Below are 144,179 nucleotides of genomic sequence, written 5' to 3'. Positions count from 1 at the left end.
GACACCCCCCGTACATCCAGTTTAGAGATGATAGAGTGATTCTAAAGCCTGATCCGCTTTACCTTCCAAAAGTAGCTTCAAAATCTCATTAAATCCCACTAATCAAATGGAACATAAACTCCATTCTTTAGATGTAAGAAGATGTCTTCTTAGGTATATTTCAACAACAGACTCTTGGAAAAAAGGTAATTCCTTATTTATATCCTTTCAAGAGGTTAGGAAAGGACTTGGAGTGTCCAAAAACACCTTATGCAGATGGATAAGGGAGGTGATTTCTTTAGTTTATACAACAGGTGGCGTGGAAATCCTGGAAGGTATAAAAGCTCACTCCACTCGAGCCATAGCAACATCCTGGGCAGAGAGGTCAGAGGTATCGATTGAGAACATATGTAAGGCGGCCACATGATCCTCTCACTCTACTTTCTTTAAAAACATTATAGACTGGATCTGGGTGGCTCCTCCACTCTCATGTTTTGAAAAAGGGTGCTTGATGCAGTGGTCCCTCCCTAGACTCTTTCGCTTCTCTGTAAATCTCTTGTGGTGCTGTCATGGCGACTGAATAAATATGAAAGTTACTTACCGGTAGCGGTGTTTTTCACGAGCCCATGACAGCACCCTTATATTCCCTCCCTTTTTCGTATGAATTAACACCTTTTTTCCCTTTGGATCTTTAAGTTTAGTCACATGGGTGAAATATACTGTGTTTAAAGTTAATAATGTGCTACTATCCAGGGAGGTCCTCTCATGCTCTGTAATCCAACTGATGAGGGAGAGAGGTGTCACCCTTTTTTGTCTGTAGGTTTCCTGTCCCCGAAGGGCGGATCCCCTCGTGGTGCTGTCATGGGCTCCTGAAAAACACCGCTACCGGTAAGTAGCTTTCGTATTTTTTGATTGTGGAATTGTGGGGGCTCCAGGTTATAGTTCTTTTTGCCAATGTCAACAACAAAAAGGTGGAAGTTTTTTGCTCTCTAGATCCCAGAGAGAACCCTCAGACATAAGATGCTTTCATGATCCCATGGACTCAGAGCCTGGCATATGCCTTTCCTCCTGTTGTCCTCATCCCAGCGGTTTTATGGAAAGTCAAGGAGGACAATTCGAGAATACTGATAGCCCCCTTTTGGCCAAAAAACTTGGTTGTCCTGGCTGAGGATGTTTTCAATCACCGATCCTTGGGTCCTACCGGAACTTCCAGACCTTCTTTCTCAGGGACCGGTTTTCCACCCTCAGGCAGCGAACCTTCATTTGACAGCATGGAATTTGAAGGGGCATTGTTGAGGGATAGAGGTTTTTTTTCCAAATTTGGTTTCCACCCTGTTGAAGAGTAGGAAAATTGTTACCACAAGGGCTTATGGTAAAACCCGGAGAAAGTTCCTATCCACCTCAGGGGTAAGAGTCCAGGATGGGGTTCCTATCACTGCAATCCAGGAATTTCTGCAGAAGGGGTTGGAACAAAAGTTTGGCAACCAGCACCTTAAAAGTACAGGTGGCAGCACTAGGGGCACTATATAATTAAAATATACCAGGCAATCCCTTCACTAAGATTGTAGATGATAGGGTTATTTTAAAACCTGACTCTGCCTACTTGCCTAAGGTAGCCTCTCATTTCCACAGATCCCAAGAGGTAGTCCTTCCTTCCTTTTGTTCTAACCCTAAGAATAGGGAACAGGAAAGATTCCACACCTTAGATGTTAGGAGTTGTCTGGTTTAGTCCACCCAGGGGTGTAGGAAAGGAGGACTCAAGGCCTCCAAGAGTACCTTGGCAAGATGGGTAAAAGACGCAATAGCCTTGGCCTACTCGTCTAGTGGGAGATGACAGGGAATTAACCCCATATATCAGGTCTATTAATAATTTGTTTTTATTTGTCTATGTCAACCAAAGGCAGGGTCCTTCAGGCACAATAAACAAAAAATAATATCTACTCTAGCATCAAATGTCAAAAAAGGGGGGAGAGAGAGAGAAGGCATGGGGAAAATCACTTTATAAATACAAAAACTTATTTATGCAAAAACTTTTTTATGTCGTGTAACAGTCATCTTATGAAGCTCATTCCCTATGTCCTCATTCCACTCCCCTCTGACATCAATGCCATCTACAAAAAAAACAAACAAAAAGAGCATGCCAATTATCACACACTAAAAAACACCATAACATATACATAAAAACATTAAATAACATTTCAGAAAATGCCGTCCAAGAGGATAAAAGGGGTTAGGATATACAAATTTGTAAATTATAATCCACATTAAGTCCCCTAGGTTGTAAAGTCCCCAGGGTTGAAATCCATTTCATTTCTGAGCATTTAGGTGAATGGTTGGACACTGTTTTACAACCTCTAGCGCAGAGGGTGCCGGGTTATTTAAAGGACTCTTGGGATGTTTTATACACGTTTGAAGGCGTGGTCTGGAACTCACATTGGTCATGGCTCACTTGTGACGTTGTCGCTTTGTATACTTCGATCCCTCACAAAATTGCTTTACATGCTATTCAATTTCATTTAACCAAATACAGTAATTTCTCCCTTGAATTGCAATCATTCATAATATCTGTCTTGGCATTTTTATTGTCACACAACTATTTTATGTTTGATAAAAAGTTTTTCATTCAGAGCAGGGGAGTGTCTATGGGGGCCAAATTTTCCCCTTCTGTAGCTAATTTGGTGATGGCATGGTGGGAAGACTGTTACATATATTCTAATAATAACCCTTTTTTTGAACATATAAAATATTATTCCAGATATATTGATGATTTACTCATTGTCTGGTCTGGTGATCACATTTCTTTATCACATTTCATTTTTTACATTAATAATAATCCATTTAATTTAAAATTTACTTATACTCATAATGATATATGTATAAATTGTTTGTATCTGACTCTTACAGGTACTCATGAGCAAATTATTCAAAGTCAAACTTATTGTAAAAAAAACGCAGGCAATACAATTTTACATGCTCAGTGTCAAGCTGCTGCAGTGCAGTACAGCACAACCTCCACCAGGGGGAACTTGATAGGGAAGCGAGACTGCACACACTGAGCAGCAGAACAGATGCCACCTAGTAGCAAGAGAGTAGTCAGAAAAGCCGAGTCAGAGCACAAGATAGCACGACAGTACAAAAAAGGATTTAGACAGAAAGGATAGTCAGGACGTAGCAACAGATCAGTAAACCAGGACGGGCAAAATACGGTACAATAGGGACAAATCGAAACAGAGTCAATAGCCAAGCCAGGAGGTCAGAATCAGAGAATCAAGCAGAACAGGCAAACGCTGGGAAAGGGCAGACAGAGGGAGATAACAGACACAGGACAAGTCAGGGTTCACAGCAGGACAAACCAAGGGCTTCCAGAGTCAGGTTCACAAGCTGAAGACAGAACTATAGCTGACACTGCCAGCAAGATTCATGGGAGCTAAATAGCAAACCTGAACCCAGAATGAGGCAGAACAAAGTTAACCCCTGACATGATCCGTCCAAAAAAGGGCAGACACTAATTAACCCTGGAACGGATCATGACAGTACCCTCCTCTCTAGGAGCCACCGGACCCCCAGGTTTTCCAGGATAATGTGCATGAAATGCCCGGATCAATCGATCAGCATGGACAGATAGCGCCGGGACCCAAGATCGATCCTCAGGACCATAACCCCTCCAATGGACCAAATACTGAAGTACAATCCGTTCAACTTCAAACTCGGTCTGACCATCCACAGAGACAGGAGGCGGAGGGGATGGAGGCCCAGCAGAAGATGGTACAAAGGACTTAAGAAGGGATTTATGGAACACATTGGGGATCCGAAGTGACCGAGGAAGGCATAAACGAAAGGCAACTGGATTGACCACCTCAATGATCTCGTAAGGACCAATAAACCTGGGACCAAGCTTAGCAGAAGGAATCTTTAGACGAATGTTCTTGGTAGACAACCACACTTTATCTCCTACCAGGAATATAGGTCCTACAGACCGTCGCTTGTCAGCAAAAAATTTATGTTTGCCCTGAGCCTTCCCAATGTTCTTCTGGACCTCCCTCCACACCTCCCCCAACCGTTGCATTGCCGTATCAGCCCCTGGACATCCTGAATCCAGCCTAGAAAATTCACCAAAATGGGGGTGAAAACCGTATTTACAGAAGAATGGAGAGGTGCCCGTGGACTGGTTAATCTGATTATTAAATGCAAATTCAGCCCCGGGCAACAAAGAACACCAATCATCCTGCTGAGACGTAGCAAGACACCTCAAAATCTGTTCAAGTGACTGATTGGTCCTCTTCGTCTGCCCATTGGTCTCAGGATGGTAAGCAGAGAAGGTCAAACAAATACCCAATCTTTTACAAAATGCCCTCCAAAATTTGGACACAAATTTTACCCCTCTATCAGAAACCACATTCAAAAGCACACCATGCAGCCATACAACGTGCTCAACAAACAATCTAGATAGTGTCTCAGCATTAGCAATCCTGCCAGAGGTACAAAATGCACTTGCTTACTGAATCTGTCAACTACTACCCAGATTACAGTTTTGCCATTGGAAGGAGGGAAATCAGTGATAAAATCCATGGACAAATGAGTCCAAGGTCTATCTGGAATTGGCAATGACACCAATTCCCCGGCCGGCCGGTTATGGGAGCTCTTAGCACGGGCACAGGTATCACAAGCAGTCACAAACAATAATATCAGAGTTCGTGGCGAGCCACCAAAACAGCCTAGCAATAGCTTTCCGGGTGGCAGAGATCCCCGGGTGACCACAGAGCAGAATCGTGGAACTCCCGGAGAATCCTCAATCTGTACTGAACTGGGACAAAAAGCTTATTGTCAGGCAAAGAGGGAGAAGCTAGAGACTGAGCCTTTCGAATCTCCAATTCAGAGGATACACCCAGCAACAACCACCCCGTGCTGAAGAATGGAGGAAGGAGGTTCGGGGGGGGGGGGGGTGATATCGGATCAAAACTGCGAGATAAGGCATCAGCCTTGACATTCTTGGAACCAGGCCAAAAAGTGATTGAAAAATGAAAACCAAAGAAAAAAAAGCGACCACCTAGCCTGACTAGGAGTTAACCGTTTGGCATTTTCAATATAAGACAAGTTCTTGGGGTCAGTAATTACCGTGATCCGATGAACCACCCCCTCCAAAAAATGCCTCCATTCTTCAAAAGCCAATTTTATAGCCAATAACTCCTGGTTCCCAACATCATAGTTCCTCTCAGCAGAGGAAAACTTCCGGGAGAAAAAGGCACATGGCCTTAAGTTGGTCAAAGTAACGGGTCCCTGAGAAAACACCGCCCCTACTCCCACCTCGGATGCGTCCACCTCTACAATGAATGGTTTAGATGGATCGGGCTGAACTAATACAGGAGCAGACATAAAACACTTTTTTAATGTAATAAATGCTTCAACTGCCAAGGATGACCAAACTTTGATATCAGCCCCCTTGCGAGTGAGATTGGTGAGTGGCTTGACGACCTGAGAAAACCCCTTGATGACTTTCCGGTAATAATTGGCAAAACCCAGAAAACGCTGCAGACCCTTGAGGTCTCTGGGTTGCACCCAATCAACAATGGCCTGTACCTTTCCAGGATCCATCCGAAACCCATTCGCAGAAAGGATGATCCCCAGAAAAGAAAGCTCCTGGAAACAAAACAAACATTTCTCTGGTTTAGCGAACAAAGAAATTCCCCGTAACCTGTGAAGAACAGCACGTAAATGACCAATGTGAGATTTCTTGTCAGGCGAGAAAACAAGGATCTAAACCAAAAATGCCCTCTCGGCCAGCAGAGGGCATACCTCTAAGCCAGTACATATAAACCTATAAAAGTGCACTGGAAAGTATAACTACATCCAAAAGTTCACAACCAAACAATAGAGGTATCAAAAACAATTTTTATTGAAGTATCAAATACACAATATTGTAATAACTACACTTGGACAAAAAAGGTGATTGGACAAGGAGCGGCAACAACACCAGCACAAAAGATGTAGACTAGATGCTGGGAAAAGACACAAAAAATCCAGGCATCCTAACTACACCATCATATGGGATATGCCCATGAATCAAAAAATAAATGAAAAAAGTTACACAGATGGACAACCCTCCAGGAGAACGTCACAACATATATAATAAATTATAAGCCTATGGAGGTTGTCCATCAAAATGAGGAGAAAGCTTATAAGAAAAGTATAACTGTGTTCAAGCGATACAGGGCATAAAGGTGTATATGTCACCGGCACACCCAAGTCCTAGGAAAAGTACATGCATGCTATTGATGGTATAAGAACATTACCTTGGGACATGGCAGTGACAGGACGCCGGCGTGGTGGGAGCAGGAGAGGGCCTCGACACGCGTTTCGCCGTCGTGGGCTTCGTCAGGAGGCGTGGCTTAATGGGGAGAGTACTGGGATATAAATGGGGGTCAAGGGGGGCTAACCGGCCAATCGGCGCACACCCATCATGATGCGGAAGTCTCCGGCCGGCGGGCGCAGCCGCGCACCACGGAGTATGGGCGGGAGGACAGCCGTCATCTCCGCCCATCTCCACGGCAACGCCGCAAGCACCCGATACGGCCGAGGACCCCACAGCGCATGCGTGGGGCGCACTCAGACCAGGATGGAAGACAGAAGAGGAACCGCACTGCAGATGAAATAGGTGAGGGACATACTATATAGAGAGAGTACTAAACATCTAATTGACTGGGGAAATGGCTCCCATGATGCAAAAGGGCCAATAATCACCTAGTCATGCCGCTAAAAAGGGGACAAGCTCTAGTGGAGAAAAAATTATAAACAGAATATAATATATGATGCCCCAAAAAGTAATAGTGGAACATAAGAATGTAAGATGGCTAGGCAAAGGGGCATATAATCATCACCCAAAATACTGGAATGAAATAAATTTCCTGGGGCTATCACACACAATGCAGTCCATCAGTAAAAGCCCAGAAACACCCCAAACCAATATACTGACATAAAAAAAAAGGTACAGCGCAAAAATAGAAAATGATACATAATTAATGTCATGCAAAACGGCCTGACAGTGTACAAGAAAAAACATGTTAGAGCGTTCTGTACAAAGGACAAAAAGCAAATTATTAGGTCATGCTGACCAACGGCCCTAAGTGTCCACATAGGCCTAGAAGAAGAACATTGTCCCCGGGCCAGAGATGATATAGATAGAACAACTCCGCAATAGATGAAATATTAATGTCCCAATGGATAAGGTGATCTTCTGATAAATGGGGTCCACCACAAATTCCCACCGAAGATGAAGCAGTCAAAGACGGGAATAGATGAACATCTAATCAAAAAACAAAATATAAAAACTAAGTAACACCATAAGAGAACACAGATATGGACCCAAACAAAGACAATGAACATAAATCATCATTTAAAAATAACCCCAACACACAAAATTAAAAACAGCCTAGATTCATAGAAAAGACTTGAAACTGATGGCCTCATTTAGGCCCATCGGTGAGAGTGTATCCAAATTGACCATCCAACGTGTCTTTTTGAAGGAGTTTTTGTTTGATGTTTCCGCCACGAATCCCCATATAAACATGGTCAATACCACGGAAACTCAGACCCTTGGGATTACTGTGGTGGATATCAAAGAAATGTCTCGGAATAGACTTCAATAAAAAAGGCTCGGAGCAGGTGGCTGAATTTTTGATGTCCCTGACAAGCTCCTGAACTCGAATTTTAAAGGCCCTAGTTGTCATGCCAATATATATGCGATTGCACGGACATTGGGCATAGTATACTATGGCTTCCGTGTTACATGTGATGTGATGCACGATCTTATAAGTTTTGTCCCCAGCGGAGTTGGTAAATTCCTTAGTTCTGGAGACATACTTGCAGGCGGAACAGTTGCCACACGGGAAACATCCCCAAGGGGGGCCTTTCAAATTAGCACCAAAGGGGTTATTTCTCGGGGGAACATAATAGCTGTTGCAGAGTGTATCGCCCAAAGTGCGGGATCTACGCCATGAAATAAGTGGGTACGGGGTTAGTTGTCCGGACAGGTCCTTGTCTGTCAGAAGAACCGGCCAGTGTCTTCTGAAAATTTCATTAATCTCAGACCAATTTGAATTAAATTGTGTGATAAATCGTGGTGCTGAGTCAATATTAGCCGTAGGCCTCCTGGTTGGCCCTGCTAAGAGAGAGGACCTGTCCGAATGTAATGCCCACGAGTAGCCTCTCTGGATATCAGCATGTTTATAGCCCCTATCTCTAAATCGGCGTGTCAACTCTCCCGCCTGCTTAAAGAAAGTGTCATCTTCAGAACAGATTCTGCGAGCAGAAACTGTCCTATCGGTATAGAGCTCTTAAGTTTGGGCGGATGAGATGAGGAGAAATGTAAAAGTGCGTTGGTGGCCGTGCTCTTGCGGAAGACATCCGTGGCTATGGTTACATCAGGTAACTTGGAGATAGCCAAATCCAGAAAGTCAATGGAAGTTTGGCTATACTTCCAAGTCAACCCGATATTGAGTGTGTTGACATTAAGACAATTCAAAAAGGTGTCCAATTGCGACGTGGAGCCCTGCCAGATGAAAAAAATGTCATCGATATAGCGTAGCCACAAGAGAACAAGGATATCATCCAGGTATACAACCATAAAGTGCCCGATAAAATCAGAAAAAACATCATTTATGAAGTTCTGAAACACCGCGGGCGCGTTCGTGAGACCAAAGGGCATGACCAAATTTTCAAACAGGCCCTCGGAGGTGAGAAATGCCGTTTTCCACTCATCCCCTTCCTGAATGCGGATAAGGTTATATGCTCCCCTAAGACTGGGTTTGGAAAACCACTTAGCCCCAGACAATTGGTTATAGAGATCAGGAATGAGTGGGAGAGGGTAGGTATTTCTCACCATAATTTTTTTTAGTTCGCGGAAATCGAGGCATGGACGTAAACCACCATCTTTTTTCTTGACAAAAAAAAATCCCGCGGCCACAGGTGAAACAGAGGGACGCATGTGACCTTTGCGTAGACTATCAGAGATATAGTTTTTCATAGCAGTACGTTCCAGAGGAAAAAAAAATGCAGAAATCCCTTTAAATGTAGTGGGTCAGCTATAATGTCAAGCTGCTGCAGTGCAGTACAGCACAACCTTCACCAGGGGGAGCTTGATAGGGAAGCGAGACTGCACACACTGAGCAGCAGAACAGATGCCACCTAGTAGCAAGAGAGTAGTCAGAAAAGCCGAGTCAGAGCACAAGATAGCACGACAGTACAAAAAGGATTTAGACAGAAAGGATAGTCAGGACGTAGCAAGAGATCAGTAAACTAGAACGGGCAAAATACGGTACAATAGGGACAAATCGAAACAGAGTCAATAGCCAAGCCAGGAGGTCAGAATCAGAGAATCAAGCAGAACAGGCAAACGCTGGGAAAGGGCAGACAGAGGGAGATAACAGACACAGGACAAGTTAGGGTTCACAGCAGGACAAACCAAGGGCTTCCAGAGTCAGGTTCACAAGCCGAAGATAGAACTATAGCTGACACTGCCAGCAAGATTCATGGGAGCTAAATAGCAAACCTGAACCCAGAATGAGGCAGAACAAAGTTAACCCCTGACATGATCCGTCCAAAAAAGGGCAGACTAATAAACCCTGGAACGAATCATGACACTCAGAGCTTCCACCCGCCTCATACTATACAATCTATTCCATTGGGTGAAGTACTCAGAGCCAAGAGAAACTGCAGTAATATCTTGGCTTTTAATCATGAAAAAACCATCTTTAAAAAATCTGACTACCAGACATTATCCCAATTGGAGCATTAGACGTGCTTTTGATATTGCTGACACCAAACATAGATCGGACCTTATTAATATTAATGCCATTTCTGAAAAACAAAATATCACTAATGAAAATTCCAGTGATCAACCAGTTTTGGTATTAACCTATAGTACTTTCTTTAAATCTGTTTGTAATATTGTTTATAAAAATCTTAATATATTAAGGGACGACCATATTATGGATACAATTCTCCAGGATGGTATAAAAATAGTATCAAGACGTGCTCCCACTTTGGGTAATGCTTTATCCCCTAGCTATTTAGAGTCTATGAATGCCAGGAATCCAACCGGATGGTTATCTACTAAAGGGTTTTTTAAATGCGGGTTACACCCTTGTAAAACCTGTCCCTATACTAAAAAAACCTCTAATTTTTCCTGTTCTGAAATCAGAAGAATTTTTCTATTAAGAGTTTTTTGAATTGCAATACAAATTACATAATTTATATCATCGAGTGCACAGATTGCAAACTTTTTTATGTCGGATCCACTATAAGAAAAAGATCGTTTTCGTGAACATCTTTATGACCTATTGCTACCATCAGTCAGACACGTTTCTAGTATTTCTAATCACTTTATCAGAATACATAATAGACAAACAACTTATTTAAGAGTCTTTGCAATTGAACAGATATACCGAGATATCAGGGGGGGAGATAGAGAGAAAAACTACGTGACAGAGAAGCATTCTGGATCTAGTTGCTAAATACTCGGGTTCCATCAGAGTTAAATCTCAGAAAAGAAGCCATGTTGCATTATTAATTCACACTTGTGTTTTTTGTGTTTATTCCACATTTTATGTTCAGTCATTTATTTATTTTATTTTTTTCCCATTCTGTTTGTTTTTTTCATGAACATTTTACATGCCTTGTTGTCATTGCAGCTTTGCTTTGGTTCTCTCCCTCCCGCAAAGTCGGCATGGTATTGACCCAAAGTAATTGGCTGAATTATTTTCACCTGTTTTTAGTAGTCTTATATTGCGTTTGTTTGTTTAGTCTCATGCTGAAGTCTAAGAGCACTGTTTGTGCTCGAAACGCGTCCAACGACTATATGGTAGCTTCCATCCAAATGATGTAATTTATCGCTTGCCAGCAGTTTTCCAAATTTTAATATGTTTAAATACATTTTTGATACTTTTTATTCCTGGAGCTGGATTTTTCTTTCCATGTGCACACTCTGTTCTCGACCTGTCACTATTCCTCCTATGCTTCCTGCCACCCCGGCGGCTCCTCCTTTTGATGATGGTATCCTGTTCGTGTTGTCCGTTCCTAAAAAATATGAAGTGGACACTATACTTGAATCATCCGTAGAATCAGATTCAGCTGTAGTAAAGCCAAATCGTTGTTGATTCCTCACTGAGGTTTCTTCCATTTTCTGGCTTGATTGGATTTATTCCTCCTGTTATTGGAGAAAGATTGGAAACCAGCATGCCAAGACAACACTCGTCCAGGTTTATAATCCTCCGCATCCCAAAACCATTTAGTCCGTTTCGTTGTTTCGATGTGAGCACTGTTCATTTCCAATTGGGTCGTTGGACTGGAGCGTGCATCCCATTATTGATATGCTGTCGGCTGCTTTTCTTAACATTAGTCCAAGACTGCTGTCAATCATTTACAACAGCACATTGATATTACACCAACAGCATCATGGTTGACATCCCAGTGTGCGCAGGGAGGAGACCACGGCACATACAGACAGAAAAGCTGGGGTGGCCCAACACATTGGATGATTGTGGATGATTTCACAAACTCTTACTGTCTCACTTATTCATTCTCGTCTGGACTATTGTAACTCTCTACTAATCGGCCTCCCTCTTACCAAACTCTCCCCGCTCCAATCTGTCCTGAATGCTGCTGCCAGGATCATACTCCTCACCAACTGTTACACCGATGCCTCTACCTTGTGCCAGTCATTACACTGGCTAACCATCCACTCCAGAATCCAGTACAAAACTACTACCCTCATCCACAAAGCACTCCATGGCTCAGCACCACCCTACATCTCCTCTCTGGTCTCAGTCTACCACCCTACCCGTGCCCTCCGCTCCGCTAATGACCTCAGGTTAGCATCCTCAATAATCAGAATAATCAGAACCTCCCATTCCCGTCTCCAAGACTTTAGACGTGCTGCGCCGATTCTTTGGAATGCACTACCTAGGTTAATACGATTAATCCCCAATCCCCACAGTTTTAAGCGTGCCCTAAAAACGCATTTGTTCAGACTGGCCTACCACCTCAAAGCATTAACCTAACTATCCCTGTGTGGCCTAATAAAATAAGTAAATAAAAAAAAAAACATAATCAGGTTCCTCGCATCATGTTCTCATACACTTTATGCAGTCAATAGCCTCTGTGTCTGTACTGCTACATACTTAGGCAGTTAACTGGTTCATGCAGCTTTACATGAACACCCGAGCCTTACACTATGGCTGGTCCAAATAACTAAAGCAATTGTTACCATCCACCTCTCGTGTCTCCCCTTTTCCTCATAGTTTGTAAGCTTGCGAGCAGGGCCCTCATTCCTCCTGGTATCTGTTTTGAACTGTGATTTCTGTTATGCTGTAATGTCTATTGTCTGTACAAGTCCCCTCTATAAGTTGTAAAGCGCTGCGGAATATGTTGGCGCTATATAAATAAAATTATTATAATTATTATTATTATATGCAGAGCTCTGTATTAATTTTTATGGGAGCTCTGGAAATTTCTCAGCATGCAGTGTTTTTAGTTTGAGCCCTTTATGAAGCAACTTTGCTCTTTTCTTTTCCAGGACCTGGTGTCTCGAATGCTGCATGTGGACCCCCATCGTCGGCTCACTGCACGTCAAGTTCTACAACATGAGTGGATCACAAAACGAGACCAGTTACCTCAGAGTCAGCTGAACAGACAGGATGCGCAGCTGGTGAAGGTGAAGCTTCCTTCTTTTGTTATCAAACGACAGCCATTGCAATAAGCATATCTTCATTACAAGTAATGTGGAATATGGAATTTAACCTGTTTATTAGAGACAACTTTACCCCTTCATGACCTTGGGACTTTCCATTTTTCCGTTTTTCACTCCCCTCCTTCCCAGAACCATAACTTTTTTTTTTTCTGTCAATATGGCCATGTGAGGGCTTATTTTTTGCCGGACAAGTTGTACTTTTGAACGACATCATTGGTTTTACCATGACGTGTACTAAAAAATGGGAAAAAAATTTCAAGTGCGGTGAAATTGCAAAAAAAAGTGCAATCCCATGCGTGTTTTTTGTTTGGCTTTTTTGCTAGGTTCACTAAATGCTAAAACTGACCTGCCATTATGATTCTCCAGGTTAGTACGAGTTCATAGATAAAAAAATAACCTAGACATGTTTGGTGTCTAAGTGGTGAAAAAAAATTCCAAACTTTGCTATAAAAAAAAAAAAAAATTGTGCCATTTTCCGATACCCGTAGCGTCTCCATTTTTCGTGATCTGGGGGTCGGTGGGTCGGTTGAGGGCTTATTTTTTGTGTGCCGAGCTGGCGTTTTTAGTGATACCATTTTGGTGCAGATATGTTCTTTTGATCGCCCGTTATTGCATTTTAATGCAATGTCGCAGAGACCAAAAAAACGTAATTTTGGCTTTTCTAATTTTTTTCTCGCTACACTGTTTAGCTATCAGTTTAATCCTTTTTTTTTTATTGATAGATCGGGCGATTCTGAACGTGGAGATACCAAATATGTGTATATTTGATTTTATTTTTGTTTTATTTTGAATGGGGCGAAAGGGGGGTGATTTAAACTTTTTTATTTTTTTATTTATTTATTTCATATTTTTTTTAAACATTTTTTTTTTACTTTTGCCATGCTGCAATAGCCTCTATGGGAGGCTAGAAGCTGGCACAACTGGATTGGCTCAGCTACATAGGAGCTTAATTACAGGCTTGCTATGAGCGCCGACCACAGGGTGGTTCTCACAGAAAAACTGGCATCAGTAACCATTGAGGTCTCAAGGACCTCTATGGTTACTATCCTGATGCATCGCTGACCCTCGATCATGTGACGGGGTCGGCAATGCGCGCATTTCCGGCCGCGCGGCCGGAAGCGGTAGTTAAATGCCGCTGTCAGCGTTTGACAGCGGCATTTAACTAGTTAATAGCGGCGGGTGGATCGCGATTCCACTCGCCGCTATTGCGGGCACATGTCAGCTGTTTTGATGTGGGCTCACCGCCGGAGCCAACATCAAAGCAGAGGATCTGACCTCGGACGTACTATCCCGTCCGAGGTCAGAAAGGGGTTAAAACAGAAATGAAAGTAATTTTTTTCAAAAAGATAGGCAAATAAAGATCTAAAAGGCCAATTAATAAGGCAACAACTTGTAGAAACCTAAATGCAAAAAAAAACCCTTGGAAAACTTTAACAGCTCCGTGCAATGGAGCTAGTGCTGTGTTAGTGCAGCACCAAGTCAAATACTGTTGGCTACTACATGGCAAGTTGACGTGACCACTGTACAAAGCTGTGCTCAATATAATGTACATGGAGGCTGAGCCATGGCTGCAATTTCTAGAATAATGTATTACACAAGTAGGTGTTCTGCAGAGAGATTCTCCTCTTCAGTATTCTAAGAACTGCCTGTACCATAGAAATATATACGCGCAATCTGTATATAAGAAAATTGAGGGCACTCACCGGTCTTCACTAGATTAAGTCCTTTATTGGCAACATCTACAACACAAATTCATGGCCGGAGTCGACGGAGCCGAAGCTCATGTGAGCAGGGGAGACTAAAGACGACGGCCGTTTCGCGCTGTGCTTGATCTCCCCACTGCATTCAGCTACATGCAGGCGCCGGACAGCATCATAACGCTGTTAATCTGCAGGTTATCAGCGTTATTACTGGTGACAGGTTCCCTTTAAAGATGCATTGATTAAGATCTGACACGATCAAAACGCGTCGTATATTTCTTGTACCTAAGCATTTGCATGCAAGGAGTTATGGAATTGGAGGAATTTTAAGGAACAAATAAAGAAACATTGTTTTATGGAGCCGGAACGCCCTTTTTTTTTTGCTGCTGTCCCTTTAAAGATGCCTGTAACTCTAAATATGAATTCTACATTTAAATGTTTAGAAACCGTTTAATTGTCTCTGTTCTCCTTGTCTGAAACTGCTGACATCCCAGTGTGTGCAGGGAGGAGTAGAAGACGTCACACTTCTCCTCCTCCCTGCACACCCCCGGAGGTCACCTATACTACTGTGGGCAAATGGGCAAGTATCACTGACTGACGGCAGTCCCGGACAAGGAGAACAGAGACAATTAAACTTTAGTGCTAATATGCGTCATTACAGAGAGTACTAGGAGGCTGATAATGTGTTCCTAATACATTCTAGGGGTAAATTCCTATGGCTTGCTCCCTTTAAAATGTTATAAGTAAACCCCATTGTAGTAATTTAATCTCTTTCTGCATTCTAGGGAGCAATGGCTGCAACATATTCTGCCTTAAACAGTGCTAAGCCGGTCCCTCAGCTGCAACCAATCAAATCCTCCATTCTCGCACAGCGACGTGTCAAGAAACTGCCCTCTACCACTTTGTAGCTGGGGATCTGATCTTCCAGAATGTGTTTTTTTTCTATAATGGTGATTTTTAACAGTTTAGATCATCTGTGCAACACCATATTTTGCCATGACCATATAAAGCTGTGCGCCTTCTGCAAATGTGGCATTGGGCTTGCTGTGCTCCTTTTCCTAGGTGATTGGCAGGAGGGTCCAAAGGTCATGACATATTGTCTAAATACAAACGGTACAGTTGTTCTGACGAGGCATACATGAATAAATTCCTCACTGGAGGGTGGCATTTGCCATTCTTTAAATCATTTTATGCCACCCTTATTCCTTTGCAGCATGATCTCAGGGATGTTTGTACTCTAGCTGTCTGCGACAGTAGAGTCACTGCTATTTTACTCAGAATTTCTCTGAGTTTCATGAGTTTTAGAAATCTGTTTTTGCTTCAGCATTGTGCTACAAAGACAATCCAAATACATGACATGTTCATAAAAACAGAGATTTTGGTGTGTCTGTACACCTAAGGGCTCACTGTGCTTAACTTATCCTCATGTTATCTTGGGGACCTACAACCTGTCCGGTATCTTCTCCAGCTGCAAAGGTGTAAAAAATTCTCCAGCTGTCAAAACCAATATCAAATATCAGAAGTTCTATATCAAAGCTTCTGGAATGTAATATTGATCTGTGGCATGTGTGACTGGATGTTTGGGTGCGTGAAATGAATTGCTGAGCCTCAAAAATCCACCAGAAGAGCAGGAAGTACTGCATCTGTAATCTGGTCTGAGTTTTACTAGGAAATTCATCACCGGAATCCTTTAGAAACTCAGTAGTATCACTTTCCTAGAACTGTAAAAAAGAAAAACAATTTTTTTTCACCGCCGTAACTCCAGAAGGCCTACCACTGATGACTGTCTATTACATATTATTGGACTTGCTTTTTTTTAATACATTGAAACCTATCTGATAAATACATGTAATGTTTTGGGGGTTTATTGCTTAATGTAGAAGTTGGCTAGTGATCTGGTGATTTGCAAAACTTTTAACCGACCACCCAAATGATGTATATTCACACTCTGGATGATGCCCGCCTACAGATACCAAACACACAGCTACTTCTTTATGTAACTGTTCTCAGGTTGTTACAGCATCTCTTCCAGACCATGAAATGTACCAGTGTGTTCCACTGTAACTTTAATTTTTGTACACGCTCAGCTGTTTCTCTGTCTTTCTTCACAAATAACTAGTACTTCATCAAGGACCAAAGACTCCTGACCTTGGCAAAAGTGGGATTCTAGGGGTCAGACACCTACCAATGTTTTACTTGCATTTCACCTTACAACAAGAAGAAAAACGCAGAGGGGGGAAAAAAAACAAAAAAAAAAACGTTAAAGCTGTTTTCCAGCAATGCACATTTTACAAGAATTCTGCAACATCTGGTAAAGAACAAAGAAGACCCTGTTACTTTTTGGGGGGTAGTTTCCTGCGCTGTTCGTCTTGTGTGTTCTTTTTGGTGTGTTGGTGTATATTTCTTTTTATTGATGTAGTTTATTTCGAATAGATCTCCAAATTGTTTCTGGTAAGTCACATTATCTAGTTTGTGAATACTGGAGCTACTGTAAATTTTGTGTTTTCGTCTGTGTTTTGCTATGCTCTGTAGTCATTTCACCATAATTAAAAAAGGGATATTCAGTTACATGGGCTACATTCCTGCATGGTCAGGCTTGCGGCAAAATGTGCTGCTATTGGGCACATTTAGTTTATATACCATTTTTAGTGACCATGATATTTTGAGGGAAAAGAAACTGCACTCCTGGCAATGTTTACAACGTTTGGCACAGTGATTAATATTACATATTTACAGGAGTGTTAATGTAATTGGTAAAGCATAGCCTTACAAATGAATGTGCCACAGAGTTCCCAAGGTTGGCTAACAAAAGCATCTTGTGTTTTAATGTCATTAAAAGCCAAAAACAGTTGTGTAATAATACAATATTTTTTAAGCCTGTCTATTAGTGGCATACTCCTTTTATTTCTTTATAGCACTTACAGTATATAAACTCAGCTAGGCTTTACACTCATATAGGCATTTTGTGACTTCTAGTTCATCTAGAGCACTCCAGCAGTCAAACATGCATAGCTAAAGGGGTTGTCTGGCATTTAAAAAAAAAAAAAAAAAATGTATAGAGCAAGAAATGTTTGTTTTTATTGCTCCCGTTCTTCCCAGAACCTTAAGGTTTTTTGTTTATTTTTTTCCGTCAATATGGCCATGTGACGGCTTGTTTTTGCTGGACAAGTTGTACTTTTGAATGACACCATTGGTTTTAACATATTGTTTACAGGAAAATGGTGAAAAAAAAAATCCAAATGCGGTGAAATTGCAAAAACGTGCAATTCCGCAGTTGCCTTTTTGGTGTTTTTTTTTTTTTTACAATGTTCACCAAATGCTAAAACTGGCCTGCTATTGTGATTCTCCAGGTCACTACTAGTTCATAGACAAACATGTCTAGGTTATTTTTTTTTTTTAAATTTAAGTGGTGGAAAAAAAATCCCAAATTTGTTTAAAAATAAAGAAGGCACCATTTTCCGAGACCTGTAGAATCTCCTGGGGCTGGGTGAGGGCTTATTTTTTGTGGGCCGAGCTGACATTTTTATTGATACCATTTTGGTGTAGTTGATCACCCATTATTATACTTTATTGCTTGTGTAGCGACAAAACAAAAAAAACGTAATTCTGACGTTAATATTTTTTTCTCGTTTAGCAAGCGGGTTAATTTTTTTTTTATATTGATAGATTGGGCCATTTTGAACACGGCGATACCAAATGTATATATTTAATTATTTTTGTTTTATTTTGAATGGGACAAAAGGATGGTGATTTGAACTTAATTTATTTTTATTTTTTAACTAGCTGTTTCCAGCCAGCTAACGCTCGGCACGCTCATTGCTATCTAATTAACGCTGCTGGTGATTAAACTAAAGTAAATAATGACAACATTCAATAAAGCTTACGCAGGTGGTAAATTAACTTAAAATGAAGTTAATAGCAATAATAATCATAAAAAAAATCTGAATACTACTAATACATTTTATTCACAGTGTAAAATCAAAAACAAACGGAGCCTCGTGTGTTAATGTGTGGGAACGGAGCCTCGTGTGGTAATGTGTGGGGACGGAGCCTCGTGTGGTAATGTGTGGGGACGCTGTTATGAACTGGTGGTTTAGGAGCAACATGGGACGTGCTCTGGAGGAGGTGGTACCTGTACTGACCGCAGTTCCTGAGCTTAACACAACACTAGAAGTAGCCGTGGGATGTTCCTGTCACTCCCTAGACACCTCGTCACAGCCGGAGGAATAACTACCCCTAAAGATAGAAACAGGAAAGCTATCTTGCCTCAGAGAAAATTCCCAAAGGACAGACAGCCCCCCACAAATATTGACTGTGACTGGAGAGGGAAATGACATACACAGAATGAAACTAGGATGTAGCAAAGGAGGCCAATCTAGCTAGATAGAAAGAACAGGACAGAATACTGTGCGGTCAGTATTAAAAACTAGAAAAATCCACCACAGAGTTTACAAAAATCTCCACACCTGACTAAAGGTGCGGAGGGTAAATCTGCTTCCCAGAGCTTCCAGCTAAACTGAATACATCCATACTGACAAGCTGGACTAGAAAAAACATAGAATGTGCTGAACGATTAAGTCCACAACAAGTGGAAAGCAAAAGAACAAAGCAAGGACTTATCTTTGCTGAACTGGTCAGAATATCAGGGAAATCCAAGAGAGATGTGAATCCAAGCAGGAACCATTGACAACTGGCACTGGCTGAAGGATAGAGCCAGGATAAATAGCCGAGCCAGAATAGACGATCAGTGGAAGCAGCTGCTGACTGCTAAATCCAAGGAGCAGCAGTACCACTTAAATCCACCGGAGGGAGCCCAAGAGCAGAACTCACAAAAGTGCCACTTACAACCACCGGAGGGAGCCCAAGAGCGGAATTCACAACAGGACGGTTGTGAATTTGCGTTTTGCTCCCTCTAGTGGTCATTAGTGATTTGACTCTGGAGCTTCTGTCTTCTCCTTTATGCTCACCTGGGCCGTTAGTTCAGGGGCGTTGCTATATAAGCTCTCTGGACCTTCAGTTCAATGCCTGGCATCGTTGAAATCAGAGCTAATCTGTTGTGCTCTTGTGTACTGATCCTGGTTCCTGCTTGTTAAAGCTAAGTCTCTTCCTTGCTTTTTGCTTTTGTTTTGTATTTTTGTCCAGCTTGTTCCAATCTGTATCCTGACCTTTGCTGGAAGCTCTAGGGGGCTGGTGTTCTCCCCCCGGACCGTTAGACGGTTCGGGGGTTCTTGAATCTCCAGCGTGGATTTTTATAGGGTTTTTGTTGACCAAATAAGTTATCTTGCTTTATTCTGCTATTAGTAAGCTGGTCTCTCTTTGCTGAACCTGGTTCATTTCTGTGTTTGTCATTTCCTCTTACCTCACCGTTATTATTTGTGGGGGGCTTGTATCTTGCTTTGGGGTCCCTTTCTCTGGAGGCAAGAGAGGTCTTTGTTTTCTTCTCCTAGGGGTAGTTAGATTCTCCGGCTGGCGCGAGTCATCTAGCGATCACCGTAGGCATGATCCCCGGCTACTTCTAGTGTTGGCGTTAGGAGTAGATATTTGGTCAACCCAGTTACCACTTCCCTATGAGCTGGATTTTTGTATCTCGCAGACTTACACGTACCTCTGAGACCCTGTCCACTGGGGTCATAACAGTATGCCAGGCCAGTATTGAATGTTTGATGCATTGCAGAAGTGGGATTATAAGAAAGAAAATTTTGAGTTTTTTTTTTTTCTCCCTCTCTCATTTTTTTTTTTTCTTTTCCCCTTTACCTCAGAGTGGCTTAAGCTTGCTGCAGACATGAATGTCCAGACCTTGATTACAAGTGTGGACCAGCTTGCTGCTCGTGTGCAGGGTATACAAGATAATGTTATCAGAAATCCTAGGTCTGAACCCAAGATACCGATTCCTGAACCGTTTTCAGGAGACCGATTTAAGTTTAGGAATTTCAGGAATAATTGTAAATTGTTTTTGTCCCTGAGACCCTGTTCGTCTGGAGACTCTGCTCAACAAGTAAAAATTGTTATTTCATTCTTACGGGGTGACCCTCAAGATTGGGCTTTTTCGTTGGCGCCAGGAGATCCGGCATTGGCTGATATTGATGCGTTTTTTCTGGCGCTCGGTTTACTTTATGAGGAACCCAATCTTGAGATTCAGGCAGAAAAAGCCTTGCTGGCTATGTCTCAGGGCCAGGACGAGGCTGAAGTGTATTGCCAAAAATTTCGGAAATGGTCCGTGCTGACACATTGGAACGAGTGTGCACTGGCTGCTAATTTTAGAAATGGCCTTTCTGAAGCCATTAAGAATGTTATGGTGGGTTTTCCTATTCCCACAGGTCTGAATGATACCATGGCCCTGGCTATTCTAATAGACCGGCGGTTGCGGGAGCGCAAAACCGCAAATTCCCTCATGGTGTTGTCTGAACGGACACCTGATTTGATGCAATGTGATAGAATCCTGACTAGAAATGAGAGGAAAATTCATAGACGCCGGAATGGCTTGTGCTACTACTGTGGTGATTCTACACATGTTATCTCAGCATGCTCTAAACGTATAACTAAGGTTGTTAGTCCTGTCACCGTTGGTAATTTGCATCCTAAGTTTATTCTGTCTGTAACTTTGATTTGCTCACTGTCATCTTATCCTGTCATGGCGTTTGTAGATTCAGGTGCTGCCCTGAGTCTTATGGATCTCTCATTTGCTAAGCGCTGTGGTTTTATTCTTGAACCATTAGAAAATCCTATACCTCTTAGGGGTATTGATGCTACGCCATTAGCAGAAAATAAACCGCAGTATTGGACACAGGTTACCATGTGCATGACTCCTGAACACCGCGAGGTGATACGTTTTCTTGTTTTGCATAAAATGCATGATGTGGTTGTTTTGGGGCTGCCATGGTTACAGACCCATAATCCAGTCCTGGACTGGAAGGCTATGTCAGTGTCAAGTTGGGGCTGTCGTGGTATTCATGAGGATTCCCTGCCTGTGTCTATTGCTTCTTCTACGCCTTCGGAAGTTCCGGAGTATTTGTCTGATTATCAGGATGTCTTTAGCGAGTCCAGGTCCAGTGCATTGCCTCCTCATAGGGAATGTGACTGTGCAATAGATTTGATTCCAGGCAGTAAATTTCCTAAGGGAAGACTGTTTAATCTGTCGGTACCTGAACATACCGCTATGCGTTCATATATCAAGGAGTCTCTGGAGAAAGGACACATCCGTCCATCTTCTTCCCCTCTTGGTGCGGGATTCTTTTTTGTGGCTAAAAAGGACGGATCTTTGAGGCCTTGTATTGACTATCGGCTTTTAAATAAGATCACTGTCAAATTTCAGTATCCTTTGCCGCTGTTGTCTGACTTGTTTGCCCGGATTAAAGGTGCCAAGTGGTTCACCAAGATAGACCTTCGTGGTGCGTACAACCTTGTGCGCATTAAGCAAGGTGATGAATGGAAAACCGCATTCAATACGCCCGAAGGTCATTTTGAGTACTTGGTGATGCCTTTTGGGCTCTCTAATGCCCCTTCAGTTTTTCAGTCCTTTATGCATGACATTTTTCGGAACTATCTGGATAAATTTTTGATCATTTATCTGGATGATATTCTGGTTTTTTCTGATAATTGGGACTCGCATGTGGAGCAGGTCAGGATGGTCTTTAAAATTTTGCGTGAAAATTCTTTGTTTGTCAAGGGCTCAAAGTGTCTTTTTGGTGTACAGAAGGTTCCCTTTTTGGGGTTCATTTTTTCCCCTTCTGCTGTGGAGATGGACCCAGTCAAGGTCCGAGCTATTCTTGATTGGACTCAGCCCTCATCAGTTAAGAGTCTTCAGAAGTTCTTAGGTTTCGCTAACTTCTACCGTCGTTTTATCGCTAATTTTTCTAGCATTGTGAAACCTTTGACGGATATGACCAAGAAGGGCTCCGATGTGGCTAATTGGGCTCCTGCTGCCGTGGAGGCTTTCCAGGAGTTGAAACGTCGGTTTACTTCGGCGCCTGTTTTGTGCCAGCCTGATGTCTCGCTTCCCTTTCAGGTTGAGGTGGATGCTTCAGAGATTGGAGCAGGGGCCGTTTTGTCGCAGAGAGGCCCTGGTTGCTCTGTTATGAGACCTTGCGCCTTTTTCTCTAGGAAGTTTTCACCTGCTGAGCGAAATTATGATGTGGGCAATCGGGAGTTGTTGGCCATGAAATGGGCATTTGAGGAGTGGCGTCATTGGCTCGAGGGTGCTAAGCATCGTGTGGTGGTCTTGACTGATCACAAAAATCTGATGTATCTCGAGTCTGCTAAACGCCTGAATCCTAGACAGGCCCGCTGGTCATTGTTTTTCTCTCGTTTTGACTTCGTTGTCTCGTATTTACCAGGTTCAAAGAATGTGAAGGCCGATGCTCTTTCCAGGAGCTTTGTGCCTGATTCTCCTGGAGTCGCTGAACCTGTTGGTATTCTTAAGGATGGAGTTATCTTGTCAGCTATTTCTCCAGATCTGCGACGTGTGTTGCAGAGATTTCAGGCTGATAGGCCTGATTCTTGTCCACCTGACCGACTGTTTGTGCCTGATAAGTGGACCAGCAGAGTCATTTCCGAGGTTCATTCCTCGGTGTTGGCAGGTCACCCAGGAATTTTTGGCACCAGAGATCTGGTGGCCAGATCCTTTTGGTGGCCTTCCTTGTCAAGGGATGTGCGGTCATTTGTACAGTCCTGTGGGACTTGTGCTCGAGCTAAGCCTTGCTGTTCTCGTGCCAGCGGGTTGCTCTTGCCCTTGCCTGTCCCTAAGAGACCTTGGACACATATCTCCATGGATTTCATTTCTGATCTTCCGGTGTCTCAAGGCATGTCTGTTATCTGGGTGATATGTGATCGCTTCTCCAAGATGGTCCATTTGGTTCCTTTGCCTAAGCTGCCTTCCTCTTCCGATCTGGTTCCTGTGTTTTTCCAGAACGTGGTTCGTTTGCACGGCATCCCTGAGAATATTGTGTCAGACAGAGGATCCCAGTTCGTTTCCAGATTCTGGCGATCCTTTTGTAGTAGGATGGGCATTGATTTGTCGTTTTCGTCTGCTTTCCATCCTCAGACTAATGGACAGACGGAGCGAACTAATCAGACTTTGGAGGCTTATTTGAGGTGTTTTGTCTCTGCTGATCAGGACGATTAGGTGACCTTCTTGCCGTTGGCTGAGTTTGCCCTTAATAATCGGGCTAGTTCCGCCACTTTGGTTTCGCCGTTTTTCTGCAACTCTGGTTTCCACCCTCGTTTTTCTTCGGGTCATGTGGAACCTTCTGACTGTCCTGGGGTGGATTCTGTGGTGGATAGGTTGCAGCGGATCTGGAATCTTGTGGTGGACAACTTGAAGTTGTCACAGGAGAGGGCTCAGCGCTTTGCCAACCGCCGCCGCGGTGTGGGTCCCCGACTACGTGTTGGGGATTTGGTGTGGCTTTCTTCCCGCTTTGTTCCTATGAAGGTTTCCTCTCCCAAATTTAAACCTCGTTTTATTGGTCCTTACAAGATATTGGAAATCCTTAATCCTGTATCCTTTCGTCTGGATCTTCCTGTGTCGTTTGCTATCCACAACGTGTTTCATAGGTCCTTGTTGCGGCGGTACGTTGTGCCTGTAGTTCCTTCTGCTGAGCCTCCTGCTCCGGTGTTGGTTGAGGGCGAGTTGGAGTACGTGGTGGAGAAGATCTTGGATTCTCGTCTCTCCAGGCGGAGGCTTCAGTACCTGGTCAAGTGGAAGGGCTATGGTCAGGAAGATAATTCCTGGGTGGTCGCCTCTGATGTTCATGCGGCCGATTTAGTTCGTGCCTTTCACGCCGCTCATCCTGATCGCCCTGGTGGTCGTGGTGAGGGTTCGGTGACCCCTCACTAAGGGGGGGGTACTGTTGTGAATTTGCGTTTTGCTCCCTCTAGTGGTCATTAGTGATTTGACTCTGGAGCTTCTGTCTTCTCCTTTATGCTCACCTGGGCCGTTAGTTCAGGGGCGTTGCTATATAAGCTCTCTGGACCTTCAGGTCAATGCCTGGCATCGTTGAAATCAGAGCTAATCTGTTGTGCTCTTGTGTACTGATCCTGGTTCCTGCTTGTTAAAGCTAAGTCTCTTCCTTGCTTTTTGCTTTTGTTTTGTTTTGTATTTTTGTCCAGCTTGTTCCAATCTGTATCCTGACCTTTGCTGGAAGCTCTAGGGGGCTGGTGTTCTCCCCCCGGACCGTTAGACGGTTCGGGGGTTCTTGAATCTCCAGCGTGGATTTTTATAGGGTTTTTGTTGACCAAATAAGTTATCTTGCTTTATTCTGCTATTAGTAAGCTGGCCTCTCTTTGCTGAACCTGGTTCATTTCTGTGTTTGTCATTTCCTCTTACCTCACCGTTATTATTTGTGGGGGGCTTGTATCTTGCTTTGGGGTCCCTTTCTCTGGAGGCAAGAGAGGTCTTTGTTTTCTTCTCCTAGGGGTAGTTAGATTCTCCGGCTGGCGCGAGTCATCTAGCGATCACCGTAGGCATGATCCCCGGCTACTTCTAGTGTTGGCGTTAGGAGTAGATATTTGGTCAACCCAGTTACCACTTCCCTATGAGCTGGATTTTTGTATCTCGCAGACTTACACGTACCTCTGAGACCCTGTCCACTGGGGTCATAACACAGGACGCAGCCTCGTGTGGTAATGTGTGGGGACAGAGCCTCGTGTGGTAATGTGTGGGGACGCAGCCTCGTGTGGTAATGTGTGGGACGCAGCCTCGTGTGGTAATGTGTGGGGACACAGCCTCGTGTGGTAATGTGTGGGGACGCAGCCTCGTGTGGTAATGTGTGGGGACGGAGCCTCGTGTGGTAATGTGTGGGGACGGAGCCTCGTGTGGTAATGTGTGGGGACCGAGCCTCGTGTGGTAATGTGTGGGGACGGAGCCTCGTGTGGTAATGTGTGGGGACGGAGCCTCGTGTGGTAATGTGGTGGGGGGGTGGTATTGTGTGTGGTAATGGGGTGGGGGCGGAGGTACTGTGGTGATATGTTGGGGGGCGAAGCTACTGTGCATGGGGCGAGATTAGCGAGTAATCACGATGCTATATATACATTTTTATTTTTTTTTTCTTAATTTTTTTTTTACTTTTTGCATGCTTCAATACTCTCCATGTTTGACTAGAAGCCGCAGAATTTTGACTGCCTCTGCTACACACAGGCGATGATCAGATCGCCGACAACGGGTTGGAGCTCAAAGCAATCTGGCAAGGACAACCATGGAGGTCAGCTGCTGACCTCTGTTTGTGATGCAGACCCATCGGTGACCCGCGATCATGGGACAGAATCACCGATTGGCGGGATTAGTGACACGCTTCCTGTAAGTGCTAGTTAAATGCCGCTGTCAGAGATTGACAGCGGCATTTAACTAGTTAACAGCTGCGGGTGCGATTCCACCCATGGCTGTCGCGGGTACATCAGCTTTATAGATCAGCTGTCATGTTCCGGGAAAGGTGCGGGCTCAGCACCGGAGTCCGACATGTGCGTACTACTACACCACAAGTCGGAAAGGGGTTAATGTTAGGAATGAACTGCTTGTTTCATGGAAAAGTTAATAGAAAACAAGGGCTTGGAAAGAGTGGAAACATCTAGAAATTTATGGAACTTGCAACAATGAAGTAGTAAGAAGTGACCAACTTTACTTCAAGCACTCATTAGCTGTCTGCTCGTCTAGGAAGTAACAAAATGTTCCAGAATGCTTGCAAACCACCCCAGGGCCATTTAGCTTTATTAAAGGGGTGTTATGGAAGTCTTCTGCCCTGTGGCAGCTGTTTTAAAAAACAAAACCTTTCTTTACTCACCCTCCGTAGGTCCAGCGCAGAGTCTCCGACACTGCTCTGTGTCTGTTATTATCTGCAGTGCTAACATTACATCGACCACACTGAAGCCAATAACTGATCTCACTGATTGGCTCAAATGCTGTTGACGCGATGTTCAGACTCTGTTCTGGATCCACTGAGACTGAGTAAGTATATCCCCTTTAAAATTGTATGTACCTCTGAACTGTAGAGCGTCAGCTTGCTAGGTAAAGAAAAGCCCTCCTGATCCATTGAGGTAAAAAGAAAGCATATGTGCTGAAGAATACTGACAAATCAATTTATTTATTTTTTTTATTTTTTTTTTAATTCAATTGCTGACATTTTTTTCATTACTTAAAAAAATAAAACCCATTTTCCCCCACCCTAAAAAACTGAAAAACGTTAAATCACCGTAATACTACTAACCTGAGGAATCATGTTGCTGGTCATTTTTACAGCAAAATATACATCATAAAAACAATTCCCACCCCACCAAAAAAAAAAAATGGTGCAAAGTTATGTACCGCAATTTCACCACACTAGGCATTTTGGTTCTCATTTCCAGTACATTGCATGTTAAAAATGAATGGTGTAATTCAAAACTGTTTTTCCATCAAGGTTAGTATCCAAAAGGACCTGTATAACCAAGTCAGCTGATGCATCAGGTGACCTTATGAAGGATGGTGGGAGTGGTCACCACCAGCATCAGCTGACCCAGCAGCAATGCAATAACACCAGCGGCCACCTGGGGCGGAAAACTGCATTAACCCCCGATGACCAGAAAGGAAAAAAGGTTTAAATCAGAGGGAAACCAGATCTGCCACAGATCCGAACATGGATCGTGACAGTACCCCCCTTTCAATGAGGGGCCTCTGGACACTCAACACCGGACCTCACCAGATGATAACCTACGGTGAGAACGTCTCGATCCACCAGAGTTCACCTCGGCAGTCACCTGAATTCTCAGGTTTATGGCCAACGCACCCTGATGAAAATGCCAACAACGTAGGCTCTGGAGGCGCCACAAATCTCCAGAGCGCCGACCTGGAGAATGAGTTGTGTACAGGCATTACTGGGGGTAACTCCAGCTGGTAAGTTCTCGGGCTGAGAATGGCCAACACACGATATGGCCCAATCACCCTGGAACTTCAGGTCCCAGTTGCACACTTCCACCTGATGTTTTTGGTGGACACCCATACGTACTCATTCACACAAAGGTCTGGACCTGGAAGTTTATTACCATGCATACGTCTGCCACAAGATGGTGAATTCTTTGAGGCATCAACAACAGAGGCGTCCCCCCTGTGTCACCACACTCACACCCCCACAATGCACAGAGGGAACCACTACCCTCCCCTGATCCCTCCTCCCAAAAGGACTCTGACACTCAGGGTTAGCTTGTGGAGAGGGTTGAGTCCTGCCCCTACTCCTTGGGAGCACCTCTGCTGCCCCCAATGGAGAAGAGGGGGTAGATTGTAGAAGGACGGCAGAGACAGTAGCCCCTGGGCAGCAGCCCTCAAAAGACATCCCAGCTGACCACTTCCCTTGACCGCCAATCTATGACCGGGTTGTGTTTTTTCAACCAAGGGAGTCCTAAAATGATGGGTGTTGGTATTCCCCCCAAGATATAGCATGACCAGAACTCCTCATGACGAGTCCCTATACACAGGTGTATATCATCCATGACTTGGGTCACCCACATCTGGCTGAGTGGTATGGAGTCAATGGCCTGGACGCTTAGGGGTTTAGCTAGTGTTCTACACCTCAGGCCATGGGTCTGGACAAAATGAGCATCCACCAGATTGACACCTGCTCCACTGTCAACAAGCACCGGTATACACTCAGGCCGGTTTCACATTAGCGTTTGCATGGCTGCGGACTTCTGTGAAGCCCCGCCCTCGGCTGCACCTCCACCTCTAGCTCCGCCTACTTCGGCATGCGACCTGCGTACCTATCTTTAACATTAGGTACGCAGGTCGTGCTGCTGTATGCGGATGCTTCTGCATACGCCGGCTGCATGCAGAAGTAGGCGGAGCTAGAGGCGGAGGTGCGGCCGAGGGTGGGGCTTCACGGAGGATGTCCGCAGCTCATGCAAATGCTAGTGTGAAACTAGCCTGATCCCAGCCAACCAATACTTCAGCTGACAGTGTATACTGAGGAGAAGATATGGAGGAAATATACACTCCCTGGTCGCCTCCCTCCACACGACCAGGGGGATGCTGCTTCTAAGGTGGTACAGGTATTTTGGCGCCAGCTGGGCAGACACCGATAAAATGACCAGTCTGCCCACAGTAAAAACATGCCCCCACACCACCGCGAACCGCAGGCAACCCCGTTTGGGAAACATCTCCCACCTGCATGGGTCCATCCGCCTGCTCAGGTGTGTCCCCCTCCCTAGCAAGGACTACCGGAGGCACATTAGGTGTATGTCTCTCCCTCAAGCGTCTACCCGGATGGCAAGGGACATGGTGGCTTCCAACGACCTGAGGGCAGCGTACTGCACAAGAGTATCCTGCAACCTTGGAGACAGACCCTGCCTAAAATGGCTCCTAAGGGCAGGGTCATTCCACTCTGTCAGTGGCCCACCTCCTGAACTCCGAGCAGTACTCCTCAGCAGGCTGACCTCCATTCTTCATTTTATGCAGTCGGGATTCCGCCAGGGAGACGCCATCAGGATTCCCATACACAAGCGCCAAAGCCGCAAAAAACTCGTCCACCGACCGTAAAGGTGGAGAACCGGCCAGCAGGGAGAAAGCCCAGGATTAGGGATCACCCTTAAGAAGAGAGATTATAATCCCCACACGTGGTTACTCACTCCCTGATGAACGAGGGCAGAGCCTGAAGTATAGATTACAGGCTTCCCGAAAAACCAAAAATGTATCTGTCCCTCCAGAGAACCTGTCTGGGAGAGATATCTTGGCTTCTGGTTGAGCATGTACCTGGGCTGAAGCTCAAAACCCCACCAGCTGCTGCACCACCTCACCATGCAGCACCTTAAACTCCTCGGTGAGGGTCTGAAGCAGCTGGGCAAAGGCCTGCATTTGAGCCATGGCTCACCAGTAGTGTTGAGCGATACCATCCGATACTTGAAAGTATCGGTATCGGAAAGTATCGGCCGATACCGGCAAAGTATCGGATCTAATCCGATACCCGATACCAATACAAGTCAATGGGACTTGTATCGGACGGTATCCCTGATGGTTCCCAGGGTCTGAAGGAGAGGAAACTCTCCTTTAGGCCCTGGGATCCATATTAATGTGTAAAATAAAGAATTAAAATAAAAAATATTGCTATACTCACCTCTCCGACGCAGCCTGGACCTCACCGAGGGAATCGGCAGCGTTCTTTGCTTAAAATGCGCGCGTTTACTGCCTTCCGTGACGTCACGGCATGTGATTGGTCGCGTGCCGCCCATGTGGCCGCGACGCGACCAATCACAGCAAGCCGTGACGTAATTTTCAGGTCCTGAATGCCTAATTCTAGGCATTCAGGATTTTAAAATTACGTTACGGCTTGTGATTGGTCGCATCGCGGTCACATGGGCGATGCGACCAATCACAAGCCGTGACGTCACGGGAGGCAGGAAACGCGCGCATTTTAAAATTACGTCACGGCATGTGATTGGTCGCGTGCCGCCCATGTGACCGCGACGCGACCAATCACAGCAAGCCGTGACGTAATTTTCAGGTCCTGAATGCAGAATTAGGCATAAGAATTAGCACATGCTGACTGTACAATCTAGCTGAGGAGCTGCACTCTGCTGCACTTGCAAGAGGGAGAAGCCGGTGAAACGGTGACCCAGCGTCCCACGTCAACACTGAAAACTCTTGAAGACATTGTGGCCATATTAGAGGAGGTTTACAGATAGAGAGGCGCGGCCGCTAGTTTCCAGATTCACTTTGTTAATCTGTGTCAACATGAAGACGAAACTATCTCCCAGTGTATGAATGCTTTTGAGAATGTTACAGACCTGCCTAAAAAAAAGGCAAGACCGTAGCCTCTATTTTCACCGATCCTGACACCATCCTGAAAGAACAGTTTGTTCAGAGACTGATGGATACATCGCTGAGGCGGACATTGCGGGATCAGATATGGGCGAATGAGACACTTGAGGTTGCCGCAAAAGATTTGGCTCGTGAAGATATGGGTTCCACAATCATGCGGATGTATGACCCCAGAAGACAGGGAATCCAGGCTGAAAATCAGCAGTCTGACTACTTAGCTGAGATTAGGGCTGCAATCCAAAAACGGACTCGGCAAGTGGCTCACGCCCTGTCAAGTGGGGTGGGGGAAGCCGGTCCATTCGACAGATGGGGTAGGAAGAACTGAGACATTCAACAAACCTCTATTTGTATAGGTCACCAGAAGAGACGAACCCCGAAAGGACAACCTCATTGAAACCCGAGAGCACTTGGACACTCTCTATCATTGGGCCCAAGTTGCTGGAGGTGCCAAGAAAGAGGGCATGTCTTCTGGAACTCCTTGCAGCTCAGAAAATGGATGGTAGAGTACGAGCCAGGACATTTTAAACGAGGATGACCTCCAATGGGAGGGCAAACTGGAGGGATTGCCCCATATAGGCCATGCCTGAAATGCCCCAAGAACCAGGTCTCACGATGTCCAGTGACACACTGATTGAAGACAAGACCGTGCACAGCGTAGTGAATACAGGAGCCAAAGTCTCTGCAATGTTCCTGTGGTACTTTGAGACCCTTTTTGGTCTGTTTGTCAAAGCCGTGCGAAGAAAACTGATTAACAGCCGTTAACCAGATGAAGATTCCAGTCAACAGGATAGCGTTGATGCACGTCAAGATTGTAGACCTGGAAATGGGTCAAAAAGGGGTCCTGCTGGTGAATGGGGATTCACAGTCAGGAACCTCGATTTATATTAAAAATTAATATCCTGCATGATCTAGACCAGTTGAAGTTCCACAAAGATGGCCCAAGATACTGGCAGTCACCAAAAATCGGCCTACACAGGTGTGCAAGAGACTGAGCCCGCTATGTGGGATTCGCTACAGTGTTCCCAAAGATGAAGTGGTGGGGATTGCGACCGTACCACCAGGGCATCAAAATATCTCTCCTCATCAGGAACAGATCATATGGATCGTTGTGATAGCCACCGAAAACTCAATGGAATAGAGGTGATTATTGAGCCCCAGAAGCCAACAGGAACCGGACAAGGCCTGATGATCGCACATACTATGGTGACAGTGGTGGATGGACAAGTGGCCATCTGGTTTGCCAGTGTTCATGATTCTCCTGCCATGCTTCGTGCAGGTGAAAAAGTTGCAGATTTGTTTGTGTACAGTGGAGCGGCAATCCCTGAAGTCCAACTGGCCCTGATTGCTGAGGAACAGGATCCAAGGACTGTGTCCGAATCTCCGAGGACAGAGCCGACTCTGGAGTGGAATAGCCAGAAGATCCTTAAAATAATACAACTGAATACCGGACAGTTCTCTGAACAAATTCAGCAGATAGAAGACCTGCTATGGGAGTTTCAAGCTGCTTTCTGTGAGGCGATTTTTTTATTTGAACTCTTAAAATGCCACCAACCTGTGACTACCGACACACTGAATCACCGTGAAAAAAACAATAGTGAAAAAAAGGTGAAAAAACTGACGGGGGAGGGTTAACTAAAACCTGCTATGTTATCTATTCTGATGCCTACCTTACTGCGGGGGTTGGCACCCTAGGGGGAGCGTTGTGGCGCCCCCGCTCAACGATGGCTTTCCCTAGGGTCTCTAGATATACCCTGCAGTGAATGTTAGCCCTTCTATCCAGATACAAAACTGAAGGGTCCCCTGATGTCTATACAAAGATCGATCCTATAACAAAGAAAAACCTCATCCCCCAATCCCATTAAAAACAATGGAGAACATGTATTACGGCAAGGGTCGGCAGTGTATCCAGATTTTATACATATATATATATATATATATATATATATATACATACATACACACACACACACACAATCATGTGGTACCAGTGCAAAAGTCTATGTGCCACAGAATCATCCCAAGCACTTTAATCCCTCCTTAATATTACAGGGATTATCGCAACAATAATTTCTTATGATGCGCTCCAAGATAACATCACCGGCTCACAAGTCTATTCAATAATTGTGATACTCATCATTAAGCCATCTGCGGACTCAACCGCAAATGTGAACCCAGCCTAAGCTGGAGCTGTTGGTGCTCATCTGAGCCATGACCGAGAAGTTCGCCGAATACATCACTGGAGCACAGGTCTTGGTTCAGACTGACAATAATCCACAGACTCACCTGCAAAGTGCGAAGCTGGGGGCTCTGAAACAGAGGTGAGTTGCCGGTATAGTGAAGTTTAATTACTCCATCAAGTGCATTACTCCATCAAGTGCCCTTCCATCAAAGAGAATGCTAATCCTGACTATTTGTCTCGTGTCACCCTTCCCATTTCCTCCAGAGAGGTGGATGAAAAAGAGACAAATACCAGACTTGGGTCAAGTGAAACCCGTGGCCTCCATAGCAAAGACTAATGGAGTAACTGCAGTCCAGATGGTGTTGCTCAGCAGGACACCAGCCGAATGAGCCCAGACCCAAGATGATTAACCCCTTCACCCCAACACCTGTTTTCACCTAACTTATCAGGCCAATTTTTACAATTCTGACGACTGTCAATTTGAGGTCATAAGTCTGGAATGCTTCAAGAGATCCTGGTGATTTTGAGATTTTCTCGTGACATACTATACTTTATGATAGTGGTAAATTTTCTTTGATATCACTTGTGCTTATTTGCGATAAAAAAAACTGAAATTTGGCGAAAATTTTGCAATTTTCAAACTTAATTTTTATTCTCTTAAATCAGAGAGTCATATCACATAAAATAGTTAATAAATAACATTTCCCACATGTCTACTTCACATCAGCACAATTTTGGAAACATAATTTTTTTTGTTAGGAAGTTATAAGATATAAAAGTTGACCAGTGATTTCTCATTTTTACAACAAAATTTGCAAAACCATTTTTTTTTTTTAGGGACCACCTCACATTTGAAGTGACTTTGAGGGAACCTCTATGACAGAAAATACCCAAAAATGACACCATTCTAAACACTGCACACCTCAAGATACTTAAAACCACATTCAAGAAGTTTATTAACCCTTCAGGTGCTTCACAGGAATTTTTGGAATGTGGAAGAAAAAAAATAAACTTTTCTTTCACAAAAATTCTCATTTACACCTAATTTTTTTTTTTACTTTTGAAAGGGTAATAGTTGAAAATGGACCATACAATTTGTTGTGCAATTTCGCGTGAGCATGCCGGTACCCCATATGTGGGAGTAATCTACTGTTTGGGCACGCAGCAGGGCACGGAAAAGGAGCGCCATTTCACCTTTTGAATGTAAAATTTGCAGGCATAATTAGCTGACACTATGTTATGTTTGGAGAGCCCCTGATGTGCCTAAACATGGGAAACCCCCAAACAAGTGACACCATTTTGGAAACTAGATCTTTTAGATAACTTGTCTATTGTGTATTGAGCACCTTGAACCCACAGGTGCTTCACAGAAGTTTATAACGTTATGCCGTGAAAATAAAAAAAAAAATCAAATTTTTCCCAGATAAATCTTTTTAAGCTCCAAATTTTGCATTTTCATAAGGGTAACAAGAAAAATTGCTCCATACAATTTGTTGTGCAATTTCTTCTGAGTGCTCAGATACCTAATATGTGGAGGAAAACAACTGTTGGGTTGCACGGCACGGCTTGGAAGGAAAGGAGCACCATTTTACTTTTTGAATGTAAAATATGCTGGAATAATTAGCAGTTGCCATGTCGCGTTTGGAGAGTCCCAGATGTACCTAAACAGTGGAAACCACCCACAAGTGACGCCATTTTGGAAACTAGACCTCAGGGAACTTATCTAGATGTGTATTGAGCACCTTGAACCCACAGGTCATTCAACTGGCCAATGACGACCAATCCACTTTCCAGGAAACTGTTCATGTGGGAATGCTCAGACCTGACACCCAAGATGGTGCACCACCACATTATGGGTGTCAGGTCCGAGCATTCTTACATGAACAGTTTCCTGGAAAGTGGATTGGTCGTCGAGGGCCAGTTGAATGGCCACCAAGGTCTCCCAATCTGACCCCCATAGACTTTTATCTTTGGGGTCATCTGAACGCAATTGTCTATGCTGTGAAGATATGAGATGTGCAGCATCTGAAACAATGGATACTGGAAGCCTATGCTAGCATTTCTTCTGTGGTGTTGCTATCGGTGTGTCAAGCGTGGGAGAAGAGGGTTGCATTGACAATCCAACACAATGGGCAGCACTTTGAACACATTTTATAAGTGGTCATAAACTTGTAAATAACTCATGAAAGAATAAAGCTACGTTAAAACCAAGCACACCATTGTTTTTCTTGTGAAATTCTCAATAAGTTTGATGTGTCACATGACGCTCTTCCCATTGGAAAAAATAAAGTTGGATCCAAAATGGCTGACACCAAAAATGTCTGCCATAGTCACCACCCATCTTGAACATTTTTCCCCCTCCCATATACTAATGTGCCACAAACAGGAAGTTGATATCACCAACCATTCCCATTTTACTTACGTGTATCCATATAAATGGCCGACCCTGTAGAAATACCCCATATGTGGATGTACAGTACTACTTTGCCATACGGAGGGACGGAGCGCTATTTGCCTTCTGGAGCGCAGATTTTCCTAGACTAATTTGCGGATTCCATATAAAGAGCCCCTAAGTGCTAGAAAAGCACAATCCCCCTTCAATTGACCCTATTTTGGAAATTATAACCCTTTGGGAATTTATCTACAGATGTAGTGACGATTTTGACTCCATGGGTGTTTTCCAGAAACAGGCAGCAGTGGATGTTGCTGAGGGAAAATTGCAAACTGCCGTTGTAGTCACCAGTACATTGCAATCACCAGTACATTATGCCCAGCCCGTGCTTCTGGAGACACGCACCTGAAAATTAGGCTGGCTCTCATCACTACAAAAATGCCAAACATGTGGGTGCTAAATGTGGTTTAAACACACTGGGGCTCAGAAGGGAGGGGGGGCATTTGAATTTGGGAGCGGAGAATTTGCTGAATTGAGCTCAGTGTGTGAATAAAGGCAGACAAAGAACCGGGTCCCAATCAGTGGACACCAGTCTGGGGAAACCTTTAAATGTAATTTCCAGCTCAGGAGAGGGAGGTCACACCCCGGGTTGCACAGAATGCAAAAAAAAAAATTGAGCTTGGTTTGAGATGTGAACATCTTATGCAGGGCCGTATTTGCCACTAGGCACTTGAGGGCACGTGCCTAGGGCGGGGACAATGCAGAGGGCGGCACCTGAGCAAGGTTTAAAAAAAAAAAAAAAAAAATTTAAAGTGCGGGGGTCGCCCCGCCCACCCACCTCAGTCCCGGCTGCTGCGGGGTGAGGGGGTCTCGGGCGCCGGCTATACACTTGTGCTATACACTGCAGACCCCAATGTTGCAGGGACCTGCCTGGGTCACGTGGTTCCTAAGTTATCGTCAATACCTAGCAGGAGCTGCTCCGGTGCAGATGCGGCCAGGCTCCCTGCTCTGCCAAGTCACAGTGTCCTCCAGCAGATCAGTGCTGTGTCCGGTTTGACGCCTCAGTCCGCTGCAGCCTGTGTGGGGGAAGGGGGGCGGACTGCAGAACTTGTTTTACTTATTGCACTGAGAACGGGACACAGACTTTGTGCTTGGAGCATTAGAAGCTGCAGGTGGGATATCCAGTCTCTGGGGCAAGGGTTGCTAGCAAGCTTATAGATGTGCAGCTTGAGTGGAACTACAGGTCCCAGCACACACTGCAGGGCTGAAGCTTAGTGGATGGTGCAAATCTGCTTTGTGCATTAGAAATCTAGTGAGAAGCTAATGTTCTTTCTAAATACACAGAATTAGTGCACAATATGACTGATCTCCAGGTGTCAAGAATTGTGCAAAATTGTTACTATGAGACCGGACAGCAGCCGCGTGAGTATGGATGTAGCAGTGCTGAAGGAGTCGTGTGTTATCTGGGGAAATCGTAGTGTGATTTCTTAAAAGGGGTTATACCACATTTATTGGGCATCAAGCGACTTTGCTCAAATTATGTCTTGTACTAATGTCACATCATGTTCCTCTGCGATGTTCTGGCATAACCCTGGGGGCTGCTGGTCTAATACACAGCACATACAGGGCAAATGACCGCTTCAACTCTGCTACATCTGATGGCTTACAGTTATGTGCAGCTATCCACCTCTGATGTGCCTCATCTCCCCTCTCTAAAAGTGGACTTGGCTCAGCAGTTAGTGGAACTACAAGTCTAAGAATCTCCTTTATCAATAAAATGGGACTTGTTTGATTATATTAACCCCTTCTTGACAGGAGCTTTTTTTAGTTTTAGTTTTCAACTCCCCTTCTTCCCAGAGCCATAACTTTTTTATTTTTCCGTCAATACGACCATGTGAGGGCTTTTTTTTTGCGAGACAAGTTGCACATTTGAGCGACATCATTGGTTTTACAAAGTCGTGTACTCGAAAACAGGAAAAAAATTCAATTCCAAGAGCAGTGAAATTTCAAAAAAAAGTGTAATCCCACACGTTTTTGGCTTTTTTGCTAGGTTCACTAAATGCTAAAACTGACCTGCCATTATGATTCTCCAGGTCATTATGAGTTCATAGACACCAAACATATATAGCTTCTCTTTTATCTACTTGGTGAAAAAAAAATTCCAAAGTTTGCTAAAACAAAAAAAAAATGGCGCCTTCCGTAGCGGCTCCATTTTTCATGATCTTGGGTTGGGTGAGGGCTTATTTTTTGTGCGCCGAGCTCACGTTTTTAATGATACCACTTTTGTGCAGATATGTTTTTTTGATCGCCTGTTATTGCATTTTAATGTAATGTTGCGGCGACCAAAAATAGTAATTCTGGCGTTTTTATTTTTTTTCCGCTACGCTGTTTAGAGATCAGATTATATCTTTTTTTTGTTTTATTGATAGATCGGGCGATTCTGAACACAGCGATACCAAATATGTGCAGGTTTGATTTTTTTTTTTATTTGAGCAAAAAGGGGGTGATTTAAACTTTATTTTTTTTTTAAACACTTTTTTTTTTTTTTTTTTACTTTTGGCATGCTTCAGTAGCCTCCATAGGAGATTAGAAGCTGGCATAGTGTGATCGCCTCTGCTATATAGAGGTGATGCATAGATCGCTCCTATGTAGTAGAACTACAGCATTGCTATCAGCGCCGACCACAGGGAGGCGCTCATAGCAATCCAGCATCAACAACCATAGCGGTCTCGAGGAGACCTCAGGTTGTTATGGAAACGCAGCATTGATCCCCCGCTCATGTGACGGGGGTCAGAGATGCGCGTATTTCCGTCCGCGCGACGGAAGCTCTAGTTAAATGCCTGATGTCAGCGTCTGACAGCGGGATTTAACTAGTTAATAGGCACGGGCGGATCGTGGTTCTGCTTACACCTAATGTAGGCACATGTCAGCTGTTTAAACAGCTGACATGTCTCGGCTTTGAGGTGGGCTCACTGCCAGAGCCCACCTCAAAAAGGGGGATACTGCCAGCTGATGTACTATTCCATCAGCTGGCAGTAAGGGGTTAAAGGGAACCTGTCAGCAGGATTGTGCTCAGTAACCTACAGACAGTGTCTGGTCGGCACAGTTATACTGATTAAAATGACAGCTTGGTTGATGAAATTCGTCTTGTGGTTGTTGTTTAATCTTTATTTTCAGTTAATGAGATTCCCGTGCTCCGGGGCGGCCTGTGGGGGAGGTCTTCATGTGGTGCTCTGCTTATGTATTCATCAGTATGGCTTCTGACAGATCACTGATCCCTCACTGACCTGCCCCCTAGTTTACATCCTGAAATTATATATATTGAAAGATTAAAATAAATCACCTTCAGCAGGCAGGCGCCTGCACTGCAGCATGATTGCATGTATAATGTGAATTTAATTTTTATTTGTTGGTATAAAATCTGTATACAAAGGGCGACACCTGCGCAGTAGCAGCTATCGACGATGCAATAGATGCTACTACGCAGACAGCGCCATCTTGGTGGAGGATTTTTTTTTTCTCTCTAGCAAATGGTGTGCTGGCACAGTAGCATCTATTGGATCGCCATTTTTATATATATATATATATATATATATATGTGTATATGTATATATATATATATATATATATATATATATATATATATATATATATATTAAAAATTTATGCCAGATAAAAGAATTAAATTAATATATAAAATATTCAGGGACCTGTCAGAAGCCATACAGTTGAATAGCTAATCAGAGCGCCACATGAAGCCACCACAGAGCAGGAGCATATCAGTAATCTTTATCTTCAGTTTTGAGTTAAACAACCACAAGACGGATTTCATCACCAGTAGTGTTGAGCATTCCGATACTGCAAGTATCGGGTATCGGCCGATACTTGCTGTATCGGAATTCCGATACCGAGATCCGATATTTTTGTGATATCGGTATCGGTATCGAAACAACATTAATGTAAAAATGTGTAAAAGAGAGAATTAAAATAAAAAATATTGCTATACTCACCTCTCCGACGCAGCCTGCACCTTACCGAGGGAAGCGGCAGCGTTCTTTGTTTAAAATTCGCGCTTTTCTTTCCTTTACGTGAGTCCCGGCTTGTGATTGGTTGCGTGCCGCCCATGTGACCGGGACGCAACCAATCACAGCAAGCCGTGACGTAATTTCAGGTCCTTCAGGATTTTAAAATTACGTTCCGGCTTTGTGATTGGTTGCGTCGCAGTCACATGGGAGACGCAACCAATCACAAGCCGTGACGTCACGGGAGGCTGGACACGCGCGCATTTTAAAATGGGCGCGTGTCCAGCCTCCCGTGACGTCACGGCTTGTGATTGGTTAATGGCGGCCATGTTGCCGGGACGCGGACCAATCACAGCAAGCCGTGACGTAATTTCGTCACGGCTTGCTGTGATTGGTCCGCGTCCCGGCAACATGGCGCCGTGACCAATCATAAGCCGGGACGTCACTGGATGCTGGACACGCGCGCTTTTTAAAAAGCGCGCAAGTCCAGCCTCCCGTGACGTCACGGCTTGTGATTGGTTAATGGCGGCCATGTTGCCGGGACGCGGACCAATCACAGCAAGCCGTGACGTAATTTCGTCACGGCTTGCTGTGATTGGTCCGCGTCCCGGCAACATGGCCGCCCTGACCAATCACAAGCCGGGACTTCACGTAACCAAGTAAAAGCGCGAATTTTAAACAAACAACGCTGCCGGTTCCCTCGCTGAGGTCCCGGCTGCGTCGGAGAGGTGAGTATAGCAATATTTTTTATTTTAATTCTTTCTTTTACACATTTATATGGTTCCCAGGGCCTGAAGGAGAGTTTCCTCTCCTTCAGACCCTGGGAATCATCAGGAATACCGTCCGATACATGAGTCCTATTGACTTGTATTGGTATCGGGTATCGGTATCGGATTGGATCCGATACTTTGCCGGTATCGGCCGATACTTTCCGATACCGATACTTTCAAGTATCGGACGGTATCGCTCAACACTAATCACCAGGTATCATTGTAATCAGTATAATGGGCCAAATCAGCATTTCAATTGATATATAAATAATGCCTAACCACTATGGTGGATCTTAACCCTCTATCACTCCAGCTCTATTTCCCACAGAGTGCCACCTCCTTTTGCTTCACTGATGGCCTCTATGCTGTGTTTCCTTCTGGAAAAAGAGCTGTATGTCGATCAGGAAGAGGTGGCACTGAGCGGGTATATAGCTGGAGTAACAAATCTACTCCCTCATTTGCATATGTATGCAAACCAATTTCAGATGAATGGACTGGACATGTAAAAATATTGCTGGAATATTTTGAAAGAGCTACATGGGCATATACATAGATTCAGCCTCATTCATTCCCTATGGGACTTGCGGACATGTGCGGCTCTTGCAGTGAGACAAAAAGACAGCGCTAGCAGCGTTTTTTTTCTGTTGCTGCAAGTACCGCATTTGCTGGATCATGGCAAAACCGCAAGTGCCGCACATGTCTGCAAATCCCATAGGGAATGAATGAGGCCGAACGCAGTGCTGCTGTAAGTGATCCGTTACGCGGCAGATGTGGAAAAACTTCCGGATCTGCTGCAAATGGCAAAAATCGCTGATGTGAAAGTAGCCTAAGTGACTGCCAATAGTGTCTGAATTAGTCATACTCACCAATGGGGGAGGCAGCACTAAAAGTGCCTAGGGCGGCATAAACTCTAAATACGGCCCTGATCTTATGGCCAATGTGAACATGCAGCACAAATGCATGTTCACATTGGCCATAAAACATACAAAACCTACTAGAGACAAAACAAGCAAGATCCCTGCTGTAACTAAATACCGTATTTACTCAAGTATAAGCTGACCCCCTAATTTTGTCACAAAAAACTGGGAAAACTTAATGACTCATGTATAAGCCTAGGGTGGAATATGCAGCAGCTACCGGTAAATTTCAAAAATAAAAATAGATACCAATAAAAGTAAAACTAATTGAGACATCAGTAGGTTAAGTGTTTTTGAATATCCATATTGAATCAGGAACCACATATAGTGCTCCATACAGTTCATGATGGGCCCCATAAGATGTTCCATACAGTTCAAGATGGGCCCCATAAGATGCTCCGTTTTAAAATATGCCCCATATAATGCTGCACAAAGGTTAATAATGGCACCATAAGATGCTCCATAGACACATTTGCCCCATACAGTACTGCATAAAAGGTTAATAAGATGCTCCATAGAGATATTTGCCCCATATAGTGCCGCACAAATGTGATTATGGCCCCATAAGATGCTCCATAGAGATATTTGCCCCATATGCTGTTGCTGCGATTAAAAAAAAAAAAAAAAAGACATACTCACCTCTCGTCGCTCAGGCCCCCGGCACTTGCAATACTCACCGGTCCTCATTCCGGCACCGCTGTGTCTTCCGCGTCCTCTGCACTAACGTTCAGGCAGAGGGCGCGGACTAACCACATCATCACGCCTTCTGACCTGAGCGTCACTGCAGATGACGCGGAAGATGGAGCAGCGTTCGGAACAAGGACAGGTGAATATCGCGCAGCACTCCCCCTCCCCATTATACTCACCTGTTCCCGGCGCGATCTCTGCATCTCCGGTCTCCGGGCGCTGACAGCTTCTTCCAGCGTTGAGTGGTCACCGTTACCGCTCATTACAGTAAAGAATATGTGGCTCCACCCCTATGGGAGTGGAGTCTGGTCCATATTCATTACTGTAATTGTCATGCAGCTGCAGTGCAGTACAGCACAACCTTCACCAGGGGGAGCTTTATCGGGAAGCGAGACTGCACACACTGAGCAGCTGAACAGATGCCACCAAGTGGCAAGAGAGTAGTCAGAAAAAGCTGAGTCAGGGCACAAGATAACACGTCAGTACAAAAAGGATTAAAACAGAAAGGATAGTCAGGACGTAGCAAGGGATCAGTAAACCGGGACGAGCAAAATACGGTACAAAAGGGACAAATCCAAACAGAGTCAATAGCCAAGCCAGGAGATCAGAATCATGGAATCAAGCAGAGCAGACAAGCGCAGGGAAAGGGCAGACAGAGGGAGACAACAGACACAGGACAAGTCAGGGTTCACAGCAGGACAAACCAAGGGTTTCCAGAGTCAGGTTCACAAGCCAAAGACAGAACTATAGCTAACACTGCCAGCAAGATTCCTGGGAGCTAAATAGCCAACCTGAACCCAGAACGAGGCAGAGCAAAGTTAACCCTTGACATGATCCATCCAAAAAGGGCAGACACTAGTAAAACTGAAGAAAAAAAAAAGGGTGTTCCAGCTCCTTAAAATGTCGATACTTTATTTTTCCATTAAAATCTTGATACAAACATATCCTTGCATAATTGCGAATGCTGCAGTGAGAGCGACGCGTTTCGATCTTATCAGATCTTAATCCATGCTTGGTTTAATGTAAGTTCTGACAAATACTATATAGTATCAGTGGACCAATCTAATTGTAGCTGTCAGTCACATGACTGCTTTCACAGGTCCTAGTTCAGTAAAAGTTCTAACAAATACTACATGGTGTCAGTGGACCAATCGTATTAATGCTATCAGTCACCTGACTGCTTTCACAGGTCCTATACATACATTTATTTAATTAAACACTAAAATAAACCAAAACATCAAATCAGCTATAAACAAAAAATAAAAAGAAATAGAGAACTTTTAAGCAATGAATAAATTTCTTAAGCATAATGATACATAATTTCGTTTTTTCTATTAAGGCCAAAAGGGTATCTCGTTTGTAGGTTATAAATCCAGAAAGCCTCTCTGGTGAGAAGCTGGTGATGAATAAAGCAGTTCGGGGAAATTGAACTACCAATAGATGGTGCTTTCCTGGCTACTACATTTAAGCCATTTAAGAAATGGAAAGAAAAAATGAATTTGATAATCTAAGAAATAAACTACAAAAACAAAAATATCCCAGATGGACTTTGGACAGGGCACAACAAATAGTGAACAACAAATCCAGAGATAGTTTGCTCACACACAATGTAGACAGTAAGAAGGCAAAAATAAATAGAAAGAACAAACCATATGTTTGTTTCCAACATAGTAGTCAATTTAATGAAATTAAAAGCATAGTCTTAAAAAGATTACCTATCTTATTGGAAGATGATAGCCTTGCAGATATCCTAAAAGACTGCTTAAATGTAGTAGCCAGGAAAGCACCATCTATTGGTAGTTCCATTTCCCCAAACTGCTTTATTCATCAATCTGTATCCGAAACATGGTTGCAGTATATGGGTTTTTATAAATGCGGTACTACTGCTTGCAGTACTTGCCGTAATGCAAAAACTAACAATACCTTCCAGAATACAGAAGGAACGAAAACATATCAAATAAAGGAATTTATAAACTGCCATACAAATAACGTTTACAAAATAGATTGTGCTTTATGCAAAGTCTCTTGTATAGGGTGTACAACGAGGAAACTAAAAATTAGAATATCGGAACATCTCAGGGATCTAACTGGTAACTATACAACGAATCGTAACATCTCAGCTGTTGCTAAGCATTTTGCTACTTGCCATTCTGGAGATTTCTCAATGATGACAATACAGGGGATCGAACGAACAAAACTTTCCCAAAGGGGAGGGGACATAAAAAGACAGCTTCTCACCAGAGAGGCTTTCTGGATTTATAACCTACAAACGAGATACCCTTTTGGCCTTAATAGAAAAAACGAAATTATGTATCATTATGCTTAAGAAATTTATTAATTGCTTAAAAGTTCTCTATTTCTTTTTAGTTTTTATTTTTTGTTTATAGCTGATTTGATGTTTTGGTTTATTTTAGTGTTTAATTAAATAAATGTATGTATAGGACCTGTGAAAGCTGTTAATACGATTGGTCCACTGACACCATGTAGTATTTGTTAGAACTTTTACTGAACTAGGACCTGTGAAAGCAGTCATGTGACTGACAGCTACAATTAGATTGGTCCACTGATACTATATAGTATTTGTCAGAACTTACATTAAACCAAGCATGGATTAAGATCTGATAAGATCGAAACGTGTTGCTCTCACTGCAGCATTCGCAATTATGCAAGGATATGTTTGTATGAAGATTTTAAAGGAAAAATAAAGTATTGACATTTTAAGGAGCTGGAATACCCTTTTTTTTTTTTTTCAGTTGCAATTACCACTCATCTTGGTCCCAGATGAAGTTCCGAGCACCTGCATGGATCGGTGAGCTGGCTGCGGTCTAATTTATTAGCCGCAATAATATCTTTTTACTGTCAGACACTAATAAACCCTGGAACGGATCATGACAGCAATGAGCGGTATAATGTGACCGCTCAACGCTGGAAGAAACTGTCAGCGCCCGGAGATCGGAGATGCAGGGACCTCGCTAGGAACAGGTGAGTATGTCACAGCCGCCGCTCCCCCTCCGACCACATGGGACAATGACTCAAGTATAAGCCGAGAGAGGCACTTTCAGCCTAAAAAAATGGGCTGAAAATCTCAGCTTATACTCGAGTATATACGGTAAGTAAAAAAAAAAAGTGCATTTAAATAACAGTTTTTAGTAATACTATTTTTGATCAAAAATAGCATAAAAGCCACTGTAACCTTCTCGATGGTGGGATGGCTTTTATGCTATTTTTGATCGTCAGATAGTGAAAAGTGGCAAGTTGTGATTCCGAGCTCTGAGCGTGACGAACGAGGGCCATGAGAAAAGTGCCCATTTTGGTCCAGAGAAAACTTACAAATGAATTCAATGATTGTGTACTGTCCTTAGCTGAAGCAGATTGTAAGAAGTCTACCAGCAATGTAGAGCTTGTGAGCTGGTGAAGACACCAGAGCAGAGGACACCAACTCAAGTCATCCAGTCAACTGCACCCCTGGAAATCTTGATGATCGATTATCTACTGGTCGAGCCTGCCACAGCAGGACTACTATACTGTTTATGAAACTCAAATAGAGAACACACACCACCAAAAATCAATAAGTAAAAAAATATCAAAGCTTTATTGTAAATAATTGATAAAATACAGCGATGTGACAGAGATAAGCCAAAAATAGGTGGGATTACAATAAGCACCAGGCACCAATAGGTGTATAAGAATTAAAGATTACGTAGATAGCTCCATAGTTAATATGTACCCAATATTAGTAGTAGTATAGAATCTAAAATAGAAACATATACACTGAGGAGTCATAAGTGGAACAGCAGCCAGCGAGGAGGGGTGAGTATTCCATTATATTTTTAAATAATTGGAGCATCTTATGGGGCCAATTACATATGGAGAAGTATATGGGGCCAATTACATATGGAACCGCATATAAGGAAAATTACAGTGGGGAAATAAGTATTTGATCCCTGGCTGATTTTGTAAGCTTGCCCACTGACAAAGATATGAGCAGTCTATAATTTTAAGGGTAGGTTAATTTTAACATTGACAGATAGAATATCAAAAATAAAATCCAGAAAAATCACATTGTATAAATTAAATAAATTAATTTGCATTTTGCAGTGAGAAATAAGTATTTGATCCCTCTGGAAAACAAGACTTAATAATTGGTGGCAAAAACCTTGTTTTTTGTAGTTAATGATGAAGTTTGCACACGTCAGGAGGAATTTCGGTCCACTCCTCTTTGCAGATCATCTCTAAATCATTAAGATTTTGAGGCTGTTGCTTGGCAACTCGGAGCTCCAACTCCCTCCATAAGTTTTCTATGGGATTAAGTTCTGGAGACTGGCTAGGCTACTCCATGACCTTAATGTGCTTCTTTTTGAGCCACTCCTTTGTTGCTGCTAGTCACTTCTCATGGCCAAGCCGTGACTCAGTCATTGAGGAGTCCAAGGTCAGAAGCCAGGAGAGTACGCCATACACAGAAGGAAGAGACAAAAGCGTAGTCAAGTAACGTTCCAAGGTCAGAGTACCAGGAGGATAACGGATCAGAGCTGAAGGGGTTAAACAGGCAGATGGTCAGAACTAAGTCCAAAGTCAGGCAAAAGATCAATCATACAGAACTCAGAGTACAGGAAAGCACAAACCTCACAAGCTGAATGTATGTCTGCCAGTGGTCTGGGAGAAGCTGCTCAGTTAAGTAGGCATGGCAAGCACCCGGGATAGTGAACAGTTGGAGACAGACGATTCCTCCCAGTCACGGATTGGATAGTCGAGCTGTCAATCAAAGTAGGCAGGCCCCTGTACCAGATTGGATGGCCATGCTGTCAGTAACTGCATCTCAGACACCCTAAAGGGTGGAACCGTGACAGTTCCCCCTCTTCTAGGGGGGCCACTTGACCCCCAGACTTCCCAGGAAATTTTAGATGGAAGGCCCTGACGAACCGATCGGCCTTCACATCTTAAGCAGGGACCCAGGATCCTTCCTCTGGTCCAGATCCCCTCCGGTGGATGAGGTGCTGGAGGGAATTACGGATGCTCTGAGAATCCACAACCCTCTGAACCTCATACTCCAGGCCACAGTCTACTGAAAGTGGCGAAGGCGGGAATGAGGGAGACAATGCAGAAGTGATATACTCCTTTAATAGGGATTTATGGAATATGTCAGTAATGCGCAGGGATGGAAGAAGCTTTAATCTAAATGCCACAGGATTGACCACTTCTAGGATCTCATATGGACCAATAAACTTTGGACCCAACTTTGCTGACAGCACTTTAAGTTTAAAGTTCCTAGACGACAACCAAACCTTATCCCCAATCTTAAAAACAGGAGCCACCAAACGTCTATCAGCCTTTGTTTTTTGGCAAATCTGAGCAGTCCAAATATTCTTCTGACCCTCCCTCCAGACATCTCCAAGTCTCTCTAAGGCAATCTTCACCTCAGGGAATTCAGAACTACTCCTAGAAAATTCACCAAAATGGGGATAAAAACCATAATTACAGAAAAATGGTGAGGTTCCAGTAGAATCATGTACCCGTCTGTTAAAAGCAAACTCAGTGAGAGGTAAAATCGAAGACCAGTCCTCCTGTCGAGCTGCCACAAAGCACCTTCTAACAACTGATTTCTCCTCTCAGTCTGACCGTTGGTTTCAGGGTGATGGGCAGACAAAAATGACTAGTTTACTGCATAAAGCTCTCCAAAATTTAGAGACAAATTGTGCTCCCCTATCAGACACAATGTACAGAGTGATTCCATGTAACCTTACAATATGAGAAATAACCTGGAGAGTGTCTCTGCATTAGGTAATCCTAACAAAGGAACAAAATGAGCTTGTTTGCTGAATCGATCAACTACCACCCAGATAGCAGTTTTCCCATCAGATAGAGGCAAATCTGTAATGAAATCCATGGACACATGAATCCATGGTCTTTCTGGAATAGGCAATGGAGCCAATTTCACAGCCGGCCAGCTATGACTGACATTGGCACGTGCACAGGCATCACAAGCCGATACAAAATCTTTAATATCATTATGCATGGACGGCCACCAAAAACGTCTAGCAAGGGTTTTCCTTGTGGCAGTAACTCCAGGATTACCACTTAAAACGGAATCATGAAATTCCTGTAACACCCACAATCTTAGGTACACAGGCACAAATAATTTGGACCACGGGAAAGTGGAAGGAGGGAAGAGGAGGTGCAAACCACTGGACTTTACAAACCTCCTCTTCCTATTCCGAGGTTACCATAGACACCACAATACCATGAGGAACAATGGAGGATGGAAGTTCTGGAGGAGAAAAGAAATCTAGGCTACGAGATAAAGCATCACTTTTCACATCCTTAGACCCTGGCCTGAATGTAATAGAAAAGTTAAACCGAGAGAAAAACAAGGAACATCTGGCCTGTCTAGGAGTTAACCTTTTAGCCCATACAATGCAAGCTAAATGCTTGTGATGCGTGATCACCATAACTGGATGAACCGCCCCTTCCAAAAATGCCTCCATTCCTCAAAGGCCAATTTGACAGCAAGTAACTCCCGATTCCCTACATCATAGTTTCTCTCCACCAGTGAAAATGTTTTAGAAAGAAAAACACATGGACGCATGTTAGTCAGAGTTTTGGGCCTCTGCGATAAGACTGCCCCCACTTAGATTTCCGAAGCATCCACCTCCACAGTGAACGGTTCTTGAAGATCAGGTTAGATCAGAATGGGTGCTGACATAAAACACTCTTTTAATCTTTCAAAAGCCCTGATAGCACCCGGCAACCAAACCTTGAGATTTGCCCCCTTACATGTAAGGTCAGTAAGTGGTTTAACATCTATGAAAACCCCTTGGTAATTTTTTTATAATAGTTGGCGAATCACAGAAAACGCTGCAAAGCCTTAAGATCACGAGGTTGAACCCAATGAATTATGGCCTGTACCTTCCCAAGGTCCATCTTAAACTCTTCTGCTGACAAGATAAACCCCAAGAAAGAGATTTACTGAACAGAAAAAACACATTTTTCTAATTTAGCAAACAGAGAGTTGTCCCTCAGTCTCTGTAACACAGCATGGACATGTTCCTGGTTAGTTTCCAAGTCTGGCGAGAAAGTTAGAATGTCATCAAGGAAAATCGCAATAAATCTTCCAATGCAATCAGAGAAAATATCATTCATAAAATTTTGAAACACAGCAAGTGCATTAGATAATCCAAAAGGCATTACAAGGTTTTTAAAAAGACCCTCAGATGTTTAAAATGCAGTTTTCCACTCATCACCCTTCTGGATGCGTATCAAATTGTAAGCCCCTTTAAGATCAAGTTTAGAAAACACCCTGGACCCCAGAAGCTGATTATATAGGTCGGGTATGAGTGGAAGTGGGTAAGTGTTTTTAACCGTGATCTTGTTTAGTTCTCGAAAATCAAGGCAAGGACGAAGACCCCCACCTTTTTTTTTTTAACAAAGAAAAATCCAGCAGCTATAGGGGAGGAAGGGCAGGTATGACCCTACTGTAAAACTTTCGTCAACATGTTCTGTCATGGTGGCCCGTTCAGGCCCCGACAAATTGTAAAGGTGAGCTTTTGGCAATTTTGCGCTAGGAATAAGATCAATAAAACAATCATAAGGACGATGGGGAGGTAGTATCTCCACCTCTTTTTCTGAGAACACATCTCCAAAGGCCTTCAGGTACCCCGGAAGACCCTCCAGAGTAGCGGAGCATATTTGTAAATTTTTTAGACAATTTTTGTTACACTTTGGGCTCCATTTCACAATTTCCTCCTGACATCAATCAATAACAGGATTGTGAATCTGCAACCATGGAAATCCCAGTAACAATCCAGCAGAAAACAGGAGATGAACTCAGAGTTGTGTGCTACCACTTGGAGAATGAAATCCACCGTTGCTCTCTTGACCAAATTGTGAGATAATGGTGTCTTGTCAAGAGCGATGACTTGAATGGGTCTTTCCAAACTAACTGTCCCTAACCCTAACTTCAGAACCAGTCCCAAATCAATAGTTAGCAGCAGACCCACAGTCAATGAACGCCAATGTTGATAACACCTGGTTCTTGAAGGAAATCATCATTTTTATCAGTACTTTATCAGAGGAAGAAAAAGGTACCTTGGAGTCTGGCTGACCTCCTCGGCCGTAACCCAGACTCAGACTTTCTCCTGATGGTTTGATAGCTTGATGACAAGTTGGGCAAAAAAATGTCCAGAGAGACCACAGTATAGACAGAGTCCGAGATCCTGTCTCCGTCTTCTCTCCGCAACACGAAGACTGGCAAGTCTAACCTTGGGTAAATGGACCTGCTCCGGGGAATTATAACATGTGGCCTGCTGTTCACCATATCTCTCATGGACAGTCCATTCGTATTGCCTGAGTCATGACCTCCATCAGAGAACAAGGGGAGTCATGGAGGACCAGAGCATCCTTGAGTGTCTCGGAAAGGCCTCTTTGGAACTGGCACCTGAGAGCAGCATCGTTCCAAAGAACTTCAGTGGACCACTTCGGGAAATCAGTACAGTAGTTTTCAGCTGTGCGACCCCCCCCCCCCTGTGCCAGGTTCATGATCTTAATCTCAGCGACCTGGATTCTGTCGGGTTTGTCAGATATCAGACCTAAACTGTCAAAAAAAGGTATCAATAGAAAACCGTCTGGGGCTTGTGGGGAGAAAGAAAATGCCCAGGTCTGAGGATCCCCTCCCAGTAGGGACATGATTATTCCCACCAGCTGGACCTCCTCCCCTGACAACATGGGACACAGGGTAAAAAATAATGTACAGCTCTCACTGAATACCCTAAACTGGGTTTTCTCTCCTGAAAATGTATCAGGGAGGGATATCACATTTTCAGGAGAGGCCAGCTGTACATCAGAGAATACTGACGTCACAGCCACTGCCGGCAGTTGGGGCTATGGGGGGTCTTCATCAAGTTATTTATCTGACCCTGCAACTGATATTGCGATGACTCCAGACTCTGGCAATCCTTCACCAGATCCTGAGTCATCTGCGTTAAATTCGCCACCTGGTCACAAAGCATGTGAACAGGATCCATACTGGTGAAAAAGAAAATATAATGTGATGTAATGTGATGCTAGTCACTTCTCACGGTCAAGCTGTGAGTCAGAGGAGTCAAGGAGTCCAAGGTCAGAAGCCAGGAGGGTTCAGCATAAACAGAAGGAAGAGACAAAAGCATAGTCAGGTAACGTTCCGAGGTCAGAGTACCGGGAGGATAACGGATCAGAGCTGAAGGGGTTAAACAGGCTGATGGTACGAACAAAGTCCAAGGTCAGGCAACAGATCAATCATACAGAATTCAAGGCACAGGAAAGCACAAACCTCACAAGCTGAATGTACGTCTGGCAGTGGTCTGGGAGAAGCTGCTCAGTTAAGTAGGCATGGCAATCACCCGGGATAGTGAACACTTGGAGACAGCTGACGCCTCCCAGTTACAGATTGAATAGTTGAGCTGTCAATCAACACACTGACCACTCAGCACACCCCTGTAGCAGATTGGATGGCCATGCTGTCCATCAAAGTACTGACAGCTTCAGCATGCCCCTGTACCGGATTGGACGGCCGAACTGTCAGTAACTCCATCCCAGACACCCTGAGGGGTGGAACCGTGACAGTTTCTTTGGCTGTTTGTTTTGGGTCATTGTCTTGTTGGAAGACTCAGCCAAGACCCATTGTCAATGTCCTGGCGGAGGGAAGGAAGTTGTCACTCAGGATTCTACAGTACATGGTTTCATCCATTCTCCCATTGATGCGGTGAAGTAATTCTGTGCCCTTAACAGAGAAAGACCCCCAAAACATAATGTTTCCACGTCCATGCTTGATAGTGGGGCTGGTGTTCTTTGGGTCATAGGCAGCATTTTTCTTCCTCCAAATACGGCGAGTTGAGTTAATGCCAAAGAGCTCAATTTTTGTCTCATCTGACCACAGCACCCTCTCCCAATCACTCACAGAATCACCTAGGTATTTGTTGGCAAACTTCAGATGAGCCTGTTCATGTGCCTTCTTGAGCAGGAGGACCTTGCGGGCACTGCAGGATTTTAAACCTTTATGGTGTAATGTGTTACCATGGTTTTCTTGGTGACTGTGGTCCCAGCTGCCTTGAGATCACTCAGGGTATGTGCACATGTTGCAGATTTCCAGCTATGACTGCTACAGTGACAGGTAGCCGGATGATGGGGCAGTATAGTTCCATCATCGGGCTACTGTGTTCAAGTGTTAAAAAAACACATATACAGTACATACAATATACAGTACATACTCACCAATCACCTAGTCCCCGAAGCCATTGATCACCTGTAAGAAATATTAAAATAATAAACCAAAAGTATATGGAGCGCCCCCAAGTGCAGGACAGTGCAATCCAGAGCACTGTTAACAGGGCTGGCTGAGACTGGCCGGTCCGAAGGCACATCCAGAGTTCCCTTTGCAGGTGGAAATCAGTAGCCTACCTACTAGCGCCTGGGTGTTGTAGTACTTCCCTGCTGAGCACCACGGGATAGTCCTCACAACTGTCGTGTATGTTTCTGTTCTTTCTCTCCGTCCCCCAGATGATATGGATAGGACGCACCCGTATGACGGGGTAGGCCTGGAGTTATTTTATAGGGACCCTAGAGACGCCCCTCTCCCACAATTGCCTCCGTTGTCTTCATTAGGCGTAAAAGGTGAGACAGCCAACCTAAAGTTAACTGCCCTGCCGTTGGTTCAAAGTAATGCGTAGAGTCTATTACTTCCTCGGCATTCCGGCCGCCGGCTACGCGCCTCAGAAGGATGTTGCCGATCTCGGGGCACGACTCCTTCTGGTTCTATCGCTTTTGTGCTGTGATCTCGTTTCTCACTTCTCCACAATATACATCGCTTCGTGTCCTTACTTAAGATGCCGCCACAATGAGGTGCAGGCACGGCTCCGTAACGATCTGTCCTTTGCTAGGCCTCTGTCAGGATCCCACCCCTGACAGGGACCCCCCTGAATCTTCCCAAGCAACCTCTTCTCTCACTAGATGTTACCTGGGAAAAACCCAGTCAGCTTCTCTCTAACTTCCTATCCAACCCCCAGTTTTACCAGAGTGTGAGGAGTGGCCTAATACATAGAACCTTTTGCTCCCCCTGGTGGCCAGAGTGTGAAGTGTAATGTGTGACTGTGATACCTGGTCAGGTGAACTCCTTTAGTGCAATCAGACGTACCATCACTCCCATTAGCGGCAGAGCGACGTTACTGCAACAACCAGGTCTCTGGGGCGCTGCATATACTCCCTGATCCGCAGTAATCCATGTAATAACGAATGTCCCACGACTATCTCCCGTGGAGAGTTGTCACATCGGCAGATGCGACCATTCTCCAGGGGCTCCGGGATACAATGACAAAAGGCATCCTTCTGCACTGTATACCTCCGCTGCTGTGAGTACAGTTAAGTTCATACTGTCACTTGCGGCACAGCTGCATGGGAAAATTCTTACGCAGCAGTGTCGTAAAGCGAGAGCAATGAACTCATTGAACCCTCAGTGATAACACTGCAGGAGCCATTGTCTCCTGTCAGTGTGTCACTGAAGGCCTATAGAGCGGTCACATCTCCTGATGTGACAGCTCTATAGGGGAGATCATCGTGGGACACTCGTTATTAATTGGACTACATTGGAACAGGGAGTATACTGTTGGTTTATTATTTTTTACTTTTTGCAGGCGATCGATGGCTTCGGGGAATTAGGTGTGGTTGTAAGTATGGTAAAATTAAGAATATTAAAACACGTTTTTCTGGCTGTGCCTTTTTTTAACTCTTTAACTACTATAGGATTAGTACTGGATAGGTATCTTATTGACGCCTCTCCATTACTAACCGGGCTTGATGTCACCTTACAATACAAAGGAGACATTAACCCCTTATTACCCCATATGCCATCGCTACAGGGCAGTGGGAAGAGAGAGAGGCTAAATGCCAGAATTGGCGCATCTTATAGATGCGCCATTTCTGGGGTGGCTGGGAGCTGGTATTTGTAGCCAGGGGGGCCAATATCCATGGCCCCTCTTTAGGCTATGACTATCAGCCAGCATATCAGCACTATCAGGGTATGAATTCTGCTTGAACCCTACGTTGTCTCTTCCCAGATCAAACTGAAACAAATTTTTCCCATAGGTGCAGATGCTATTTTCCTCTTGAGTCTGAATCTTTGAAGCAGACATCTGATATCCATGGATATGCTTCAAACATACCTCGATCACACCCATCCTTAAAAAGCCCTTCCTTGACCCATCTTTTGTGCCTCAAAACTACTGGAACAACACGTCCATTTTAAACTGTCCTCCTAAATCTCCTCCTGCTCTTTTTGATAGCACCATTCCACTGAAAATGCCCTGACTAAAGTCACCAACAGCTGGAGGACGTTGCCTCATCACCTCCCGCCTCGTCTAATGCAACCTTGTGCTCTGTGGCCTCCCTTCTAACACTCGTGTACCCCTCCTAAGCTCTGCAGGCCGACTAATCCACCTGTCACTCTGCTATTCCACAGCTTCTCGTCTCTGTCAATATTGCACTGGCTCCCCATTGCCCAGAGACTCCAGTTCAAAACCCTAACTTTGGTATACCAAGCCATCCAAAACCTGTCTCCTCCATACATCTGTGACCTAGTCTTACGACACTTCCTGCATGCAACCTCCTATCCTCAAAGATCTCCTTATCTACTCTCCTCTTAGCTGCTCTTCCCACAATCACATACAAGATTTGTCCCATCCATCTCCACCACTCTGGAACTCTCTTCCCCAACATATCGGACTCTTGCCTACCATGGAAACCTTCAAAAGGAACATGAAAACCTACCTCTTCCAAAAAACATACAAACTGCAGCAACCCTTGCACCACCAACTTATTGATGACCAGCTCTACTCTTACCTACAGCATCCTCACCCATCCCTTGTAGATTGCGACCCTTTGCAGGCACAATCCTCTCTCCTCCTGCACCGGTCGGTGACTCATTTTTTTAAATTTGTTTATTAATTTCAGAATAAATCATACAATACACACATTTGCATTCGTTATTATCAGTTACAACATGAGATACAGATAATTGCAATGCATCATTATATCTATTAATAATAAAATATTGCAAGAATAACAAACTGTGCATGTCAGATCACTGGTGTACTATAAATCACCTATTATATAACCTCAACTACAATAACTACTAATAGTATGCCGCCTAAAAGAGAATTTCGTATAATTTCGCCCTTCAAGTGATGCCCCCTAAACCATAAACCCAGCTTCTTATATAAATATCCAATTAGTGTAGACCTATAAAGTATGATAAGAGGAGTTCCATCTACCCCAGATCTTCTCAAATTTGCCTGGACATCCTCTATTTTGATACAGTGTTCGTTCATACGGGATAACCGAGTTCACCAAATCAACCCAAGTTCTGAGAGATGGGCAAGAACCACCCATCCATCATAACGCCAACACCTTTCGTGCCATAAAGAGTGTCTCTCGTAGAAAAATCCTAGTATAATGGTCCCAGGTTTCCGCATCCCACACCCCAAATAAGCAGGTCAATGGCTCAAGCGGGACAGGAATCGACAATAAGGATGTTAATAATGTCGTCACCTCTTTCCAGTAATGAAGAATAACAGGGCATTTCCATATCATATGAATAAAATCTGCATCAAGTGAGTGACACCGCAAACAATCTGATGAGTGGAGACGACCCATTTTAAAAAGTTGCATCGGAGTCAGATAGGACTGATATATTATATACAACTGGGTCATCCTGTTATTAATTGATGGGGAGACTTTAGTTGGAGATTCCAGGATATCTTCCCATTCTTCTCCCAGTACATCAGGAAGAAGTCCCTCCCACTTCCCTTTAATAGAGTTTATGGTAGACCCAACTCCTATGGACAGCAGATAGGTGTATAAAGAGGAAATAAGTGTGAGTTGAGAATTCCTATTAAAGGTAAAGATTAAATAGCTCGACCTGTACCCATGTTCCTCATGTGCGATTGGAAGGCTGATCTTAGGTGTAAATAATGGAAAAATTGAGATCTCGGGATATTATATGTATTCTGTAGTTGTTCAAAAGATATAAAGGTCCCCTGGTTATGTAAATCGCCTACCGAAAAGACACCATATGAAACCCAAAAATTAGTGGATGGGTGGTCCAGCAATACCGGGAAATAATTATTGTTCCACAAGGGCATTTCAGCTACAATATCTACAAATCTGGTGACTTTTTTAATTTGCCTCCATATTAACTCTGCTAGCCGGAGTAAGGGCAACAAACGAGGAACACTAACTTTCTCCATCTCCAAAAACCCCAGTGGACAATCAATCCAGGCAGAATGGAACAGATGGCTCTTGGAGTTAGGTAGAGAATTAATGGGCATACATTTATTTATCGCCTTAGCCTGCCCATCAAGATAATACAAGTAAAAATCCGGCAAAGCCGCCCCACCCCTCTGTTTTGGTCTTTGCAGAGTAGATAACTTGAGTTTAGGCCTAGCCTTCCCCCATATAAAGGACGTAATTAGGGAGTTTAGATTCACAAAGAAGGATTTAGGTATTGGCACAGCACTGTGTTGGAAGCAGTAGCTAAGTTTGGGGAGCAATATCATTTTAATTAGATTAATAAGGCCAGCAACAGAGAGCGGGAGTTTGTTCAAAGTTGCAAATTTAGATTTAACCAAATCCAATAGTGGGTAGATATTAAGTTGTAAATCAAATTGACTATGTTGAGACGTGTGGATACCTAAATATTTGAAATTAGAGACGATAGGCAGCAACGAGAGGGTTTCAAGACGGGGCATCAGGGTATGAGAAAGAGGTAGCAGAGAAGATTTATCCCAGTTTATATATAGACCGGAGAATTTAATAAATTTATCTATAGTCACTATGACTTGTGGTAGCGTTTCCTCTGCTTTATCCATAAATATCACCATATCATCAGCATAAAGACCAATGGTATCCACACGACCCGCGATATTTATTCCCTTAATATCAGTGGAGGACCTTATGCGTATTGCCAATGCCTCTATCGCCAGGGCAAAGAGAGCCGGGGACAGAGGACATCCCTGGCGAGTTCCCCTGTGTAAGGAAAAGGGTTCAGAAATGGAGTTGTTTACAACTATACTCTACGTGCCTTGGGTTTCATATACAGTGTACCGATCCCTCTCAAGAATTTGTCCCCAAAACCATATTTCTGCAAACATGCAGAGAGGAAGGGCCACTCAAGAGCGTCAAAAGCCTTGGCCGCGTCGAGTGATGCTAGTGCCCAGTTATTATCTGATTCCAGAGAATTATATTGAATCACTGACTGAACCCGCCTAATATTGATGGAAGTACTTTTACCAGGCATAAAACCAGTTTGGTCTGGGTGTATAAGGTCTAATATGATCGTGTTTAGTCTAGTAGCCAAAATTTTAGTGAAGATTTTATAATCTACTTTTACTAGTGATATGGGGCGATACAATCCACATTCCAGAGGGTCCTTCCCCTCTTTCCTAAGCATAATAATGTTTGCATCATAAAATGTTTCGGGCATAGATCCTCCCTCCCATATTCCCCGAAGCACCTTTAATAGGAGTGGTGCCAGTTTATCTCGATATTTCCTATATAGCTCAATGGGAAACCCATCTGGTCCAGGGGCCTTCCCAGAAGCCATATCCGCTATAGCGTAGTCTATCTCCTCCAGAGTAAACTCAGCATCCATAAAGTCCCGTTGGGTTGAGCTCAATGTGGGGAACGTTACATCTGATAGTCTAAACATTCAAAAACATCAAGGCCGCTACTAGATTTATATAACGATTTATAGTAATCATGAAAACACTGAAGTATTTCATCAGTAGAAGATACTAATGAGCCATCTAGTGCACGAATCTGCAGTATTGTTAGAGGTATTATGTTGGCGCACTAAGAAAGCCAAGAATTTACTGGCCTGATTTCCCAGTTCAAAATAGAATTGACGGGTAAAGAATAATTTGCGTTTCGACTTAGCGTCTGTATGCTGAAACATATAGCCTCTGGGAAGTTAGCCATTCAACCCTGTTACCACTAGTTTGATTAGATATATATGGGGCCTCTGAATCTTTCAACCGTTGTTCTATCTCATCATCCTCTCTCGCCGTCACCCTTTTGATATAAGAGATTGTGGAGGACAAGCACCCCCTTAGGTATGCCTTTAGGGTATCCAGGAACAGACTAAGATTTTGGGGTTCCGGGTGAGTTAAGACGAAACAGTTCAGCTGATCAACCGTCCTGTCACTAGAATCTATTAGTTTCAGCCAGAATGGGTTCAAATTCCAGGACATACTATTATTTGGTTGCCCATGTTTAAGTTTAAGAATAACTGGACTATGGTCCGAAATCCCCTTATTGCCATGCTCAACACTATCCACCCACAATGCCAATCCACTAGATCCAAATATATAGTCTATACGAGACAGAGATCGCCTAGTAGATGAGTCGCAAGTATACCCCCTAATCTCAGGGTGACGTATTCTCCATAGGTCCAGCCATCCACTACCTCCCATAAATAGTGCCAGTTGGGATGGAGCCTGAGGCAGGGGCTCCCCAGATATCGTGTCATCCAATCTTAATCTATCCAGAGAATTATCCATGGCTAAATTAAAATCTCCCATACAGATAACACTAGCATCAGGATAATTTAAGGAGAAACCCATTGCCATACGAAGAACCAATATGATAGCCGGGGGGGGTTATAGACACATAACACATATTCACGAGAGTGAATGCATGCACAAAGACAAGTCGACCCTCAGGATCCCGTTGTGCTTTCCTGACCTCCCATCTAACATCTCTGTGTATTAACAGAGATACCCCTCTTGAATAGCTAGTATGGAATGCGTGGAGAGACCAATGTACCCACGGCTTTTGTATGCATTGAGCTGTATCCCTGGTCAGGTGTGTCTCCACTAGCGCTACAACATGAGGGTGATAACGTTTAATCTGCGAAAATACCTTAATTTTCTTCCGAGGAGTTTTAATACCCCGTATATTCCAGGTCATGCATATAATCTCAGATCCCATATTTATATTTAAAAGAAAGAACAATGTGCATTATTACTTGGGCAAAGTTCAGAGACATCACATAGAGCGCAAAAATACTGTTGGCGGTGACTGTACACATAAAACAATCAAAACTGGTATAAAGAACCAAACAAAGCAAAACTTGAACAGTAGAGGAGTGTAGTCCTGTACTCCTACAATCAAATAGAAAAGGGGATACCCTCACTGAATCCAGCGTCCGGTATTGTTGATAAACTCAGCGCCCATATAGAGAGCTCCTTTTGTGTTGCCATGAGACAAAAAGAAAAGGAAAAAAGGGGAAGAGAGATTCGTTGGGTTACGAACATATTAGGAGTCTTTCACATTAGACACTCTGTGGGACCGCAACCATTCGGCTGCCTCCACCGGATCTGTAAAGAATATGGAAGAACCTTCATGGACAATACAGAGTCGAGCTGGATAAAGCATGGAGTAGATAATATTTTTATCTCTAAGTTGCTTCTTGACTTTCATAAACCGTGCCCGCTGTTTTTGGAGCTCCATGGAGAAGTCTGGAAAAATCGAAATTGTAGCATTGTTGAATTTGATAAGACCCTTCTGCCATGCCAAACGGAGAATAGCATCCCTGTCCCTACAGTTGAGGAGATGCGCCAGAAAAGGGGGGGGAGAGGTCTTGTTGGGACCCTATGGGCCCCTCTCCACTGAGAATGTTGAGGAGAATTCATCCCCCAGGAAGTCTTCCAGAAATTGCTCAGGATGCTGACCTTCTGAGCGTTCCGGCAGACCAATAATTTGGATATTGTTTCGGCGTAATCTGTTCTCCAAATCATCTGCCTTTTGTTTCCAGGCGTTTATAGAGCCAGCGACTTTCATCAGTTTAGCCTCCATAGGGGTGATGGTGACTTCTATATGAGACACTCTTGTTTCAACCTCCGTAATACGCCCCCTCATGGCCTGGATATCATGCCGCAGACGACCCACCTCAGTGTGCACATCCTCTATTTTTTCAGTAAGAGATGATCTAGTCAGGGATATAGCTTGCATTAATTGCTCAGATGCCTGTTTAAGAGTCAATTCGTCTTGTTCTCCCTCCTCATTACTATCAGAAAGGTGGTTTTTAAGCTGGGCCTGTGAGGGGTTGTTTCTGAGAGTTCTTACATTATCAGAGGGATTGTCCCTAGCGTACCTCTTTAATTTGTCAGCAGCCCCTGCTCCTTTGGAATGATGCATGGTGGACAGCAAAAAGGCTCCACAAAATAATTACAGTTGTATTTATAGATAATCCACGCCCCAGTCGTGGACACAGCAGGGTTAAATGCAGAATTTGTATCACAAAAAGACTCTGGACAGGCAGCTGGGATATTAGGAGTTGTGGATGCAGCAGCTTTTGTCTTCACCTAGGCTCTGTGTAGCAGAGCAGGTCTACAGTCTCCACAGGGGGAACAGCAGGGAGGGGGTTAATCCCTCCAAAGTTATGGCGCTGGCAGGAAAAAAAATGTTTGTCTGGTAGGGGATCGCAGGGCCCAATCTTCCAGGGCACACACCGCACTACCCCCTTATTATCCTGGGATATCTGCTCTCTCCTAAGCAGCACAGCAAGTATGCCAAGGAGCGCCGCTTCCCCTTCTGTTAGGGCGCGCGCTACAGTAATGGCCGCTGTCCCCCGTAGGCACCGCCGTCCGCCCCAGATCCCCCGTCTCCCGCTCGCCGGAGTTCCACAGCACTCACCCGCAGATGTCAGGAGGTCCTCAGAGTCCAGGGGGGAAGCCCGGCACCAATCGAAGCCGGCGCCGCGTCCCGTCTCGTCGGAGCGCGCACACAGAAAATGGCCGCCACTGCACGTGGATCCCTCCGTCCGTCCAAGCCACTACAGCTTCCGACGTCCCGGGTCCTCACAGCAATCGTCCGGAGAGGTCACAAGGCTCCCGGGGTCCAGGGGTTCTAATACCAGCTGGTACAGCTGATTAGTAAGGGGTCTTAATGGCAGGATAGATTCAGGATGCCTGGAGCTCTCACGATGTGCGTCCTCTCTCCTCTGCTACATAGTCACGCCCCCCGGTGACTCATTTTTGTTCAAGATTATTGTACTTGTTGTTTGCTATGTATACCCCTTTTCACATGTAGAGAGCCAATGAATAAATGGCACTGTAATAATAAATAATAATAATTATATTATTTATACTCTGGGTTAATTGATGCCACTTTTCCTGGTGTCTGCCCCTAATTTGAGCTGTTTTGGCAGCTTTTAGGCCTCCCGGAAGGTGTTGTCTATGCGCTTGGTTTTTGCCTCCCATTGAAATCAATGGGGTTTGGATATGTTTGTTGAATCTTTTGGTGTACATCGGGACATTCGCTGAAGCGAACCTTGAAAGGTTCGCTCATCTCTAGTAATGAGCTTCTCCCCAAAATGCACAACAGGCCAAGGGATTGGTAGAGCAGAGGGAAAAACCGCTAATGCTATGCTGATAAATAAATTCAGCCACTGGATGGAGCCTGTGTACTGCAAGCAAGCTCAACAATGAAAACTTAATGCTGAAGGCATGACACTCCCCGCCTGGCATCAATGGATGGAACTATCCTAGTTCTTAAATGGTAGGATCAGTATTAGTTTGGATATTGGTCTGAGGAACGTCTTGGATTAATCTCCTCTGGTCATCTTCACCTCTACTTTGCGGACATTTCTGTCTTTGCTAGGGAATGTTGAGGTGACTAAACCAAGTGGCCACTGGTTTCTGTGGGTTTGACAGGCTTTTACAAGAACAAGGTCACCAAAGTTGAGATTGGGCCTGGTAGATTGCCACTTTGGCTGTGGTTGCAGCGTAGATAAGTATTGCTTGCACTATCTGCCCCAGAATGAGTTTGCATGACATTGTACCTGTCTCCACTGCTGCTTATACACAGGAGAACAACAGGAGCATTTAGGAAAATTTAAACTTTATTAGAAAAATTGTTAAAAACTAACACACTAAAAAACACCAATAGAAAACACCAGAAAAAACCACATCAGTACTGGTATCTTTTGTTAACAATGGATATCCCAATATAACCTTGTAGGCATATAATCATGTATACATAGGAAATCCGCATGTAAAGTGCATTAACTGTACTATCTGATCCAGACCTCCATTGGACACAGCAATCTGGATATCCAAAAATTGCATTTGTATTCTGTGGAATTTATAAGTGAGTTTAATATTATAGCAATTCTGATTCAATTGTGCCATAAATCCATGTAACTCCTCCTCGGTACCGGCCAAATAAGAAGCAGATCATCAATATAATGGTACCAACATAAAGCCTGGGAGGTGGCCTGCACGCCATCCCCAAATACCTCCCTCTCCCAGTACCCCAGAAAGAGGTTGGCATAGGATGGCACACAGGCCGCGCCCATGGCGGTACCTTTTTTCTGCAGGCAAAAATGATCTTTGAATGTGAAGAAGTTATGGGTTAAAATGAACTCCAATAGTTCCAGAATTAACAACTGTAATGATGAATCCAGATTGCTAGTGCCCAAATAGAATTCAGCCGCCTTTAGTCCGTGTTCATGTGAGATGCAGGTATAAAGGGACTCGATGTCCGCCGTGACCAACAACGTATCCCGCTCAAGGGAAAGACCATCAAGCTTCTGGAGGAGGTCAGTAGTGTCCCTGATGTAGGAGGGCAGCGCACCAGCCAATGGTTGCAGATAATATTCAATGAATCTACAAATGGGATCACACAGCCCTCCCACGCCAGAGACAATAGGATGCCCTGGCAGAACAAAAGGGTCCTTATGAACTTTTGGCAAGAGGTAGAATGTGGGCACTATAGGATGTTGAATAAAGAAACCCTCCAAAACTTTTTTAGTGATAGTTCATTGATAGAAAGCTTCATCCAAAATTAGTAAAATTTCACTTTGGAAACCAGATAGAGGGTTATATGAGAGAGCTATATATGCCTCCCTATCTTTCAACTGCCTGAAAACCTCACATTCATACATCTTAACAGGCCAGATCACCACGTTCCCTCCCTTATCTGCCGGTTTGATCACAACATCCTTCATTGATCTCAAATCACATAATGCCTGTCGCTGTGTCCTGGTTAAATTGTCATGTATCCTATTAGTAGGGATTGTTTTTAAATCCTACGTAACCAACTTACAAAAAATACCAACTTGAGGACACAGTGAAAGGGGAGGAAACGTGGTGGACCTGGGAAGAACTGAAGCGAGAAATTTACCTGTAGAGGTTCCAGAGTTCTCCCTCTCTAGATCTTCAAGTTGTGTGAGCTGAAAGATTTTGATCTGTAGATATGTAGTGCCACTGCTTTGGGTGGATGGATCTTCTAATTCAGATGTTATACTGATGCCATGAGTAAAGTCTATTAGAGGGTTGGGTAGTTAGCTGCTGTGTGGAAGTTCTTTTGACAAGGAAGTCATTGTTACAGAGTTGGAACAGAAAATGGACGACCATTCTACATGGAATTGTAAGCATGCTTTGCATGGAGGAGAGAGAGTTCATGCGTCCTAGGCATATGTCTCCTATTTTGACATATCTTAGATTTAGCCTTTGGACATAGGGAGCATTGCGAGGCCCATTGATGTGATGTCTCACTTTATGAACTTGCAGAATATCTTTTCAAAAGAGCAGGATTATATGGGCCTGGGGGCCGAGTTCTGGTAAAAGCTGTGCTTTATGTTTTACGTGAGCAGGAAGGATTCCTACATCTGGTATGGGAATTTCAGATCTATTGTCAGGAATTTGGTTACATTCAATAATCGTAAGTAGTGTAGGCTGTAGTGCCCATCTAAGGACTCAATTTGGTAATCAGTAGCATTCTGCCTGCTGTTGTCACGGTAACTGCACAAGGCAGATTTGAAGTGTACTCTAGTGTAGCTGTAGCAGTGTTCCCGTCCACCCCGTCATGCTCATTGTCCGTTGATGTGTTTTGTGCACTCCATGGAGCTGGACCAGGATGTAGCGCTGTGTTGTATTCTGTGGTACCACCTTCTGAGCATTTTACACTGACCTTGCGGTCATTGGCGAGATGAGTTGTAGATAAACAGCACTTGTAGCAGATACCATTTTCTTTCAGAAAGCCCTTGCGATCTTGCATGGGTTTCCCTCTGAAGGCTCTGCATTTCAGGAGACGATGAGGCTTCTGATGGAGAGGGCACTGCTTGCTGGGATTTTGCACCTTTATTTCTTCCTAAGAGTTGCTGACAGACCTGTGAATAGAACCTGGAGAAGAAACATTAGTCTTGTGTACTGTCATTGCTGTCTTGCTTGGATTGGAAGCTGGTGCTGGCGTGGCGTACAACGTTGTAAAGTCAAAGTTAGGGTAGTTCCTGATCCTGGCTTGTTGATGCACAAATTATGCAAAAATTGAGAAGGGAGGGATTGGAACACTGTGTTTATATTTGTACATGGAACTATGGGGCAGCACGGTGGCTCAGTGGTTAGCACTACAGCCTTGCAGCACTGGAGTCCTGGGTTCAAATCCCACAAGGACAACATCTGCAAGGCGTTTGTATGCTCTCCCTGTGTTTGCGTGAGTTTCCTCCAGATACTCCGGTTTCCTCCCACATTCCAAAGACATACTGATTGGAAATTTAGATTGTGAGCCCCATCGGGGACAGCGATGATAATATATTATTATTATTATTTATTTATATAGCACCATTAATTCCATGGTGCTGTACATGTGAAAAGGGGTTACATACAGGGTTATAGATATCGATAACACTAAACAAGTTGTAGGGGTTGTACTCGCTCAGGTGCGGCGGGTGACACTCAGGAGACACGTTCCATTAAAAGTTCACAGGGTTTATTGCTCCATAAACCACATAGCAACAAGAACAACAGGTAAACAGTCTTACATCAGACAGATGAATCCTCAATGTCCATAGTAGAGCTCCGCTCTCTCAGGTCTGTGGGCACACAGACTGTGCTATGTCCAGCACGCAGGCTCTCCAGCCTAGATTTGGTCTCTGTGTGCTGTTCAGGATGTCTGTCCCCACGTGGAACCGTCCAACGCACAGGCCACTCTGCAGTGTCCAGCCAGGACACATGGAAGTGTGTCCACCCTGACAGACTCCCACACACTCACACCATGTGCTACACACACCTCCTTTACATAGGTGTAATCACACCCAGGTACCTGTCACATGGCCAGTCAGGTGTGACATCACCACAGGTCCTTAAACACAAAACCATCTTACGTGTTCAGACACGCCTCTTTGGGTGGGTTTGTAGGTGACTGGACCCACCCATCTCTCCAATCACCTGGAAGCCTTCCCAATGTAAACAAATCCCTCAGCAGTAGATCTGCTTGAGCAAAACATACCCAGGCTTCCATCACAGGGCCACCCACCTCTGCGATACATACACATGACCAGTCACTATGCCACATATTCCCCCCCTGTTATGATCCTTAGTGGCTGAGGATCACGAATAGACCAGCAAGTGAATAAACTAAGGACAAGCTCTAGGGAGATGGTAACTGGACTGATCGCAAATCTGAACCTATCCAACACAACTAGAGGTAGCCGGTGAACGTGCCTAAAAAATTCCTAGACGTCTCGAGCCAGCCTGAGGAACTAGCTACCCCTAAAGAGAAAGAAAGACCTCGCTTGCCTCCAGAGAAATAATCCCCAAAGATATAGAAGCCCCCAACAAATATTAACGGTGAAGTAAGAAGAAGGCACATACGTAGGGATGAAATCAGATTCAGCAAAAGAGGCCCACTAGTACTAGAAAGCAGAAAATAGAGCAGGGGTCTATGCGATCAATAAAAAACCCTTACAAAATATCCATCCTGAGATTTCAAGAACCCACGCACCAACTAATGGTGTGTGGGGAGAAACTCAGTCCACTAGAGCATCCAGCAAGCGAGGGAATCACATTTTAGCAAGCTGGACAAGAAAACATGATAAACACTGCTGATCAAAAAAATGAGCAAACAAAACTTAGCTTGTCCTGGATGGACTGGGAGCAAGGTAGTCAGAAGGAATCTGAGTAGCACTGATTACATCGACAGCCGGCAACAAGTGAAAGCAAAACAGAGCTATATAGGAACCTCCCAGAGGATAACGAACCAGCTGATAGCCAGAGACCAGCAGGATAACAAACAAAGCCACCAGGGGGAGCCCAAAGCAAAAGTCACACCATACCACCAGTGACCACAAGAGGGAGCCTGAAAACAGAGTTCACAACACCCCCCCCCCTCTGCCTAAAGCTGTGGGGCTTGGCACCTTCTATTACCCGACCAGAGATCCTTCTCAGTCATCCCTGACAGTCAAACCGTCTGTCAAAGTCTGGGCCTGTTACTGAACCCTTTCGTCTGCATTCGTCAACCATTTCCGTCACACCCATTGATAAAGATGACCCCTTGTCATTTCCTCTGCTACAGGATCTCCCGCTTAGGTCACTGAGCCCTGAACTAACTGAGGAGTCACTATTTCTAGCTCTTCCATCTGGCCACCTTCGGTTCCCTCTCTGTTGTTGATCTCTCCTATTGTCTTTCTTCGGAGAGCAGCTCTTCCCTTTATCTCTATATCCTCTGTTAACTTCAGCTTGAGGACTTCCAGTCTTTAGAGAACCTCTTTGTCTCTCTAGACCACGAGTTGAAGGTGGCGGCAATCTGTTTGCCAATTCCTGCAGCTCTATATTGATCTGCTCCCTCTCACGTCTTAGCTGCTCTATCTGTTTCAGGTATGCCACACGATACCCCAGGAGCATTTGGATATTCCCAAGGCTCTCCATGGATCCGACGACAAGGAATGGAACCATCCCATCTTCACCCACGACCTGGGCTTCATCATCAGCCGGAATGCTCACTCTCATAACACCGGACCTATTCACCATCTCTTGCATCACCTTGCCAAATCTTCCAATGACTTTCCTCACCAGACCTCTGGGCATTTGCACGACATCTTCTACAATACCCAACCGACTTTGAGCTTCTCTTGCTAGCTCCAGACGTCGAGCGGCTTCCTTATTCTTCAACTTGATCATTTGTTTTGTGCGGAGGCATTGTAGATGCATCTCTCTCAGGACAGCCACCCGCTTCACTGTGACTTCCCTAGTTGACAGTATGACCAGTTGATGGGTCTCAGGTGCCCAGTGCACCCTACATGCTTTGACCGCCTTTTTAAACGCTTCATGCACCTCCTCACTGGCACACGCTTCTTGCATGTCTTTGGGTACGTCTATTACGCACTTGAAGATCGAAGTCTCACCTTCTTGGTCATATCGTTGGACCTCCTCGTCCTTTGTTCAGTTACCTGCGTGGCACTTCCCTTGCTGGATTTCTTCCTCCGTGGAGGCCCCTTCTTTGGTCAGCCTCTCCAGCTCACTCTCCTTCATAGCGATCAGATCAGGAGAGCGCAACAGTTCGATTTCCCGGTCATCTGTGGATTTCTGGAGCTGTTGATTAGTCTCCTTTGTCTTGAGTTCTTGGAGAACTTTATCTTGCTCTTCTACCAAGCAGCGGCGCTCATCCTCTCTCTGGAGAAGCTCCTGCTGATTCTTCTCTTGGGCCTCTCAGAGCACCTCCATATCTTTTAGTACGGCCTTATTTATGGTTTGACATGCTGACAGGTGACCTCTGAGCTCAGAGACTTCCTTCTCCAGCTCACCCACTCTGTGCTCAATCACCTCTCTCAGGACCCTTTCTCGCTCAACTGTTTCTTTAAGCAGCTCTATCTCATGGTCCTGCTCTCTTTTGGCCAGCACATGTCGCACCATCACCTCTTTAATTAGATTTTCAGATGGGGTCTCTTGCCCACCCACACTCTGCCTCTTCAGAGTTCCACCTGTTTCTTCAACATCAGGTACTTCATCATACTGAGCCATTTCACTCTTCCCGGGCATTGCAGATATGGGTCTACTACAGGTTTGTTCTAACCCCAGCCCATCACTAACTACCTCAGTGCTAGGGTTTGACAGAGATAAAGTGACCCCCTCATCAGGGTCGATAACGTGATCTGCACGTGACCCCATCTTTCCGCGGCCCCCACGACGAGATGAAGATGTGTAATTTTTACTTGGCTCCCCCTTACTGCACTCTTTTCCCCTTGCGTTCGAGTCAAAGTCTGAATAGGAGTCACCCCCTCTCACCCTGTCATCCTGGAACAACAAGTCCCCACTTAAATAGGTGTCAGACCCAGACTTTCTTCCGGTCACCCGTAACTCTGGACTATTGACCTTAGGTGGCGCTACCTCCTCTTTATACATCCCATTAACAGGAATCCCCACAGCCTGCTGCTGTAGTGGGGCTTCAATATGACCATTCTGTCTCTCCTCTGAGCAACCCCACACTTCATCAACTTCCCATACGTCTTCAAAGACCACAAAATCCCAGCTGTTATGACCCCAGTGGACAGGGTCTCAGAGGTACGTGTAAGTCTGCGAGATACAAAAATCCAGCTCATAGGCAGTGGTAACTGGGTTGACCAAATATCTACTCCTAACACCAACACTAGAAGTAGCCGGGGATCATGCCTACGGTGATCGCTAGATGACTCGCGCCAGCTGGAGAATCTAACTACCCCTAGGAGAAGAAAACAAAGACCTCTCTTGCCTCCAGAGAAAGGGACCCCAAAGCAAGATACAAGCCCCCCACAAATAATAACGGTGAGGTAAGAGGAAATGACAAACACAGAAATGAACCAGGTTCAGCAAAGAGAGGCCAGCTTACTAATAGCAGAATAAAGCAAGATAACTTATTTGGTCAACAAAAACCCTATAAAAATCCACGCTGGAGATTCAAGAACCCCCGAACCGTCTAACGGTCCGGGGGGAGAACACCAGCTCCCTAGAGCTTCCAGCAAAGGTCAGGATACAGATTGGAACAAGCTGGACAAAAATACAAAACAAAACAAAAGCAAAAAGCAAGGAAGAGACTTAGCTTTAACAAGCAGGAACCAGGATCAGTACACAAGAGCACAACAGATTAGCTCTGATTTCAACGATGCCAGGCATTGAACTGAAGGTCCAGAGAGCTTATATAGCAACGCCCCTGAACTAACGGCCCAGGTGAGCATATAGGAGAAGACAGAAGCTCCAGTGTCAAATCACTAATGACCACTAGAGGGAGCAAAACGCAAATTCACAACAGTACCCCCCCCTTAGTGAGGGGTCACCGAACCCTCACCACGACCACCAGGGCGATCAGGATGAGCGGCGTGAAAGGCACGAACTAAATCGGCCGCATGAACATCAGAGGTGACCACCCAGGAATTATCTTCCTGACCATAGCCCTTCCACTTGACCAGGTACTGAAGCCTCCGCCTGGAGAGACGAGAATCCAAGATCTTCTCCACCACGTAGTCCAACTCGCCCTCAACCAACACCGGAGCAGGAGGCTCAGCAGAAGGAACTACAGGCACAACGTACCGCCGCAACAAGGACCTATGAAACACGTTGTGGATAGCAAACGACACAGGAAGATCCAGACGAAAGGATACAGGATTAAGGATTTCCAATATCTTGTAAGGACCAATAAAACGAGGTTTAAATTTGGGAGAGGAAACCTTCATAGGAACAAAGCGGGAAGAAAGCCACACCAAATCCCCAACACGTAGTCGGGGACCCACACCGCGGCGGCGGTTGGCAAAGCGCTGAGCCCTCTCCTGTGACAACTTCAAGTTGTCCACCACAAGATTCCAGATCCGCTGCAACCTATCCACCACAGAATCCACCCCAGGACAGTCAGAAGGTTCCACATGACCCGAAGAAAAACGAGGGTGGAAACCAGAGTTGCAGAAAAACGGCGAAAGCAAAGTGGCGGAACTAGCCCGATTATTAAGGGCAAACTCAGCCAACGGCAAGAAGGTCACCCAATCGTCCTGATCAGCAGAGACAAAACACCTCAAATAAGCCTCCAAGGTCTGATTAGTTCGCTCCGTCTGTCCATTAGTCTGAGGATGGAAAGCAGACGAAAACGACAAATCAATGCCCATCCTACTACAAAAGGATCGCCAGAATCTGGAAACGAACTGGGATCCTCTGTCTGACACAATATTCTCAGGGATGCCGTGCAAACGAACCACGTTCTGGAAAAACACAGGAACCAGATCGGAAGAGGAAGGCAGCTTAGGCAAAGGAACCAAATGGACCATCTTGGAGAAGCGATCACATATCACCCAGATAACAGACATGCCTTGAGACACCGGAAGATCAGAAATGAAATCCATGGAGATATGTGTCCAAGGTCTCTTAGGGACAGGCAAGGGCAAGAGCAACCCGCTGGCACGAGAACAGCAAGGCTTAGCTCGAGCACAAGTCCCACAGGACTGTACAAATGACCGCACATCCCTTGACAAGGAAGGCCACCAAAAGGATCTGGCCACCAGATCTCTGGTGCCAAAAATTCCTGGGTGACCTGCCAACACCGAGGAATGAACCTCGGAAATGACTCTGCTGGTCCACTTATCAGGCACAAACAGTCGGTCAGGTGGACAAGAATCAGGCCTATCAGCCTGAAATCTCTGCAACACACGTCGCAGATCTGGAGAAATAGCTGACAAGATAACTCCATCCTTAAGAATACCAACAGGTTCAGCGACTCCAGGAGCATCAGGCACAAAGCTCCTGGAAAGAGCATCGGCCTTCACATTCTTTGAACCTGGTAAATACGAGACAACGAAGTCAAAATGGGAGAAAAACAATGACCAGCGGGCCTGTCTAGGATTCAGGCGTTTAGCAGACTCGAGATACATCAGATTTTTGTGATCAGTCAAGACCACCACACGATGCTTAGCACCCTCGAGCCAATGACGCCACTCCTCAAATGCCCATTTCATGGCCAACAACTCCCGATTGCCCACATCATAATTTCGCTCAGCAGGCGAAAACTTCCTAGAGAAAAAGGCGCAAGGTCTCATAACAGAGCAACCAGGGCCTCTCTGCGACAAAACGGCCCCTGCTCCAATCTCTGAAGCATCCACCTCAACCTGAAAGGGAAGCGAGACATCAGGCTGGCACAAAACAGGCGCCGAAGTAAACCGACGTTTCAACTCCTGGAAAGCCTCCACGGCAGCAGGAGCCCAATTAGCCACATCGGAGCTCTTCTTGGTCATATCCGTCAAAGGTTTCACAATGCTAGAAAAATTAGCGATAAAACGACGGTAGAAGTTAGCGAACCCTAAGAACTTCTGAAGACTCTTAACTGACGAGGGCTGAGTCCAATCAAGAATAGCTCGGACCTTGACTGGGTCCATCTCCACAGCAGAAGGGGAAAAAATGAACCCCAAAAAGGGAACCTTCTGTACACCAAAAAGACACTTTGAGCCCTTGACAAACAAAGAATTTTCACGCAAAATTTTAAAGACCATCCTGACCTGCTCCACATGCGAGTCCCAATTATCAGAAAAAAACAGAATATCATCCAGATAAATGATCAAAAATTTATCCAGATAGTTCCGAAAAATGTCATGCATAAAGGACTGAAAAACTGAAGGGGCATTAGAGAGCCCAAAAGGCATCACCAAGTACTCAAAATGACCTTCGGGCGTATTGAATGCGGTTTTCCATTCATCACCTTGCTTAATGCGCACAAGGTTGTACGCACCATGAAGGTCTATCTTGGTGAACCACTTGGCACCTTTAATCCGGGCAAACAAGTCAGACAACAGCGGCAAAGGATACTGAAATTTGACAGTGATCTTATTTAAAAGCCGATAGTCAATACAAGGCCTCAAAGATCCGTCCTTTTTAGCCACAAAAAAGAATCCCGCACCAAGAGGGGAAGAAGACGGACGGATGTGTCCTTTCTCCAGAGACTCCTTGATATATGAACGCATAGCGGTATGTTCAGGTACCGACAGATTAAACAGTCTTCCCTTAGGAAATTTACTGCCTGGAATCAAATCTATTGCACAGTCACATTCCCTATGAGGAGGCAATGCACTGGACGTGGACTCGCTAAAGACATCCTGATAATCAGACAAATACTCCGGAACTTCCGAAGGCGTAGAAGAAGCAATAGACACAGGCAGGGAATCCTCATGAATACCACGACAGCCCCAACTTGACACTGACATAGCCTTCCAGTCCAGGACTGGATTATGGGTCTGTAACCATGGCAGCCCCAAAACAACCACATCATGCATTTTATGCAAAACAAGAAAACGTATCACCTCGCGGTGTTCAGGAGTCATGCACATGGTAACCTGTGTCCAATACTGCGGTTTATTTTCTGCTAATGGCGTAGCATCAATACCCCTAAGAGGTATAGGATTTTCTAATGGTTCAAGAATAAAACCACAGCGCTTAGCAAATGAGAGATCCATAAGACTCAGGGCAGCACCTGAATCTACAAACGCCATGACAGGATAAGATGACAGTGAGCAAATCAAAGTTACAGACAGAATAAACTTAGGATGCAAATTACCAACGGTGACAGGACTAACAACCTTAGTTATACGTTTAGAGCATGCTGAGATAACATGTGTAGAATCACCACAGTAGTAGCACAAGCCATTCCAGCGTCTATGAATTTTCCTCTCATTTCTAGTCAGGATTCTATCACATTGCATCAAATCAGGTGTCCGTTCAGACAACACCATGAGGGAATTTGCGGTTTTTCTATCACATTGCATCAAATCAGGTGTCCGTTCAGACAACACCATGAGGGAATTTGCGGTTTTGCGCTCCCGCAACCGCCGGTCAATTTGAATAGCCAGGGCCATGGTATCATTCAGACCTGTGGGAATAGGAAAACCCACCATAACATTCTTAATGGCTTCAGAAAGGCCATTTCTAAAATTAGCAGCCAGTGCACACTCGTTCCAATGTGTCAGCATGGACCATTTCCGAAATTTTTGGCAATACACTTCAGCCTCGTCCTGGCCCTGAGACATAGCCAGCAAGGCTTTTTCTGCCTGAATCTCAAGATTGGGTTCCTCATAAAGTAAACCGAGCGCCAGAAAAAACGCATCAATATCAGCCAATGCCGGATCTCCTGGCGCCAACGAAAAAGCCCAATCTTGAGGGTCACCCCGTAAGAATGAAATAACAATTTTTACTTGTTGAGCAGAGTCTCCAGACGAACAGGGTCTCAGGGACAAAAACAATTTACAATTATCCCTGAAATTCCTAAACTTAAATCGGTCTCCTGAAAACGGTTCAGGAATCGGTATCTTGGGTTCAGACCTAGGATTTCTGATAACATAATCTTGTATACCCTGCACACGAGCAGCAAGCTGGTCCACACTGGTAATCAAGGTCTGGACATTCATGTCTGCAGCAAGCTTAAGCCACTCTGAGGTAAAGGGGAAAAGAAAAAAAAAAAAAAATGAGAGAGGAAAAAAAAAAAAAAACTCAAAATTTTCTTTCTTATAATCCCACTTCTGCAATGCATCAAACATTCAATACTGGCCTGGCATACTGTTATGACCCCAGTGGACAGGGTCTCAGAGGTACGTGTAAGTCTGCGAGATACAAAAATCCAGCTCATAGGCAGTGGTAACTGGGTTGACCAAATATCTACTCCTAACACCAACACTAGAAGTAGCCGGGGATCATGCCTACGGTGATCGCTAGATGACTCGCGCCAGCCGGAGAATCTAACTACCCCTAGGAGAAGAAAACAAAGACCTCTCTTGCCTCCAGAGAAAGGGACCCCAAAGCAAGATACAAGCCCCCCCACAAATAATAACGGTGAGGTAAGAGGAAATGACAAACACAGAAATGAACCAGGTTCAGCAAAGAGAGGCCAGCTTACTAATAGCAGAATAAAGCAAGATAACTTATTTGGTCAACAAAAACCCTATAAAAATCCACGCTGGAGATTCAAGAACCCCCGAACCGTCTAACGGTCCGGGGGGAGAACACCAGCTCCCTAGAGCTTCCAGCAAAGGTCAGGATACAGATTGGAACAAGCTGGACAAAAATACAAAACAAAACAAAAGCAAAAAGCAAGGAAGAGACTTAGCTTTAACAAGCAGGAACCAGGATCAGTACACAAGAGCACAACAGATTAGCTCTGATTTCAACGATGCCAGGCATTGAACTGAAGGTCCAGAGAGCTTATATAGCAACGCCCCTGAACTAACGGCCCAGGTGAGCATATAGGAGAAGACAGAAGCTCCAGTGTCAAATCACTAATGACCACTAGAGGGAGCAAAACGCAAATTCACAACACCCAGCCCCTCTCAAAGGGGTAGAACAAGTTTGGTGTTATACCGCCATCTTGGCACTCTACACTTTTGAACATATCAATGATTACTCTGTCCACAGTGACCCCATGGATGCAGCAAATCTTGACCTTTTTCTCGGTTAGACAGAGAACAAGAGGAGTTCCCGTCAGAGTCACCTGACTGAGTCCAGCAGCCCAGAAACTCCTTAACGGTGTAACATAACAGTACACACCTGCGGCCTGTCATCAAACGGGAAGTCTATGCCGAACTCGGAATACGTAAAACACAAACATTGCTGTTCCCCTTTTGAAAGCTCCACCCCTTTTTGGGTCACCATCCCCTTTTTGGACTCCGCCCCTTTTATGGCCACCACCCCCTTGTGGGCTATTTTCTCCCTTAGGGCCACCCCCCCTTTAGGGACTCCACCCCCTTTTGGGCAACTACCCCCTTTTGAGACGCCGCCCCTTTTTGGGGTGCCCGCCCCTTTTGGCCAACCATAATTATTTGGGTCACTGCTGTTTTTGGGACTCCACCCCCTCCGGGGTACACCCTGTGGACTTCCCCACAGTACTCTCAGACCCCAGTTCGCAGCGTGCACCAGAATATCCCTGGGCTTGCACTGGCCCTTTAAGAGTCTGCACAACCTGGAGCACAATTTTATTTTTTTTTCAATACTTCACCAGCTCCTGCTGGCACTGCTACAGCTCCTGCTGCAGTCACAAATCTCTGGCACCTCCGGTGCTGGTCACAAGCTGCTGCTACTGCCACTGCAGCTCCTGCTGCTGCGGAATCTCTTGCTGCAACCGTGCTGCATGGCTCAACCGCAGACTTCGTGGACCAGCCGATCCATAGCAAGCCGCTTGTCACCTTCGTGGACCCGCCGATCCACAGCAAACTTCGTAACCTCGCCGAGTTTCCGCCAGATGCCTTCAGTCTTCATGGCCCCGCTGAGCCACAGCAAGTTGATCAGAGAAGAAACAAAGAAATACATGGACTCGCCGGTCCACAGCAAGCACCTGCACACGTGCTTTATAGAAAAAAAAACACTCTCACTGACCCCGGTCAGCACAGCACAGACTTCTGTCTGTTACACACCCGGCTTTACAGCCCAAACACAGTTTCTCACTGATCCCGATCAGCATAATACATGGTTTTCAGACCGTTACCCGGTGGCAACCTTCACGGGTTCCTGGACACCCCTTGGCCTCAGAGGTGCCCAAACACAATGTCTTTCTCTTTTTTCACTCTGACCCCGGTCAGTACATCACGGATCTCCATCCGTTACCTGTCATTGCCACACAGGTTCCCGGATCCCTCTTCTCCTCAGAGGTATCCCATAAACAGAAGTTCTCACTGACCCCGGTCAGTATTTACTCATGGTTGTCAAGACCGTCCACTCTTCTGGCTCAGACCAGCCAGCGCTGCAACATGTGTTCCTTGGATCGTTGCCCGCATTATCCACCAATTGTAAAGGTTGTACTCGCTCAGGTGCGGCGGGTGACACTCAGGAGACACGTTCCATTAAAGTTCACAGGGCTTATTGCTCCATAAACCACATAGCAACAGGAACAACAGCTAAACAGTCTTACATCAGACAGATGAATCCTCAATGTCCATAGTAGAGCTCCGCTCTCTCAGGTCTGTGGGCACACAGACTGTGCTATGTCCAGCACGCAGGCTCTCCAGCCTAGATATGGTCTCTGTGTGCTGTTCAGGACGTCTGTCCCCATGTGGAACCGTCCAACACACAGGCCACTCTGCAGTGTCCAGCCAGGACACATGGAAGTGTGTCCACCCTGACAGACTCCCACACACTCACACCATGTGCTACACACACCTCCTTTACATAGGTGTAACCACACCCAGGTACCTGTCACATAAAAAAACATAGTTATTAAGGTTGAAGGAAGACTTTAAGTCCATCTAGTTCAACCCATAGCCTAACCTAACATGCCCTAACATGTTGATCCAGAGGAAGGCAAAAAAAAACCATGTGGCAAAGAGTAAGCTCCACATTGGGGAAAAAATTCCTTCCCGACTCCACATACGGCAATCAGACTAGTTCCCTGGATCAACGCCCTATCAAGGAATCTAGTGTATATACCCTGTAACATTATACTTTTCAAGAAAGGCATCCAGTCCCCTCTTAAACTTAAGTAATGAATCACTCATTACAGCATCATATGGCAGAGAGTTCCATAGTCTCACTGCTCTTACAGTAAAGAATCCGCATCTGTTATTATGCTTAAACCTTCTTTCCTCCAGACGTAGAGGATGCCCCTTGTCCCTGTCTCAGGTCTATGATTAAAAAGATCATCAGAAAGGTCTTTGTACTGTCCCCTCATATATTTATACATTAAAATAAGATCACCCCTTAGTCTTCGTTTTTGCAAACTAAATAGCCCCAAGTGTAATAACCTATCTTGGTATTGCAGACCCCCCAGTCCTCTAATAACCTTGGTCGCTCTTCTCTGCACCCGCTCCAGTTCAGCTATGTCTTTCTTATACACCGGAGACCAGAACTGTGCACAGTATTCTAAGTGTTGTCGAACTAGTGACTTGTATAGAGGTAAAATTATGTTCTCCTCATGAGCATCTATGCCTCTTTTAATACATCCCATTATTTTATTTGCCTTTGTAGCAGCTGCCTGACACTGGCCACTGAATATGAGTTTGTCATCCACCCATACACCCAGGTCTTATTCATTGACGGTTTTTCATTGACATGGCCAGTCAGGTGAGCGTGACATCACCACAGGTCCTTAAACACAAAACCATCTTACGTGTTCAGACACGCCTCTTTGGGTGGGTTTGTAGGTGACTGCACCCACCCATCTCTCCAATCACCTGGAAGCCTTCCGAATGTAAACAAATCCCTCAGCAGTAGATCTGCTTGAGCAAAACATACCCAGGCTTCCATCACAGGGCCACCCACCTCTGCGATACATACCGCCGATTAATCACATGACCAGTCGCTATGCCACAAAGTTTACAGTGACAGACTGGTACAGAGGGGAGAGGACGCTGTCCTTGCGGACTTACATTCTTCGGGATAATGGGGAAGAGACAGGAGATTGGTGTGCTGCAGCACTGGTGGTGGTGAGGCGGCAGCTCAGGTGGTTGGTGGGGCGGAGCTCTGGCGGTGGCGACGCGGCAGCTTGGGTGGCTGGTGGGGAAACGGCAGCTCGGGTGGTTGGTGACGTGGCAGCAGCTCGGGTGGTTGGTGAGGCGGCAGCTCGGGTGGTTGGTGAGGCGGCAGCTCGGGTGGTTGGTGAGGCAATATATGTAAAGCGCTGTATCTTCACTATCCTACAACCCAAAACAACTGTTCAGCACATTTAACTCTCTCCTTTGCCCACCACTGCTACCTCCAACTCCCTTCATCTCTTCCAAGGACTTTGCCACCTACTTCAAAAACAAGATCGACCAAACAAGGCAAACCTTTACTTATCCACCACCCCAACCACTCCATATACCAGACCTCTGCCCTTCCCTAATAACCTCCCTCTCCAACATCACCGAAGGAGAGCTTACTCGCCTCTTTTCCAAATCACACCTTACCACCTGTGCACTTGACCCCATCCCTCCCACCTGCTCCCCAACCTCACTAACAAGCTTATTCCAGCCCTAACCCATCTCTTCAACCTATCGCTCTCTTCTGGTACCTTCCCCTCTGCCTTCAAACATGCCACCATCACACCCATCCTCAAAAAAACTAACCTTGACCCAACTGCTATGCCCAGCTATCGCCCCATATCACTGCTCCCGTTTGCTTCAAAACTCCTTGAGCAGCATGTCCATGGTCAACTTTCCTCCCACCTCTCATCTAACTCTCTCCTTGACAACCTCCAATCTGGCTTCCGCCCCCACCACTCCACCGAATCTGCCCTGACAAAAATTACTAATGACCTCCTTCTTGACCTATCCTCTGCTTTCGACACAGTCGATCACTGCCTACTGCTACAGATTATTTCTTCCCTTGGCATCAAAGACCTCGCCCTGTCCTGGATTGCCTCATACCTATCCGGCCGCACATTTAGCGTTTCCCACTCCCACACTACCTCCTCATCCTGCCCTCTCTCTGTTGGAGTCCCTCAAGGCTCTGTCCTAGGACCCCTACTTTTTTCCATCTATACCCTTGGCCTAGGACAACTCATAAAGTCCCATGGCTTCCAGTACCACCTGTATGCAGACGACACTTAGATCTACCTCTCTTACCCAGATGTCACCTCCCTGCTGTCCAGAATCCCAAAGTGTCTGTCAGCCATATCCTCTTTCTTCACCTCTCGGTTCCTAAAACTCAATGTAGACAAAACCGAATTCATCATCTTTCCCCCACCTCATGTATCCCCCCTACCCAATCTATCTATTATGGGAAACGGCATCACGCTCTCTCCCGCTCCAGAAATTCGCTGCCTTGGGGTAACTCTTGTGCAGCGCCCCAGAGTCCTGGTCGTTGCAGTACTGTGGCTCCGCCACTAAGGGGAGCCATGGTGCGTTCGATGGCACTGAAGGAGTTCCTCTGAACAGGTATCACAGACACCAATATGTTTCACAGCAGGGCCTCCGGGGGGAGCTAAGGGTGCTATTCATTAGGCCACTCCCCACCATAGTGGGTAAACTGGGGGTCAGGCAGGAAGTTAGACAGAACGCTGACTGGATTGAACGAAGCAACACCTAGTGAGAGAGGGTGTTGTGGAGGAAGAGACAGTAGGGTCTCTGCCAGGGGTGGGATCCTGGCAGAGGCTTGGCATTGGAAAGAACGTAACGGGACCGTGCCTGCTCAGCATAGCGGCGGTGCCCAAGAAAGGACTAGAAGCGAGATAGATTGTGCTGAGTGAGAAACAAGATCAAGCAGAAGGAGAATACCAGCAGGGGTTTTGTTGAAAGAGGCAGCACCTTGCTGAGGCGCATTACCGGTGGCCGGAACGCCGAGGGAGTGGAATAAGATACAGCTTTAAGCCATACTCCAAACAGCGGCAGGACAGTCAGTCTCAGGCGGGCTGTCTACCACATATCACCTATGAAGTCTTGGGGGGCAATTGCGGGAGAGGGGCGTCTCTAGGGTCCCGGAAGAACTCCAGGCCTACCTGACAAACGGGTGCCGTTCTTACTGTAACATCAGGAAGGGACGGAAGATTAGCAGAAGACCAGTTAATCGAGTTGTGAGGGAACTTAAGAAACAGACACAACAGTTGTGGGGTACTTTCCGTGAGCACAGCAGGGAAGGACTACAACACACAGCGCTAAGAAGGAAGGCACTGATTTCCACCTGTGAAGAGAACTCTGGAGGTGCCATTGGACCGGCCGGACTTGCGCAGCCTGGTGAACCGTATTCTGGACTGAGGACTCAGAGATCTCCAGTAAAGAGGTAAAGAGACTGCAACCTGGTGTCCTCGTTATTTACCGCGACCTGCACCCCACAACTGCACCGCTACACCACCGTTAACACCACCTATTGTATCGGACGTCCCCCACTGACGGACAGGGCCACGGACCGGGTCTAGCCACCGTGACAACCCCAAGACTGAGACCTAGAGGCCCGGCTCCGGGTACCCCTCGGCCCTGCGGCGGTGTGGGGGCGCTCCAACTTGGCGTCACGAACAGGATCTACTTAAGCCTGAAGAATCAGGTCATGTGTGCCTAGAGACTGTGATTTACTGTGCTGGAACTGTACTTTATTGCAAAGACTGTGCTGTGCCAGTTGCCGCCAAAATCCGCCGCCATTGCAGCGCTGAGGAGAGCGCAGGAAGAGAAGAGGGGCGTGAAGGGGGCGTAGGCAAGCTGGAGAGCGCGAACAGCAATGGCCGCCCAGTCTAAGTATTTCTGCGTCCTGAGGACGTGCCCGTCAACAGCCGAGGTACGCCTCCTGATCTTGGTTGGAGGGTGGAGACAATGGGGACGGGGCCGCCCACGGAAGAGACCGCGGGAGGAAGACGCGGGAAAAGAGCAAAAGATGGCGACACCCGGAGCACCATGCGGAGCTGACCCGATTCGGTCTGAGGTTGCACAGCCTGAAATAGCCCAAGAGACGCCAACACTGCGGGGTCTGACCCTCACAGGGCCGCCGATGGGTCGACCCCCTTCGCCGCTGTCCGAAGAGTGTGTGGCTGCAGCCGAGGCCCAACAGCTAGCCCGCCGTCTGAAGGCCGATGCCCGAGTGCTCACCCGGTTAGGTCAGCCTACGGAGATCCGTCTGACTCCAGTGTCTCCTGTTCCCTCCCAACTGGCCGCGGCTGGGAGCACGCTATCAAGACCGGATTTACAGATCATGCCGGACGCCGAGCATTTACGGCGTCTGATGGCAGCGTGGCGGAGCCGGCCCCAGCCTGCAGAACAAATTGATCTGGTCAGTGTACCGGAGATTCCGTCCTCACACTGGGGTGTGGTGGTGGCCTTTAACCCCCGGTACGGAAGAGGGGTGATCCAGGAAATCGGAGAGCCGCTGCAGGTCCGCGTGGATCGGGAGGAGGTGGAGCCTTGCAGCGGGAGGTTCGATCGTGACCTGGAGCCGGGAGATGCCGTCACCTACACGAGGTGGAGGAGGGACACTGGCGAGACGGGCTGGTTCGCCCGGGGAGTCCAGCGATGCATCGCCCTCCAGGCTGCTGGAACACCAGAAGGGGATGATCCCGTAGGGAAGGCAGCGGGACCCGGCCCCGCGGAATCGCGAGAAGCCCAGCCTCGCCGCGCCCCGGAGGGACGGGTGCACCTGCCAACAAGGAGGACCTCTCGGCGAGGGATTTTATCATTACTGGGACCAGAACGGCGTCCTGGCTCACCGGTGCGATCCGTTGGCCTGGTGAGGCCGGATAAGAGGTCGCCTTCCGCAGAACCCCAGTAAGATTTTATTGCTTCTAAAATGTAAATAGTTACTGTTTGTTCTTTTGTTCCTGTTGCTGCTACACCCGTCCAGGGTAAACTTTAAAAGGTGACCCCTTTGTTGACCCGGGGTCACTATTGTTGTTTTTCTTGAAGTTTTGCACAAAGTTACACAAACTGCAGTAATCATGGACTGTGCATGATTCAAACTTTCCTGTAAATAGTTTGCACCTTCTTAAAGGTGCTTCCTACTGGTTTTAGTTAAAGACACTTTGCGAAGATGCCATTCCGGAGCCCTGGTATGGACTGGTAGGCTGAGAAGAAGAGCTACCTCAGAAAGACTTGATCTCCTCTTAAAGGGGAGGTTAGAATTGAACTTGAAAAGTGATACTGTTTCCGAACAGTAATGTTATGATGATGCTTTGAAAGAAATGTAACCGTTTTGCATGAAAAGTTATATGTGTTTAATATGTTTGAAATGTGAAACTTGAATAATGTTCTTCAAAAGGAAAGATGCAGAAAGCCTGTTGAGGTAGACTAGAGTTCTGCATAACTAGGAACGTAAGAAAGTAATAATGAAGGTGAGGATAGAAGGTAAACCCTGCGTCCCCATAGAAAGTTAGTTCGTTACTAAGGACAGAAAGTGAACCCGTAGGGGTTAGAGAGTGAGTCCTTATAGGAGCCAAGCAGAGCGGGCTCCATGTTCTCAAACTGAAAGGAATGTTATGTCTATACCATGTATAGTAGAGAAAGGCAGTAGGCCCTGGCTGAACGGGGCGGTCCTGTAAAAGAAAGGAGAGGCAGTAGGTCTGGTGCCATAGGGACAGGCGGTCCTGCAGGTTCAAAAGTAGGAGAATGAAGAGTTAACTTGCCCTGTAATGTGATTATGGGAAGGCCTTTGGTAAACTAAGAGTGTATGTTTCTTAAAGGCAATGTTAATTTATTAATCCAGAGTTTGCACTAAGTAGAATACCCGGTTGGGTAGCAGGAGTTATGTATAGCCTGTAATTTACAATGTTGACTATGTTTGTAATGTTAAAGTGTCCTCACCTCCCATAAAGGGAAGCCTGTTCAAGTATACTTATTGTTTGCACTCAACAAAATTGTATGTCTTTTTGCTAATCTGTATTGTTGTTTTTCTTCCCAGTCCCGGAGTACTGTGTTTAACCAGGGGGGAGTGCAGCGCCCCAGAGTCCTGGTCGTTGCAGTACTGTGGCTCCGCCACTAAGGGGAGCCATGGTGCGTTCGATGGCACTGAAGGAGTTCCTCTGAACAGGTATCACAGACACCAATATGTTTCACAGCAGGGCCTCCGGGGGGAGCTAAGGGTGCTATTCATTAGGCCACTCCCCACCATAGTGGGTAAACTGGGGGTCAGGCAGGAAGTTAGACAGAACGCTGACTGGATTGAACGAAGCAACACCTAGTGAGAGAGGGTGTTGTGGAGGAAGAGACAGTAGGGTCTCTGCCAGGGGTGGGATCCTGGCAGAGGCTTGGCATTGGAAAGAATGTAACGGGACCGTGCCTGCTCAGCATAGCGGCGGTGCCCAAGAAAGGACTAGAAGCGAGATAGATTGTGCTGAGTGAGAAACGAGATCAAGCAGAAGGAGAATACCAGCAGGGGTTTTGTTGAAAGAGGCAGCACCTTGCTGAGGCGCATTACCGGTGGCCGGAACGCCGAGGGAGTGGAATAAGATACAGCTTTAAGCCATACTCCAAACAGCGGCAGGACAGTCAGTCTCAGGCGGGCTGTCTACCACATATCACCTATGAAGTCTTGGGGGGCAATTGCGGGAGAGGGGCGTCTCTAGGGTCCCGGAAGAACTCCAGGCCTACCTGACAAACGGGTGCCGTTCTTACTGTAACATCAGGAAGGGACGGAAGATTAGCAGAAGACCAGTTAATCGAGTTGTGAGGGAACTTAAGAAACAGACACAACAGTTGTGGGGTACTTTCCGTGAGCACAGCAGGGAAGGACTACAACACACAGCGCTAAGAAGGAAGGCACTGATTTCCACCTGTGAAGAGAACTCTGGAGGTGCCATTGGACCGGCCGGACTTGCGCAGCCTGGTGAACCGTATTCTGGACTGAGGACTCAGAGATCTCCAGTAAAGAGGTAAAGAGACTGCAACCTGGTGTCCTCGTTATTTACCGCGACCTGCACCCCACAACTGCACCGCTACACCACTGTTAACACCACCTATTGTATCGGACGTCCCCCACTGACGGACAGGGCCACGGACCGGGTCTAGCCACCGTGACAACCCCAAGACTGAGACCTAGAGGCCCGGCTCCGGGTACCCCTCGGCCCTGCGGCGGTGTGGGGGCGCTCCACTTGACTCTGCCCTGTCCTTCAAACCTCACGTCCAAGCTCTTGCCCCCTCCTGTCGCCTCCAACTCAAAAATATTGCCAGAATCTGTTCCTTCCTCAGCCCACAATCTACCAAAACTCTTGTGCATGCTCTCATCATCTCCCGCCTCGATTACTGCAACACCCTCCTCTGTGGCCTCCCCGCTAACTCTCTTGCACCACTCCAGTCTGTCCTCAACTCTGCTGCCCGCCTAATCCACCTCTCTCCTCGCTACTCCCCTGCTTCTCCCCTCTGCAAATCCCTCCACTGGCTCCCAGTCCCCCAACGAATCCAGTTCAAACTACTAACACTGATCTACAAAGCCATCCACAACCTGTCCCCTCCCTATATCTCTGAACTAATCTCCCAATATCTTCCCTCACGTAATCTTCGTTCATCCCAAGACCCCCTACTCTCCTCCACACTTATTCGTTCCTCACACAATCGCCTCCAAGATTTCTCCTGAATATCCCCCATCCTCTGGAATTCCATGCCTCAACACGTCCGATTATCCACCACCCTCGGATCCTTCAGACGGAACCTGAAAACCCATCTCTTCAAGAAAGCCTACAGCCTACAATAACCGAGCCGCCGCCTCACCCCTACCTTCTGTCTCTTCCCCACTATCCCATAGAATGTAAGTCCGCAAGGACAGGGTCCTCTCCCCTCTGTACCAGTGTGTCACTGTAAGCCTGTTTACTGTAAACGATATCTATAACCCTGTATGTAACCCCTTTCTCATGTACAGCACCATGGAATTAATGGTGCTATATAAATAAATAATAATAATAATATGATAGCGCTATATAAAAATAAAGATTATTAATATTATTATGTGTGAGCGACCTCTGTTGCAGATTGTAGGGCAAGTTTTGAACTATAGGATCCACCTCTGGCTGTGTCAAGGAATGCAGTAATTGCAAGTCCTCTTCACATTTAGCAACCTAGACTTCTATTAGCAGGTTAATTAGTTCTATTGTAGAAAAGTTGTAGATTCTTTGGAATAAGGCTGTTTCTGCAAAGCCGTAACACTCATCCAGCCTATCCCAGATCACTTGGTGGCCAGTCTCAGGTTGGTTTATATTGTGGTCTCTGATCCTTGCTGTGTGTCTCCCTGACTCTTCTCCCAGATATTTGACTAAGAGGTCTATTTCTTCTCTGTTTGACAACCCTAAGTCTCTAGTAACATTTTGGAAATAAACTCTCCAGGTCTTGTAGCCTTCAGCATTATCATTGAATTTAAGAGCCCTTTCGTGACTAGCTCATGCCCTGTAAAGAATCTAGCAAAGTCCAGCGAACTTCTTGAAGTGGTTGGTCATCACAAGGCAATGTTCGTATCCGAGATGAGCGGGACCTATGGTCAAGTAGTCGATCATCAACAGTTCTAGAGGGGCGGAGGTCAAGATGGCCTGCATAGGAGCCCTCTGTTCAGGAGGGTTGGCTAATTCACAACTTCGGCATTGTCAACAGGCTTCCTCCACCGCAGTCTTCAAAAGGTGATGATAGACCAACTTCTGCAGCCACTGGAACGTCTTCTCCAGGCCAAAGTGGGCCCCTCTCTCATGAGCTTCCGTTGCCACCTCGCTGATCAACCTTTCTGGGAGTATTACTTTCCAAGTGACTTCCAACTCCCGTACTAACTGCACCTTCCGATACAGCAAGCCATCTTCCAATTGGAGCCTCTCCCATGGCCAGAGGATCTGCAATGTTCCCAGGGACAGGGCATCTCTCTCACTTCAGCTGGGGAGCTGCTTCAAAGCCACCCACCATCGAGCGATTTCCCTATCTTCCTACTGGAGCTGCACCCAATCGTCACGAGGTTGTCCCAGCATGTGTTCCCCCGACACCTCTTTGATCTGTTACTTTGTCTCTGCCAACGTCCTGGCGGAATTCCAGAACCCAGGGATCTCTTCTGCCTCCAGCTCTTTGTCTCGTTTACGTCCAGGCCGCTCGTGAGTCACTGTGGACAAAGCATCGGCATGTGTATTCTCAGATCCTCTTCGATATGCGATCTTGTATCGGTATTTCGCCATTCAGGCCACGCATCTTTGCTCCAAGGTCCCCAGTTTTGCATTTTCCAGGTGGGCCAAAGGATTGTTATCAGTGCGTACCAAGACTTCGGACCCTGACAGGTACTCGGCAAATTTCTCAGTCAGTGCCCACACTAGCGCCAGCAGTTCCAGCTTGAAAGAACTGTAGTTATCTAGATTTCGTTTGGAGTCGTGGAGGGATCAGCTCGCATAAGCAATCACCCGCTCTCTTCCGTCCTGCATCTGTGACAATACGGCTCCTAGCTCATTAGATCAAATAGCTCATGAAAAAATTCAGCATAGCAAATACCAGTGTAAGGCCAATTGGTAAATGAAATAAGTATTCGCTGATATAAATTTTGGACGAAAGTAAGGACTAGTAGCTAACTAAAGGAGAAAGAGGAGGTAAAAAAACATAAATACAACCATGTAGTCCACAAGTGGTAAAAAATGTATAATATCTTTATTACAAAAAGTGCATAACACAGGTGAGGAGAGTGTGTGCCAAACTGCACGAACCACTATTTAAATGCACCGAGAACGCATGGAGCCAGGAGAATAAACAAAAATCCACATTATAAATGTAATGCTCACAAACCTATCTATCTCCACACAGGGGACTTGTCAATATATGGAAATAAGAGGGTGTGGAAACATCTGCAAAAAAACTTAATACAGTTACAAATAAGAGCACAGTGCACATGAATAAATACTGGGGTACATTGTAACTCCTACCGCAGAGGACATAGTCGTAACTGCTGTAAGTACGGAGACATATTACCTCAAGTGGTTCAATAAAAGGTTTGTTTACCACCAATCTATTGCAGTGTTCTCTATAGCCATAGCGCTCCTTAAATTGACCAAATTTTTCCAAAAAAACTATGATGTACAATAACAAATTGTATTGTGGTACCTGGTTAGCCAGAAAAATGGATGTGAATACTTTTCTGCCCAATGATGACAGAAGTATTCTAGGAGTGATACCTTTATTGGCTAACCAGATTACAAAAAGATTTTTGTAATCTGCCTGAAGAAGGAGCCACTGTGCTCTGAAAGCTTGCAAACATATGATTTTCTGGTTAGCCAATAAAGGTATCACTCCTAGAATACTTCTGTCATCATTGGGCAGAAAAGTATTCACATCCAAAAAAAACTAGACAGCTGGTGGCCCAACCATCCATTTTGGCCCATACGAGAGGACTCAGGGAAATCAAACTTGTGGGACTTCCTTCTCTCCTTGGCAGCTCAGGCTCCGGGCGGCATCCCCCAGCCACAGAGCCCACTAGTTTAATGGCCGGCGAGTAAGAGGCTTCCCCCATCGGGTGCATTCTCGGGCATAATGTCCAGTGTCCCTGCACCTAAAGCAAATCGGCTGTATATCTGCTCAGGGTTGTCCAGTTCCCTGACGGAGCTTGGAGTCGGTCCTGCCTCTAACAGAGTCTGGAATCAGCAGGGGTCTTTTTTTAAGTCAGTCCACTCTTCCCACATGTCCTAGATTTCCTTCCAAATTTCCCTCACCCAGCATGGTTCAACTGTGGGCAGGGAGGATACTCCGGACCTTCCCTGTCGAGGCCGCCATCCCCTGTTCTTGCTCACGCGCATGCACTTCCACACCAACTTCCAGAAAAGACATAGGTGGATTGGCTCGCAAGCGCTCCCGCAGGGCCTGTCTAAGCAGTGCATCCCTCAAGCCTGTTAAGAGTTGGTCCCTCAAAATTACATCAGGGGGGCCTACACCCACGTCATCCTGCTTAGTGATCACGGCATGGATCTCCAGTAGTGCATTCATATATTGGGTCACAGAATCCCCCTCCCTTTGAACGTGGTTAAACAAAGCATCCTCAATTCACCAATATCCGTGGGGTCCCCACGCATCTCTTCCAAGATCTGTAACACTTTGGTGAACGTGTTCTGCTCGTGTGGGGGCCGGAACATAACAGATGATCTGGCTTCCCCATCTAGGGCCATCACATCAATCTCCGCCTCCATAGCGGGGATCATGGGGTGCATCCTTAGCATGCCCTTAACCCGCTCGGACCAGTCCCATAACAGTGAATTGCTCCCTGTAAACTTTGAGAGATTGCTGAGCATGGCCCCCAATGGCAAGCTGGAGCTTGTAACACCCACGGCTGCTTGGTCTGTCACCTCCCTGCTTGTGGACTGCATCCTGCCGACTACGCCAAGTGTAAGCAGGTTGTGTGATGCAGTGACAGACAGCAAGCAGAGCAAGGGTTAACCAAATGTAACAATTTAATAGGACAGGGTATTCACTACTCACAGGGAGGTAAATGGTTAAATTCCAGTTAAGAAACTTATCGTGTCCTTCATGCTTCTCCTCAGCAGGTGATCCTGCAAGGGTTGTAGCACCAGGAACATCCGGGAAGATGTCCTCAGATGGGGTCATTTAAACGATGGTCCGTCCCCTAGTTCACAAACACAAGCGGCCAAAGCAAACAAGGCCGCGGCACTTCCAGTGTCATACGGGAAGGGGCGTGAAGTTTACGGGAAGGGGCGTGAAGTCACTGGCAGGGAAGTCCGTATGATTCTGTCCGGTGGTCGGCTTTCTCTCCTCTGCTCTAGCGCGGTACTCTCAGTCACTGAACACACGGTACCTCTCTCCTCAGCAGTCTTGCTAGAGATGGTGGGGATCTACTAACGCAGCCTGTCGTGGCATCGGTATGCAGGGGACAGAGCGCGCTGATCACCCGTCTTCGCGCTGCTGCTAGTTCACACCAAACTGCTGGCTGCTGCGCACGCTTTTCCTTTTATCTTGCTCCCCCTACCCGGGTCATGAGGTTGGTCCTGATCCTCATTCTTTCCCCCAGGCAACAAGGGAGGCAGCCTCAACAATTCCGGGCTTGGTCTCAGTCACAGGTCATGGGTCTTGCAACAGTATAATGACCCAAAACATATAGCTAGAAACACCCAAGAATGGCTAAGAGGAAAACACTGGACTATTCTGAAAAGGCCTTCTATGAGCCCTGACCTAAATCCTATTGAGCATCTTTGGAAAGAGCTGAAATATGCCATCTGGAAAAGGCAACCTTCAAACATGAGACAACTGGAGCAGTTTGCTCTTGAGGAGTGGGCCAAAATACCTGTCAGGAGGTGCAGAAGTCTTATTGACAGTTACAGGAATCGTTTGATTGCAGTGATTGCCACAAAAGGGTGTGCAACAAAATATTAAGTTAAAGGTACCATCATTTCTTTCCAGGCTGATTTCATGAGTTTTTTTTTTAATTCTGTGGAAGCATGGTTGAAAAGCAATGTCTGACTTTCATTTGTTCATTGTCATAGATTTTTTATTTATTATTACTTTTCTCAGATTCAAGTTATTTCTGTGATCATTGTGGGTTTTTCTATCATTAAACGAGGGGTACCAACAATTTTGACCACGTGTGTATAAACACAGCACACAATATGCTCTGGATCGCAGCCGGGCACATATCCTCTGGATTACAGTCACTAACCCAGTTCACTCTGCCCTATTGCCATGGGTGACTGCACCATTTTGTTAATGTGCTACTCACAGCTTTACACAGTACATGATATCCTTCAGTTTACAGTCACTAAACACGCCAGTCCTCCTTGAGACCAGTTGCCGTGGGTGACTGCACCACCATGTTAATGTTCTACTCACAGCATTACACAGTACACAATATCCTCTGATCACAGCTGGACACCATATCCTCCAGTTTGCAGGCACTAAATACACCAATCCTCCTTCGGGCACAGGACAGTCTACCTCCGGTTCACCGCCTGGCACAAGACAGTCCACCTCCGAAACCAGTTACTGTGGGCGACTGCACAGCTGTGCACGCTGTGGGTGCCAGGCATCTCAGCTCCCCTGGCTGCTTGGCTCCGCTTGCCTGAGTTGCCTCACACAGGAGCTCTACAGAGCCGACTGCCCTCTAGCATACACCAGACTGACACTGATTCTGACCATGACACACCCAAACCCTATACTGCAGGGTTTTTAACTTAAATCTGTGGCCTTCAGCCACATGGAAAACACGGCCCGGAATGAAACGGACTGCATGACTACCATCCTGCAGTCTGTTTCAAAACACAAAAGCCCAGAGCAGGTTTTCCCTAAATCTATATAGGAAAAAAAAAAAGTTATTCAGCTCACCATTAGATGAATTTCTGTGGCTTTGGGTGTGGACTCCAGGATGGTGCTCGGAAAAAGCGGCTGTTGGCAATCAAACAAAAAAGGTTCCAGCAACAGACATCCAAAATCAGGTTATTAAGTGGACATTAAAAAGCTCATTTTATTGCAATGCTTCTAAAAACATGCTGTTAAAATAGTGAGTGAGGGATTACGCGTTTCGAAAAAAAGTGTTTTTAATCACAACCATGTCTGTGATCCGTACAAAAGCATAGCTAAATAGAAATGGAGGAAAAGGAAATGAGGTAAGCAATTAGTCATGTAAATGAAACACTTATGCTAATGACACAAAACATGCAAGAAAAAATAAAAAAATAAAAATACATATCATAGATGTAAAAAAACATGAATTCGATAATAATACATAATATCTGTTCTCTTATTCAGTACAGAAGGAACTCTGTAATTAAACTTGAAAATGAATTGCGCTTCTTTAAAATGCAATACTTTTGTCTCTATCACCGCCTCGATCACTGATAAGAACTTCCTCTAGTGCATGAACATGAAAAAAGTCCAGACAACCTTTGTGGACAGATGAAAAAATGATAAGAAGATCCTGATAAACTTCTTGTGGTATTTCAATTATCAGCCAGCGGTATAATCCAACCAGTATTATTCTTACAGCAATTCGGATTAAAATTTAACTTTTAATGTAGTTTTCTATAAAAGTATCACAAAATAATATTCACCACGAAGTGCAAGGTGCATAGGACATACAACACTAGAACACTAAAAAACAAACAAAACAAGCGGAGTGCATATAATCAATGGGGTACTATATACACTAGCCCCTTATATGTAAGAGCCTATCTGTCGTATCCAACCGCATACAGCAAGTGGGGTATTTTACATATGAGCCACTTATACATAGGAAACCAACCATCAAATCCGCTTATATACACCATGCGGTAGGTAACGTTCCTAAACAAATGACCCTGTTCTGTGGGCACTTATAAATAACATATGTTGCCCCTAATAGCTCTACTCCGCGTATTCCAGCTATCTCAGCATCACTTATGCTGCATATAGGATAGAACCTGCTTCAGCCTTTTTACGGTCCATTCCTAATTAGCATACAAGACCCTTCTTTATGCACAGATTAAACATGTAGCAGATCCATAGGGTCATTAAGTGTTCATAACATTATCTTCCCCAATAGTACAGTCTAATGAGACACAATTTCTCTATTGCCTTATAGCTGCTAATACCAATCATAGGAGTTTACATACTGTGTTGGATATGACGATTATATGCACTCCGCTTGTTTGGTTAGTTTTTTAGTGTTTTAGTGTTGTATGTACTATGCACCTTGCACTTTGTGGTGAATATTATTTTGTGATACTTTTATAGAAAACTACATTAAAAGTTAAATTTTAATCCGAATTGCTGTAAGAATTGTTGTGGTATTTGTGGCATCATATATATGCTCCGCAATTCTTGTCCTGAGAGATCGCATAGTGCATTCGACATATTGAAGACTGCACTGTGCGCACGTAATAACATAAACCACATATGTTGCACTGCAATTAAAAAACGTGCGGTTCTTGTGTGTATAAGGAGCAGCTGTGGCTTTAATTTCATTTGAATTGTCCATATATCGACATAAGCCACACTGGCGTTTACCGCATTTATATGAACCAGACAGGGATAACCAGTTGCATTTTGTTTTAACCTTGACTTTTGGATATGGGATGGACCCCACTCCATCTTAAAACCACCATAACTACTGTAAACCTAGGCACTAAAATAAATACACAAAACACATTATTTTGGTTGTCAAAATGGCCACAGCTTTTATTCAACTCACAGGATTAAATAATCACAGTAGGAGTCAGGGTGGATTTGATTTAAATCTAACTGATTTAAATCACGATTTAAATCACGATTTAAATCACTAGTCAGTAAGGCTTGATTTAAATCAGTGATTTAAATCAAAGTTTCTACCTAAACTAGTTCTTGCTACTTTAACATGCAAGTAGATGAAGATTTTTAGAATCACTTTTTATATTACTTTTTTCTCCCCAGTTTAATGGGTTAATCATTCATATTTGGACACCACTGTTCTGTTGTACTTAGGAAGGAGAAAAATAATCCTGACCTTAATAACAATTTAAATAGATTTATTCAACTGAAACAATAACAACATTACAGCATAAGTTATTTGCTTAAACAAACATCCATGTTTGTTAACTAATTTGGCTAAACAAAATATATATATATTTTAAGAAACTTAGACTGTCAGCCCAGCCGACACATGAAAAACTTAAATACTACTGTCACTGCTGTCCTCTGTAGCTCACTTGTCGGCATCTTCATCATCATCTTCTCCTTTGTTACTATTCATAATCTGGAAAAGAAAAACAAGCTTTCCTGCTTTATTGGGTCCCAAACGATTTCTCAATTTAGAATGAATGAGTCCAAAGGAAGAGAATATTCTTTCAACGCCTGCAGAAGAAGCTACTGCTGTTAAAAGTGAAATCATTACTTGAACAGTCTCTAAATCCAAGCGCTTAAGTGACTTCCACCAGTTTACTGGTGTGACCTTCCTTAAAATATCTTCAGCAAACATATATTTCTTGAATGGTTCCCCCTTAGCTCTGAAGTTTATTATAGTTGGCATTAAAGATGGATGATTGCTGGATACCCATGTCATAGCTAACTCCTCTTCCTCAGCACTTAGGTTTTGACCCTGATATTGGATATTGACAATATTTGCCAAAAAATGAGCTGGAGTCAGTGCTTGTCCCATTCGTTTGTTTACTGCTTGTAATTTAATTCTGTCCATGTGTAGTTCTGTTTTTAAGTGTTCACTCAGTTCCTTCCAAATTTCAACAGCATCCGCAATAAAACAGCTATTTTTCTGTATTTTGTTTAAAGCTTGAGAGATGGGTTTCAGGAAGCTCAGCATATGTTCAACATTTCTCTTAAGCCCAATGTTGAGGATTTTGGCCGTGACAGTGCCATCTATTTTATCTCGATTTTCTTCACAAAGTGTCATCAGAATAGGCCAGTTTTTGATATACTGCTCAAAACAGTCCACCACAGAGTTCCATCTAACATCTTGTGGGAGCGTTAGCTTGGTTCCACCCATCCTTTTCAGAGCTGCTGCAGCAAAATGATTATTACGGAAGTATTTAGCAATTTCAACAACATTAGCCTTTATTTCTGGAACACTTACCGTATATACTCGAGTATAAGCCGACCCGAGTATAAGCCGACCCCCCTAATTTTGCCACAAAAAACTGGGAAAACTTATTGACTCGAGTATAAGCCTAGGGTGGAAAATGCAACAGCTACCGGTGAATTTCAAAAATAAAAATAGATGCTCCATACTGTTCATTATGGCCCCATAGCTGTGCCATATAGTGCTCTGCACCATTATTGCCCCATAGCTGTGCCATATAGTGCTCTGCACCATTATTGCCCCATAGCTGTGCCATACAGTGCTCTGCACCATTACTGCCCCATAGCTGTGCCATATAGTGCTCTGCACCATTATTGCCCCATAGCTGTGCCATACAGTGCTCTTCACCATTACTGCCCCATAGCTGTGCCATATAGTGCTCTGCACCATTACTGCCCCATAGCTGTGCCATATAGTGCTCTGCACCATTACTGCCCCATAGCTGTGCCATATAGTGCTCTGCACCATTACTGCCCCATAGCTGTGCCATATAGTGCTCTGCACCATTACTGCCCCATAGCTGTGCCATATAGTGCTCTGCACCATTGCCCCATAGCTCTGCCATATAGTGCTCTGCACCGTCCATTATTGCCCCATAGCTGTGCCATATAGTGCTCTGCACTGTTGCCCCATAGCTGTGCCATACAGTGCTCTGCACCATTACTGCCCCATAGCTGTGCCATATAGTGCTCTGCACCATTACTGCCCCATAGCTGTGCCATATAGTGCTCTGCACCCTTATTGCCCCATAGCTGTGCCATATAGTGCTCTGCACCATTACTGCCCCATAGCTGTGCCATATAGTGCTCTGCACCATTACTGCCCCATAGCTGTGCCATATAGTGCTCTGCACCATTACTGCCCCATAGCTGTGCCATATAGTGCTCTGCACCATTACTGCCCCATAGCTGTGCCATATAGTGCTCTGCACCATTACTGCCCCATAGCTGTGCCATATAGTGCTCTGCACCATTACTGCCCCATAGCTGTGCCATATAGTGCTCTGCACCCTTATTGCCCCATAGCTGTGCCATATAGTGCTCTGCACCATTGCCCCATAGCTCTGCCATATAGTGCTCTGCACCGTCCATTATTGCCCCATAGCTGTGCCATATAGTGCTCTGCACCGTCCATTATTGCCCCATAGCTGTGCTGCTGCTGCTGCAATAAAAATAATAAAACACATACTCACCTCTCTTGCTTGCAGCTTCTCGGCGCCATCTTCCCAGCGTCTCCCTGCACTGACTGATCAGGCAGAGGGCGGCGCGCACACTATATGCGTCATCGCGCCCTCTGACCTGCACAGTCAGTGAGGAGAGAGAGACGCCAGGAAGATGGAGACAGCGCCCGGCGTGTGGAACCAGGACAGGTGAATATGACATACTTACCTGCTCCCGGCGTCCCGCTCCTTCCCCCTGCCTGTGTTCGGTGCCGCAGCCTCTTCCTCTGTCAGCGGTCACCGGCACCGCTTCATTAGAGAAATGAATAGGCGGCTCCGCCCCTATGGGAGGTGGAGCAGCCTATTCATTTCTCTAATGAGCGGTCCCACGTGACCGCTCAGGGGAAGAGGCTGCTGCACCCGGAGACCGTGGGACGGGCAGGGGGAGTGACAGGATCGCCGGGACTAGGTAAGTATGCCTCAGCGCCCTCTCCCCCTCACCCGCCGACCCTGCCACAGACCGTGACTCGAGTATAAGCCGAGGGGGCACTTTCAGCCCAAAAATTTGGGCTGAAAATCTCGGCTTATACTCGAGTATATACGGTAAGTCTTTGGCTAAGAGGTGCAGCAAATGAGCACTGCAACCATATGTTATTAGCAGCTTTGTATTCCCTCCCTGCTCTTCTAAATCTCTTCTCATCTTGGATACGTTTGCAGCATTGTCAGTGACCAAACTGCGTACTAGACATTTGAATTTTTGTTCACATGTCGTTATAGCTTTTACTGCCACTTCTTGTAAGTATTCTGCTGTGTGTGCAATTCCTGACGTATCAGTTGTTTGTGCAAGGAAGACTTTACCTTCTTCTGTTGTTATACAAGTACATACAATAGGATCATTGTGGACATTACTCCACCCATCAATACTTAGGTTAGCAATTTTACCCTCCAGAGCTGTTGCACATTGCTCCATTTCTCTGTCATACACTTGATCCAGCAGTTTCCCTGCAACATCAGCTCTGCTGGGTGGACTGTATCCTGGTCTCAGTGACTGAACCATATTAATGAAATGTGGGTTCTCAGTCAGACGGAAAGAAGAGTTTGTTGCATAAATAAACTGGGCAATTTTTTCATCAATCAACTCTTTTTCTAATCTGCTAGTTCTTATCACAAACCTATCTATGGTGGTTCCAGGAGGTAAAGGTTTTTTCTTCCTTTTGGGTGATGGTGATATGTGGCTGTGGGTGTCTGATGATGATGCTGCTGCTAATGAAGCACTATCCTGGATGGATAACTCTGAAACTGTAGAACAGGATGATGGTGATCTTGGAGGTGGATAGTTTCCAGAATCCATGAATTCCCCTAAACAAAAAAAGTCAATGCTGTTATTTTATTGTTTATACAATTTCTGCTTATTGTACACAACACATCACTGCCCCTGCCCCAAAAGGAATATTTGTTTTTCTTCATAACTGTACCAAATGACAGTAACATGCAGTAATAATAAGAAATATAATTTTTCTCACACATGACAGTTCAGTCTTTAGAAATAGGATTCAATAAAAATGTTTACCAACCTGAAGATCCTGCCTGTTCAGAAGTGTTTCTTTGGTCATCTTCATCACCGCACTTCTCATGATGTTGCCTCATTCGCGCCACCAGGCCTTGCATCTCTTTGTTGCATCGTTTGCATTTTGCACGCATGCCTGCCTTACCGATAGGCGAAGGAGCTTCATTAAAATATTCCCAAACTGGGTCTCTTTTACGGCCTGCTGCCATTATAAGGAAAGAATGTAATAAACCTCAGATCGTATCGTACACACAAACAGATCCAGACTTGTCTGTCTGTGGCTATGCTGCAGTATTGTGCTCAAAGTTTCACTTTCATTTTCTTGTCTGCTTGCCCTTCCTCCTCCTCACACTTAGATTCACATTCTTCTTGTGTTGTGCCGATCTATTCCACTCCAAACAGTCAGAAACATATTGTCTAACTTCTTGGACTTGGCACTGAAGGGGTTGATTCTGTATTCATAGGTTTGTAGAACAATAGGATTAAGGTCTTTTTCTCAACTCTGTTCATGTTGTAACATTTTTGCCGTGAAGAAGAGGCTGGGACCTCTGCGGAGTCAAATTCAGTTTTGAGAACTGCGTAAGTAAAGCGAGCGTCTGTGATAATATAGGAGAGAAACTGCCCACTAATCCTACAGAAACCTCTGGAAGAGCATGGCATTGTGAATGTTACACATATACAGCCTTTATTCTACTGAGTTAAACAACTCAGCTTTATGTCATGATGGAAGAACCTTTGGATGGTAAAATATTTTCCTCAAAAAGCAGTTTATTGAAAAAAATCCGATTTAAATAAAAAAAATCCGATTTTTTTGATTTTTTTTTTAAAAAACATTGATTTTTATTCACCCTGGTAGGAGTCAGGTGGAGTGCTAGTACATTGGGATTCACAAGTACTGTAATATCCCCAGATGTCTGACATACAGCACCAGGAGGGGCAGCCATACAGCCATAAAGGGGCGGCACGCACTGGCTTGCCATTCAAGCAGAGCCAGTAAACTTTCAGGGCACCAATGACCCTATTATCCTCACTCCTGTGCTTAACCACTCTGCCCACCCCTGATTGATGTTACCATTACAACGTCCTTGAGGCTGGCCACCAAAGCCGAGCCTGCTCACCACCATGAGGTTTTACATCCTCTATTAGTTAAAATGAGTCCACCTTAACTTGTCTGCAACTTCCACCTGACTCCTAAACCGCAAAGCCGTGACGGGTTATAAATTCCAAGTCTCATTTGCCACTTTTTTTTTTTAATAATAAAATCATTTTTGTAAACTTAAAAACTAGAAGTCCCTGCAAAAGCATTAATGGGACTAAACTTGGCAAACCTCCGACTCACAAAGAGTCATCCTACAGCGCTCAGAAGAGGAAAAAACCCCTGTGGAGGAAACCTCCAGGGAACCATGGCTTAAGGATAGCCCTTCCCTTGGGCTTAGAAGGTTACCACAAATAATAACTCTTTATAGCCAATATACAATTGAACCTGGTACAAGATATACAATGACAAATTCAAAAATACAATAAAGCATCTATCATTATACAAACAATAATTAAAAAGTTTTAGGACAGAGATTATAAACAGGGCGGGAGGGCAGGTAATGTTTCCTTCTGTCCATCCTGTGAGAGAAAGAGGGAGAACAAGAGTTGCCTCCCCTATATAAGCCCCACCCTCCTCACAGTAATACATCAAGCACAAACATCTAAACTCCTTCCTCTTAAAGCAACAACACTCGTGTTTAAAATCTACACCGCAATACAAACAAAAGCTGCAGGAGTTCTCGGTCCACCCATCCCCAAGTCATGTCTACCTCCGTCTAGTCTCCGGTGGTCTCTTGACTTTTGGATATGGGATGGACCCCACTCCATCTTAAAACCACCATAACTACTGTAAACCTAGGTACTAAAATAAATACACAAAACACATTATTTTGGTTGTCAAAATGGCCACAGCTTTTATTCAAATCACAGGATTAAATAATCAGAGTAGGAGTCAGGTGGAGTGCTAGTACATTGGGATTCACAAGTACTGTGATATCCCCAGCTGTCTGACATACAGCACCAGGACAGACAGCCATAAAGGGGCGGCACACACTGGCTTGCCATTCAAGCAGAGCCAGTAAACTTTCAGGGCACCAATGACCCTATTATCCTCACTCCTGTGCTTAACCACTGTGCCCACCCCTGATTGATGCCATTACAATGTCCTTGAGGCTGGCCACCAAAGCCGAGCCTGCTCACCACCATGAGGTTTTACATCCTCTATTAGTTAAAATGAGTCCACCTTAAATGGTCTGCAACTTCCACCTGACTCCTAAACCACCACCAGCAAGGCCATTTGACACCTTGAATGGACTCGACCCCCATCACCCATGCCTAATAAAGTCATCAACCAGTTCTGCTTGCTATGGAAAGACTGTGCATATGAGTAACAAAATTCCAACTGGGACAAAGGCATTGGGAATAGGCACATTGCCCTTCGTGTTAATGCGCTTGATTACTTGACCCTTAGCCGCTCCCACTGGCTCAAGGGCATCAGGATGCACTTTATAACTTTTCCCTTAGTCACTCCCACTGACTCCAGGGCACCCATATTAGGTACCTTGCTCTTCAGTTTAATGCCCCATATTACTGTATTGTCCAGAAGACAACCTTGAAAGAAACAGGAGTTGGTCAATATAAACAGTCAAAATCTGTGCCTCAGCATTCTCAAGTCACATGAAAAAAGAGAGCGTCCTTGAAGCTACCGATTGTATTGAAATGCATACCTATTTTTTTTTTTGTTCCAGCTATTGTTCCTAGCTCATAGGACCCAATTTAATTTGTAGGCATGTAAAATATGATTGCCATGACCAGATGGACTTTACCCTAACAGGGTCTTGTAAGATATAAATGCTTCTGGGGGGCCATACCGCGATGGTCACTCCTCCACACCAGGGGGCCATACCAAAGATGGTTACCCCTCCATACCAGGGGGTCATACTATGATGTACACCCCTCCATCCAGGGGCCATACCCGAGATGTTTACTCCTCCACACAAGGGGTCATACTATAATGAATACCCCCCCAAAACAGAGGGTCCATACCTGAGATGGTTACCCCTACTGACCAAATTATAATTAGCTTCAAGGACCCACTAAAAAAGAAACAAATACGTTTTTTTTTTTTTTTAATACACACCTTTATTAAAACAACATACAATAACCCAACAAAGCACAAATAACCTTATCTCGCTGGAAGGAGACCTTGAAGCTCATAAGATCTGGCGATTACCAAACATAAAGTGAACATAAAATGTACCAATTACTCCCAGCCGTTACCCCATTGGCTCGGGAGCACCATAACCACAGGGTTCCAATGTTCACTTGAACTTCCTGAGGATCCGACAAACCCTTGCCGAAACTCCCCTCCACATTGCATCAGATCCAGAACCATACTTAATACCAAAAGGAGGAATCCATATCCCAATGGCTCCCCCAGACCAATTTGTAACCAACTTCAAGGACCCCCCCAACTGCCCAGCTCCAGGTAATCCACTCAGTCTGTGCTATCCACCATCTTAGGTAATATAAAATTAAGCACTCGGTGGGTATACACCATTCCTGCAAATATATGAATGGGACAATATACTGTAAGAATTAAAAGAACATACAATAAAACATCAAAGCATAAAGAACATTAACATGCTGGGAGGAGTCCTTGAAGCTCATAAGATCTGGTGACTATCAAACAAAAAGTGAACATAAAATGTACCAACAATTACTCCCAGCCATTACACCACTAGCTCGGGAGCACCACAACCACAGGGTTCCAATGTTCACTTGAACTTCCTGAGGATTCAACAAACCCTTGCTGAAAATCCCCTCTACCATTCACCAGATCAAGAACCAAATTAAATTCCAAAAAGAGGAATCCATATCCCAATGGATTCCCCAGACCAATTTATAACCAACTTCAAGGACCCCCCCCAACTGCACAAGATGTGGGATAAGTGAAGATGAAAACACCATGTAAGTTTACAACCAAGGTATATTACAGGTTGATACTGGAAAATGTCACATCATAAGGTCTGATAAATTCGATGATGGGCAATGCTGTTATATGCTGTAACAATAAAGAAGCCGCCTGCTCCTCTACAGCTGTTACAGACAGGCTCTCTAATCACCAGCTGCACATATATCGTAAGAAAATATAATATGTAGGTCTAGTATAAGCTGCCTGCAGCCATAAGTGTATGTGCAGAAAACTGCAAGGTCTGTGTTCCCAGTCAGTAACACTACCTACATACAATAGACGAGAGAGAGACCGGGCTGAAAACTGGGCCCATGATGTGTTCTCCAGCGTAAGGTGCAGCATCACACTAGGAGTGCCCACTCACTGCTCGCCATGTGCTGAGTTATTAGTGCCCACTCAATGCCCGCCATGACTGCGTTAGAGGTGCCCACTCACTACCTGCCATATGCTGCGTTATTAGTGCCCCACTCACCACCACGCCATGTGCTGAATTACTCCCCGAATTATTATTGACACCTGATAAAATATATATAGTAAGGCTCCAGGTAATCCACTCAGGCTTGTGCTATCCACCATCTTAGGTAATAGAAATAAGCGGTCAGTGGGTATAACCCGATTCTGCAAACATATGAAGGGGACAATATACAGAAAAAGGGGTGGATATATCAGGCAGGACAGCATGCAACAAAATAGGACTAAAGGCTGCCATATCTCCAGAAATAAAGCACAGATTTGGAAGTCATGCACAAATGATATGTGCAGCAAGGAATGTAACCTGGAGACCCAGGATCTAACATGTACTCAAAGTCTGTATACATGATAAGCATGCTGCACAGAGATGGAGCCTTTACTCATATATCACATATAGTGAGAGTAAGGCTACTTTCACACTAGCGTTGTTCGGCGGACGTCAAATTGCGTCGTTTTGAGGAAAAAACGCATCCTGCAAAATCTCCCACAGGATGCGTTTTTTCCCATAGACTTGTATTGGCGACGCATCGCGACGGATTGTCACACGTCGTGTGCATCATGCGATGGATGCGTCACAATTTGGCGGCACGTCGTCTGGAAAAAATGTTGATTGTAACGTTTTTTTGGTCTGCGCTGGGAAAACGTGTCACGACGCATCCTGCGGCATGCGTCGTTGGCTAGAATGGAAGCCTATGGGCGCAGGATGCATCGGGACACGTCGTATGATGCAATGCAGCGCCGCAATACTTTTTTTTACACTGAGCATGCTCAGAAGCAGGATTTTGTTGCCAATTGGCCAGACACACCCAAATCTATATAAACCTGGCCTGGGGCTTCAACCCCAAATGTGCCAGTGAGACTCCAGCAGCTTGAAGAGAGCAAGCCAGCCAGCCTGAAGAGAGACAGCAGCCAGCATCTGCCCAGCCTGACAGCATCTGCCCAGCCTGACAGCATCTGCCCAGCCAGCCAGCGTCCAGAGGCCTGCCAGCTATAGAACCTAGGCAGCCAGAGGCCTGACTGTGCTGCCAGAAGATTGCATGAAGCTGCAGGCTTCCAGCCAGTGTGAGTACTGCCATTTTTGCGCGCGTCTGTGTGCATGTCTGTGTGCGTGTGCGTGTGCATGTGTTTGTGTCTGTATGATGTATTGAATACAGCCAGAGCTAAACCTGAATACAGCTAGAGGCCTGTCATCGTCCTGCACCAGCCAGCGTCCTTCCAGAGTCCAGCTCCAGCATGAGGCCTGCCACTGTAAAGACAGCCAGCGTGCAGCTCCAGCCTGAGGCCTGCCAGCATCCAGACAGCGGGAATCCTGCCATTTTTGCGTGTGTGTGCGTCTCTGTGTGCGTCTTTGTGTTTTGGTCTGCCTGTGTGCTTTTGTGCATCTGTGTGTGTTTGCATAAGCCTGTGTGTGTGCATCTGTGTGTTTGCGTATGGCTGTGTGATTTTGTGTTATGCCTGTGCCTGTGTTATGCCTGTGTGTTTGCATACGGCTGTGTGCTTTTGTGTTATGCCTGCGCCTGTGTTATGCCTGCACCTGTGTGTTGTGAATTCCGCTCTTGGGCTCCCTCCGGTGGTTGTAAGTGGCATTTTTGCGAGTTCTGCTCTTGGGCTCCCTCCGGTGGTTTTACGTGGTACTGCTGCTCCTTGGATTTAGTAGTCAGCAGCTACTTCCACTGATTGTCTTTCTGGCTCGACTATTTAGCCTGGTTCTATCCTTCAGCCTGTGCCAGTTGTCAATGGTTCCTGGTTGGATTCACATCTCTGCTTGGATTTCCCTGATATTCTGACCAGTTCAGCAAAGATAAGTCCTTGCTTTGTTCTTTTGCAGTCCACTTGTTGTGGACTTAATCTTTCTGCACTTTCTATGTTTTTTCTAGTCCAGATTGTCAGTATGGATTATTTCAGTTAAGCTGGAAGCTCTGGGAAGCAGATTTACCCTCCACACCTTTAGTCAGGTGTGGAGATTTTTGTAAACTCTGTGGTGGATCTTTCTAGTTTTTTAATACTGACCGCACAGTATTCTGTCCTGTTCTATATATCTAGCGAGATTGGCCTCCTTTGCTACATCCTGGTTTCATTCTGCGTATGTCATTTCCCTCTCCACTCACAGTCAATATTTGTGGGGGGCTCTCTAACCTTTGGGGATTTTCTCTGAGGCAAGATAGCTTTCCTGTTTCTATCTTTAGGGGTAGTTAATCCTCCGGCTGTGACGAGGTGTCTAGGGAGTGACAGGAACATCCCATGGCTACTTCTAGTGTGTGTGTTAAGCTCAGGAATTGTGGTCAGTACAGGTACCACCTCCTCCAGAGCACGTCCCATGTTGCTCCTAAACCACCAGGTCATAACAGTACAACTGGCCAAAAATGAATTAAATGCATCTCAAAAGAAGGAAAAAAAAATTCTGAGCCATTTTTTTTTCTGCAGTCTGTTTGGTCTTTTTTTTCCTCTTAATCTCTGGGTGGTTCAGGATTTTGGCGCTGGCATGGATATTCAGGGTTTGTTTTCTCGTGTGGATCAACTTGCTGCAAGAGTACAGAGTATCCAAGATTATGTTGTCCAGACTCTGGCTTTAGAGCCTAGAATTCCAACCCCTGATTTGTTTTGTGGGGACAGATCCAAGTTTTTGAACTTTAAAAATAACTGCAAATTGTTTTTTGCCTTGAAACCCCGTTCCTCTGGTGATTCCATTCAGCAGGTTAAAATTGTCATCTCTCTGCTGCGTGGTGACCCTCAGGACTGGGCATTCTCCCTTGAATCAGGGGATCCGGCATTGCTTAATGTAGACGCATTTTTTCAAGCGCTCGGATTATTGTATGACAAACCTAATTCTGTGGATCATGCAGAAAAGACCTTGTTGGCCCTGTGTCAGGGTCAGGAAGCGGCAGAAGTATACTGCCAGAAATTTAGAAAATGGTCTGTGCTCACTAAATGGAATGAGGAGGCTCTGGTAGCAATTTTCAGAAAGGGTCTTTCTGAAGCCCTTAAAGATGTTATGGTGGGGTTCCCCACGCCTGCTGGTTTGAGCGAATCTATGTCTCTAGCCATTCAGATTGATCGGCGCCTGCGCGAGCGCAAAGTTGTGCACCATATGGCAGTGTCCTCTGAGCAGAGTCCTGAGCCTATGGAATGTGATAGGATTTTGACTAGAGCAGAACGGCAGGGATTCAGATGCCAGAATAGGCTGTGTTTTTACTGTGGTGATTCTGCTCATGTTATTTCTGATTGCCCTAAGCGTACTAAGAGGGTCGCTAGGTCTGTTACCTTCAGTACTGTACAGCCTAAATTTCTCTTATCTGTGACCTTGCTTTGCTCATTATCGTCCTTTTCTGTCATGGCATTTGTGGATTCAGGCGCTGCCCTGAACTTGATGGACTTGGAATTCGCCAGGCGCTGTGGTTTTTCCTTGCAGCCTTTGCAGAGCCCTATTCCTTTGAGGGGCATTGATGCTACGCCGTTGGCCAAGGATAAACCTCAGTATTGGACTCAGCTGACCATGTGCATGGCTCCAGCACATCAGGAAGATTGCCGTTTTCTGGTGTTGCATAATTTGCATGATGTTGTTGTACTGGGTTTTCCATGGTTACAGGGACATAATCCTGTGCTGGATTGGAAATCTAGGTCTGTGACTGGTTGGGGTTGTCAAGGGGTTCATAGTGACGTTCCTTTGATGTCAATTTCCTCTTCCCCCTCTTCTGATGTTCCTGAGTTTTTGTCGGATTTCCAGGATGTATTTGATGAGCCCAAGTCCAGTTCCCTTCCTCCACATAGGGACTGTGATTGTGCTATTAACTTAATTCCTGGCTGTAAGTTCCCTAAGGGCCAACTTTTCAATCTGACTGTGCCAGAACATGCCGCCATGCGGAGTTATGTTAAGGAGTCTTTAGAGAAGGGGCATATTCGGCCGTCTTCGTCACCATTGGGAGCGGGATTCTTTTTTGTTGCCAAGAAGGATGGCTCCTTGAGACCCTGTATTGATTATCGCCTTCTTAATAAGATCACGGTCAAATTCCAATACCCTTTACCTTTGCTTTCTGATTTGTTTGCTCAGATCAAGGGGGCTAGTTGGTTTACTAAGATTGACCTTCGAGGGGCATATAATCTTGTTCGTATTAAACAGGGTGACGAATGGAAAACTGCATTTAATACGCCCGAAGGCCATTTTGAATACCTTGTGATGCCTTTCGGGCTCTCTAATGCTCCTTCTGTATTTCAGTCCTTCATGCATGATATTTTCCGCAATTATCTTGATAAATTCATGATTGTGTATTTGGATGATATTTTGATTTTTTCCGATGATTGGGAGTCTCATGTGAAGCAGGTCAGGATGGTATTCCAGATCCTTCGTGATAATGCTTTATTTGTGAAGGGGTCTAAGTGCCTATTTGGAGTTCAGAAGGTCTCTTTTTTGGGTTTTATTTTTTCTCCCTCGTCTATAGAAATGGATCCTGTTAAGGTCCAAGCCATTCATGACTGGATTCAACCCACATCTGTGAAGAGTCTTCAGAAATTTTTGGGCTTTGCTAATTTTTATCGCCGTTTCATTGCCAACTTTTCCAGTGTGGTTAAGCCCCTGACCGATTTGACGAAGAAAGGCGCTGATGTGACAAATTGGTCCTCTGCGGCTGTTGAGGCCTTTCAGGAGCTTAAACGCTGATTTACTTCTGCCTGTTATGGTTCTCAATGGCAAGAGAACATAGCCCAGCAAACATAAGAACTAGCTCTTGGAAGGATGGAAACTAAACTGACCATGAACTAAACCTGCCGCACAACTAACAGTAGCCGGGTAGCGTTGCCTACGTTTTATCCCTAGACGCCCAGCGCCAGCCGGAGGACTAACTAATCCTGGCAGAGGAAAATACAGTCCTAACTCACCTCTAGAGAAATTTCCCCGAAAGGCAGACAGCGGCCCCCACATATATTGGCGGTGATTTTAGATGAAAATGACAAACGTAGTATGAAAATAGGTTTTAGCAAAATTGAGGTCCGCTTACTAGATAGCAGGAAGACAGAAAGGACACTTTCATGGTCAGCTGAAAACCCTATCAAAACACCATCCTGAAATTACTTTAAGACTCTAGTATTAACTCATAACATCAGAGTGGCAATTTCAGATCACAAGAGCTTTCCAGACACAGAAACGAAACTACAGCTGTGAACTGGAACAAAATGCAAAAACAAACGAGGACTAAAGTCCAACTTAGCTGGGAGTTGTCTAGCAGCAGGAACATGCACAGGAAGACTTCTGATTACAATGTTGACCGGCATGGAAGTGACAGAGGAGCAAGGCTAAATAGCGACTCCCACATCCTGATGGAAACAGGTGAACAGAGGGGATGATGCACACAAGTTCAATTCCACCAGTGGCCACCGGGGGAGCCCAAAATCCAATTTCACAACAGTACCCCCCCCTCAAGGAGGGGGCACCGAACCCTCACCATAACCACCAGGGCGATCAGGATGAGCCCTATGAAAGGCACGGACCAGATCGGAGGCATGAACATCAGAGGCAGTCACCCAAGAATTATCCTCCTGACCGTATCCCTTCCACTTGACCAGATACTGGAGTTTCCGTCTGGAAACACGGGAGTCCAAGATTTTTTCCACAACGTACTCCAACTCGCCCTCAACCAACACCGGAGCAGGAGGCTCAACGGAAGGCACAGCCGGTACCTCATACCTGCGCAATAATGACCGATGAAAAACATTATGAATAGAAAAAGATGCAGGGAGGTCCAAACGGAAGGACACAGGGTTAAGAATCTCCAATATCTTGTACGGGCCGATGAACCGAGGCTTAAACTTAGGAGAAGAAACCCTCATAGGGACAAAACGAGAAGACAACCACACCAAGTCCCCAACGCAAAGCCGAGGACCAACCCGACGCCGGCGATTGGCAAAAAGCTGAGTCTTCTCCTGGGACAACTTCAAATTGTCCACTACCTGCCCCCAAATCTGATGCAACCTCTCCACCACAGCATCCACTTCAGGACAATCCGAAGATTCCACCTGACCAGAAGAAAATCGAGGATGAAACCCCGAATTACAGAAAAAAGGAGACACCAAGGTGGCAGAGCTGGCCCGATTATTGAGGGCAAACTCCGCTAAAGGCAAAAAAGCAACCCAATCATCCTGATCTGCAGACACAAAACACCTCAAATATGTCTCCAAGGTCTGATTCGTCCGCTCGGTCTGGCCATTAGTCTGAGGATGGAAAGCAGACGAGAAAGACAAATCTATGCCCATCCTAGCACAGAATGCTCGCCAAAATCTAGACACGAATTGGGTTCCTCTGTCAGAAACGATATTCTCCGGAATACCATGCAAACGGACCACATTTTGAAAAAACAGAGGAACCAACTCGGAAGAAGAAGGCAACTTAGGCAGGGGAACCAAATGGACCATCTTAGAGAAACGGTCACACACCACCCAGATGACAGACATCTTCTGAGAAACAGGAAGATCCGAAATAAAATCCATCGAGATGTGCGTCCAAGGCCTCTTCGGGATAGGCAAGGGCAACAACAATCCACTAGCCCGAGAACAACAAGGCTTGGCCCGAGCACAAACGTCACAAGACTGCACAAAGCCTCGCACATCTCGTGACAGGGAAGGCCACCAGAAGGACCTTGCCACCAAATCCCTGGTACCAAAGATTCCAGGATGACCTGCCAACGCAGAAGAATGAACCTCAGAAATGACTTTACTGGTCCAATCATCAGGAACAAACAGTCTACCAGGTGGGCAACGATCAGGTCTATCCGCCTGAAACTCCTGCAAGGCCCGCCGCAGGTCTGGAGAAACGGCAGACAATATCACTCCATCCTTAAGGATACCTGTAGGTTCAGAATTACCAGGGGAGTCAGGCTCAAAACTCCTAGAAAGGGCATCCGCCTTAACATTCTTAGAACCCGGCAGGTAGGACACCACAAAATTAAACCGAGAGAAAAACAACGACCAGCGCGCCTGTCTAGGATTCAGGCGTCTGGCGGACTCAAGATAAATTAGATTTTTGTGGTCAGTCAATACCACCACCTGATGTCTAGCCCCCTCAAGCCAATGACGCCACTCCTCAAAAGCCCACTTCATGGCCAAAAGTTCCCGATTCCCAATTTCATAATTCCGCTCGGCGGGCGAAAATTTACGCGAAAAAAAAGCACAAGGTCTCATCACGGAGCAATCGGAACTTCTCTGCGACAAAACCGCCCCAGCTCCGATTTCAGAAGCGTCGACCTCAACCTGAAAAGGAAGAGCAACATCAGGCTGACGCAACACAGGGGCGGAAGAAAAGCGGCGCTTAAGCTCCCGAAAGGCCTCCACAGTAGCAGGGGACCAATCAGCAACATCAGCACCCTTCTTAGTCAAATCAGTCAATGGTTTAACAACATCAGAAAAACCAGCAATAAATCGACGATAAAAGTTAGCAAAGCCCAAAAATTTCTGAAGACTCTTAAGAGAAGAGGGTTGCGTCCAATCACAAATAGCCTGAACCTTGACAGGATCCATCTCGATGGAAGAGGGGGAAAAAATATATCCCAAGAAGGAAATCTTTTGAACCCCAAAAACGCACTTAGAACCCTTCACACACAAGGAATTAGACCGCAAAACCTGAAAAACTCTCCTGACCTGCTGGACATGAGAGTCCCAGTCATCCGAAAAAATCAAAATATCATCCAGATACACAATCATAAATTTATCCAAATAATCACGGAAAATGTCATGCATAAAGTACTGAAAGACTGAAGGGGCATTTGAAAGACCAAAAGGCATCACCAAATACTCAAAGTGGCCCTCGGGCGTATTAAATGCGGTTTTCCACTCATCCCCCTGCTTAATTCGCACCAAAATTATACGCCCCACGGAGATCTATCTTAGAGATCCACTTGGCCCCCTTTATGCGAGCAAACAAATCAGTCAGCAGTGGCAACGGATATTGATATTTAACCGTGATTTTATTCAAAAGCCGATAATCAATACATGGCCTCAAAGAGCCATCTTTCTTAGCCACAAAGAAAAAACCGGCTCCTAAGGGAGATGACGAAGGACGAATATGTCCCTTTTCCAAGGACTCCTTTATATATTCTCGCATAGCAGCATGTTCAGGCACAGACAGATTAAATAAACGACCCTTAGGGTATTTACTACCCGGAATCAAATCTATGGCACAATCGCACTCCCGGTGCGGAGGTAGTGAACCAAGCTTAGGTTCTTCAAAAACGTCACAATAGTCAGACAAGAATTCAGGAATCTCAGAGGGAATAGATGATGAAATGGAAACCAAAGGTACGTCCCCATGCGTCCTCTTACATCCCCAGCTTAACACAGACATAGCTTTCCAGTCGAGGACTGGGTTATGAGATTGCAGCCATGGCAATCCAAGCACCAACACATCATGTAGGTTATACAGCACAAGAAAGCGAATAATCTCCTGGTGATCCGGATTAATCCGCATAGTTACTTGTGTCCAGTATTGTGGCTTATTACTAGCCAATGGGGTGGAGTCAATCCCCTTCAGAGGTATAGGAGTTTCAAGAGGCTCTAAATCATACCCACAGCGTTTGGCAAAGGACCAATCCATAAGACTCAAAGCGGCGCCAGAGTCGACATAGGCGTCTGCGGTAATAGATGATAAAGAACAAATCAGGGTCACAGATAGAATAAATTTAGACTGTAAAGTGCCAATTGAAACAGACTTATCAAGCTTCTTAGTACGCTTAGAGCATGCTGATATAACATGAGTTGAATCACCGCAATAGAAGCACAACCCATTTTTTCGTCTAAAATTCTGCCGTTCGCTTCTGGACAGAATTCTATTACATTGCATATTCTCTGGCGTCTTCTCAGTAGACACCGCCAAATGGTGCACAGGTTTGCGCTCCCGCAGACGCCTATCGATCTGGATAGCCATTGTCATGGACTCATTCAGACCCGCAGGCACAGGGAACCCCACCATAACATCCTTAATGGCATCAGAGAGACCCTCTCTGAAATTCGCCGCCAGGGCGCACTCATTCCACTGAGTAAGCACAGCCCATTTACGGAATTTTTGGCAGTATATTTCAGCTTCGTCTTGCCCCTGAGATAGGGACATCAAGGCCTTTTCCGCCTGAAGCTCTAAATGAGGTTCCTCATAAAGCAACCCCAAGGCCAGAAAAAACGCATCCACATTGAGCAACGCAGGATCCCCTGGAGCCAATGCAAAAGCCCAATCTTGAGGGTCGCCCCGGAGCAAGGAAATCACAATCCTGACCTGCTGAGCAGGATCTCCAGCAGAGCGAGATTTCAGGGACAAAAACAACTTGCAATTATTTTTGAAATTTTGAAAGCAAGATCTATTCCCCGAGAAAAATTCAGGCAAAGGAATTCTAGGTTCAGATATAGGAACATGAACAACAAAATCTTGTAAATTTTGAACTTTCGTGGTGAGATTATTCAAACCTGCAGCTAAACTCTGAATATCCATTTTAAACAGGTGAACACAGAGCCATTCCAGGATTAGAAGGAGAGAGAGAGAGAAAGGCTGCAATATAGGCAGACTTGCAAGAGATTCAATTATAAGCAACCTCAGAACTGAAGGGAAAAAAAAAATCTTCAGCAGACTTCTCTTTTCTCTCCTTTCTCTGCCAATTAATTTAACCCTTTGTAGGCCGGTCAAACTGTTATGGTTCTCAATGGCAAGAGAACATAGCCCAGCAAACATAAGAACTAGCTCTTGGAAGGATGGAAACTAAACTGACCATGAACTAAACCTGCCGCACAACTAACAGTAGCCGGGTAGCGTTGCCTACGTTTTATCCCTAGACGCCCAGCGCCAGCCGGAGGACTAACTAATCCTGGCAGAGGAAAATACAGTCCTAACTCACCTCTAGAGAAATTTCCCCGAAAGGCAGACAGCGGCCCCCACATATATTGGCGGTGATTTTAGATGAAAATGACAAACGTAGTATGAAAATAGGTTTTAGCAAAATTGAGGTCCGCTTACTAGATAGCAGGAAGACAGAAAGGACACTTTCATGGTCAGCTGAAAACCCTATCAAAACACCATCCTGAAATTACTTTAAGACTCTAGTATTAACTCATAACATCAGAGTGGCAATTTCAGATCACAAGAGCTTTCCAGACACAGAAACGAAACTACAGCTGTGAACTGGAACAAAATGCAAAAACAAACGAGGACTAAAGTCCAACTTAGCTGGGAGTTGTCTAGCAGCAGGAACATGCACAGGAAGGCTTCTGATTACAATGTTGACCGGCATGGAAGTGACAGAGGAGCAAGGCTAAATAGCGACTCCCACATCCTGATGGAAACAGGTGAACATAGGGGATGATGCACACAAGTTCAATTCCACCAGTGGCCACCGGGGGAGCCCAAAATCCAATTTCACAACATCTGCCCCTGTGTTGCGTCAGCCGGATGTTTCTCTTCCTTTTCAGGTTGAGGTTGACGCTTCTGAGATTGGGGCAGGGGCCGTTTTGTCTCAGAGGAGTTCTGATGGTTCTTTGATGAAACCGTGTGCCTTTTTTTCCAGAAAGTTTTCGCCTGCGGAGCGCAATTATGATGTCGGCAATTGGGAGTTGTTGGCCATGAAGTGGGCATTTGAGGAGTGGCGACATTGGCTTGAGGGAGCCAAGCACCGCATTGTGGTCTTGACCGATCATAAGAATCTGATTTACATCGAGTCGGCCAAGCGGCTGAACCCTAGACAGGCTCGATGGTCCCTGTTTTTCTCCCGTTTTGATTTTGTGGTCTCGTATCTTCCGGGATCTAAGAATGTTAAGGCTGATGCCCTCTCTAGGAGTTTTTTGCCTGATTCTCCTGGAGTCCTTGAGCCGGTTGGCATTCTTAAGGAAGGGGTGATTCTTTCTGCCATCTCCCCTGATTTACTGCGGGTTCTTCAGGAATTTCAGGCTGATAAACCTGACCACTGTCCTGTGGGGAAGCTGTTTGTTCCTGATAGATGGACAAGTAAGGTAATTTCTGAGGTTCGTTGTTCGGTGTTGGCTGGTCATCCTGGGATTTTTGGTACCAGAGATTTGGTTGCTAGGTCCTTTTGGTGGCCTTCCTTGTCGCAGGAAGTGCGTTCTTTTGTGCAGTCCTGTGGGACTTGTGCCTGGGCCAAGCCTTGCTGTTCCCGCGCTAGTGGGTTGCTTTTGCCTTTGCCGGTCCCTGAGAGGCCCTGGACGCATATTTCCATGGATTTTATTTCGGATCTTCCTGTTTCCCAGAAGATGTCTGTTATCTGGGTGGTTTGTGACCGGTTCTCTAAAATGGTCCATTTGGCACCTTTGCCTAAATTGCCTTCCTCCTCTGACTTGGTTCCATTGTTTTTTCAGCATGTGGTTCGTTTGCATGGCATTCCGGAGAATATTGTGTCTGACAGAGGTTCCCAGTTTGTTTCTAGGTTTTGGCGGGCCTTTTGTGCTAGGATGGGCATTGATTTGTCTTTTTCTTCGACATTTCATCCTCAGACAAATGGCCAAACTGAGCGAACTAATCAGACCTAGGAAACCTATTTGAGATGCTTTGTGTCTGCTGACCAGGATGATTGGGTGGCTTTCTTGCCGTTGGCCGAGTTTGCCCTTAATAGTCGGGCTAGTTCGGCTACTTTGGTTTCGCCTTTCTTTTGTAATTTTGGTTTTCATCCTTGTTTTTCTTCGGGGCAAGTTGAGCCGTCTGATTGTCCTGGTGTGGAGTCTGTAATGGACAGGTTACAGCAGATTTGGACTCATGTGGTAGACAATTTGACGTTGTCTCAGGAAAAGGTTCAACGTTTTGCTAACCGCCATCGGTGTGTTGGTCCCCGGCTTCGGGTGGGGGATTTAGTCTGGTTATCTTCTCGTCATGTTCCTATGAAGGTTTCTTCCCCTAAGTTCAAGCCTCGGTTTATTGGTCCTTATAAGATTTCTGAGATTATCAATCCGGTATCTTTTCGTTTGGCCCTTCCAGCCTCTTTTGCCATCCATAATGTTTTCAATAGATCTTTGTTGCGGAGATATGTGGTGCCCGTTGTTCCCTCTGTTGATCCTCCTGCCCCGGTGTTGGTTGATGGGGAGTTGGAATATGTGGTGGAGAAAATTTTGGATTCTCATTTTTCGAGGCGGAGGCTTCAGTATCTTGTCAAGTGGAAGGGTTATGGCCAGGAGGATAATTCTTGGGTTGTTGCCTCCGATGTCCATGCCGCCGATTTGGTTCGTGCTTTTCACTTGGCTCGTCCTGATCGGCCTGGGGGCTCTGGTGAGGTTTCGGTGACCCCTCCTCAAGGGGGGGTACTGTTGTGAATTCCGCTCTTGGGCTCCCTCCGGTGGTTGTAAGTGGCATTTTTGCGAGTTCTGCTCTTGGGCTCCCTCCGGTGGTTTTAAGTGGTACTGCTGCTCCTTGGATTTAGTAGTCAGCAGCTGCTTCCACTGATTGTCTTTCTGGCTCGACTATTTAGCCTGGTTCTATCCTTCAGCCTGTGCCAGTTGTCAATGGTTCCTAGTTGGATTCACATCTCTGCTTGGATTTCCCTGATATTCTGACCAGTTCAGCAAAGATAAGTCCTTGCTTTGTTCTTTTGCAGTCCACTTGTTGTGGACTTAATCTTTCTGCACTTTCTATATTTTTTCTAGTCCAGCTTGTCAGTATGGATTTATTCAGTTAAGCTGGAAGCTCTGGGAAGCAGATTTACCCTCCACACCTTTAGTCAGGTGTGGAGATTTTTGTAAACTCTGTGGTGGATTTTTCTAGTTTTTAATACTGACCGCACAGTATTCTTTCCTGTTCTATTTATCTAGTTAGACTGGCCTCCTTTGCTACATCCTGGTTTCATTCTGCGTATGTCATTTCCCTCTCCACTCACAGTCAATATTTGTGGGGGGCTGTCCTATCCTTTGGGGATTTTCTCTGAGGCAAGATAGCTTTCCTGTTTCTATCTTTAGGGGTAGTTAGTCCTCCGGCTGTGACGAGGTGTCTAGGGTGTGACAGGAACATCCCACGGCTACTTCTAGTGTTGTGTTAAGCTCAGGAACTGCGGTCAGTACAGGTACCACCTCCTCCAGAGCACGTCCTATGTTGCTCCTAAACCACCAGCTCATAACACTGTGTTATGCCTGCGCCTGTGTTATGCCTGTGCTTTTGTGCGTGTGCATTCGTTGTGCATGTGCCAGTGTGCTTTCGTGCAATCGTCTGGGTGATTGCGGGTGTATGCGTCCGTGCGACTGGGTGAGTGCACGTGCATTTTTTTCCAGACAGCGGGAATTCTGCCATTTTTGCGTGTGTGTGCGTCTCTGTGTGCGTCTTTGTGTTTTGGTCTGCCTGTGTGCTTTTGTGCATCTGTGTGTGTTTGCATAAGCCTGTGTGCGTGCATCTGTGTGTTTGCGTACGGCTGTGTGCTTTTGTGTTATGCCTGCGCCTGTGTTATGCCTGCGCCTGTGTTATGCCTGCGCCTGTGTTATGCCTGTGTGTTTGCGTACGGCTGTGTGCTTTTGTGCGTGTGCATTCGTTGTGCATGTGCCAGTGTGCTTTCGTGCAATCGTCTGGGTGATTGCGGGTGTATGCGTCCGTGCAACTCGGTGAGTGCACGTGCATTTTTTTTTTATGTGATGTATTTACCAAGTAGTCTGGTCTGTGCAGCATGTGGTTTCAGTGTGAGCGTGTGTCTTGTGTGTGTGTGTGTTAGGTTTTTTTCTTTCTTTTTCCTTTTTTTTGTTATGGTTGAAAACATTTCCAGTTGATGTACTTGTATTTAAAATAAAGAGCATTGTAGCTCCTGTGATTGTAAAAAAATAAAATAAATTAAAAAGTATTTGCAGCGCCCCAGAGTCCTGGTCGTTGCAGTACTGGTGCTCCGCCGCTAAGGGGGGCTATGGTACATCTGATGGCACTGAAGGAGTTCATCTGACCAGGTATCACAGACACCAATACATTTCACAGTCTGGCCTCCATGGGGGAGCTAAGGGTTCTATGTATTAGGCCACTCCTCACAGTCTGGTAAAACTGGGGGTTGGATAGGAAGTTAGTTCAGAAAGCTGACTGGGTTGGAACCAGGCAACACCTTGTGGCAGAGGGTGTTGTAGGGGAAGATTCAGAGGGGTCCCTGTCAGGGGTGGGATCCTGACAGAGGCCTAGCAACCAGAGAGAACGTTACGGGACCGCGCCTGCATGATATAGCGGCGGTACCCCAAGAAAGGACAAGAAGCGAGGTTTATTGTGCTGAGTGAGAAACGAGATCAACGCAACAAGGAGAATACCAGTAGGAGTCGTGCTGTAAGACGAAGCAACATCCTACTGAGGCGCGTAACCGGTGGCCGGAACGCCGAGGAAGTATAGAGCTCCAGGCCAAACTTCAAACCTACGGCAGGACTGTCAGTTATAGGCGGGCTGTCTCACCCAATTGACCTAGGAAGACACAGGGGGGGTAACAACAGGAGTGGGGCGACGCTAGAGTCCCGGAAGAGCTCCGAGCCTCCCCGTCATACGGGTGCGTCCTAACCATAAGATCTGGGGGACGTGGAAGAACATCAGAATCGAGTTGTGAGGGAACACGAGAAACAGACACAACAGTTGTGGGGACTATCCCGTAAGCACAGCAGGGGAGGACCACAACACACAAGCGCTAGAAGGTAGGCACAGATTTCCACCTGCAAAAGGAATTCTGGAGGTGCCATCGGACCGGCCGGACTTGCGCAGCCTGGTTAACCGTATTCCGGATTGAGGATCCTGAAGCCTTCAGTAAAGAGGTAAAGAGACTGCAACCTGGTGTCCTCGTTATTTACCGCGACCGGCACTTCACCGCACCATAACATCGTCACCATACCTCCACCTTCATTGTACGCCCCTCAGCAGGGTCACGGACCGGGTCTAGCCACCGTGACAATCCCAGAGCAGAGACTCAGAGGCCCGGTACCGGGTACCCCTCGGCCCTGCGGCAGTGGGGGCGCTACAACTTGGCGTCACGAACAGGATCTACTTAAGCCTGAGGAATCGGGTCATGTGTGCCTTGGAACTGTGATTTATTATACTTGGACTGTGACTTATTGCAAAGACTGTGGATTGCCATTTGCCGCCAAAACCAGACGCCATTACAGCGCTGAGGAGAGCGCAGGAGAAGAAGAGGGGCATGGAGTAGGCGTCGACCATTAATACATTTTTTTTTTTAAATGTCCGTAGTATCATTTCACATTGTTAAATTTTAAAATGCTGTATGTACAAATGGCCACACATACAACACTGGGTTGCTTTTAGGGTGTATTTTTAAAGATAAAAGGTAATCGAAAATTTTTAAAGGGTTAAATATTCAAAGTGATTTTAAAAGGGATCTTTTAAAACCAGATATATGTTCTCAATACATTTTCAACTGGTGTGTAGGCATTTCAATTTTACAAGAGGGTGTATATATATATATTTTTTTTGTGTGTGGGGGGAAATGGTTTTACAGTTTACACATACTAATGAAGTAGGTAATCCAGCTCAGACTGGTGTCCTTTGGGTTTAATTTTATGGGGGGATTTGTTTTTCAAAACTTGGTGTACACCTGCATGAACATTGCTCACATCATTGGACCAAGCTGGATATTAAATCTTTGATATTAGCTAGTTATGGGGGTGGTTCTAACGATACATTCTTTATACTTGCAGAGCCACCAGGGACCACAGCCGCCTGCCCGGGGAAAAAAAAAGCACCAGGGACCACAGCCGCCTGCCCGGAAGGACAACGCAGGAGCAAGCCTCTTTGCTGATGTAAGTATATAGACTTGCATTCTATGAAGCTGACATTTCAATGTGTATAGTAGATTACAAGGGTCTTTATACTTGCAGAGCCACCAGGGACCACAGCTGCCTGCCCGGGGAAAAAAAAAAGCACCAGGGACCACAGCCGCCTGCCTGTAAATATGTGACCAATAAGAGAGCAAAGAAGGTGCACATATGTAAAAAGGTATAAATTTATTGAATCAACATACAGTGGGGCAAAAAAGTATTTAGTCAGTCAGCAATAGTGCAAGTTCCACCACTTAAAAAGATGAGAGGCGTCTGTAATTTACATCATAGGTAGACCTCAACTATGGGAGACAAACTGAGAAAAAAAAATCCAGAAAATCACATTGTCTGTTTTTTTATCATTTTATTTGCATATTATGGTGGAAAATAAGTATTTGGTCAGAAACAAAATTTCATCTCAATACTTTGTAATATATCCTTTGTTGGCAATGATAGAGGTCAAACGTTTTCTGTAAGTCTTCACAAGGTTGCCACACACTGATGTTGGTATGTTGGCCCATTCCTCCATGCAGATCTCCTCTAGAGCAGTGATGTTTTTGGCTTTTCGCTTGGCAACACGGACTTTCAACTCCCTCCAAAGGTTTTCTATAGGGTTGAGATCTGGAGACTGGCTAGGCCACTCCAGGACCTTGAAATGCTTCTTACGAAGCCACTCCTTCGTTGCCCTGGCGGTGTGCTTTGGATCATTGTCATGTTGAAAGACCCAGCCACGTTTCATCTTCAATGCCCTTGCTGATGGAAGGAGGTTTGCACTCAAAATCTCACGATACATGGCCCCATTCATTCTTTCATGTACCCGGATCAGTCCTCCTGGCCCCTTTGCAGTGAAACAGCCCCAAAGCATGATGTTTCCACCACCATGCTTTACAGTAGGTATGGTGTTTGATGGATGCAACTCAGTATTCTTTTTCCTCCAAACACGACAAGTTGTGTTTCTACCAAACAGTTCCAGTTTGGTTTCATCAGACCATAGGACATTCTCCCAAAACTCCTCTGGAGCATCCAAATGCTCTCTAGCAAACTTCAGATGGGCCCGGACATGTACTGGCTTAAGCAGTGGGACACGTCTGGCACTGCAGGATCTGAGTCCATGGTGGCGTAGTGTGTTACTTATGGTAGGCCTTGTTACATTGGTCCCAGCTCTCTGCAGTTCATTCACTAGGTCCCCCCGCGTGGTTCTGGGATTTTTGCTCACCGTTCTTGTGATCATTCTGACCCCACGGGGTGGGATTTTGCGTGGAGCCCCAGATCGAGGGAGATTATCAGTGGTCTTGTATGTCTTCCATTTTCTAATTATTGCTCCCACTGTTGATTTCTTCACTCCAAGCTGGTTGGCTATTGCAGATTCAGTCTTCCCAGCCTGGTGCAGGGCTACAATTTTGTTTCTGGTGTCCTTTGACAGCTCTTTGGTCTTCACCATAGTGGAGTTTGGAGTCAGACTGTTTGAGGGTGTGCACAGGTGTCTTTTTATACTGATAACAAGTTTAAACAGGTGCCATTACTACAGGTAATGAGTGGAGGAAAGAGGAGACTCTTAAAGAAGAAGTTACAGGTCTGTGAGAGCCAGAAATCTTGATTGTTTGTTTCTGACCAAATACTTATTTTCCACCATAATATGCAAAGAAAATGATAAAAAAACAGACAATGTGATTTTCTGGATTTTTTTTTCTCAGTTTGTCTCCCATAGTTGAGGTCTACCTATGATGTAAATTACAGACGCCTCTCATCTTTTTAAGTGGTGGAACTTGCACTATTGCTGACTGACTAAATACTTTTTTGCCCCACTGTATATCATAACATATACAAAACAAATGTAGAATAGATCAATAAATACATATATAATAGCATGTCAATACCCTATAAAATAGGGGAGGAACAAGGAAAGCTGTTTATAAGCAAAAAACCATCTTTCCATCTATATTATGTGGCCTTTTATAGGCTTAGCTGGGGGATTATGTTCCTTATTTCCCGTTTTTAGCTGGTGTCCTATGGGCTATGTCGCAATTTTTAAGTATGCTTTATCTGGGCAGTTTACTTTCTTAAACTTACATATATTCATGCGTTCTATCTATCACCACTGGCTGGAGCGCGCACCGCGCATGCGCTGCCTCTCGGGTAGATGTGCGGCTGCTCAGTATGGTTGGCGTCGGCATGGTTACGGACCTGGTCACATGACCGGATCAGGTGACACTGTGACGCGATCCTTGAGCGCCGCTCGTCTCCCCGCGACGCAACATGGCGGTGGCGCGCCGCTCACAGCTGCTACTAGGATTCACTTACATGGGAGTACTATATAAAGCCGGACAATTATGTTACCTATCACCTCCTGACGAAACTGCGGGGGCAGTGAAACGCGCGTCGAGGTGCGCTACGGGACCACCACTCAGGGACATATAATGACTGCAGGTAATATGTGAGCTCACTGTGGTATATTGTATTTGGTGCACAGCAGTTATATATATTTGAGACACCACGTAGCTCCGATATATAATATGTACCTAGCCATTATTTAGGTTTGATATCCTTATGGGATCTTGTCACCATCTGTGCTATTATGTGGGCCATTCTTTACATCTAGTGGTATTTGACCCACTATGATAAGAACAAATCTGTGACATACTAATTGTGACAGCTTATTACTTTTTTTAGGATATTTATCCTCTCTGAGTGGTGTACCCTATCGGTTTTTTGCTTATAAACAGCTTTCCTTGTTCCTCCCCTATTTTATAGGGTATTGACATGCTATTATATATGTATTTATTGATCTATTCTACATTTGTTTTGTATATGTTATGATATATGTTGATTCAATAAATTTATACCTTTTTACATATGTGCACCTTCTTTGCTCTCTTATTGGTCACATATATATATGGAAGGGATCACTTTGTGATCGTATGTTAGGCAGTTCGCTTTAGTTGCTGCCTGTAAATATGTCTTCTTCTGAGAGCCCTTCTCCACAGCGACAGCGTGTTGCGGTAATTTTAATTTTTTAAAGTTTTTGGTGCTATACTTAAAATTTCTGTTAATTACTATATGCATTAATTATGTTTTCACAGGAAGCTGAAGCAGCCGAGGGCCTCTCAGAAGGAGACGAGAAATGAGCGGGTGCACAGAGTGCAAGTTGTGCCGAAACAGTCGCTTCACACATCACAGAGCACCCAACACATACAACACTTCATCATACATCACAGTACACATACAACATATGCCTACCTCAAACATAATTCATTTTTTTTTTTTTACAAGTCTGCTGCACAATCTGGCCAACGCCAGCAAGATCCTCCCAGCCGCTCCCAGAGCCGGCGTAATCGCGCCGCGGTCATCGAGCAGTGAGTTGTTTTTTTTTGTTTTTTTTTCTCTCGTTAGTTTTGTGTTTCAGTGTATTAATTTTTTTATTTTTTTTTCCAAGTATCCACAGCGTGCTCCCGACTCAGATGGTGAGGACATCATTGGCATCGATGTGGACCACCTCATCGAGGAGGTCCACGAGCGGGAGCCGCTGTGGAATATGGCTCACCGCTGGCATTCTAATACACATGTGAGCTGTCGGCTCTGGGAGGAAGTCTGCCACAACATTTTGCCGAGGTGGGAGGACTTTGAGCCAAGGCAGCAGACTCAAGAATGTAAGTATTCACTTTTCTGTTATGTTTTGAACTGAATGGAATGTGTTTTAATTAATTAAATTAAGTTTTATTCTTGTCTTTACAGGTGAAAGGGTTAGGAAGCGGTGGCGGTCACTCAGGGATCGCTTCAAGAGGGAGTTTAACGAGGAGATGCAGGCCCCGAGTGGCTTTAGAGGACGTAGAAGGACTCGGTACAAGTATGGCCGGGCCCTGTCCTTCCTCCGGGAAAGTATGCTGAATAGAGTGTAAGTATTCAACAGCCCATTGAATAAATCACCATGTTTACCTGTATAACTTGTTTGGTTTCAGTCAGGGCTTTTCCCCTATCAATATATTAATTGTTTTTTTTTCTTTATTTCACAGCACCGTCTGTAGTGATCAGGCGCTTGCATCTACCTTGGACCCCTCTGGAGTGATCTCTCAGGAGTCCGCCACCGAGGGCCACGTCGGTAGACCTCACCCCTCTGACCCCTCATCTGGCCCTTCCGGTACCTCTGCCCCATCCACTTCCACCGCCGAAAGCACTGGAGCAGCATCGCAGCCTTCGTTACTTGAATCTGCTGGTCAAGAGTTAGCGTTCCCTTTTCCACACCCCTCTGATCCTGCCACCTTTAGACCACCATTAGGTTCGTGGCGGCAGTGACAGAAGGGTCCGGAAAGGAGCTATGCTCCTGAGTTCTTGCATCTGAATGCATCCTTCCAAAGCTCTTTCAAAATTTTGGGAGAGCAAGTGACTGCTGGGTTCAACATGGTGCAAAGCACGCATCAGTGAAAACAGCAGTCGCTTGGATAGGCTGCATTCAGATGCAAGTCAAGCTCCGAGCACCTTTTTTTCCAATCTATGCTCAGGAGCATGGAAAAGCTTACTCTTGACCAGCAGATGCAGGTAATGCACGACTGCCATGCTGCTCTACTGCGGGTCATGTCCAAAGCCCAAACTCCCACACCTCCCCACACAGCCACTACAACTTTCCCAGCCCAGTCCCAATTCCCTGCCCAGTCCCAATTCCCAGCCCAGTCCCAATTCCCACCCCAGGCCCAATACCAAACACAGTCCCAATTTCCACCCCAGGCCCAATACCAAACACAGTGGCAATACCCAACCCAGTCCCAATTCCCATCCCGGCCCCAAATCCAAGTGTCTTCTCCAATGTTTTCTTCCTTGTCCACCTTACCTTCCCCATTTAGTATTCCACCTACCCCAACACCACCCTCCCCTGCTCAGCCTACTGTTTTTTCCCCCCTTCCACTACACCCCAACCCAGTAGGCTTTCCCCACCTATCGACGTGGTCCAACCTTCCTGCCCCTCCGCTAGTATCTCCACCCCACACTTTACAGATTTGTAATGTATGTTTAAAAATTTGTACTGTTACATTTTTATTAAAAAAAGGTTTACCCAAAAAAAGTTTACCAAAAAAAAGGTTTACCAAAGAAAGGTTTACAAAAAAAAAGTTTACCAAAAATTTTTATAAAAAAAAGTATTACAAAAGTTTATTATGTTGTAATATGTAAAATAAAATTTGGTTTGGTTTAAAAACAATTTTTTTGTGAAGTGCCTTCATTTAACTATGCTAATAAATGTTAAAAAAAACAACACACCACACGTTAGAATGTATAACATTTGGTTTATTACCCAAAATATACCAAAGTTTTGGAAACTAATTATTAAAAGTTGGTGTCAATAAAAAACCTTTGTACACAAACATTAATCACCAAGACATGAAAGAAAGATGTCACACAATGTTCTCTTGCCATGGCACCCTGCCCACAGGTGAGACAAAATACTCTGCAAAGTGGTCCCTCATTCTGGAAACAGAACTGGCGGAACGTACAGAGCTGCTGTGGTAATCCCACAGGGTGGCCTCCAAGTCCTCATCATCCACGGAAACAGGCTCCTTGGAAAGTACATAGTTATGTAGGACCATGCAGGCCTTCACAACCTCATCCACTGTTTGTGTGTGCAGTCTTATGGCGGTGAGCAGCACGCGAAACTTTGCAGTGAGAATGCCAAATGCACACTCCACCACTCTTCTTGCTCTTGTTAAACGGTAATTGAAAACTCTTTTTGTTCAGGTCAAGTCTATGCTTGCATACGGTTTTAGGAGATGTGGGGACCACTGGAAGGCCTCATCACCCACACAGACATATGGCATAGGTGGTCCAGTTGTTCCTGGGAGTGGTCTTGCTGGTGGAAAGTCATACGTGTCTCCATACAAACAACGGCCCATCGGTGAATTTTTGAAGACTTGGAAGTTGTTGGACCGGCCATAGGCTCCAATGTCCACAGCCAGAAATTTGCAGTTGGCATCTGCAATGGCCATGAGTACGATAGAAAAGTACTTCTTGTAATTGAAGTACTCTGAGCCTGATCCTGCCGGTTTTGCTATACGGATGTGTTTCCCATCTACTGCACCCAAGCAATTTGGGAAATGGCACAGTTTCTCAAGCAGTTCTGCACTCTGCAGCCAGATGTCCCTTGTCGGTTGTAGAATGTACTCCGTGTGCAAGTTATCCCATATAGTGCGGCAGGTCACTTTCACAATTACGGAAATAGTTGATACTCCAAGGCGGAACTGGTAGTGTAGTGAAGTAAGGGATTCTCCTGTAGCCAAAAAGCTGTGAAAAACAAAAAAAAATGTTAGTAAAAATTGCAAAGACCAACATAACATTTTTAAGCAATTTACACAAATATTACATTTTTTTTTGTTTGTTTTTTTAAGTTTCAAAAAATGGCACTGCAGAAGTTTTTTGTCTGTTGTACTGCTTATTAAAAACAGCATTTTTACATCTGTGCATTCCTATTAGGCCTCTTTCACACGTCAGTGTCTCCGGTACGTGTAGTGACAGTTTTCTCACGTACCGGAGACACTGACACACGTAGACCCATTCAAATGAATGGGTCTATGCACATGTCTCCGTGTTTTCACAGACCGTGTGTCCGTGTGCAAAACACGGAGACATGTCAGTGTTTCTCCGGCAGCACGTACAGCAATACGTCCTGCACACGTGCACACGGAGAACAGTGTGCACTCTCCTCCATGTGCACGTACCGCCCACAGGAGAGACAGCGCTACAGTAAGCGCTGTCCCCCCCGCTGTGGTGCTGAAGGCGGCATTCATCTCTTCTCCCCCGCGGTAGTGAAGAGATGAATGATCAAGTTTTTTGTTTTTTTTTGTTAAAAATAAAGTTGCATGTGACCCCCGCATCCCACCCCCAGTGCGCCGCCCGGCACCTTGCAGAAGAAATACTCACCTAGTTCCCGTGATGTCTCCACTCTCCTCTCAGCGCTGGCCCCTTCTCCTGTGTGAGCGGTCTCGTGGGACCGCTCATTACAGTGAGGAATATGCGCATAATCTTCATTGTAATAAGCGGTACCTCGTGACCGCTCACACAGTAGAGGCTACCAGCGCAGAGAGGAGACAGGAGACATCGCGGGAGCCGGGTGAGTATTTCTTCTGCAAGGGGCCGGGCGGCGCACTGGGGGTGGGAGGCGGGGGTCACATGCAACTTTATTTTTAACAAAAAAGAAAAAAAAACTTGATCATTCATCTCTTCTCTCCCGCGGGGGAGAAGAGATGAATGCCGCCTTCAGCACCACAGCAGGGGGACAGCGCTTACTGTAGCGCTGTCTCTCCTGCACGGTCCGTGTGGTCCTCAGGCGGCACACGGGCGGCACACGGATGCCGCACGTGTGCCACACTGATGTGCCACTTGAGCACACGGACACACGGACCGGATAACTCCGGTACTGATTTCTCCGGTACCGGAATTATCCGGACGTGTGAAAGAGGCCTAATGCAGCAAGTGTTAAAAAATTTGGAATGGCCCCAAACAATAAAAAAATTAACATGCTCCAGAAAATGCAACGCAGTGTTTCAGCACAGTATTTTGTGGAGCATGTTCACTGCTGATGTGGTTTTCCATAGGTTAAAATATGTTTACATGGCATTAAATATGAACAATGATTAAAAAATAAAAATAAAAAAAATAAGCTTACCGCAGGGTCACCATCAGCCGCTCCGCCGGTGAAATGGAAAGCCTCATGCATGTGTCCTGCCTTTGGATGACATCCCCAACTTGTTCCAGCAACAAATCAAAGTGCTCCTGCCTCATCCGAAGATAATTAAAAAATTTCTCCGCGTTCTGCCGCAACTCCATGTACAGAGTAGAATAGACGCCCCGAGTCATCCGCAGTGCGTTAATGGGATGAATCCATAGTCTGCGACGTCGAGGTTGAAGCATCCTCCTTCTTTCTGCTGCCGCCTCCTTCTCCCGAACCATTATATCCAGCTGATTGGTCTCAAAAATCACATCAGTAACTACGTTCGCAATCCTCACAAGTACTCTTTCCATCTCTGCCACTTTCTCTAAACCCTTTCAAAGATGGGCTGTAAAAACAGTCAATATATAGTTTTCCCTATTTTCCAGTAGCCAATCACATTTAAGAGACTCCGATTTTTAGGCAGGGAAAACGGATCCATCATAAAAACGGATGAAACAGATGGGAAAAACGGCCACAACGGATGAAACAGATCCAGTTTTTCGACGGAACCGTCTAGTGGATTTACGATGGATCCGTCGGAATACTGTATGCGTTGCATGCGTTTTTCACTATTTTTTACGCATCCGTCGATGCGTCGTAACGGCGCATTTTGACGTCCGCCGAACAACGCTAGTGTCAAAGCAGCCTAACCTGGTTATGCTGGGGATCTGTACACCCAGCATCATCAGACTGTACTGTAGCAGAGATGAGGTCACATACAGGTCACCAGACTCCATAAATGGGAAGGTAGGAATCGGCACAAAGCAGCATGCAATGCACAGACATGAAGCCTCTTACCTTCATATATATATATGGTATATATACACCATCCCCTGTTACTGCTCCCCCTCACCAGTGACTAGTCCCTGTAACTGCCCAGCTCCACGCTAGCAATAGCAGACACTGTATGTGTCAATGCTCTGACCCATCATACAGATACCCTAAACTCATGAAGACTGTATAATACAGCAGAAATGGGACACAACAGCCATGTCTGTAAGGAGGTCACACAGGTAGGGTTGAGCGACCTTTACTTTTATAGGATCGGGTCAGGTTTCACGAAACCCGACTTTTTCAAAAGTCGGGTCGAGTGAAATCGGCCGATCCTATAAAAAAGTTGGGGTCGGGGTCGGCCGAAACTCGAAACCCAATGCAGTGCATTGGGTTTCCAATGGTTCCCAGGGTCTGAAGGAGCGGAAACTCTCCTTCAGGCCCTGGGATCCATATTTAAGTGTAAAATAAAGAATTAAAATAAAAAATATCGCCATACTTACCATCTGACGGGCCCTGGTACTAACCGGGAACCTTCCTTCCTTAGAATCAGCCTTCCAGGACCTTGCGGTGACGTCGCGGTGACGTCGCGGCTTGTGATTGGTCGCGCGGCCGCCCATGTGACCGCTCGCGCGACCAATCACAAGCCGCGACGTTACCGTGACGTCACCGAAGGTCCTGGAAGGGCTGATTCTTAGGAAGGAAGGCTGCCGGAAAGAAGCAGGGCGTGTCCGAGGGTGAGTATATACCTAATAGGAATATACTCACCCTCGGCTTCGTTCCGGCAGCCTTCCTTCCTAAGAATCAGCCCTTCCAGGACCTTCGGTGACGTCGCGGCTTCTGATTGGTCGCGCGAGCGGTCACATGGGCGGCCGCGCGACCAATCACAAGCCGCGACGTCACCGCGACGTCACCGCGAGGTCCTGGAAGGCTGATTCTAAGGAAGGAAGGTTCCCGGTTAGTACCAGGGCCCGTCAGATGGTAAGTATAGCGATATTTTTTATTTTAATTCTTTATTTTACACTTAAATCTGAATTCCGATACCAATTCCCGATATCTTAAACATATCGGGAATCATTATCGGAATTCCGATTCCAGATTCAGAAGATCGCCGACTTCATGGCCGACCCCACACAGGGGTCGGGTCGGGTTTCATGAAACCCGACTTTGCCAAAAGTCGGCGACTTCTGAAAATTGCCGACCCGTTTCGCTCAACCCTACACACAGGAGCTGTCTCTGCAGTGTGTGAGGCAACTTGTAACAGACCCATGAAGGAATATGGCAGCTACATGAATCTCTGAGGTAATATTGCTCCCAAATAAGATGTAAGACCTGATACTACACTAATACATGACGAATGTGGAGTAGTATACCAGCCATGTCTGCAGGGAGGTACACATGAGGGAACATGGCGGCTACATGAATTTCTGAGGTAAAATTGATCCCATATATGATGTAGGAGCAGATACTACACTAATACATGATGTGTGAGGTGAATGTACTCCTATCAGCTATAATGTGAGGTGATAACCCAGTATTATACTCCCTGACACTGCAGACATGTTTCCTCCTGTCCATCCTGTGAGAGAAAGAGGGAGAGCCAGAGTTGCCTCCCCTATATAAGCCCCACCCTCCTCACAGTAATACACGAGGCACAAACATCTAAACTCCTTCCTCTTAAAGCAACAACACTCTTGTTTAAAATCTACACCGCAATACAAACAAAAGCTGCAGGAGTTCTCGATCCACCCATCCCCAAGTCATGTCCACCTCCGTCTAGTCTCCGGTGGTTTCTTTTGCCTTATTGTGTGATCAGAAGGTGATATCATGTTACCAATAATAATTCTTCTCCTGGATACAAAATTTACACCTTTGTCCAACAGCTTTTTCAAGATGTCATCAGCATGTAACACAGGAAGGTATTTTCCCCTTCCCGACCTGTGATGCCACGTAGTCATGAAAGTCTGTGCCAATCTGACCTGTGACGCCTATGTGGCGTCATGGCAGAATTGCGTTCTTGTGGGTCGGGTGACGGGGGTCACTGAAATGTCACCCGACCTGCAGGTTCAGGGGGACCTGTACTTGACCCCAGGGGGGGTGGTTTTACCCCCCCCCCCCGGGGCTACGATCGCTCCAGGTGACCTTTTTGTCACCCCCCCAGATCTGATTGGAGCTAGCGTCCATGTGACGCTAGCTCTCCAATCAGATGTAGAGGGGCAGAGTAAAGTATGGCTACCCTCGTTCTCTTGCAGCGCCCCAGAGTCCTGGTCGTTGCAGTACTGTGGCTCCGCCACTATGGGGAGCTATGGTACGTCTGATTGCACTAAAGGAGTTTCTCTGACCAGGTAACACCTCACTACACTTCACACTCCGGCCACCAGGGGGGGTGGTCCTATCTAGTAGGCCACTCCTCACACTCTGGTAAAACTGGGGGTTGGACAGGAAGACAGGGAGAAGTAGCTGGGAAGAGCTAGTGAGAGGACCTGTCAGGGATGGGATCCTGGCAGACTCCTCAGAGCAGAACTAACCAGTGCACAACGGGAATACAGTAAAGAGGAATTAGGACCAGAAGGAGTCGTGCTGTTAGACCGAGGCAACATCCTTCTGAGGCGCAAACAGTCGGTGGCCGGAACGCCGAGCAAGTAAGAGACTTTAAGTACTACTGCAAACCACGGCAGGACAGCCAATTAAAGGTTGGCTGTCTCACTTAACACCTAAGCAGACAACGGAGGCAGCTGTGGGAGAGGGGCGACTCTAGGGTCCCGGAAGAACTCCAGGCCTACCCCGTCATACGGGTGCGTCCTACCATATCATCTGGGGGACGGAGAAAACGAACATCAGAGACAGACAGAAGCAGTTGTGAGGACTACCCCGGGAGCTCAGCAGGGAAGGACTACAACACACAGCGCTAGAAGGTAGACACTGATTCCCACCTGTGAGGAGAGCTCCTGATGTGCCTTTGGACCGGCCGGTCTCAGACAGCCCTGTTGACAGCACTCTGGACTGAGGACTCTAAAACCTTCAGTAAAGAGGTAAAAAGACTGCAACCTGGTGTCCTCATTATTTACTGCTCTGCACCACTAATATTCATCTATCCACATCATTCACTGTGCGCCCCTCGGCAGGGTCACGGACCGGGGCCTAGCCACCGTGACAACCCCAGAGCAGAGACTCAGAGGCCCGGTACCGGGTACTCCTCGGCCCTGCGGCGGTGGGGGCGCTGCAAAACTTGGCGTCACGAACAGGATCTACTTAAGCCTGAAGAATCAGGTCATGTGTGCCTTGGAACTGTGATTTATTGTGCTTGGACTGTACTTTATTGCAAGGACTGTGCTGCGCCATTTACCGCCAAAATTCGCCATTGCCGCGCACGGAGGGAGGAGCCTTAGCTTCGTGGGCAGAACCGGCCAAAAGAAGCGCGGAACGGAAAGCGCGGTAAGGCGCCAATCCCGGAAGAGGAACTCCGACCTCCAGCAGGTTAGTGGGAGGAAGGGACAGCCATGTCCGAGTCGGGAGGAGAGGAGGTGGCGGCCACAGCCGCGGACGCAGGGGCAGCTCCGGTCCCCGCAGTGGGCGAAGCCGCGGCCCTAATACCACCACCGGTTGCCGCAGAACCCGCTGTTCCCCTCAGCCAGTCGGATGCTGCCGCTAACACAAAAGCCATAATGCCCTTCTCTGCCGTACCTGCCCGGAGTGGCCTGGCTCCCACGATACTCTGGGGAGTCGCATACATTCACTGACTTTAAGGAAGGGCTCTGCAGCCTGCTCGAGTTCTATCCCCTGACAGAGCCTCAGAAGGTTCATATGATAACCGGCCAACTCTTTGGGGCGGCTCTGAGAGAATTGAAGTCCTGGCCCGCCGAGGATAAGGGAACTGCACAGCAGATTTTTGCAAAGCTTAAAGCCACCTTCGATACTCGCACTGCTACAGAAATTAAACTGACTTTTTATGGATGCAAACAGAGACCGCAGGATACCTTACGGGACTATGCCCTTAATCTCCAGGAGGCGATGCGGGCCATTAAGCAGAGTGACCCCGGCAGCAAGCAGGATGAGGATAAACTCCTGAAGGAGCGGTTCATTGAGGGGCTCCTGTGCAGTCACCAGGGGGCCAATTGCACTTCCTGGCCATGCAAAATCCAGACTTGACTTTTGCGCAATTCAAAGATAAAGCTATCCAGGCATTGCAGGAGCGGCAGCCCAGCCACGCAGTACCACCCAGGCGCCCCGCTCTCACATACCACCAGGAGGTGGCATCGGATACCCCAGTTGCCACGGAGGCCGACGCCCAGAGCTTCGAGGACGACTCCCCTACAGGACTCCGTCTTCAGATGCAGGAGCTGACCAAGAGCGTTGCTGCCCTAGCCTGGACGGTGCAGTCCCTACAGGAGGCCCCCAAGGAAAAGATCCAGCTAGCCACCAGACCAGAAGATGTCCCCTGGACGCGACAGAAGAGGACCCCACCGACCAGAGGCCGGGACAGCGATCGCTTCCATCAGGACGGACGACCCATCTGCCGCCGCTGTCACCAGGTGGGCCACCTTGCAAGGTACTGTCCTTTAAACGAGCAACCCCTGGGGCAAAGGGCCAACCCCCCAGGAGTAGGACGGTCAGGCCCGCAGCATTGGAGAACCAAGTATATTGGAGGACGACCAGTTCTCCCTGTAGTGGTTGATGGAATCCCCTTGAACGCTTTGCTGGACACCGGTTCTCAGGTGACGACTATACCTTACGTGCTTTATAAACGGTATTGGGAGGACACTGATATTACTCGTGGCCCTGACGATGATTTCACCATAATAGCCAGTAATGGTCAGCCGTTGCCACAAGTGGGGTATAAGGAGGTCACCATCAAGGTGGGGCGGGTGGAATTGAAAGCCCAAGGGATTGTGATTGTTGATATTGATCGTCGAGAATGTAATCCCATGATGACTCTTGGTACTAATGTTATAGAAAATTGTCTTGCAGAAGTTATTGTTTTGTTGCAACAGGTGGCGGAAACCGCTGGCCACAATGAGCAACGTGCCCTGCAGAAGGAAATCAGAGCTCTGATGCAGAGACAGCAGGTAGAGCTGACTGGGGGTGAGATTGGTCGTGTCACTGAGTGATTCAAACCCCATCGCGATACCCCCCAGGAGTGAAATGTTAATATGGTGTCGGGCAGCCATAGGCCTCAGGGGTAAGGACTACCAGGCCTTGGTAGAACCCGTATATTCAGACAATAGGCCTACTGTTCTGACAGCCCGGGGGGTGGTCGACGTCCGCCAGGGGAGAGTGCCCGTACGTGTCCTCAATTGTGGGGAGGAAGAGGTTCACCTCACCAAGCATACCACGCTCGCCAAACTGTTCACTGTCAATAATAGTGTGATACAGACACCTGAACCCTTGGTCCCGTCAAACGTGGCGGAGAACAAAGGTTCTGCAGAGCACTCGAAAGACTGGTGTCGGGAATTGCATGTGGGCACTGACTCTACCCCATCCCATCAAAAACAGGGGGCCTACAGGGTGGTACACGAGTACGAGCAGGTATTCAGCAAACACCCCTTAGATTTTGGGCAGGTGAAAGGGATCCAACATCATATCCCCACGGGAGATCACCGACCCATAAAAGAGAGATATCGCCCTGTACCCCCAGCTCATTATCAGTGTGCCAAGGACATGTTGCGGGAAATGAAGGAGGCTGGGGTGGTGAGAGACAGCTGTAGCCCCTGGGCAGCTCCGTTAGTCCTTGTTAAAAAGAAAGATGGTACAATGAGGATGTGTGTTGATTATAGGCAGTTGAATCGCATTACAAATAAAGACGCATACCCACTGCCCAGGATAGAGGAGTCTCTGGCTGCCTTAAAATCTGCTAACTACTTCTCTACCTTAGATCTCACCAGTGGGTACTGGCAGGTTCCTGTGGCAGAGGCGGACAAAGAGAAGACAGCCTTCACGACCCCAATGGGTCTCTGCGAATTCAACTACATGGCCTTCGGATTGTGCAATGCTCCCGGGACGTTCCAGAGGATGATGGAGTGCTGCCTGGGACACATGAACTTTGAAACCGTGCTGCTGTATTTGGATGATGTCATTATCTTCTCTAAGACCTACGAAGACCATTTGAAGCACCTGGCCGAGGTGTTTGAAGCCCTGTCCAACTTCGGCTTAAAGGTGAAACCGTCCAAGTGTCATCTGCTGAAACCTAAAGTGCAGTACCTGGGCCATGTGGTGAGCGCTGAAGGAGTGGCCCCAGACCCCGACAAGGTCACAGTGATCAAGGACTGGCCAAAGCCTAGTGACCTCCACGAAGTCCGGCAGTTCCTCGGGTTGGTAGGCTACTACCGGAGGTTCATTAAGGACTTCACCAAGAAGGCCGCACCCTTGCAAAACCTGTTGGTGGGCCAACCAAAGAAGACCAAGGGGAGGAACACCCCCTTTGATTGGAACGAGGAGCTGGAGGAATCCTTCACCTGTTTGAAGTCAGCACTGACGGGAGAAGAGGTACTGGCTTACCCCGAATACGACCAACCGTTTGTGCTGTACACAGATGCCAGCAATGTGGGATTAGGAGCCGTGCTGTCCCAGGTCCAGAAAGGCAAAGAAAGGGTGATCGCTTACGCCAGCAGGAAACTCCGTCCCACGGAAAGGAACCCTGACAACTACAGTTCCTTTAAGCTGGAATTCCTTGCCATCGTCTGGGCAGTGACAGAGAGGTTCAAACACTACCTGGCCTCCGCGAAATTCACCGTCTTCACGGATAACAATCCGCTAACGCATCTGGATACTGCCAAACTCGGGGCCTTGGAACAGCGGTGGATGGCCCGGCTGTCCAACTACGGTTTCACCATCAAGTACCGGGCAGGACACAAGAATGCCAATGCCGATGCCTTGTCCCGAATGCCCAATTTGCCAGAAACGGGAGAAGACCCTGAGGCACTTGAAGAGGTGGAGCTGCCTGCGTTCCATCGCCCCAAAGCCACTCAGAACTCTCATCATGTGAAGAACAGGCACAGGAACCAACCGGATGCCACGCTGAATCCCCTGCCCCATCACGGGTGGGCGGAGACCCAGGATGGTGACCCCGCGGTCCGTCGGGTGAAAGAGCTCTTGACGCAGGCAGGGTTGCATCCCAGCCCAGATGATCCACAGGAAACCCAACAGCTGTGGAAGGGGAGAAGCAAACTGTTTATCCATGATGGCAAGCTGTGCAGGAGGAGCATCGACCCACGTACTCATGAATTGGTGTGGCAGATAGTGGTGCCAAGGCGAGATGCGCCCATGGTTCTGGGAGCCTACCACGATGGAGCCGGACACTTCGGATGGAGGAAGCTAGAGAGACTACTCCGAGGGAGGTTCTATTGGATTGGCATGAAGAGAGCCATTGAGAAGTGGTGCCGGGAGTGCGGTCCATGTAGCCTACGCAGGAAGGACCGTGGCAGCCAACGGGCTCCCCTGCAGCCTATCATCACCAAACGGCCGCTCGAACTGGTCGCACTGGATCATGTGAAGTTGACACCTAGCCGGTCAGGCTATATCTACGCTCTTACCATCGTAGATCACTACTCCAGATTTTTGGTGGTTGTACCTGTCAAGGATCTAACGGCCAGGACTGCCGCCAAGGCCTTCCAGCAGTACTTTTGTAGGCCCCATGGCTACCCGGAGAAGGTACTGACCGATCAGGGACCAGCATTCGAAGCAGAAGTATTCCAAGAGTTCTGCCAACTGTACGGGTTTAAGAAGATCCGAACCACGCCGTACCATCCTCAAACCAATGGGATGTGCGAAAAGATGAACCAGGTGGTGATCGACTTATTGAAGACCTTGCCCGTAGAGGAACGGAACCTGTGGCCGACGAAGTTGCCTGATTTGGTGGATATCTACAATCACATCCCAGTAAATTCCACCAACTGTACTCCAGCGTTCCTAATGAGGGGAAGGCCTAGCCAGTTACCCATTGATCTGGACATGGGGGTCTTAGTCCCCGAAGATACCTCACCGGATGCAGATTGGGATGCAGAAAGGCAGCGAAGGTACCGCAAAGTACAGGAGTGCGTGGAAAGAAGTCTCGCCCAGGCTAGGCAAAAACAAGAAAGGGACTACAACCAGCACGCTCCTGCGATTCCCCTGTCACTTGGTGAGCAAGTACTTAAACGAAAGAGGAGACTACACAAGCTCGATGACCAATGGGAAGTAGAACTGTATACCATCCTGCCATCCGATTTCGACAACACGAAGGTCTGTCTCATCAGCAAGGACAGAGGGGAGACCTCGACAGCGGTATCCAGGGATCACCTTAAGGTCTGCCCCGATAAGTTGAGAGAGAGGGGCACGGCCCCAGAAATCTCCCCGCCGGTGGAAAAGGAGAAGATGATCCATACCGTCCTTGGTGACTTTCCCCAGTCCTGGACTCAGATAAATCAAGCCATCGTGTTACATGTTCTAATGTTTCAACAGCCGGACCCACCAGAAACAATGGTGGTACCAGATCATCCGGTCCCGCAACCTCAACAAGCCTTACCTGAAAATGCCATGCCAACCGTTGAACCGGCAAATCCTCCCTCTGCTATCGGTGAATCTGCTGTACCCACTGTTGATAGCAGCAGCTCTGAGAGCCCCAACCTGCCAGTGCTACCCAGACTCACTAGAAGTGTAGCTAGAAGACAGTGCACTACACCTGCGGTAGCAAGCATAGCGGGCCCTGTTAGGCCAATAGCAACCCCTGCGCTGCGAAGGTCCACACGCAGCACTCAAAATCAAACTCCCCTCCGCTACAAAACTTGGAGGTATTAATAAGGGCTGCTATTTAGTTGAGAATGTTTGTGTGTATATCTTTTGTTACAGGTTTTAAAATGGACAATAGAGTAATGGACGGTGAATTGCTCAAAAACTTTCAAAAAGGGGGACCCCTTTGTTTACCCGGGGTCCCCGCTGTTTCAACCACTGAACTGAGAGTCATAAACTGTGCATGACCTAACTTTCGCAACGTTCAAGAGTTCTCACCTCCCATAAAGGGAAGCACTGTTATGTTTAATTGTTATGCTATTTCAAAAATTTTGTGTGTTTCCTGTTAACATGTATTGTGTTCTTGTTTTCCCAGTCCGGGAGTACTGGATTTAACCGGGGGGGGAGTGCAGCGCCCCAGAGTCCTGGTCGTTGCAGTACTGTGGCTCCGCCACTATGGGGAGCTATGGTACGTCTGGTTGCACTAAAGGAGTTTCTCTGACCAGGTAGCTCCTGATGTGCCTTTGGACCGGCCGGTCTCAGACAGCCCTGTTGACAGCGCTCTGGACTGAGGACTCTAAAACCTTCAGTAAAGAGGTAAAAAGACTGCAACCTGGTGTCCTCATTATTTACTGCACTGCACCACTAATATTCATCTATCCACATCATTCACTGTGCGCCCCTCGGCAGGGTCACGGACCGGGGCCTAGCCACCGTGACAACCCCAGAGCAGAGACTCAGAGGCCCGGTACCGGGTACCCCTCGGCCCTGCGGCGGTGGGGGCGCTGCACTCTAGCCTCATCCCATCCATGGAAGCTGGAGAACGAGATGCCTGCTTTCTGCCCTGCCACCAACTCGCAGCGATCGTCGTCAACACCGCCTGCTGCTGCTGCCATTTGGTACTCCCCTCTACTGCCCTTTGCCATCCATTACACATCCGCTCCCTCCTCCCCAACCTACGCTCGTTGCCCCGCTGATCACCCTCCCCCCGATCATCCCCCCTGCTGCTGCTGCCGGCTCAATCTGCTGCTGCATCGCCTCAGCCCCCCGTGCCTGACAGCCCCTCCTGCCCCCTGGTGATCACCCCCGTCCCAGTGATCAGCCCGATCACCCCCTGCCGCCCTGATCACCCCCACTGCTGCTGGTTCCATCTATGCCTCCATCTGCTGCTGCTGAATCTCCTCAGCCACCCCGCGGCTGACAGCCCCCTCCTGCCCCTGGTGATCACCCCCTGCCCCAGTGATCACCCCGATCACCTCCTGCCCCCTTGATCACCCCCTGCTGCTGCTGCCGGTTCCACCTCTGCCTCCATCGGCTGCTGCATCTCCTCAGTCCCCCTGCACCTGACAGCCCCCTCCTGCCCCCGGTGATCACCCCCCCATCCCAGTGATCACCCCCTGCCCCCCTGACCACCCCCTGCCCCCCTCTGCTGCCGGTTCCATCTCTGCCTCCATCTGCTGCTGCTGCTGCATCTCCTCAGCCCCCAGGGCCTGACAGCCCCCTCACGCCTGACAGCCCCTTCCTGCAGTAGAAAGTTTCACCTAACACTCACACATACACATGCACACACACACTATAATAAACTTCAGTTTTTTTACACACACACACACACACACACACACATCACACACACAATGTCCTGCTCGTCCCGCTCATCCCAGTCACAAAGGGTGTACTCAGCTGAGGAGACATATTCCTTTATTGTCTCCGAAGCTGATACTGAGGGAGAGGACCCCACTTTTCTGTATTCCTCCCACTCTTCCTCTTCAGTGACACGGACTCAACACCACCAAGATGTCGCAGGAAAAGAAATCGTCCGGAGCCCAGGGAAGAAGAGCCGGAGGTCAGGGGAGAAGACCCACAGCCAAGTGTAAGTAACCCCCAACCTAGTGTTAGTCACGCCCAACCTAGCACAAGTGCCCCCATCTGGACCCCCGTCTCTGAAAATTTTGCTCCACGGATTCCAGATTTCGCTCCCCAATCAGGAATCCAGTTCGAGACTGCCAACCTCAGGGAAATAGACTTTTCAAAGCCTTTTTCTATGAGTCAATTGTCTGTCTTATCGTGAAGCAAACCAACTTGTATGCCCTGCAATTTTTTGCCGAAAACCCTAATTCATCATTTTCTACTTGGAATCCTGTTGACTCCGTAGAAATGATGAAATATTGGGGACTGGTCATTCACATAGGGATTGTGAAGAAACCAGAAATTCGCCAGTACTGGAGTACTGATATTTTATATCAAACTCCAACATGGTTATAATTCACAAATGATTTGAGGCGATTCATAAGTTTCTCCATTTTAGGGACAATACGGACATCCTTCCCCGCGATGACCCGAATTTTGATAGACTGTTCAAAATTCGGCCGGTCATTGAACACTTCAGCAACAAGTTTGGTGAAGTGTACATTCTCCAAAGGGAAACTTGTGTGGATGAATCCCTCATCCACTTCAAAGGGAGGCTTCAGTTCCGTCAGTACCTGTCCAGCAAGAGAGCGAGGTACTGGATAAAACTCTATAAGCTGTGTGAGAGTACCTCAGGGTACACTCTAAGCTTTAGAGTTTACCAAGGAAAGGACAGAAGTATCCAGCCCCCAAAATGTCCACCTGTTCTGGGGGTGAGTGGGAAAATAATGTGGGATTTGGTCCACCCACTGCTTGATAAAGGTTACCATCTATATGTTGATACCTTTTATACAAGCATCCCACTCTTTCCTTTACCTATCTGCCAGAGCTACCGCAGCTTGCAGTACTGTGCACAGAAACAAGAGCTGTCTCCCTTTGTTGCTAATTGAGCAGACTCTCCCAAAAGGTGAGATCCAAGCCCAATGTAGCGGCAAAATGCTTGTGGTCAAGTTCAAAGACAAAAGGGACATCTTTTTCTTGACAACAATCCATGGTCCCGGCACCACGGCCACCACTGTTCAACGTACCCCAGCACAGTTCTACAAACCGGACTGTGCCCTGGGGTACAACAAGCACATGGGGGGAGTTGATCTTTCTGATCAAGTCCTCCAGCCCTATATTACCATGCGGAAGGCGAAGGTGTGGTATAAAAAACTGGCTGTGCACATCGTACAAATGGCAATGTATAATGCATATGTGCTATCACGATGTGCAGGCCAGACCAACAACACCTTCCTTCAGTTCCAGGAGGTGGTGATAAAGGCCCTGATGTTTGGAGACGAGGAAGGAGCAGGCCCCAGCACCCCTGGAACTAATGTTTCCCGTATGGCACAAGGGCAACATTTTCCCTGTGAGGGGCGAGCAAAATAAAGGTGTTGGGTATGCTATAAAAGGGGGATAAGAAGGGAAACTCGTTTCCAATGTGAAACGTGTCTTGACAAACCTGGACTGTGTTTGAATGAATGCTTCAGAATTCATCACACGTCCGTGGACTAAACACATCCTGACATTCCCCTACAGAACTCACCCACACCAGCCTGACATACACAACACCGCACACACACACACACACACACCAACCTGACGTACACTATACCACACACCAACCTGACGTACACTATACCACACACACCAACTTTACCTAGTGTGTCAGGCTGGTGTGTGTGGTGTAGTTTACGTCATGTTGGTGTGTGGTGTGGTATAGTGTACGTCAGGTTGGTGTGTGTGGTGTAGTATACACCACACACACCAACCTGATGTACACTACACCACACACCAAGCTGGCGTACACTACACAACACACATCAACCTGACGTAGTGTGTCACGTAGTGTGTCAGGTTGGCGTGTGTGGCGTAGTGTAATAAGGTTGGTGTGAGTTGTGTGGTGTATACTACACCACACACACCAACCTGACGTACATTACACCACACATCAACCTGACATACACTACACCACACACATCAACCTGACATAGTGTGTCAGGTTGGCATGTGTGGCGTAGTGTACATCAGGTTGGTGTGTGTGTGTGGTGTATACTACACCACACACACCAACCTGACGTACACTACACCACACACCAACCTGACATACACTACACCACACACACCAACCTGACGTAGTGTGTCAGGTTGGTGTGTGTGGCGCAGTGTACCTCAGGTTGATGTGTGGTGTGGTATAGTGTACGTCGGGTTGGTGTGTGTGTGTAACGAATGGAAACAGAGGCACAGATGGTGAAGTTCACATTAGTGTTTATTGTAATTAAACAAGGAACCTCTCGACTACGGTCCGGGGGGCTATGAAGGGGGCGTGACTACATGAGCCCCAGACACCCATGGTAAGACCCCTCGAACAGGGTCAGAATGGGATACCTGGGGGACACGGGTCCAGTTAGACCCTGGACTCATGGTAGCTGGCCCAGCGGGACAGACGGACAAGCAGGGTTAGCGGGTGACATAGAGCTAACCAGTGGGTACCGAGGGTACAGGTAGCAGCTGGTTCCAGCAGTACTGACGTTGTCCTGAGGTTCAGGTGACTGAATGGTGAGACAAGACGGAACTGAAGTAAGCAGGTTGGAGATCGTCCTGGAAAGCCAGGTAACTGGTAGCAGATAGTCTGTGGAGACAAACAGTGTAAGCGGAGCACTGACAGAGACTTCAGAAACAGAAGCACATGCTAGCAGGAACCAGAAGTTAGCAACTAAGGATACTTGTGGAGGGGCTAAAAATAGTAATCATTAACACACCATTGGTCAGAAGCACACAGAACGAGGACCTGCTGGTTGCATGCCAGGAAGCAGAGGAGGGAGGGGAAGCAGAGGCATGGTCAGGACAGCGTGGAGCCAGCACAGAGTGGGAGTTCCGACGGGGACCCCGCAAAGGTACAAGGACTGGACCAGGTGTAAGTGTGTGTGGTGTATATTACACCACACACACCAACCTGCCGTACACTACACCACACCACACACCAGCCTAACATACAATACATACTTTCCATACGCGACATGGTGTCCGCTAACGATTGGAGCTAACTTTTCATTCAAACAGTCAAATGGCGCTCCTTCCCTTCCGAGCCTTGCTGTGCGCCCAAACAGTGGTTTACCCCCACATGTGAGGTATCGGTGTACTCATGAGAAATTGCCCAACAAATTTTAGGATCCATTTTATCCTGTTTCCCATGTAAAAATGAAAAAAGTGAGGCCAAATAACATTTTTGTGAAAAAAAAGTACTTTTTCATTTTTACGAATCAATTTGTGAAGCTCCTGGGGGTTCTAAGTGCTCACTATGCATCTAGATAAGTTCCTTGGGGGTCTAGCTTCCAAAATAGGTCACTTGTGGGGGAGCTCCAATGTTTAGGCACATAGGGGCTCTTCAAACGCGACATGGTGTCCACTAACGATTGGAGCTCATTTTTCATTCAAAAAGTCAAATGGCGACCCTTCCTTTCTGAGCCTTGCCGTGCGCCCAGTCAGTGGTTTACCTCCACATGTGAGGTATATGTGTACTCAGGAGAAATTGCCCAACACATTTTAGGATCCATTTTATCCTGTTGCCCATGTGAAAATGAAAAAATTGAGGCTAAAACTTTTTTTTGTGAAAAAAGGACTTTTTCATCTTTAGGGATCAGTTTGAGAAGCACCTGGGGGTTCAAAGTGATCACTATGCATCTAGATAAGTTACTTGGGGGGGTCTAGTTTCAAAAATGGGGTCACATGTGGGGGAGCTCCAATGTTTAGGCACACAGGGACTCTCCAAATGCGACATGGTGTCCGCTAACGATTGGAGCCAATATTTCATTCAAAAAGTCAAATGGCGCTCCTTCCCTTCAGAGCCCTGCCGTGCACCAAACAGTGGTTTCCCCCACATATGGGGTTTCAGCGCACTCAGGACAAATTGGACAACAACTTTTGGTGTCCAGTTTCTCCTTTTACCCTTGGGAAAATAAAAAAAATCATTTTTGTGACTAAAAAGTTAAATGTCCATTTTTTCCTTCCATGTTTCTTCTGCTGCTGTGAAACACCTGAAGGGTTAATAAACTTCTTGAATGTGGTTTTGAGCACCTTGAGGGGTGCAGTTTTTAGAATGGTGTCACTTTTGGGTATTTTCACCATATAGACCCCTCAAACTGACTTCAAATGTGAGGTAGTCCCTAACAAAAATGGTTTTGTACATTTTGTTGTAAAAATGAGAAATCGCTGGTCAAATTATAACCCTTATAACTTCCTAGCAAAAAAAAAAAAAAAATTGTTACCAAAATTGTGCTGATGTAAAGTAGGCATGTGGGAAATGTTATTTATTAACTATTTTGTGTCACATAACTCTCTGGTTTAACAGAATAAAAATAAAAAATTTGAAAATTGCGAAATTTTTAACATTTTCGCCAAATTTCTGATTTTTTCACAAATAAACGCAAAAATTATCGACATAAATTTCCCACTAACATGACGCCCAATATATCATGAAAAAAGTCTCAGAACCGCTAGTATCCGTTGAAGCGTTCCTGAGTTATTACCTCATAATTATTATTATTATTATTTATTATTATAGCGCCATATATTCCATGGCGCTTTACATGTGAGGAGGGGTATACATAATAAAACCAGGTACAATAATCTTGAACAATACAAGTCGCTGCTGGTACAGGAGGAGAGAGGACCCTGCCCGCGAGGGCTCACAATCTACATAGGGACACTGGTAAGAATTGCAAAAAATGGGCAGGTCATTAAGGTCAAAATAGCCTGGGTCATGAAGGGGTTAATCATATGAATTACTTGATGAAAATGAATACTGTATGTAGTTGAAAAGGGTAAATTAGGCAGATTTTTACGTGCAGTGTTTTTCTGCTGTAGGTATTCTGCTCTGATTTTACTTAGGGCTTCTACTCACTTGCAAGCAACTCGGATGAGTCTCGCATGTTTAAAACCCGGCTCTGCATCCGGCACTCAGATCGGAGCATGCGGCTGCATAGGAATACGGGGTATTGCTGTGCGAGACTCATCCGAGTTGCTCACAAGTGAGTAGGAGCCCTTAATCCTTGCCTTTTCTAGCACACTGGTTGAATAGCCACGGCTTTTAAATCTGCGGTCAATAGCAGCCCACTCCTTCAAAAAATCTTCTTTATTAGTACAACATCTTTTGGCTCGATTATACTCTCCTGTTGGAACATTATTAACAACATGCCTGGGATGGCAACTGTTAGCATGCAGTATTGAGTTCCCAGCAATAGGTTTACGGAATAAGGAGCACTCAATTTTGCCAGTTGTAATTGACCCTTTTAGGTTAATGTCCAGCTATGGAATCGACTTTTTTCATGTTGGAAAGTGAAAAAAATATTGAATGGGTTGTTATTGATGTATTGGACGAAATCATAGACTGACTCATCAGAACTAGACCATATTATTAAACCATCATCTATATATCTCACATAACAATATAGAGAAGGTTGAAATGGATTTAGTTCTGTATAGATATAATTGTCCTCCCACCAATTCATAAATATAGTAGCAATAGAAGGGGAACATTTCGCTCCCATGGAACAGCCTTGCTGCTGAAGAAAAAACTTGTTTGAAAATTTCAGCAAAAACCAAGTAGCAGCTAGTATGAAACCTTGCAAGCTTATGCTATACTTGGAATATTTCTTCATATAAATGCATATCGCATAAAGAGCTAAAGTGTGTGGGATCGTAGAATATAATGTGTTTACATCACATGTAAGCCAGCTATTATTGGTTGTCCATTCCAAAGTTCCAAAGTATTCATGATATTTAATACATGTTTAGAATACTGAACAAAACTGGGGGAACATCGTGGTAAAGGTTGAAGTCTCTCATCAATCCAGTCACATCAATGTTCAGACAAAGAATCAATACTTGAGACAATCTGTCGCATTGGGGGTGGAAATACCCCTTTATGTAGCCTTAGGCAGTGCATGAAAAAGAGGTACTCTTGGTTTGAGAGGGCTGAAAAATTCAAATTGTTTCTGGTCCAAAATTCCCAGATGCTCTCCTTCATGTAATATTGAATTTAATTGGATCCGTACTGTGTTAGTTGGATCAGATGTTAGCGACTTCTATATAGCTGGAGCATTCAGCATTTTACAAACTTGCATTTCATACAATTTAGTGTCCATGATTACCACAGATCCGAGTTTTTTATAATGACACGGTCATTTGCAGAGACTTTAAAGCTCACAAAAAAGAAAAGAAAAAGAAAAAATGAATGGCACCAAGGTCATGCAATTATAACACCTGTAGCTCTGGATGGTCGACACTTTAAGAACAGCGGTAAATGGGCTCTGGGTATTGGTGCACAGCATGAAGGAAAAACATCGGTCTGAAAATATGCAAGAGCAGAAGAAATGCAGCACTCACCCATGAGCTGTATCAACGAAGTCCTTTATTAAACCATGGTGGGTCTGTGGACAAAGTTTCGCGTCAAGGACGCGTCTACGGGTCCATGCACCCGTAGAAGTGTCCTCGATGCGAAATGGCAGTCGTCCTACCCCGCATTCCTCCTGCACCTGTTTGACCCACGAATTTCCCACTCTGTGCATTTCTTCTTCTTTATTATGAAATGACCAGTCATAGACTTGTACCAACGTTTCGGCCCTAAGGCCTTTGTCAAGGTAGTTATCTACAAAACAAAATTCCATAATGAGAAAATGCTCCAAATTAATAATCAAAATAAATAAATAAATCAACTGGCCAAGTCTCCACCAGAAGCGAATGCCAGGTGACAAAAAAATATCCTAATGTATATATATATATATATATATATATATATATATATATATATATATATACTAGCTGAAGAGCCCGGCATTGCCTGGGCATAGTAAATATCTGTGGTTAGTTATAGCACCTCACTTCTCTTATTTTCCCATCACGCCTCTCATTTTCCCCATCACATCTTTCATTTTCCCCCTCACATCTCTCATTTTCTCCCTCACACCTCTCATTTTCCCCCTCACTCCTCTTATTTTCCCCCTCACTCCTCTCATTCCCCCCTAACACTTGTCATTTCGACCTCACATCTGTCATTTTCCGATCACTCCACTATTTTCCCTCACTCCTCTCATTTTGCACTCACACCTTTTCATTTTCACCTCACACCTCTCATTTTCACCTCAGTATATTCATGTTTGTCATCTCCCTTATATATAGTATATACCTGTATGTCATCTCCCCTGTATATAGTATATACCTGCTGTGTGTCATGTCCCCTGTATATAGTATATACCTGTATGTCATCTCCTCCTATATATAGTATATACCTGTATGTAATCTCCTCCTGTATATAGTATATACCTGTGTGTCATCTCACCTACATATAGTATATATCTGTGTGTCATCTCCTCCTGTATATAGTATATACCTGTATGTCATCTCCTCCTATACATAGCATATACCTGTATGTCATCTCCTCCTGTATATACTATATACATGTAGGTAATCTGCTCCTGTATATAGTATATACCTGTATGTCATCTCCTGCTGTATGTAGTATGTACCTGTATGTCATCTCCTCCTCTATATAACATATACCTGTGTGTCATCTCTCCTGTACATAGTATATATCTGTGTGTCATCTCCTCCTGTATATAGTATATACCTGTGTGTCATCTCCTCCTGTATATAGTATACATCTGTATGTCATCTCCTCCTGTATTAGACCTCGTTCACACGTTATTTGGTCAGTATTTTTACTTCAGTATTTGTAAGCTAAATTGGCAGCCTGATAAATCCCCAGCCAACAGTAAGCCCACCCCCTGGCAGTATATATTAGCTCACTCATACACATAATAGACTGGTCATTTGACTGACAGCTGCCGGATTCCTATATGGTACATTTGTTGCTCTTGTAGTTTGTCTGCTTATTAAACAGATTTTTATTTTTGAAGGATAATACCAGACTTGTGTGTGTTTTAGGGCAAGTTTCGTGTGTCAAGTTGTGTGTGTTGAGTTGCGTGTGGCGACATGCATGTAGCGACTTTTGTGAGATGAGTTTTGTGTGGCGACATGCGTGTAGCAACTTTTTGTGTGTCGAGTTGCATGTGACAGGTTAGTGTAGCAAGTTGTGTGCAGCAAGTTTTGCGCATGGCGAGTTTTGCGCGTGGCGAGTTTTATGTGTGGTGCCTTTTGAGTATGTGCAAGTTTTGTGTGAGGCAACTTTTGCATGTGTTGCAACTTTTGTGCATGTGGCAATTTTTCCGCGTGTGCAAGTTTTGCGTGTGGCGAGTTTTCCATGAGGTGAGTTTTGCACGTGTGGCGAGTTTTGCATGTGGACAGTTTTGCGTGTGGCGAGTTTTGAGCTGCGACTTTTGTGTTTCAACTTTTATGTGGCGAGGTTGGTGTATGTGTGGTGAAATGTGTGCTGAGGGTGGTATATGTGTTCGAGCACGTGGTAGTGTGTGGCGCATTTTGTGTGTGTGTTCATATCCCCGTGGTGGTGTGGTGATTATCCTATGTTGGGGCCCCACCTTAGCAACTGTACAGTATATACTCTTTGGCACCATCGCTCTCATTCTTTAAGTCCCCCTTGTTCACATCTGGCAGCTGTTAATTTGCCTCCAACACTTTTCCTTTCATTTTTTCCCCATTATGTAGATAGGGGCAAAATTGTTTGGTGAATTGGAAAGCACGGGGTTAAAATTTCACCTCACAACATAGCCTATGACGCTCTCGGGGTCCAGACGTGTGACTGTGCAAAATTTTGTGGCTGTAGCTGCGACGGTTCAGATGCCAATCCCGGACATACACACACACACACACACATACACACACACACACACACATACACACATTCAGCTTTATATATTAGACTAGCTGTACTACCCGGCTTCGCCCGGGTTAATGACTGCTGTTAGCAAAATAGAATGTGTTAACAAAAATTTATTCTGCACGCAAAAACCACAAAACAAATAGATAGAAATGTAATTATTAAAAGGCAAAAACTAAGCTAATAGAAGCATTTCACAACATATATTAGCTTTGTTATACTGAGAATGTCTTTGTTGCCTATATTAACCAATCACAGCTCAGATTAATTAACTGTAGCAAAATAGAAGCTGAGCTGTGATTGGTTGCTATTGGCAGCCTGATAAATCCCCAGCCAACAGTAAGCCCACCCCCTGGCAGTATATATTAGCTCACACATACACATAATAGACAGGTCATGTGACTGACAGCTGCCGTATTTCCTATATGGTACATTTGTTGCTCTTGTAGTTTGCTTATTAATCAGATTTTTATTTTTGAAGGACAATACCAGACTTGTGTGTGTTTTAGGGCGAGTTTTATGTGTCAAGTTGTGTGTGTTGAGTTGCGTGTGGCGACATGCATGTAGCGACTTTTGTGAGATGAGTTTTGTGTGGCGACATGCGTGTAGCAACATTTTGTGTGTTGAGTTGCATGTGACAGGTTAGTGTAGCAAGTTGTGTGCAGCAAGATTTGTGCATGGCGAGTTTTGCGCGTGGCGAGTTTTATGTGTGGTGCGTTTTGAGTATGTGCAAGTTTTGTGTGAGGCAACTTTAACATGTGTTGCAACTTTTGTACATGTGGCAATTTTTCCGCGTGTGCAAGTTTTGCATGAGGTGAGTTTTCCATGAGGTGTAAGCTTTCCTCATAGATTGTAAGCTTGCGAGCAGGGCCCTCATTCCTACTGGTATCTGTTTTGAACTGTGATTTCTGTTATGCTGTAATGTCTATTGTCTGTATAAGTCCCCTCTATAAGTTGTAAAGCGCTGCGGAATATGTTGGCGCTATATAAATAAAATTATTATTATTATTATTATTTGTTGATCTTGTAGTTTGTCAGCTTATTAAATCAGATTTTTATTTTTGAAGGATAATACCAGACTTGTGTGTGTTTTAGGGCGAGTTTCATGTGTCAAGTTGTGTGTGTTGAGTTGCGTGTGGCGACATGCGTGTAGGGACTTTTGTGAGATGAGTTTTGTGTGGTGACATGCGTGTAGCAACTTTTTGTGTGTCGAGTTGCATGTGACAGGTTAGTGCAGCAAGTTGTGTGCAGCAAGATTTGTGCATGGCGAGTTTTGCGCGTGGCGAGTTTTATGTGTGGTGCGTTTTGAGTATGTGCAAGTTTTGTGTGAGGCAACTTTAACATGTGTTGCAACTTTTGTACATGTGGCAATTTTTCCGCGTGTGCAAGTTTTGCATGAGGTGAGTTTTCCATGAGGTGAGTTTTGCACGTGTGGCGAGTTTTGCGTGAGCCTAGTTTGCATATGGCGAGTTTTGCATGTAGCGAGTTTTGCGCGTGGCGAGTTTTGAGTGGTGACTTTTGTGTTTCGACTTTTATGTGGCGAGGTTGGTGTGTGTGTGGTGAAATGTGT

At 45.7% G+C, this 144,179-nt stretch overlaps 2 protein-coding genes across 6 annotated transcripts in view; one reads left to right on the top strand and one right to left on the bottom strand.

Annotated features, from left to right (window-relative positions):
• The window catches only part of RPS6KA1 (ribosomal protein S6 kinase A1), a 416,175-nt gene extending 399,186 nt beyond the window's left edge, over positions 1–16,989 (top strand). For all 5 annotated transcript variants that reach the window (XM_077295711.1, XM_077295712.1, XM_077295713.1 and 2 more), the window contains 2 exons: positions 12,548–12,685; positions 15,207–16,989. In XM_077295711.1, the coding sequence (XP_077151826.1) occupies positions 12,548–12,685; positions 15,207–15,329 (261 nt within the window). In that variant the 3' untranslated portion in view covers positions 15,330–16,989. The remainder of the gene's footprint in view (positions 1–12,547; positions 12,686–15,206) is intronic.
• Positions 16,990–46,097: 29,108 nt separating this feature from the next.
• LOC143817684 (uncharacterized) lies at positions 46,098–95,297 on the bottom strand. Its single transcript, XM_077299176.1, has 4 exons — positions 94,557–95,297; positions 93,462–94,341; positions 47,399–47,490; positions 46,098–46,222 (listed from the first exon to the last, which is right to left on the bottom strand). Exons 1-4 carry the CDS (start codon positions 94,756–94,758, stop codon positions 46,098–46,100), a joined length of 1,299 nt encoding a protein of 432 aa, XP_077155291.1. The 5' UTR covers positions 94,759–95,297.
• Between the last annotated feature and the right edge of the window lie 48,882 nt (positions 95,298–144,179).

Source organism: Ranitomeya variabilis, chromosome 3 (genome assembly GCF_051348905.1).
Source record: "Ranitomeya variabilis isolate aRanVar5 chromosome 3, aRanVar5.hap1, whole genome shotgun sequence".
NCBI classification, from domain to species: domain Eukaryota; kingdom Metazoa; phylum Chordata; class Amphibia; order Anura; family Dendrobatidae; genus Ranitomeya; species Ranitomeya variabilis.
The sequence above is the reverse complement of the archived record's forward strand: the minus strand, read 5'-3'. Positions and strand labels throughout refer to the sequence as shown.

Coding starts and splice junctions, on each gene's coding strand:
- LOC143817684 (XM_077299176.1), bottom strand. CDS start 94,758: ATGGCAGCAGGCCGTAAAAGAGACCCAGTTTGGGAATATTTTAATGAA. Junction 94,342..94,556: donor TGAACAGGCAGGATCTTCAG/GTTGGTAAACAT, acceptor TTTTTTGTTTAG/GGGAATTCATGGATTCTGGA. Junction 47,491..93,461: donor GAGGGGGAGAGGGCGCTGAG/GCATACTTACCT, acceptor TATTACATTCAG/GCCAGGGTCTAAGGATGTGA.